Raw genomic sequence first — 121,896 nt, forward strand, 5'->3', positions numbered from 1 at the left:
TCACCTCACACACCTGTGAGGGCTCACCTGGACCAGCTGTCACCTCACACACCTGTGCGGGCTCACCTGGACCAGCTCTCACCTCACACACCTGTGCGTGCTCACCTGAACCACCTGTTATCTCACACACCTGAGAGGGCTCCCCTGGACCAGCTCTCACCTCACACACCTGTGCGTGCTCACCTGAACCACCTGTTATCTCACACACCTGAGAGGGCTCACCTGGACCAGCTCTCACCTCACAAACCTGTGCGGGCTCACCTGGACCAGCTCTCACCTCACACACCTGTGCGTGCTCACCTGAACCACCTGTTATCTCACACACCTGTGAGGGCTCCCCTGGACCAGCTCTCACCTCACACACCTGTGCGGGCTCACCTGGACCAGCTGTCACCTCACACACCTGTGAGGGCTCACCTGGACCAGCTCTCACCTCACACACACCTGTGAGGGCTCACCTGGACCAGCTGTCACCTCACACACCTGTGCGGGCTCACCTGGACCAGCTGTCACCTCACACACACCTGTGAGGGCTCCCCTGGACCAGCTCTCACCTCACACACACCTGTGCGTGCTCACCTGGACCAGCTGTCACCTCACACACCTGTGCGGGCTCACCTGGACCGGCTGTCACCTCACACACCTGTGAGGGCTCACCTGGACCGGCTGTCACCTCACACACCTGTGCGGGCTCACCTGGACCAGCTGTCACCTCACACACCTGTGCGGGCTCACCTGGACTGGCTGTCACCTCACACACCTGTGAGGGCTCACCTGGACCAGCTCTCACCTCACACACCTGTGCGGGCTCACCTGGACCAGCTCTCACCTCACACACACCTGTGAGGGCTCACCTGGACCAGCTCTCACCTCACACACACCTGTGAGGGCTCACCTGGACCAGCTCTCACCTCACACACCTGTGCGGGCTCACCTGGACCAGCTGTCACCTCACACACCTGTGCGGGCTCACCTGGACCAGCTGTCACCTCACACACCTGTGAGGGCTCACCTGGACCAGCTCTCACCTCACACACACCTGTGAGGGCTCACCTGGACCAGCTGTCACCTCACACACCTGTGCGGGCTCACCTGGACCAGCTGTCACCTCACACACACCTGTGAGGGCTCCCCTGGACCAGCTCTCACCTCACACACACCTGTGCGTGCTCACCTGGACCAGCTGTCACCTCACACACCTGTGCGGGCTCACCTGGACCAGCTGTCACCTCACACACCTGTGAGGGCTCACCTGGACCGGCTGTCACCTCACACACCTGTGCGTGCTCACCTGGACCAGCTGTCACCTCACACACCTGTGCGGGCTCACCTGGACCAGCTGTCACCTCACACACCTGTGCGGGCTCACCTGGACCAGCTGTCACCTCACACACCTGTGCGGGCTCACCTGGACCAGCTCTCACCTCACACACCTGTGAGGGCTCACCTGGACCAGCTCTCACCTCACACACACCTGTGAGGGCTCACCTGGACCAGCTCTCACCTCACACACCTGTGCGGGCTCACCTGGACCAGCTGTCACCTCACACACCTGTGAGGGCTCACCTGGACCAGCTCTCACCTCACACACCTGTGCGGGCTCACCTGGACCAGCTCTCACCTCACACACACCTGTGAGGGCTCACCTGGACTGGCTGTCACCTCACACACACCTGTGCGGGCTCACCTGGACCAGCTCTCACCTCACACACCTGTGAGGGCTCACCTGGACTGGCTGTCACCTCACACACCTGTGCGTGCTCACCTGGACCAGCTGTCACCTCACACACCTGTGAGGGCTCACCTGGACCAGCTGTCACCTCACACACCTGTGAGGGCTCACCTGGACAGCTGTCACCTCACACACCTGTGAGGGCTCACCTGGACCAGCTCTCACCTCACACACCTGTGAGGGCTCACCTGGACCAGCTGTCACCTCACACACCTGTGCGTGCTCACCTGGACCAGCTGTCACCTCACACACCTGTGAGGGCTCACCTGGACCAGCTGTCACCTCACACACCTGTGCGGGCTCACCTGGACCAGCTCTCACCTCACACACCTGTGCGGGCTCACCTGGACCAGCTCTCACCTCACACACCTGTGCGGGCTCACCTGGACCAGCTCTCACCTCACACACCTGTGCGTGCTCACCTGAACCACCTGTTATCTCACACACCTGTGAGGGCTCCCCTGGACCAGCTCTCACCTCACACACCTGTGCGGGCTCACCTGGACCAGCTCTCACCTCACACACCTGTGAGGGCTCACCTGGACCAGCTCTCACCTCACACACACCTGTGAGGGCTCACCTGGACCAGCTGTCACCTCACACACCTGTGCGGGCTCACCTGGACCAGCTGTCACCTCACACACACCTGTGAGGGCTCCCCTGGACCAGCTCTCACCTCACACACACCTGTGCGTGCTCACCTGGACCAGCTGTCACCTCACACACCTGTGCGGGCTCACCTGGACCGGCTGTCACCTCACACACCTGTGAGGGCTCACCTGGACCGGCTGTCACCTCACACACCTGTGCGGGCTCACCTGGACCAGCTGTCACCTCACACACCTGTGCGGGCTCACCTGGACTGGCTGTCACCTCACACACCTGTGAGGGCTCACCTGGACCAGCTGTCACCTCACACACCTGTGCGGGCTCACCTGGACCAGCTCTCACCTCACACACACCTGTGAGGGCTCACCTGGACCAGCTCTCACCTCACACACACCTGTGAGGGCTCACCTGGACCAGCTCTCACCTCACACACCTGTGCGGGCTCACCTGGACCAGCTGTCACCTCACACACCTGTGCGGGCTCACCTGGACCAGCTGTCACCTCACACACCTGTGAGGGCTCACCTGGACCAGCTCTCACCTCACACACACCTGTGAGGGCTCACCTGGACCAGCTGTCACCTCACACACCTGTGCGGGCTCACCTGGACCAGCTGTCACCTCACACACACCTGTGAGGGCTCCCCTGGACCAGCTCTCACCTCACACCCACCTGTGCGTGCTCACCTGGACCAGCTGTCACCTCACACACCTGTGCGGGCTCACCTGGACCAGCTGTCACCTCACACACCTGTGAGGGCTCACCTGGACCGGCTGTCACCTCACACACCTGTGCGTGCTCACCTGGACCAGCTGTCACCTCACACACCTGTGCGGGCTCACCTGGACCAGCTCTCACCTCACACACCTGTGCGGGCTCACCTGGACCAGCTGTCACCTCACACACCTGTGCGGGCTCACCTGGACCAGCTCTCACCTCACACACCTGTGAGGGCTCACCTGGACCAGCTCTCACCTCACACACACCTGTGAGGGCTCACCTGGACCAGCTCTCACCTCACACACCTGTGCGGGCTCACCTGGACCAGCTGTCACCTCACACATCTGTGAGGGCTCCCCTGGACCAGCTGTCACCTCACACACCTGTGCGGGCTCACCTGGACCAGCTCTCACCTCACACACACCTGTGAGGGCTCACCTGGACTGGCTGTCACCTCACACACACCTGTGAGGGCTCACCTGGACCAGCTCTCACCTTACACACCTGTGAGGGCTCACCTGGACTGGCTGTCACCTCACACACCTGTGCGTGCTCACCTGGACCAGCTGTCACCTCACACACCTGTGCGTGCTCACCTGGACCGGCTGTCACCTCACACACCTGTGAGGGCTCACCTGGACCAGCTGTCACCTCACACACCTGTGAGGGCTCACCTGGACCAGCTCTCACCTCACACACCTGTGAGGGCTCACCTGGACCAGCTGTCACCTCACACACCTGTGCGTGCTCACCTGGACCAGCTGTCACCTCACACACCTGTGAGGGCTCACCTGGACCAGCTGTCACCTCACACACCTGTGCGGGCTCACCTGGACCAGCTCTCACCTCACACACCTGTGAGGGCTCACCTGGACCAGCTCTCACCTCACACACCTGTGAGGGCTCACCTGGACCAGCTGTCACCTCACACACCTGTGCGGGCTCACCTGGACCAGCTCTCACCTCACACACCTGTGCGGGCTCACCTGGACCAGCTCTCACCTCACACACCTGTGAGGGCTCACCTGGACCAGCTGTCACCTCACACACCTGTGCGGGCTCACCTGGACCAGCTCTCACCTCACACACCTGTGAGGGCTCACCTGGACCAGCTCTCACCTCACACACCTGTGAGTGCTCACCTGGACCAGCTGTCACCTCACACACCTGTGCGGGCTCACCTGGACCAGCTGTCACCTCACACACCTGTGCGGGCTCACCTGGACCAGCTCTCACCTCACACACCTGTGAGGGCTCACCTGGACCAGCTCTCACCTCACACACCTGTGCGTGCTCACCTGAACCACCTGTTATCTCACACACCTGTGCGTGCTCCCCTGGACCAGCTCTCACCTCACACACCTGTGCGGGCTCACCTGGACCAGCTCTCACCTCACACACCTGTGCGGGCTCACCTGGACCAGCTCTCACCTCACACACCTGTGCGGGCTCACCTGGACCAGCTCTCACCTCACACACACCTGTGAGGGCTCACCTGGACCAGCTGTCACCTCACACATCTGTGAGGACTCACCTGGACCAGCTCTCACCTCACACACCTGTGCGGGCTCACCTGGACCAGCTCTCACCTCACACACCTGTGAGGGCTCACCTGGACCAGCTCTCACCTCACACACCTGTGCGGGCTCACCTGGACCAGCTCTCACCTCACACACCTGTGAGGGCTCACCTGGACCAGCTCTCACCTCACACACCTGTGAGGGCTCACCTGGACCAGCTGTCACCTCACACACCTGTGAGGGCTCACCTGGACCAGCTGTCACCTCACACACCTGTGAGGGCTCACCTGGACCAGCTCTCACCTCACACACCTGTGCGGGCTCACCTGGACCAGCTCTCACCTCACACACACCTGTGAGGGCTCACCTGGACCAGCTCTCACCTCACACACCTGTGAGGGCTCACCTGGACCAGCTGTCACCTCACACACCTGTGCGGGCTCACCTGGACCAGCTCTCACCTCACACACACCTGTGAGGGCTCACCTGGACCAGCTCTCACCTCACACACCTGTGAGTGCTCACCTGGACCAGCTGTCACCTCACACACCTGTGCGTGCTCACCTGGACCAGCTCTCACCTCACACACCTGTGAGGGCTCACCTGGACCAGCTCTCACCTCACACACCTGTGCGTGCTCACCTGAACCACCTGTTATCTCACACACCTGTGCGTGCTCCCCTGGACCAGCTCTCACCTCACACACCTGTGAGGGCTCACCTGGACCAGCTCTCACCTCACACACCTGTGCGTGCTCCCCTGGACCAGCTGTCACCTCACACACCTGTGAGGGCTCACCTGGACCAGCTGTCACCTCACACACCTGTGAGGGCTCACCTGGACCAGCTGTCACCTCACACACACCTGTGAGGGCTCACCTGGACCAGCTCTCACCTCACACACACCTGTGCGGGCTCACCTGGACCAGCTCTCACCTCACACACACCTGTGAGGGCTCACCTGGACTGGCTGTCACCTCACACACCTGTGCGTGCTCACCTGGACCAGCTGTCACCTCACACACCTGTGAGGGCTCACCTGGACCAGCTGTCACCTCAGGCACCCCATGCAGGCTCATCTGGTGTCTGGGAAGACAAGGACCAAACCACGCACAGGCGCCACGCACAGGTGTGTGCATGTGCAGGGAGGAGAGAGGAGCAGCCCCAGGCTCTCACGCCCAGGATCTCGCCTCCTGCCTTCCCAGGCTCAGGCTGCGGGAGGCCAGGCACTGACAGTGGAGGGCAGTGGGTGAGGACGAAGCCCTCCAGCTCAGCTCTGTGGCTGCACAGAGGGAGTGTCTTAGCAGGGTTTGAAGAACCCGAGGCCAAGCAGGGCGACCACAGGAACCACTCCAGGCCTCTCCTCCAGTGCCGATGCCAAGTCAAGACATCCAGGAAGAAACGGCAACATCCAGCCTCGTGACAGTCCAGGTGGAAGAGGCACCTGGGAAACTCTCCACTCCCCGCAGGGATGCGGTGTCAGCGCCGGCCTGCAGACAGGCCACCAGCAGCGCCTCTCCCCTGCGTCTTCCCTAAGGCTGGCTCCTTTCTCTTCCGCTCTGGCTGGGTCAGCACCCACTTGCCTGCATGTCTCCCTTGGCTCAGCCACTTGCTCCAGGTCTGTTCCATGGCCCCTGGCCACTCAGCCCCTACAGAAGCGGTCCCACTGACCCTTGAAGTCCTGCAGCTTTGGCGTGGGGAAGGCTCAAGTCTTCTTGCGGAGATTCCAGAGTGGAGAGGGGGCAGGGGAGCCCCAGACTGCCCTACCTTCTTTGCCTTCCGTTCCTGAGCCCTGGAGAGGCAGGGAGAATGCGTCCCTCTTGGGAAAGGGCCACCTTTGACTACTGTGGCCTTAGTCTTGTCCATGGCCAGGACCTGAACCCACACGTACTTTCTTTAAAAGCCCACACTTAAAACAAAGAAAAATTCATTTCAAAATGGCAGGCCAGGGTGGCAATTTGGTAAATCTTTTAAATACTTTTCACCACATACAAAAAATAAATAAGAACTTGAACAATCATAGGAAAACCACTTGGAAAATGCAATTGTGTATTGAAACAATTGAAATCATACATGAATCAGATCAACAAATTTTAAAAAATTTTGTGTGAATGATAGATACCAAAATTGTAGGTATAAAGACAGTGGATAAGAATAGGTTTCACATAGAAAGAAATAAAAACGAGAACTTGAACTTCACATGCAATATACAAAAATTAAAGTTGATATTCTTTACAATTGTGAGACTTGCTAAACACACTTTAGATATTAAGAAATGATAGTGATGTGCAAGAAGCTGTCAGGAAATTCGAGAATTTGTGGAATGAGTCACAAAACCCACTTCCCTGGGACTTCATCTTCGGACATCACCCAGAATAAGACCAAGGGTTTGCTGTCATCTTGGGCTGAGGCACAGCTGAGACCCCCGTCTCCTGCGTCAGGCACACCTGACCTGAGCACTGCTTCTGCTATTTTCTGGAGAAAGTGGCTCAGCACAACTAAGCTTGGACGACTTCTTTATAAAACAGAAGACACTGGTGTCTGATAGAAAATACTCAGTGCGCAATACACAGAGCGGCGCTGGCAGAGGATGAATGATGCACAGTGGGCGAAGGCAGGAAGCATCCAGCGTCCACGAGGAGGAGGAGGATTGGGGAAATTCTTGTATACTAAGCATGCGGGATGTTTGAAACATCAAGAACATGACAACTATAAGGAAATCCCAAGGTAAAAATGTCGATCTACTGTGACTGTAGCTGAATAAAATGCACACGAGCAGAGGCGAGGCTGTGGTAAAGGAGAATGTGGGAGGTGACTGCAAGGAGTGAAGACTTTTTCTTTAAAGCATTTATAATATCTGAAAGCCAAGGTAAAAAAGGATGCCTAAGAAGAAACCCGAGTTACGGCCGGAAATTCACCAGCAAACACCGTGGCCAAAGGTGACACCAACGGTGACTCCTCCAGCGAGCACTCATGCAAGCGTATTGTGCCAGATCTTTCCAATGAAGATTGCACCCTCACGTGATGCTAGGGAATAAACACCAAACAGCCACTTACATCCGAGGGCTCAGTGCATCACTGGGCGGGAACAGAAGTCAGCTCCGCCTCTCAAAGTGGCTGCGCTGGGGAGCGGGAGAGCAAGTCTGGAGGGGCTGGGGGAGGGTGGTCCCCGGGAAAGTGTGGGAAGGGGCGAGTGCTGCACGCTGGGAGGGAAGCAGGACTGGCTGGCCTGGGTCTTGCACAGAACTTGAAGGAATTTGACTTTCATGCTTCAAAGAAAGGTGAAAAGAGGTTTTTTTTTTTTCTTGACGACAACCAAGAGAAAATGACAGGGGCCTGGCCTAACCGCGCTACATCAGCATGAGAGGAAAGTCCTACTCATAAATATTTTTGAGATGAGAATTGACAGGATGGGCTGGAAAGAGAGAAGCCAAAGAAATAGGAGAGTCAGAGATAACTTGAACCGGTTCCACCAGAAACCTGGATGTGGGACTCCAGAGAACTGGCCGAGTTGGACCCAAAAGATCTGTTTTTGGCTTGCTCAATTTGAGATACCTTCAGAGTATCTGAACAAGGACACTCGTAAGCTACGGAATAAAAGGATCTGGACTCCAGATAGAGGAAGGCCAACTAGAACAACGGACCCGAAGGCACCCTCACGTTGACGGAGGGGGTGATGAGGGGGAGAACATGACCACCTTCCAGTTCGGCACACTTTTGAGTGCTTCACACATACCACCTCATTTAAATATCACAGCCACCTGCCCCCCGCCCCATGAATTTTGTGATAGGAAAGTGAGGCTCCAAAAATCATTAAGAATTAGGATTTTATTGCAAGTATCGAAGCTGGCTTAATGGTAGAAATTTATGATAAGGACACAAGGGACCCTCCCGGCACCCGAAGGCAGAGAGGACAGAGGTACAGTCTCATACTGATTTTGCAAAGCTTGCTTTTGCAAAGGCCGAGGAGCAAGGAGCGCATGGGAGGAGGGCAAGAGCAGCAAGCGGGAGGCCAGCTGGGATCCTGCCCCGTTTGGCCACCTGTCCTGCAAACCAAGCTGGAAGCTCAGGTTCACGGAAGCCACCTGGCTTCGTCCTGAAACCAAGGATCAGACGTGATCCTGGAGAATGGATACCCCTCACCTGGTCTGACAGTTGTCGGGTACCACGGCTACTGGTAGGGGAAGGTAAAACTCTGCAGAAATTCAAAACACATAGAAGGCATTTTAATTGTGTCCCTTCATAGAATGCTCATGAGTTTAAAAATTCTCTGTTTGCCATTTTAATCAGTGAATTTTCTTAGACGTGCTTTTCATCTCAAATCTTAAGAAAAGCAGTAGGAAGAATTAGCTAAGAATCTTTCACCCGCGGTTCTACATCGGCTGTTTCCTGTGAGTTTTACAACCTCAGACAGGCAACCCCAGACCTTACCGTGCACATCAGTCCCTTGGAGAGGCTGTCGATTGGCACGGACTGGGCGGGACCCGAGCCTCTGCCAGGTCTGGGCCAGTGGTGCGGCTCCTTACTCGCTTGTGGTTGACCTCTAAGGGGCGCTCATGCCGGGAGCTTTCATGGATGCCAAACAAAGCGAAGTGTTATGTCAACGACTGATAGCAGCTAATGTTTGCTTTAGATAATGAGAATTGCTCTACTTTTCTGTGCATAGATGTAGCGTGTACCTCTCATTTTGTTTTCCTAGCAAATCACACAATCCCATCAAGGGAAAGCACGCCAACAGATCTCTCTCCAAGTGAGGTGATCTCCCTTCACCTGATCCCGCAGGCTCAGGGCTGGTCGTGTGATAGCTTGTCTTTTATTCTCTTGCTGCTAGCAGTGGACACGAATTGGTTCGCGTTCCTTCCTTCTACCCGGGTTGACTTGCTCCTGCACCCTGTGATTTCAAGTTTACTCATTGCCAGGTTCAGGAAGGAGGTGGGAGACTTTCTGGAGCCATCCCCAGCCAGGCTGGACTGACGCGGGGAAGCCTGCGGGGAAGGAGCTAAGTGAATCCTGAGAACGATTTTGACAGCAAATTCAGGATTAAGATGCATTAAGAGCTGCTCCACCGAAGGTTCTACAAATAAGTCTACAAGCTAATCTGTGGGGCATTGCTCGGGGAACATCGTTGGTGAGCGAGGACGTTTAGTTTAGGTTCTCTCTGCACTTCCCTCGATGGTAGCTAATGTTAAACCTCTTTGAGTGCACTTTTAATGACTGAAATAGTAAAAAGACAACATGAAGAGTACCTTGAATGTTAAAAACATGAATGAGGGTACTTCAAAAAGTTCACAGAAAAAGGAAATAAAAAATAAGGAGTTTTTTTGGTATAAAAGCATTTGACTATTCTATTCCTCTGTAGTTTTTCTTTTTTTTTTTTTTAAGATTTATGTATTTTATTTGAAAGGCAGAGTTATACAGAAAGAGGGAGAGAGACAGAGAGAGGTCTTGTGTCTGCTGATTCACTCCCCAAATGGCCACATCAGCCAGGCTGAAAGCAGGAGCCAGGAGCTTCATCTGGGTCTAACATGTTGGTGACAGGAGCTCAAGCACTTGGGCCATCCTCCGCTGCTTTACCAGAAGTAGAGCATGTGGCGCCAGCATGCCCGGTTCTAGTCCCGGTCGGGGCGCCGGATTCTGTCCCGGTTTCTCCTTTTCCAGGCCAGCTCTCTGCTGTGGCCAGGAAGGGCAGTGGAGGATGGCCCAAGTGCTTGGGCCCTGCACCCCATGGGAGACCAGGAGAAACACCTGGCTCCTGGCTTCGGATCAGCGCGGTGCGCCAGCCGCAGCGCGCCGGCTGCGGCAGCCATTGGAGGGTGAACCAACGGCAAAAGAAGACCTTTCTCTCTGTCTATCTCTCTCACTATCCACTCTGCCTGTCAAAAAAAAAAAAAAAAAAAAAAAAGTGGAGCAGCCGGGACTCAGACTGGCACCCACGTGAGACGCTGGTGGCTGCAGGTAGCAGTTTAATCCTGTGTGCCACAGCATCACCCCTACTTTTTCTTTTCAATACGCATTTCATGAAACTTTTTTAAAAAAGATTTATTTATTTATCTGAAAGTCAGAGTTACACAGAAAGGAGAGGCAGAGAGAGAGAGAGGTCTTCCATCTGCTGGTTCACTCCCCAATTGGCCGCAACAACTGGAGCTGCACTGATCCAAAGCCAGGAGCCAGGAGCTTCTCCCGGGTCTCCCACACGGATGCAGGGGCCCAAGGGCTTGGGCCATCTTCTGCCTTCCCAGGCCACAACAGAGAGCTGGATCGGAAGAGGAGCAGCCAGGACTTGAATCAGTGCCCATATGGGATGCCGGCACTTCAGGCCAGGGTGTTAACCCATTGAGCCAGCGCGCCAGCCTCTCATGAAACTTTTTAAAGACCTCTCATACTCATGGATTTCAAAATTGTTATACACCAAAGTAAACTTGTCTTTTAATTTGATTTTCCATGAAACTTCTGGTGTATCTTTATATATGACATAGCTTTAAAAGTCAACCAGAGTTGATTGAAATATACAAATACTCCAGTAATTCCCTCTCCACTCACTACATCATGAAAGTGCCCTTGTCTTTCAAAAGCAAGAAAAGTTGTTGTAGAGGGGCCCATTGTACGAGCACCCCACCGTGTACACAGCACACCGGCCACTTCACACACATTGAGATGGTTTCCAGCCTTACTGTTCATAGATGGCTCAGATGAACACACAGTCCCTGCGTCTTGGAATTTGTCTCTGCTGATTTCCTTGGTATAGATTCTAATGAGCTGAGTTATTGCATTAAGGAGCATGAGCCTTTTAAAGGGTCTGGAGAAATCTTGTTACGTTGAATTTCAGAGATTGTGTCAATTTGCCATCGCTAACAAGAGAAGAGGAAGCCACTGCTGCCATTCTCCTGACCTTGCACACTGCGGTTTTTTGAACATTTGACAAGCGGGCAGGCCATTGGTGCCCTGACCTCTGGGTTTTTATGTCATTGCATCTCTTTTTGTTTATTTTTCTCCCTATGCCTCCTTTGCTGAGTGGCCAGTTCATGCCTGTGTCTCCATCTAAATTCGTTTCCTCTCTCTTTACTTACAGGTTTAGTATGACCTGAAATTCTTGGCACCAGGAGGGTTTTCGATTTCTCAGAATTTGGAATATTTGCATAAACCAGTGCATAAGGAGGTATCATGGACGAAAGACTCAAGTCTAAATACAGAACTCATTGATGTTTCACACATGCCTCATGCACACAGCCTGAAGATGAATTTATACACTATTTCCCGTGCGCCTGCCTCTTGTCTGTGAGTTGTCGTGAGGTCAGATGTGGACTTTTCGACTGGTGGCATCAGGTTGGAGGCCAAAACGATTCAACTTTGGATCCTTTCAGATTTCCAGTGTTTGATGAGGGATGCTCAACCCATATTTGCTTTCTGACAATATCTGTCTCCTTTTAGAGCTTGCTGTGAGCTAAGCAACCCTACTATAACCCCTCTTCTGCTCTGTGAACCCTGTTAACTCTTGAGGCACTGGCTTCTCATCTGTCTCTTTCCCATGTAAGTCGTTGGGCACTCTGGGCAACTGTTGGGCAATGCGAGACCTCATCCACGTTTTTGTGTACCTAGCAACCAGCACACACACTCCACAAACACTTGTGGATCTGAACTGTTGGATTATGGCCCAGTCCTCGTTTAGACAGAACCCAGCATCTATACTAAGGGTGGACTCTTAACGGGACTATGAAAGACGCGCAAAGGATTTTAACCCAGGAGTGTCTTGTTTCCACTTCAAATTTTACAACCGATTTTTTTCTTCCACACTTCTCAACTAAGTGTCTGAGATAATGGAGACATTTTCTAGGTGGGCAAAGTGTCAGCAGAAATAAGCATGATAAAAATCATAACCATAATAACTGCATATTAAGGTACTAAGATATGATCGGAGTTGGAATCGTGAAAATTTTAGATTTCCTATTACTCCCTTGAAACCATGGACTGTACTGACAGCACACGGGGCATGAATCTATAAAACGTGTTAAGCTTTGAATAAATTCCCCTTCAAAAATCCAGCTAAGAAAAAACGCCCTACTCTGTTGGCAAACCCCTGCCCAGGCTCCACCAAACCAGGGAACAACGTGGGTGCAACAGGCCACGGGGACACTTCAGAGAGGACGATGGGAAATGGCCGCGGCGGTGGGAAACGCCTCCCACAGGCGCGCGGATCGCTCACGCGGACACCGGGGGACACCGGGGCACAGGGATGCCCCCGGGGATTTTCTGCGCCCGTCCCTTGGTCGGCCTCGGACGCCCCGGACCCGCGGGTCTCCCCTCTCTCTCGGCCGCCCGGGGCCCCGCGCGCCCCTGCACGCCCGCAGCGCGCACGGCGCGGGTCTCGGCGGCTCCTTGCCCCAAGGCGGGGCGCAGACCCCGAGCCCGCAGGGCGGCGACGGCGTGGGCCCCGCGGCCGAGGCGCTCAGCGCGGGAGCGGCGCGCGCCCTGCACCGACCTGGGGAGGAAACACGTGTTTTCTAGGAACAACGCTGGCTCCCAAAGCGGCGACTATTCTGCTGGGTCCGACACCTGACCGCGCGCACGTGCTGCGGGGCTGGCGGCACCGCCCGGGAGCCCGGGAGCGCGCAGCCAGGCGGGGAAGAAACGCAGCCTCCCCCGCGGCGGGGCTGGGTCGTCCCCCGGCGGGATCCCCATCGCAGCCCGCCCGCCGGGGACGGGGTCCAGGGCGCCGCGCCCCGGCCGCCGGTTCCGCTCCCCGGGCGCGAAGCAGGAGCGCCTCCGACCGCGGCGGCCTGCCAGCCCCGAGCGGCTCCGTCGCAGCTTTAAAAGGAAGTGACATGGGTGGGGAGAGACGTCAGCTGAGGACCACTTTTTTTTTTTTTTTTTTTCCCTTCTCCTCCCCGAAGGGCCCACCCCTTGGGTGGAGTCTGGCCTCCGCTCGCCGGCGCCGGCGGACTTCGCGCCGCTATAAACGAGGGGCGGCTTCCGCGCGAGCCGGCTGCCCGCAGCGCTCGCTCGCCTGTCCGTGCGCCCGGCTGCCCGCAGGGAGGTAGGTGCGGCTCTGGGAGCGGCTGCGGGGCCGCTGGGCGGGCGCGGGCTGGCGGGCGCGGGGGGCTTCGGGCTGCGCCGCGCCGCAGCCCCCGCGCGGTCCTTCCCGGGCTCGGAGCGCCGTGTGCGCGGGGGCCGGGGCTGCGGAGACCCTGCGCGTCTCGGAGGCGGCTCGCCGCTCCCTTTGGTGTCCTGCAAAGCGTTCCCCGCGCTCCGGCGTTCCCGGGGCAACCGCAGCTGTGCGGGCGCGGGTGGGCTCGCGCGGCCCCGGCCCCTCCACCCTGCCTGGAGCCCCGCGTGGCCCGGCGGCCACCCCCTCCTCACCGTCCTGTTGGTTTTTCCCTATCGCGGGCGTACGGGCGGGGGGAGGGGAGTTGCCAGGGAAACGTGTGTTTGTGATTCCCTCCTGATTGACTGACTGTTGCCCCCCCGGAATCGGTGCTCACGTCTAGGAAGTCTGACCGGGCTGCTTGGCTGTGGACGTCTGGGGTCTGGGCGTCGGGGGGGGTGTGAGTGGCCGCTGTGCGTTTTCCAGACAAACACACCCGTTTCTAGAGGCGAGGGGGATGAGGATGCTGCCAGGGTGGGGAAGGGCGCTGGGTTCTCCATAGGAGGCCCTGGCAGTGAAGGCGCGGACCTGGGGGAGAGCGCACCCCGACAGGCGGGGCCCCGGCTGTGTGTGCAGCCCCGCTGTGCAGAGTCCCCGCTCGGCTGCCGACTTACAGGAGCAAATGGAATTGCCCCAGGGGTTGCCCACCCTGGCCGCTTTCTCCCAGCACAGGCAGGGACTTCACCCAGCTGTGAGGATTAGTCAGCCAACCTCAGACGGAAAAAGTGTCTTGAGACGGGGGAGGAAGTGTGTGTGTGTGTGTGTGTGTGTGTGTGTTGGCAAGCATGTGTTTTGTGTGTGTGCATGCATGTATGTTGTGTGTATGTTTGCAAGCATGTGTGTGCCTGCATGTGTGTATGTTTGCAAGCATATATGTGCATGCATGTGTGGTGTGTATATGTTTGCAAGTGTGTGTGAGGAAGTGGGGAGGTACTCAGAACAGGAGTCGATCAGAAATCCTAATTTAAAACTCCTAGAGCCTCTTGAAGTTCTTTCTCTAGAGGGAAAAAAATTGATCAGAAAAAAATACATGAAATAAGAGAAAATCATTACCTACTTAGTAATAAGGAAAAGTAAAGGTAATTGGAATCAAATAAACATCACCTAGAAAAATGCCAACCAAATGAGTTGTTTCACAGGTGCCGATTAAGTTGTTTTTATTTAGTGCGTCTGAGGAGGTCTTTGATCTTGGGTACCATTCTCTAGACTGGCATCTCAGATTGCCAGAATTAGCCTTTGTCCGATAGATCAGTAACTCATCCTTGGTTCTTAAAGTTATCTGTGATTTTGGATAAAGATTTGTGAAGGTCGCTTAGCCCTTACCTAATAAAGCCAAAAATGTGCTGAGATACCTCAGTAGACCAGACATGGGTAAGTAGGAAGGCACGGTGCACTTGGGAGGTTCTGTTTGCTGAGATCCTTGTCCTAAGCTGCTGTTTGCTATGTCCTATAAAACCCAGCCCTGTGCGGAAGGTCTGAGGCATTTCATTTGCAACACTGGTAGTGCAGCACGAAACTAGCCACAGCTGAATGGAGTTGGAGACTTACTTTAGAGGCATAAAGCATGGGAAGAATTAATTAAAACAATGCAGCTCTCATTTTGAAAATGAGAGAAGATTCTTAGAGGTGGTTGGGTTGTAAGCGCTACATTTGCAATTAGTTCTGGTACAAGTCAGAGCCTGTGATTGGAGCACTCGCGAGTTGCTGGACGACAGAAGACCTACTGGGATGGAATTCAAAGGAAAAGTAGCCAGAATCCTTTGGAAGCACAGTCCAGGAGAGAAAAACAAGCAAACTGAAAAGCCGTTTTCTGGTGTTTAGATCTTGAGTAGAGATTGAACTAATCCACCTTACCCTGGGGACGATCACTGGAGCTGCGGGGGCGCTGGAGGTGACACCGTGGGAATGACTTAGAGGGGCTTGGCTGTCTGCGAGGGGCTGTGACCCAGCTGCTAGGAGGCTGGCAAAGAAAGTGGAAGGTTTGGTTTGTGGTGTCAAGTTTAGAAACCCTCCAGACAAGGTGGCAGAGTGTGGAGGAGCTCTCGGCTGGAGGGAAGGTGGCCGGGGCCGGCGAAGATGAGTGGGCAGGTGTGGCTGGAAGAAGACCAGGAGGGAGCCTGAGGATGCAGGAGTTGTGAAGGGGAGAAGCCAGGGCTTCAAGCAGAGAGGGCTGGGGAGTGTCAGATAGGAGATGAGTGATAAGAAAAGGCTGCTGAGTCGGGTTCTTGCCCCACACGGGGAGGGCGGTCTCCTGTGTGGAAGCAGAGCAGGCACTTTATGATGGCTGAAAATAAGTAGAGAGAAGCTCAGGAGGAGAAAGAAGGGAAACTGCAAAGAAGGCAGGTCCCTTCCTAACCTGATACTTTGGTTTAGCTGAAACTCATAAACTAGAGGTCAGCCTCAAACCAGACTTTAATCAAGAAATGTGGGGAGAGGAAACCACAACTTGCCCCCGACGTCATCCTAATAATTTCTTCGTTGCTGTTGTTTTACATTGTGGGGTGCTTAGATGAGCATTTGGTGAACATGAAGCATTTCATGCAATCTGGTTTTTTTTTTTAAAGGATTTATTTAGTTATTTGATAGACTCACACACAGAGAGGAAAGAGAGATATTCCATCTACTTATTCACTCCCGAAATGACTGGGGCTCTGCCAGGCAGAAGCCAGAAGCTTCCTCTGGGTCTCCTATGAGGGTGCAGGGGCCCAGGGACTTGGGCCATCTTCCACTGCTTTCCCAGGCCGTAGCAGAGAGCTGGATCAGAAGTGGAGCAGCCAGGGTCTAAACCTGCACCCATATGGGATGCTGGTGCTGCAGACCAAGGCTTAACCCACGGCGCTGCAGCGCTGGCCCCACAATCTGTTGTATTCTGAATGGAGGCCTGGTGGGCCTGAACAGCAGCAGCCTGCACGTTTCTGAGTGGTTTTGATACCTAAATGTTTGGAGAATCTTACGACCGAGTCTGGCTTAGTAATCACCTAATGTTACCCATAGCCTGGACGGCTCTGACTGGGCAGGCTTGGTCTAAGACAGGACTCAGCTGGGGAAGCAGGTGGAGTTCTGACGGTGGGCTTTCGTGTAGATTAGGGGGATCCGCCAACTCTGTCAAGGTCGTGGGAAAGGGGAAGCTTCGAGTTTGCACTTGCTCTTTGAACAAATACTTATGTATCTGTTACGGACTCCATGGTGAGCAAAACGAGATACAGTTTAGTTACTGTTTCCAAGCCCATGAAGAGCTTTGAAGGGAAATTCTGGGCCTGGGTGATTTCCATTTTCTGCTAATGATGCAATAAGAGAAAGCATCTAAAAGCAAGAGCAGTTTTTTGGAACATTGTTAGGGAACACTGATTTCCAGAATGTATCTAGATTTTCTACCTAGCTGGTTTTTGTCTTCACTTTGCTACTATCTGGTTTGTGTAGCGGCTTCCTATCACCTCCCCTCCCTCCGTGCCTCCCTCCCTTCCTCACACCCACTGCCTACCTTCCTTCCCTCCCACTGGCAGTCTTTGATTCAACAGTGTCAGGTATCATGTCTCAGGCACTAAATATTCTAGATACAGTAATAGGAAACACGTTCTTTCCCAAAGCAGCCCTTAAACCAGAGGGTATTGCATTTGCTGGCTAATGACAGCTGATACTTCTTTCAGCAAATGATTTTATGTGCAGAACATGCTGGCCAGAGGGCCCAAGTGAGTAGCCGCTGGCTGTTGTCCATGATTTATGTGTGTCTTCTACATTGGTTGAACATAAAGGTGGCAAGCATTTCGAAATGAACAAAATGGGGAGAAGTGGGACTCTCACCCTGGAGTGGAGGACTAGACGTGTGTTCTCTTTCTGGAAGAGCAGGCAGCATGTGATAACCTCTCGAGGTTCCCACTTACAGTAAGCGATTTGTAGGCACCCAGGGTCTGCAGCTCCCCCCCAGATGGAGTGTTTTTATAGAGAAAATTCCTACTTGCATCAAAATTATGTGCCCTTTGGTTTGCAGGGTGTCTTCATGTTGTTTGGAGCTTATTTTCCAGAATGCATTGCAAGTCCATGTGTTGTTCCCACAAAATGAGTGAATTTCAGTGCCTGCTTCTAGCCATGTGCCATGGATATAGCCATTTACCCGAGGCCAGCGGAGCCTGGATACCCACAGAGAAGACGGCAGAGCCCCATGCTGCCTGCTGCCTGATGTACATAGCGCCCCCCCTCCCCCCTGGGATTGCTTCGTCCCCCTGGGTTTCTGCCTTCATCCTGGAGGTTACGTGGGCAGCGTGACAGAGTTCACAGGGAGAACCATGGGCCTCTGCTTGGCTGACCATGGGAGAAAACTTCTAGCAAGTTCTCTGTTGTCTTTGTCCTTTTAATCTTCATTGAGATCAGCGTCTCGCTTCTGCTTGGGCTCGACATGGAAGCTTTTTCATGGCTCTTCCTGTGTAAGCGCCTACTAGCCTAGAGATGCATTGTGGATCTCATGGGAGTTTGAAGCTGGAACTTAAACCTCTTGCAGGAGGTTGTAGGGGTGACAGGTGACCTGCAGAGGCGTCTGCGGCACTGGAGCCAGCCTGTCGTATTACAGACTTCACATTCAGGGAGTCATTTTATCCTCACAACAAACCCAACTGGTTTAAGGGGCTGTTTCCACATGGTGTCTCCCTGCCACTTCCTGGGCTTCTTTGGGAAAGAACTCATTTCCTGTCTATTGCTGCATCTACAGTAGACAGTGCCTGAGATAGGATACTCGGCTGGATTTGTTGAGTGAATGAATTGGCAGATGGATGTGTGTATGATCGTGTCCCATTCTTCAGATAAAAATTGCCAAGACTGAGAGATGTGAAATTGTAGGGCTGAGATCTGAACCCGGACTGTTGCTTCCCAGAGCCCTGGCTCTGCCGCCCTGTGCCCTCATGTGTCACCCTGCCGTGTCCTCAGTCTGCCCCCAGCGCCTAGCACAGAGCCCATTGCTCAGCACAAGTGTATTGACTGATTCTGAAGACTGAACGGATTTCTACCGTGTAGACCTGCCCCTTATGTGTCTTCCATTGCTGCCTTTTTGTTTTTGTTTTTAAGACTTATTTTATTTGTTTGAAATGTAAAGTTAGCAAGAGAAAGCGAGTGAGCGTCAGTCCACTGGTTCAGTCCCCAAATGGCCACAGCTGCTATGGCTGGGCACCAGGCTAAAACCAGGAGCCTGAAACCTCAATCGGTTCTCTCACATGGGTGCAGGGGCCCAAGCACCTGGGCCATCTTCTGCTTTTCCAGGCCATCAGCAGGGAGCTGGAACAGAAGTGGGGCAGCCGAGGCTTGAGCCAGGGCTGCTGTTTGACGCAGCCTTCACCCGCTGCACCACAACACTGAACCCCTGCAGAAGCGCTGTGGGAGAGAACGGGCTTTTAGAACTTGGAAAACAACTGGAGGCTGTGTTTCTAAGGCTACTGGAGTTCTCAGGGAGTGTGCCTTGTTCCCCACTGTGGTTCAGCATGGTGGGGAGGGAAGGCTCCCTGGGAACAAAGTATCTGGGAGACACTGTAGTCCTGCCGTTGAATTAGCTGTGAACGGCTCTCCAAGCCCACACGGACCTAAAGACCCAGCCCCACGGAGCAGCCGCTCTGGGGCAGTGGGCGAGGCCGCTGCTGGCAGTGCCCAAGGTTGAGGGTGGGTGGACGGAGGCCGAGCTTCCTGTCGCCGCGGTGACTTTCAGCACGCCCGTCACCACGTTGAAAGGCCGATCGTTATCTGGAGCGACTGCCATGCTCATCTTGGGCAGACCCTGAGATGAGACTGGAGGAAGGAATTGATCCAGGACTCAGGCTTGGTCGGATTCCCAGCTCCGTGAGCTCCTCGGGGACTGCGGGTCCTCTGTGGGCAGAGGTTAACCGAGGCTGATGAAATTTTTAAAGTGTCTGTCCGCACCAGGCACGTTAACTTCCTGGGTTGCCGGGGCCACGACGTCGAATCCGTGCCGTCTTCCGGGGCTTGGTCCTGGATCCCAGTGTGAGATCCACCTGGCTCCTTCCTGCCCTGTCCATCTTTTCCTGCTGTGCTGAGAGGAGATCCCGCGGCTGCCACTTCCCTGCCCTGCCGCCTGTTTTCCTTACCCTTGCCCTCCACCCCATTCTTCACAGGGCATTTGCTCTCTCTGGCTGCGTGGTTCCACTCGGTGACAGTTGTTCTTTACGGTTTGGTGTCAGTTTCAGTACTGGGTGCTTGTTGATGGCACGGGGTTGGGACTGCACCATTTCTAGCCCAGAGGTGAGCAGCTAGAGAACAGGTGTCCCAGCCCAGAGCAAAGATGAACTCAAGCAGGTGGTGGCCTTGACAATGCTGCGCCTCCCAGCCAGGTCATCCCAGGCTTACGTTCTTTGGGGGGCGGAGCTTCTCAACCTTGTGGCCATGGATGTGCTGTGGGGGCTGCCCCCTGCCCTGCTGTGTGGAGGCTTGGCCACATCCCTGGCCTGCACCCTATAGGTACCAGCCCCTCTGCCCCTGGTCTCTGGGCGGGCAGAACCACTCACGGGTGACAGCCATGGCTTTAGGAACGTCCCACATCCCCTCTGGCGCTTGGAAATCTGGTTGTTTCTGCTCCTGATCCCAAGAAAACCCATTTTCCCAACTTGCAGAGCCAAACCTCCAAACAGCGGGGTCCCGACCAAAGTGGCGTTTCATATAGTTAAGTTGGTAGGTAGTTTAATTAGGAATTGAAGAATACTCATAGGCAAAGTTACAAGCAGACATGGGACCAGAAAGGACTCCAACGTTGAGTCTTGGCAGACCTGCCCTGGGAGGCCTGGTGGGCTGGACAGGTGCAGCTGGGTGGTGCCTAAGGGCTCGGCCCACCACCCAGGGCTGGTTTGATCCACCCTCTCCCACCCCCTCCAGTGCTCCCAGGCTCCCCGGTGGGGTAGAGGAGCCCATCTGAGGATTGCAAGTCTTGGACCTGCAGCTTCTGCTCCTTGCCATCAGTTCCTGCCCTGTTAGTTCTCGGCTTCTGTCCTGTGAGCTCATTTGTCTCCCAGTGGGGACAGAATATGGGACACTTCAGTGTCGCCAACCTACCCAACACTTTCTGGTCTCTCCGTTGTTCATCTCCCACTGATTGCATTAAAGAAACCAAGCATTCGGCCATTTGCCAAATATCATTCATGAACTCGCTTCATCCGGGTCTCCTGTGTGCTGGGCCCGTGCTGGCTGCTGGGGACTGGGGAGCCACTGGACACGGCTGTCCCACGGGTCTTGCTCCAGGACACATGGGTCAGCTCTGCTCCCATTGGCTACCACTCAGCTAATTTCGTAGCTTGAGTGTCATTTCTCTGGTACTGGAGCCCTGAATTTCCTAGGAAACTGATCATGGGGAGTCTGCTGCAGCCAACACCCACGTGTCCATCTGTTACGTTAGTGTGCCGTCATAAGAAGCATTGACAGGGTCTTGGGTCTCAGCCTTGCATGAAGGGGGGAAACATCTTTGGTCCACTCAAGATGTTCTTGGATCTTAGCGATTCTTCCTGTTGGGGGCAAGAGCTGTGGGTTGATTCCCTGGGCTCTTTGAGATGACCTGGGAAACTTGGTGTTGGCCAGCTCTCCTCCCTGCAGACTTTGCCATTGGCTGTAATCAGGATCGCGGGTGAGGGCCAGCCCTACTTGGCCCTGTGCCCTCGTCTCTCAGACGCTGTATCCATTTAGGACGGTCCATTTTGCTTCTTGCAGGTGCTTTGGTGGACATGCTACCCACCCCACCCCCCCAGCTGTGGACAGCTTGCCCCGTGCAGGGTGTCCTGTCCTTCCCTGAGATGGCATACCAGGACGTGTGTGGTCACCTTACTCTGCTTGTATTGATTCCTCTGGGGCCAATGATATTTTTTTCTTTCAAGTAGCTTTATTGAGGCATAATTTACGTACCCTAAAATTCACCTATTCAGAGTCTACAACTCCACAGCTTTTAATATATCCTCCTAGGGGACTGCCAGTACCACTGCATGTACGGGTTTTTGTCACCTTGCAAACAGACCCCGTGTGCACCACACCCCACCGCTGCAGTCCTGGGCTGCTCGTACGTTGCCTGTCTCCGCAGCTTTGTGTCTGAACACATCACATGAACACAGTCGCACGCTGTGTGATCGTTTGTGACCGATGGCTTTCGCTGCATGTGACTTTGAGGTTCATCCAAGTTGTAGCACAGGTCGGTCTGTCCTTTGTTGAGGCCGAGTAATATTCCACTGTCCGGATGCACCGCACTGTGTCTGTCCGTGCGTCAGCCGGTGCATGTTAGGTAGGGCTGTGTCCCCCTGTCAGGAGCAGTGCTGCCATGATCGTGGGTGTGTGAGGGGTGTGTTTCCCTCAGGAGGACTGTGTGAGTGAGTGCCTGGTCCTGTGGTGACTCTCCCAGCTGAGCAGTGAGCACACAGGGTTCGCATTCTCTCCCAAGACCTTCTCTGAGGCTAAGGAGACGCAGAGGACTGGGACTTAGGGAGCAGGAGCAGGTGGCACAGGACAGAGCCACACTCAGCAGGCTGGCTGTGTTCCTGCAGTCCCAGAGGGAGACTGCAAGGGGCTTGTCACTGCCTGGCCCTGGGGCGTCCCCGGAGGAGAGGGACTGGGAGGCAGCGGCAGCTGGCTGGCGTGGCTCCACCCTCCGCCCAGGCAGAGCAGAGACTTTTTCTCGAGGCATTAGGGCGTGAGGGTTCCTGAGCCCAGGGCTGTGTTCCCTGTACTCTCCGCTCTGCTGGGATTTGCTTTCTTCGAAAGCAGGAAGTCCTGTGAAACCAAACACACTTCCAGGAGTGAGTCCATTTCCCTCTCCTTTGAGTCACCATGCACTGATGTTTGAGAATTAGATTACTGGGAAAGCTAAGCCCAAGCCTGAAAGGAGGAAGTTGTAAGTCACTTTGGAAAGCCCAGGATTTGGAGACCACACCCCTTCCCGTGGGAGGGACCAAATGAAGTGGTACCTCGAGGTTTTGTAGGCGTACATTTTCTCCTTCATTTCCCAAGTCTTGGTTATGGGTTACTGTGAACAGAAGTGACAGGTGTGACAAACATGACCATGAAGCAAGATGCTAATGGCGTGCAGTAGATGCTCCCTAAACAGAGTGAGTGAGGGAGTGAGTGTGTGTGTGTGTGTGTGTAACTCACTCTCATCTTTCTCGGTGTGTCTGATCAGCCTATCTCATGCCCTAACTAGTTTTGTAAGGCAGGATGGAAATGACACAAGACAAAACAGACTCAGAGGAGGCAGACTGAATGGGTTTGTGGCAAACAAATCAAGTTCTAATACTTTCCTGAGCCTCTCTCTCCTACCTGTAAAATGGGTACACTAATAAATCCTATAACTTTTTTTCAACATCAGGCGTTACTTATGAACATACTTCCGTAATCTGAAAAATGCAACGTAAAATTTGAGCTCTGTTTTTTAACTTGAATATATTGAACAAGTGATACATACTCTGGTAGTATAATTAGAAGATACAGGAGTATTTCAAGTTCATGGAAAAAATGGAGTTAAAATATAATGGGCATTTTCCATGAAGTTTTTGAAGAGTGTTCACACAGAGACATGTAAGAAAGAACACGAGTGTCTCCCATTGGGCCATGCACCCACAGCATCACTCGGAGTGTTGATTCCACTGGAAATGCCGTTTGAATGGCACAGTGGCCCCTGTGCAATGTTCGTCACCGTGGTCTCCAGAGCAGGGAAAAGCCTGGGGCGTCAAGATGGGAGAAGTTGCCGGCGCCGCGGCTCACTAGGCTAATCCTCCGCCTTGCAGCGCCGGCACACCTGGTTCTAGTCCCGGTCAGGGCACCGGATTCTGTCCTGGTTGCCCCTCTGCCAGGCCAGCTCTCTGCTGTGGCCAGGGAGTGCAGTGGAGGATGGCCCAGGTCCTTGGGCCCTGCACCCAATGGGAGACCAGGAGAAGCACCTGGCTCCTGCCATCGGATCAGCGCAGTGCGCCGGCCGCGGCGGCCACTAGAGGGTGAACCAACGGCAAAGGAAGACCTTTCTCTCTGTCTCTGTCTCTCACTGTCCACTCTGCCTGTCCAAAAAAAAAAAAAAAAAAAAGATGGGAGAGGTTAATTTTTGGTATAGTCATAGAAAAGGATGCTCTTCCATAATTAAACATGACTCACTCACTATATAAAATTTCGAAAACATTTTGAGTATCAAAAGGCAGTCATGAAAGCATTTGGGCGTTATGCTTTGCACGTTTTTGTGAATCCATAGAGGTTTGGTAGAAGAATAAAAACAAGGGAGCACAGCGATTTCTTTTTTTTTTTTAATTTTTAAATTTTAATTTATTTGACAGAGTTATAGACAGAGACAGAAAGGTCTTCCTTCCATTGGTTCACTCCCCCAAATAGCCGATCCAAAACCAGGAGCCAGGTGCTTCTCCTGGTCTCCCATGGGGTGCAGGGCCCACGCACTTGGGCCATCCTCCACTGCCCTCCCGGGCCACAGCAGAGAGCTGGACTGGAAGAGGAGCAACCGGGACTAGAACCTGGCGCCCATATGGGATGCCGGAGCTGCAGGCAGAGGATTAGCCAAGTGAGCCACGGCGCCGGTCCCCGGGAGCACAGTGATTTCAACCTCAGATCGGGAAGTAGCTTCCATATCTAGGACTTTTTTTTATGGAGCAGATACAACACGCTATCCGTGCGCTGAGGCATAGTCTGTGGGTTCTCTATTTAAAATATTTCAGACGCTAAAAACTAAGCTTGCCAACTGAGTGTGCAGACCGCTTTCCAAGCCTGGAGGGAGCTGTTCTGTGTTGCAGGAGTTGTCTTCTGCCGTGAGCGCTGGTGCTACTGTGGATTCCTGGTCCGTCGCTGCTCGCGGCCCTCATCCACCCTTTCCACCCCCAACCCTTGCTGCTCCTACTGGCTTGTAGGTGGGTCTTCAGAGAATCATTTTTAGAAGCAGCAAGGTCTCTGGGCTGTGTTACTTTTTTGCAGTTATTATTTTTTTAACCTGATTCCTCATGATTACTTCTAGGGAACTTGTAACGTTTGACACAGAGGACCCAGTCGGCTAAAAGCAGAGGCCGAAGTCAAGGCCTGATTCGGCAGGACGCACAGAACCCATTGTGTTTGTTAAGGTGTTCCCTGGTGTTTGGGAATTAACACCGTGGAATGTCATTGATTTTACCAAAAATATCCTTTAATCTAACAAGTGTCTGGGGTAGAAGGAGGACTCTCCCTTTGCCATGGCCAGAGCCCAGCCTGGTCTGGGCGGCGTCCCCAAAGCCTGTAGTTGTCTGTCCCAGGCCACGGTCCTTCCAAGGCAGGTGCTCAAGGGTCTCTCGTTGCCCGCTCCCAGGGTGTTTCCAGTTCTGGCCCTTGGCTGTCTCAGTTAAAACCTGCACGCCCCCTGCCAGTGAGGCCTTCTGTGCCCTGGTCTCCAACAGGGGAGGCGCCCCTTTACTGAAACGACCCCTCTCTGCCTCGTTCCTCCTGCAGGTGCATCTGTGCAGGGTCGGGGAGCAAAGCCCTTCTGAGTGCCCAGAGCTTTTTTCCGTCTCAGTGGGAGGTGAGAAGCCCAGGATGTGGGCTCTGCAGTCCCCTTGGCTCCCCCTCTCCCATGGGGGAATGTGTGGGCGCAAGGGAGCTCCCGAGTTCAAAGGCCAAGGTCCTGTCCCCTGCGCTTTGTTACTGGTGACAGAGAGGGCTGAACTGAGGGCAAGAGGGGGGACGGCCATCAGGTGCTCAGGCCAAGAGTGCCAGGCAGCAGAAGAAAACACCCCAAGCTGGGCGGCCACGCCGTCCTGTCCCTGCGATGGGCAGTGACAGCGTTCATGCTCCACTTTTCATTTCTGCTGCTGGTCGGTCTTTTGTGTTGGCAATGGTGGGGTGAACGGTGGGTAGGGAGGGGTCTTTGGCTGAATGCCTCGGATACTGCTGGCCACATAGTTAGAAATAAATCCACTTAGATCCTCAGAGATCAGAAACAAACATAAATGTTAGATTGAGCCAGTGGTTCAAATATATAATTAAATATAGAAAAAGTAGATGAAATGCATGAATATTTACCAGTTTTCTGCAGGGTAAGACATAAACATGGAAGACCTGCTTAATCGTAAGCACTATGAAGGAAATCTGTGGTTTGTTTTTTTTTTTTAAGATTTTATGTATTTATTTGAGAGGTAGAGTTACAGATAGAGGGAGAGACAGAGAGAGAGGTTTTCCGCCTACTGGTTCACTCCACAAATGGCTGCAATGGCCAGAGCTGTATCAATCTGGAGCCAGGATCCAGGAGCTGCTTCTGGTCTCCCACATGGATGCAGGGGCCCAAGCACTTGGGCCATCTTTCCCTGCTCTCCCAGGCCACAGCAGAGAGCTGGGTCAGAAGTGGAGCAGCTGGGACTTGAACCAGCGCCCATATGGAATGCTGGTGCCACAAATGGAGGCTTAGCCAACTCTGCCATGGTGCCAGCCCTAAAATCAGCGTTCTTGCTTTATAATAATTTAAAGTTCCAAAAAGCTAAACATAAATGCCAGCAAATCAGTAAAAATTGGCTACTCTAGATGGAATAAGATGATGCTCTGAGTATATGAAGAGTACATGCAAATCAGCATGCGGGAGACGTGAGCAGCAGAGAAGAGAGCTGTCCCGAAAGACAAAGCCGTGTTCTGATAGGCGTTAAAAATCATGCAACTTCATGGCCATCCAGAGTAGCGTGTTTTAAAATGAGACACGGCCTTTACGTCTGAGGCTTATGTAGTTCTCTGTGTGTGTTTTCAGATGAGAATAGATGTGATGAAATGGGCGCCTCTGTCTTCCTGTTAAATGGATATACCCACACAGCATTCTGGAAAGCGGTCCGGCGATCCTCACATAGCACCTTAAAATGTTTGTTCCTGGAGCCCCGGCATCCCGTTTCTGGGAATGTGTTCCAAAGAAAGAACCCACAACTCAAAAAAGGGAGAGAGCTTTATGCTCAGCATCGCTAATCACTGTATTAATTATTCCTGAAAAGACAGAGAACGAAGCCCAAAGATACCATAATGAGGCAAGAAGGTAATAATTATGGTACCACCAGAAGGGTAATTATGTTGCATTATGGAAATTGAATGTGATCCCACACCAAGGTTGCAAAAAGGGCATAGAAAATTGATTTGGCATTGGATCTCAGCTGAGTTTAAAAATAAAAACCCCTCTGCAATGGTTTTATCTGGCAGAGGGAAAAAAAAGCATATTCACCCAGAAAGGAGAAGAAAATAAAGCAAAAATGGTTGTTTTAGGTGGTAAAATCTACATTTTAGAAATTTACAGATTTGTATAATGAATGTGAATTACTATGATAATGGGAGAAAATCGCCTTTCACAGAATGCATGACTTTGGGTACATGACTCACCTTGTGAGTGATTCCTCCTACTTTTCAAGGATTTATATTTTAATGGAAGAGTCTTTGTTCAAAAAAAAAAAAGTCAATTCTGTGTTCCTCAGTGTCTGAGCTCCCTCCCTTCGGTATGAGTAGGTAATCTGCTTTCCTTGTGGTCGTTTTCACGCCAAGCTGATGGATCGCCTCGTGCAATCCCAGTGTTTGTAGGAGACTCTTGATGCTGCTGACACGGTGTGAGAGTTGGAAGAACAGTCATGTGGCTTTATCTGCACGGCATTGCGGGAAGAATAAATCGGCGGGTCATCCACCCTGTGCTTAGGGTAATGGGGGAGAAACCTAGGGCTGTTCCAGCTCATGCTTTCTCTCGACAATTCGGAGTTGCCAGCGTGGAGGTGACATCGTATCAGGGAATGGGATGAGCGAACACTGGCTAAGCATGTCTGTTCTGTAAGGGATGCAAGGAGAGGGAGCTTCTCCAGGGCTTTCCTGAATCGGGTGTGGTGCCCACTTCAGACCCAGAGAGGGACGCTAGCCATGTCCTCTGCGCTTGGGCTCGGGCGTCTGATGGAATGCTATTATGTGTAAAGCTGCTTTCACGCAGATTCATTGAACTTTAACTTATGAATGAGTGAGTAGTTTCATGGACGGGCAACCTGATGAATGAATAAACTTATCAATGGATAAATAAATGTATGAATGACTTAGGGAACCGTGTCCAAGATTTGGCTGAGAAGTTAGAAAGGACCTCCCTGCCTCACCAGGCATCTTTCATTCCTGAGCTTTTGGGTTTAGGAGGGAAAGGGAGGGAGAGAGAAAGCTTTGCCTCGGGTTTTATCCGCCGTTACTGGTGAAACTTTACAAGGACGAGCCGGTCGGTCCGTGATGACCCCAAAAGCATCGCTCCCGTCCGTGAACTTCAAATCTTTGTGGCTGTATTTCAGAAACAAGGATGTTGCCAGGCAGCTTATTTCGGGCACTCTGAGCCAGCAAGTCTGTCTGCAATACATGATTCATGGCAGAAGCACTTAGGTGCATTTCTCTAGGAAGTCTCCTCCCGTCCATTATACAGGAATCAAGTTGAGGAAGCGGCCTGGCTCCTTTAGCATCCCTTTATGAAAATCAGAAATGAAAGATTTAAGATGCCCATATCGATCGCTCGCCTCCCCCGCACTCCTTTCTGGAAAATAAGGTCTGACAACCTCAGGCTCTCCAAGAACTCAGGGGTCAAGGGCATGCCAGCAACATGGAAGAGGGCAGACGGGGCCCTGCCGAGAGAGGTGGAAGCGAGAGAAGTGCGGTCTCCTTACTGTCCCCCAGGTCAGGGCCCCCCAAGCCTGCGACCCCTGGCGGAGTGCTCTGGGCTCTGCTCCGGGTCCACACCCGGCAGTGTCAGTGCATAGCAGCTTCCACCAGTCAGCTGCACTGCGGCCAAGGCCTTGTGGACGAGTGGGCCATAAAAACTGATACGGATGACAGAGGTCCAGGTGTCTCCCCTACAGCCTCCCCTTCCCATCCCCCAGCCTCACTAAGCTCTGCACCACCCTGGCAGGGTCGGTGTATCTGTCAGAACATCGCGCTGGCAGCTGTGGAAGCTGAGGTTTCTAGGGGCTCCGTGCCCACGCTGATAAGAACACGTGGGTGACCAAGTATAAACTCTGCCCCTGACTCCAAACACCGGACACCTCCCCTTCTGCATTTATGTATTCAGCCACCAGTAGGTTCCCAAGGGGGTTTCTACAAACCAAGTGCACCTGCCAGTGCAGAATGAGCTCCTGCCAGGGCCACACTCCCCGCGTGCACAAAGTTAGCGGTTGGTAGCAGAGCCCACCATGCCCGTGCGGTTGTGTCCCCCAGCCTTTATACGCTGGTGTTTCCCATGTCGGCTCTATGAGACAGCCTGCCTCTGAGCTGAGCTGCCTCGCGTCTGGTGGCGTGGTGCATTTGTGACTGGGCCTGCCGTTGGTGCCGAGCCCTGTGGGTGTGACCGAAGATGACGTTGCGAGGTGACACGGAGTCAGGACTCCTCCTGGAACGGCTGACCCAGGCAGACGAGGTGGACGAGGCCGCAGCGAAGGAGGGGCTTGTGCGATCGGTCCACTCTGCAGTGCCGAGAATGGGTTTGTGTCACCTCCGGAGCTTCAGTACCCTTCCCCCTGGTTTCCTGGCCTCTCCACTCGGAGCACCAAAATTTGGGATTGTTTGGCAATACTGGTGCCTGCATAAAGGTCCCAGGGCTGGGGCCAGCACCATGGCGTAGTAGGCTATGCCTATGCCTGCAGCACCGGCATCCCATATGGGCGCTGGTTCATGTCCTTCCGATCCAGCTGTCTGCTTATGGCCTGGGAAAGCAGTGGAGGATAAACCAAGGTTGGGCCCCTGCACCCACATGAGAGACCGGGAAAGCCTGGAACGGGCTCCTGGCTTCTGGCTTTGGATTGGCCCAGCTCTGGCTGTTGCGGCCAGTTTGGGGAGTGAACCAGTGGAGGTAAGACCCCTCTCCCCTCTCCCCTCTCCCCTCCCCCCTCCCCCCTCCCCTCTCCCCTTTCCCCTCTCCCCTCTGCCCTCTATCTTCTCTTCTCTCTCTCACTCTCTAACTCTGCCTCTTGGATAAATAAAATCTTGAAAAAAAAAAAAAAAAGTTCCAGAGCTCCCAGATTACAGCTGTGCCCCTTTCCCCAGCGAGTGTTCAAAACAAAAACCCAATCATAAAATAAGTTCAGGGAAATTGCCGACAAAGTTTTGAAGTTTGCCCTAAGTCTTAAAAAGGTTTTTGAAGTATTAAGGATCAGATCTGCTTTTCAAAATCATCTTTTTGGGTGCCACCATTTGCTGGTGGCTTGAGCGCAGGCAGTCCCAGCACTGGGGAGGCAGCCTAGCCTCTGCCAGGCGCCTTCCTGCTGCCTGGCGGGAGGCAGGTGCACATTTGTTTATCCACTACTTCCTTAGCTATCAATAGCATGTCCTTAGCTCGTTTCAAGGCTCTTTGAGGTCAGGAAAGTACCAGAGTACAAGGTCTGTCTGACGCATACCACGGTGAGGAGGGTCTTGGTCAGGGGGTACGGGTGAGGCGTGTATGCAGGGAATCATCAGTTATTACCCCTCATAGTGAGCACAGCCCTCACGCTGACCAGCCAGCTCTGCCTCTGGGCTCAGGAGTGGGACGTGAGGATTCCCTTAGAACGTGCAGCGGACACTGAGACTGCCAGCGGATTCAGCCCAGGTACCTGGAGTTGTGCGAGTGTCGGAAAAAGATACCCGGATGGGGAACTTCTCCATAAAACCTGTGCGCCAGCCAGTGGAGCCACAAGTGGGGAAGCCAAGAAGGAAAATGGCAGAGGGCTCGGGGCTGTGGAGAGCAGTCGGAGGAGGGAGAGGCCTGGGGGTCTAGGAGGGCTTCACGCAGGCTGGGGTGCCGATGGGCTGCTCCCATGCATGCGTGCGTTTGGTTGTCTGAGCTTTTCTGGGAGGCAGGGAGAACTTCCCCTTAAACAGGTGTAGAGACCGAGGCGCCGAGATGGAGAGCTACTTGCCCCAGGTCACACGGTCGGCACACGGGGCTTCTCCATGCTGCTGTCACCTCTGTGCATCTTTGTAGAGGCCAAGTGGGGAGGACAGCTGTGAGCACTGGGCGATGCTGGGCCTGACCACGTTGCCATGGTGATGGTGGTGTGGGAGGCAGTTTCTGTGCTGAACAAAGCTGTGTGTGTGTGTGTGTGTGTGTGTGTGTGTGGTGCTGGCTGGTGGTGCCACCCTCCTGGCCTGCTCCTGTGGGCCCAGAGCTGTTATGGGGCTATTTCACGCCCAGGAGACAGCTGCTTTGTCCCACTCCTCGGCTCCCACACTCCCAGCCTCCACATGCTCACTGCTGGGCTGATGCCCACGGCCACGGGGTCACAGTCAGGACCGCCATAGCCTGTTCTCCTTCCACCTCTGAAAAGCCTTCATTATTAACTGCAGAATCCTCAGGGGAAGCCACAGGAATGGTTTAGGTTTCACGATATTGGATTTTTCATCAGGACTCGATCACAGTTAAGCTTTCCACTGAGCAGCTTTGAAACGGCTCACTCGCTCTTGGTGATGGACACGCAGCAGCCAGCTGGCTCCGCGGACACCGCGTTCGGAACCCTGCAGCCCCCAGGGCCCCTGCACCACTGGACTTGGATTTGGAGATGGTGTAACATCTGCCCAGAAGGAAGACATGGCTGTGGCTCTGGAAGACTCGTTGGCAGTAGCTTAAAAATGCACCATTTCGGAAGCCAAGACTCTGTGGCAAAAAAATTATCCTACACAGAGGATCTCTGAGACCTTAGTGGAAAGAAAGGGTCATCAAAGAGGGAGACTCTTCCCTGAAGGGAGGAGAGAACTTCCACTTGGCTTATGACCGTGTCCAAATACCGATGGAGTCTGTGGTCACAAAAGGCTTCCATAGCCTTGGCTGCCCATGGCAAGAGCCTCGGATAATCACTGACATCATAAATAAGAGTGTTAATTGTTAAAGGAACAACAGGAGTCACTGTGCACTTGCTCCCCATGTAGGACCTCCGTCCCTAATTAATTGTATTATGAGAATCGACTGCACATTTTCTTCCTGAATTGTGCTCTATATGTTGTCTGTGTGTGTGGGTGCAAACTGTTGAAATCTATGCTAAACATGGTGTTGGTCCTCTGTCTATAAAATCAAACTAAAAACGAACCATAATGAAGAAGGAGATGGGAAAGAGGTGGGATGGGAGTTGGGGGGGGGGGTATGAGGGAAAGAACCACACTATTCCTAAAGTTGTATCTATGAAAAAATGTATTCATTAAATAAAAACTTTAAAAAATGCAGCATTTCCCCAGATGGGCCACGAGCTGAGATGTGGGGTGGTCCTGAGAAGGGCGAGGGTCACGATGGGGTCTCGGGCTTCTTACAGGCAGCGCAGACAGTGGGTAAAAGCATGGGAAGTGGTCTGCTCCCCCCACCCCCGCTCGTTATTTGACCTTTGCGTGTTACCGTGTCTAATTAATCCTTGGTCTCCTCGTCTATAATACATGAGCATGAAATGCCGTATGTAGTGGGGTTTGGTGACAATTAATGAGATAACATGCATTAAACATTTATTATTCTGATACTGCTATACTGGTTACTCCTCCAGAAACCGTGGTGTTGAAGTGTTCCTGTTTTCATCTCAGCAAAGTTAAAGCTGTGAAAGCCCTTAGAAAATAGATCATTCCTTCCCATTTTTATTCTCAGGACAGAAAATGTCCCCAAGATTGCGTTTGCCTCTGAGCTGGCTTTCCACGGATTGGATACACAAGCTCTGTAGGATTTGTTTTTCAAGCCCCTCAGAACTGGCTGTTCCATGCAACCTTACAGTATCTGTTTTCTGTAGGCATCTATTTTTATCGTCCTGCAGCCGGAGGTTGTAGAGGGACCACTGGTCACTCAGCCGAGAGCATAATGAAAACCCTGATTGTGACTGATGGCCTGTTCCGTGAGTGGGTGGCTTGGATGGACACTGTGTCCCCTCCTGTATGGAGATGTGGCGCCACGGACCGCTCTATAAAATTTTAAAACAAGCTAATTTTATATGGGCTTCTGCCGAACCATTCCAATGTGATGATTTTTTAATTGGAATATTTTAATTAGAGATGGTCCCAAAGACACCTCTGTTATGCCCAGAGTAATCTCTGGTTTTGTTCTGGGCCTTGGGCTATGGTGTCCGCAAGGGAGCCGAGACCTGAACTTGGACTTGCTTTTTGGGACCAAGCACTGAGCGACTTCCTCAGGGTCCCAAGTTCGGTGCTGCCCTGGTGGAGATTCATGGAACTGGGAGCTGAATGCGACGCCCAGGGCACCTCCTCACCCATTTCTCCTGGCTTTGTGCCCATCCCACTCCACCCCCCTTTCTTTGGGAGCACTGGTGTTCCTGGAATTCTCTGCCTCGTAGACCAAAAATGCCAGGCAAGAGAAAATTCACCAGCTCCCCTCCCCCACTCTCACTGTGCCCTTCTTCCTGCCAGGGAGTTTGCCTTTTCCCTGGCACACGTGAGCGCCTGCTCTATAGGGGGTAGTTGGGGAGCGAGGCGGGGGGCCGCCGTCCTCGCTGGGGAAGGGGTGCTGGAGTGCAGGAGACCCCGCCTCGGGCTGGCCTCTGCTCCGTCTGGGAGGGCCCTTTGAACTCGCCTGCTCTGTTTCTTAAGGATGAAGATGGTGGGCCAGCTTGCATGTGTGTACATGTACACGTCTGTGTGCGTCTGTGTGCACGTGTGTTCATGCGTGGGCGGGTACAAGGAGAATGCCGTTAGTGTGTGTCTAAGACTTCCTGCAGCTTTCTTGTTCCTGTGCTTGGTTTTGGAGCTGGGGTTGTTCTCTGTGATTTCATGCCACTTGAACCTATTTCAGTGATACTTTATCTGTTCCACTGGCTGGGTCTCCTGGCGTTCACTTGTTTGTCTCCTGCTGTCAGGAAATGCAAGTGCTTGGTGGCTGTAGATGGCAGCTGTTGCTGTCGCTTCGCATAGAGAATTTCTTCAAAGCCACTTTTTGTCCGCAAAGTTGGTCAGAAGTTGTTTGTGGGTAAGTGTGTGAAGAGACTCGGGTTGCAAAGATTGGAGAGCGTCGCTCTTCATACTGAAGCCACGAGTTCCGTTTGACCTCCTGGCCTTGAGAATGAAACCTTATCCTTGGAAATAACAAGCAACAAGCACATCTAGTTTGGAATTTTAAGAAAATCCCATGAAAGAGTTTGCCTTTCTGTGATCTCCGTACGCTTCGAGGGTTCCGGATGTTGGGGTGCAGGGACCCTCAGTACGATGTGCTGGGACTTTGATCAGAGTGGGGCATGGGCATTTTTTTTTTTGCATGGTTTCTTTGGAGGAATTTGCTGCTTCTACATCCTGACCTGGTTCAATGTGGTAATGAAAATATTTAAAAAACAAACAGGGAACATCCGATCCTTAACATAAAGCTAGCGACAGGTCATTCTGTTTCGGGTTTAGCATCTCCCCCTGAGTGAGTGACACGCATGCTTACTTAGTGGCTGCAGAACACGGCTGTTTTCACGAAGGCGCCCCTGGTGTGTCGCCCGTTCCAGTGGCTGAAGCTGGCAGCTCTGTGTCCATCTGGAGAAGGACTGCAGCTCTCCTGGAGGGCGGGAGCTCGCGTCCCCACCAGTGCGGGCAGGGCAGCTTGTGCACCGTCTGTGTTGCCGTCCATAGCTAGACCAGAGCCTCGGCCGGTGTGTGTGTCCAGCTCACTGTGGCCGTAGACGTCCATGCTGGAAATGCCTTCTGCTGGCCAGCGCTTCCATGTAAGATGATTGCCCGAGAGCAAGGTGAAGCGGAGGCGAGATTTTGCAGGTGCATCGTCTCCCCAGTTCTGCGTCACTGGCAGGAAAGTACGGGTTAGAATGAACACGCAGGGCAGGGTGCATTGCCGAGTGGAAAGTTGAATTACAGGAACGTCAGCATCTAGGAAAACGGCAGAGCATGGGTCTGGCTTTCCCAGAAATGCCAAAGCCCTGCGTCTTAGCTGCTGCCTCGTGGCCCCCCCCGTTTTCCTGCCAGTGAGCTCAGTCCTCGCCTTGCCTCATGCTCCCTGCTCCAGGTGCTACGTCTGCCCCTGTGCGCTTGTTCAGGTCTTGCACCTGAGGAATCGGAGGACCCAGGGATTTCAGGAGGGCCCGAGCTGTCAGAGCCGGAGCTGTCCAGCTCCCGGGGTTCCCTCGTCGCTGCCTTCCCTCCAGCACCTGCGCTGCATGGCCCCCACAAACTGCAGAGCTTGGCTCCAGGTGGCCACAGTGGCCTTCGCATGTCAGAGTTTCTCCTGTGTGCCCGCCCTGTCATCCCTTCTTGTCGGGTTTGCAGGCAGCCCACTTACTGTGCCTGAGAGTCTTGCGTGAAGCATGCCCGTCATCTGACCACAAGGAGGGCCGGGCAGCGGCGATGGGGGCTTCCTTATGTCTGCCTCCCACCCCATAAGTGACCTGTGCTGGCCGTGGTAGCTGGATTTCACTGCAGAAACTCTTAGAAGGAACTGTCCGTCAAGATTCGCATCCTGCACTTCACATCCTTGGAGTCAGCTCTCAAGGTCATAGGGTGGTGTTGGGAAGAGGGATGGTGAAGCTCAGATGCCGGAGCTCACTGGTGTGCAGACCATGCTGTTGCAGTGTTTTTTTTTTTTTAAGATTTATTTTATTTATTTGAAAGAGTTACAGAGAGAGGTAGAGACACAGAGAGAGGTCTTCCATCCACTGGTCCACTGCCCAGATGGCCGGAACGGCCAGAGCTGTGCCGATCTGAAGCCAGGAGCCAGGAGCTTCTTCCAGGTCTCTCACGCAGGTGCAGGGGCACAAGGACTTGGGCCACCTTCTCATGCTATCCCAGGCCACAGCAGAGAGCTGGATCGAAAGAGGGGCAGCCAGGACTAGAACCGGCGCCCATGTGGGATGCCGGCACTGCAAGCCAGGGCTTTAACCCACTGCACCACAGCGCCGACCCTGCTGTTACATTATAAGAACCAAATACACGCAACAGGCTGCAGCATCTTTGTTTTTTTTTTTTTTTTTTAAAGCGTTTTAGTTGTATCCTGTTGTTCTTGATGATAAGAAATAGCTTTGTTCACAGAAATACAACATGAGAAAAGCTTGCAAATGATTTGTTGATTTACAAACTCCATAAATTACCTCTATAATCGTCTCAGAAATAGCCTGGGATTTTTTCTCATACTTGCCTCATATAATAAACTACTGAAGGGGGTTTGTTGGAAAGGGTCTCTCTGTGACATTCCAAGTACTTAATGCTGAAAGGAAAGAGTCTTTTTTTTTTTTTTTGACAGGCAGAATTAGACAGTGAGAGAGACAGAGAGAAAGGTCTTCCTTCCGTTGGTTCACCCCCGAAATGGCCACCACGGCCAGTGTACTGCGCTGATCTGAAGCCAGGAGCCAGGTGCTTCCTCCTGGTCTCCCATGCAGGTGCAGGGCCCAAGCACTTGGGCCATCCTTCACTGCCTTCCCGGGCCACAGCAGAGAGCTGGCCTGGAAGAGGAGGAACCAGGAGAGAACCGGCGCCCCAACCGGGACTAGAACCCGGAGTACTGGTGCCGCAGGTGGAGGATTTGCCTAGTGAGCCAAGGTGCTGGTGGAAAGAGTCTTTAAAAATGTTTCTCTTGGCCGGCGCTGTGGCTCACTAGGCTAATCCTCCGCCTAGCGGCGCCGGCACACCGGGTTCTAGTCCCGGTCAGGGCACTGGATTCTGTCCCGGTTGCCCCTCTTCCAGGCCAGCTCTCTGCTGTGGCCAGGGAGTGCAGTGGAGGATGGCCCAGGTGCTTGGGCCCTGCACCCCATGGGAGACCAGGAAAAGCACCTGGCTCCTGGCTCCTGCCATCGGATCAGCGCGGTGCGGCGGCCATTGGAGGGTGAACCAACGGCAAAGGAAGACCTTTCTCTCTCTCTCTCTCTCTCTCTCACTGTCCACTCTGCCTGTCAAAAAATAAAATAAAATAAAAATGTTTCTCTTTAGCCATTTCTCTCACCTGTCAGGTATTTTCGCCGTCTTTGTCTGTGCTGGAGTGTCGCAGGTTGCCACCATGCAGCAGAAAGTTCTGCCTTATTCAGGATGAGAAGGGCGGCTCCCCAAGCCTTCATCTGAAATAAACCTAAGACACTCGACACATACCTATCCCCCAGTAATCTGGCTTTGCTCCTCTTTAATTATCAGCCGTGGGAGTGACGTCACTAAGCTATTTAACAAACCCATAGCACTTTTGTATGATTTGAACATGATTCAGCCCTCAAACTCCTACGTGACTTACCACTCCAAAGTCATAAATGAATGGAACTGAGAGTGGACATGGGATCCAGTTACAGTGTGGAGCAGGTGCAGCCAGTGGGCGTCCCTGGGTCCCTGGGGGTCTGAGGGTATCGCCCTCACTCAAAGGAGAGTTGTTCTGAAGGCCTGAGTTTGGGCCCAGCCTCTCTCTCTCTCTGTCTCTGCTTCCTGGCTCACTGCTCATTCTCCCTGTGGGCTCTACCACCACCACCCTCCACCTGCATTAGAAGCCAAACCAGCCGGCGCCACGGCTCACTAGGCTAATCCTCCACCTTGCGGCGCTGGCACACCTGATTCTAGTCCCGGTCGGGGCGCCGGATTCTGTCCCAGTTGCCCCTCTTCCAGGCCAGCTCTCTGCTGTGGCCAGGGAGTGCAGTGGAGGATGACCCAAATACCTGGGCCCTGCACCCGCATGGGAGACCAGGATAAGTACCTGGCTCCTGCCATCGGATCAGCGCGGTGCGCCAGCCGCAGCGGCCATTGGAGGGTGAACCAATGGCAAAAGGAAGACCTTTCTCTCTGTCTCTCTCTCTCTCACTGTCCACTCTGTCTGTCAAAAAAAAAAAAAAAAAAAAAAAAAAAAAGCTAAGCCAAATGGGACCCCCTAATGTTGGCCTTGCACCTCTAAATTTGTGAGCAGAATGAACCTCTCTCCTTCATACATACCGGTCTTGGGTCTCTTGTTACAGTAACAAAAAGCCGACTAATGAGTCTCCTTGTTCTCCAGGGGATCGTTTGACTGTTCTTGTCTCCGTATGTGAATTTGAGAGTCTGTGTTAGTCCGTTTTCCGTGGCTGTCAGAGTGCCTAGGCTGGGTAATACACAGAGAAAAGAGTGGTCAGTGTGCAGTGCTGGAGTTCCAAGGGCGTGGCACCTGCTTGTGTTCTGGTGAGGGCCTCGTGGCACCACAGCAGTGGGCGCCTGTGCAGGAGCGAGCAGGGCGGCCAGCCTTGCTCCTGTACCAGCCGTGCAAATAGCACTGGTCTCGGCCCCCGCGGACCTGGGAGCTCTCCTCCAGGCTCACCTCTTGTTGTAGCTGTGCTGGGCACCAAGCTCCTGACACGTGGGCATCCAGGCCTCGCCACCCTGCAGGTGCTGTGGCACAGTGGGTCGGGCCACTGCTTGGGATGCCCATGTGCCATGTTGGAGTGCCAGTTTGCGTCCTGGCTACTCTTCTCATCCAGCTTTCTGCTGATGTACCTGGAGAGGCAGGGAATAATGGTGTCATTACTTGGGTTCCTGCTGCCCATGTGGGAAACCCGGATGGATTCTGGGCTCCTGGTTTCAGACTGGTCCAGCCCCAGCAGTTGCAGGCATTTGGGGAATGGAACCACAGAAGGAATTTCTCTTTCCTTCTGTCTATGTCGCTCAACCTTTCAAATAAATTAACTAATCTTTAAAAGAGAAACCCCAATAGGTCCCTTGGGATTTTGTATAGAACCTTGTATCCCTAGGTGTGTCCTGAGTGTCAGCTTAACTGCCACGCCACCCCCTACCACCACCACCTGTGAGGTCTTCTTGCCTCCGTAGTCATTTGTGTTACCGAGATCCTCAGCGTTCGGCTGTGTCTACCTTCATGAGCTCATTCCACGAAGGTTTCTTTAAGAATGGAGCTGCAGTCACAGGTGGGGAGCACTCAGGTGCTGGGGAGATGGCCGTCTTCCAGGCAGGCGTGGTCCTGGAGCGGGTGACAGTCCAGGGGGGCATGGAGAACGATTCAGCACGCCATCGCAGGGTGCAGGAAATGCCTTCCTGGTGCAGGGTGCCTGGGGGGTAGGCCCCCTCATCTCACCCAGGCAGGCCTGAGTTCCGGGAAGCCCTGCTGGGGGGGAGGGGGAACGGAGACCTGGATGAGCTGAGCAAGCGAGGAGAAGTGGGGAGGGCATGAGCAAGGGCCAGCCTGGGCCAAGATGCAGTCGGAGGCGAGACCCAGAGCTCTGACCTGCGCTGGGGCGGCGTGGACCGGGCAGCTGAGCCGCCCCTTCCCTGGGAAGTTGTAACGTGGGCTGGGTCACTTCCTCTCTCCTGGCCTCAGCTTCCTCACCTGCGGTGATGGTAGCAACCTCAGAGGAAGTCCCGAGAGTTAGAGGAGAGTTGTTTCAACCAGCTCGATGTTTGCTAAGTAGAAGTAGATCACCTGCTGTGTGCTGACTTTGTCTCGAGCATATATTTCTTTTAAGAGCACTTGTATATGTGTGTGACTCCAAGACCACATCCTTTGGCTAACGCTTAGCGTTGCTTTGTGTTCTAGACCCTTCCGAGTGCCGGACCTCTCTCCCTCCTGGAAATCCTCTCCCGTGGGTGTCTGTCGGCGTGAATGCGAGCAGCCGCACGCCATGGACCTGGCTGGATTGCTGAAGTCGCAGTTCCTGTGCCACCTGGTCCTCTGCTACGTGTTCATCGCCTCGGGGCTCATCATCAACACCACGCAGCTCCTCACGCTCGTCCTCTGGCCCATCAACAAGCAGCTCTTCAGGAAGATCAACTGCAGGCTGTCCTACTGCATCTCCAGCCGTAAGCGCCTCGCTCCCCTCCTTGCCGCCCCGTCGCTGGGTGCGGGTAACGACCGCGGCGCTCGCGAGACACTCGCTGGGCTGCCCTGGAGCACCGAGCTGTGTCTTGTCCTGGTTTTGTAGGTTGGAAAGCTCTGGTTTGTCCCCGCTCCTCGGAAATTGTTTCTTGAATGGGAAATGCCGATAGCCCGACAGTTAAGAGGTGTGAAGGGCTATGCTGAGAGAGTATTCGTCCTGCCACCCTCGCTCATCCTCGGGGCATCCCTGGGGCTGATTTCTTGGTTGTCTTGACAGGAAGCGTGCAGGTGCCTCTCCCTGTGTGTACACGTATGCATGTGGGTCGCTGATATACGCAGACATAATACAGACTTTTTAAAAACTAAATAGCAATAGACTACATTGTTCTTTTACTTTTGTCCCTTTGACTTTTTGCTTTGAGATGCTTGTGGTTTCGGTCAGTCACTAGCAATAATACAGAGAAATCTCATACCCTTCAGTGTTCCACCAGCAGTAACATTTTCTGTAACTGGAGCGTGATATTTCAACCAGAAATTAACTTTGATAAAGTCCACTAACCCTGTTAAGACTTCTCCACTTTTATATACGGGGGTTTCTTGATTTCTGATGGAGGTTACCTGCAGATAAACCCATCGGAAGTTGAAAATACTGGCAGTTGAGAATGCATCGAATGCCCTGACCTTGCAGGCGTCCCAGCTGAACAGCAGGGTGTGCTGGAGGGCGTTGATGCTTCCCCTAGGCACTGTGGGGGCTGACCGGCTGTGGCAGCCACCACCATTGCCCCCCGGGGCCAGAGGGGAACGTGGGTCACTAGCCCAGGGAAAAGTCACATTTCAAAATTCGAAACGATTTCTGCTGCATGGGTATGGCTTTGGTGCCATCATAAAGTAGAAAAATCGTTAAGTTGGACCATTGTAAGTTAGGGACCATCTGAGTGTGCATGTGAGAGAGGCGAGAACATGCTAGGCTGTGTCAAACAGGACTGAGTGGACTGGGCTGAACCTCATCAGTGAGAGAAGGGTGACTCAGCGCACTGGGGTGTCTGGAGCTGCGTTTGCTGTTGCTGCTGACTGTCCTTAATTCTGTACTGTTCTCAGAAGCGGAGAACACGGCGGCTCGTTAGCAGCGATCCACATGTGCCAGGACATTTCAAAACAGGAGCTCTTCAGAGAAGCCGGTTTTCATGCTGAGTCCAGGATTATTGATATCCCTTTGAAGCCCTTTAGCACAGCAGTCCACCTTGAATTAAAACGATATAAGCCATATACGATTGTGCAGGGGGTGACCAGTGATGCAGTCGGCTCTCCTGGTTTAAGCTTCAAAGTGATGACTCGTGAGGGGACGAGATCCTGAGTGACGGCTCCTTTCACCGACTCAGAACTTGACAGTGTGTTTGATGGGTGTTTCTGATACAGTTTCAGTGTGAGTCGCACTGTGTACGTTTAGAGTGTTCTACAGAAGCATGTCTGGGAAAAGGTCGTAGGACCATAAGGCCAAGTTATGGTCGTGAACAAATATGTTTGGATCCCTGTGTCTGTGGCTCGTTGGCCATTCAGTCCCCATTCAGTCCCGCGCCCGGCGATGCGCTCTCTTGTCACGTGCGTCCCTCCAGCCTTGGTCTCCTAGCACTTAGGCTTCCACCGAGGTGTCGAGAAAGGAAGAGCTGGTGCGAGCCGGGCAGACGCGGCAGGAGATGGCCTGGTCTGGAACCCCAGCTGTGTGCGGAGCAGTGGTATTATCAAGGGAAGGGACACAGTCGATCAAGGTTGACCTAATTGTAAAGTCCTTCTGCACGCTACAAGAATAGGTTGCCATTTAAACAAAATTTAAATTCAACAAAGCAGTGTCAATTGTACTTTTCATTGAAACCCACATTTCTATGATTTGTGCACACCTCTGGAATTCCCCAAATCTGTCAGTTGGCCACATGAAAGCCCATATACTCATCCATCTGTAACCCCCACCCGGATTTCCAGCAGATGGTTAAGAATCAGATTTCGCTTTGGAGTTAAGCTGTAAGAGATAGGATTTGGGATCAGAGCTCATGTAATTACTTTATTTTGCTTTGGGTCAGTGGTAAACACAAATGAGTACCAAGGTTGTGGCAGGATCTTGTAGATATTTTTCTGAGGATGCTTTTGCCTGATGGTTTCTGGTGGAAACTAAGATAGGTAACAAACTGAGGCCAGTGTTGTGGTGCAGTAGGCGGAGACACCACTCATGAAGATCGGTAACAAATAATTGAGTTCCAGCTGCTCCACTTCTGATCCGGATCCCTGCTGATGTGCCTAGGAAAGCAGCGGCACAGGACGTCCCAAGTGCTTGGGCCCCTGCACCCATGTGGGAGCTACTGATGGGTTCCAGGCTCTTGGCTTTGGTCTGGCCCACCTGCAGCTGTTGAAGCTGTTTGGGCGTGAGCCAGCAGATGGAAGACCTGTCTCTCTCTCTGTCTCTGTCTCTCTCTCTCTCTCTCTCTGACTTTCAAATACGTAAATCTTAAAAGATAGGTAACATATTCAAAGAGCAAGGTGGGTTTTTATCTCTGGAAAATTAGTTATTCAGAAATTCTAAATGAAGCTCGAGAATTAACCTCCGACACCTGGCCCGTGTGGGTGCCATGCAGGGCAGGGGGCCTGGGGTCAAAGGCCCAGAAGGACCTCCCTCCGGGTGCATCTGGCAGTGCCCAGCGCCTGCTCCCCAGGGGACAGCATCCGTGAGCTCGGAGCTGAGCAGCAGCAGAGACTTCCCGATCTGAAGGAGGAGAGGACGATTTTGTCTCCAGAGAAGTGGCCCTGGCTCCAGGGAGACAGATGTGCGGGAAGGGGAGGGCGGCCCTCCCTGGGCATGGCTCGCAGGCTCACGGTGGCTCCTCTGTGCGAGGAGTCAGTTCAGAGCAGGAGCCGTGCCCACTCTATGCGAGGTCGTCCCCGTGTGGGATCCCAGCAGGTGCTGGGTGGCCTAGCTGGCGTCTTCCCTGCTCCTGTTCCCCTGGTCTCTAACTGACAGGCTTCCTCGTACCCTGCTTGTCTCAGCGCCAACAAAGCCGCGTGAACACACGGGCCGTGGGGCAGGTCAGCAGGGCCGCCGGCCTCCGTGGGCTTCAGTTCGTGGGTTCCCCCTCGATGGAGCTGTGCAGCTGGAGTTTGCTTCTCTCCCCTCCCCAGATGAAGATAAAAACTGTTCAGGGCCTTGGTTGTGTCTTCTGGCATCGGAATCACTCTTAGCTTAGAAAATCGGCATCCATCATGTGCAGCCAAGTCCCTAAGCAGGAAGCAGGAGAAATGGTCCCCTCGAGACACAGAGCCACCGTCCATCACCTTGGTCACATTTTACTGACAGCTCGCTCATTGTCCCGCCTCTCATTAAATATTTGCTAAGTAAGAGGTTGGTGTTGCAACAAGTGAGTTCAAATCAGTCCCGTGGCCTGGCGTGGCCCGGCTCCCATGCCAGACAAATGACAGCTACAGAGAAAGCCCAGGACAAGCAGCTGCTCACGGAAGGACTCACTGGGCAGGGATTTTGGTCTAAGCACAAGCACCAACCTTAGGAGTAACCATTTGAAAGTAATTTAATCTGGATGGCTGGTTGTTAAGGGGTTGGCCTGTCATCTTTGTCCAGATTTGCAGGCAGAGAAGCCAAGCTGGGCTGCTTGCCGTGCGGGCGAGGAGGAGGTGGAGGAGGAGCTGTGCAGGGCGGGAGGCGGGAGGCCCCTTCACACCGACGCAGAAGCTCACTCCCTTTCCTGAGTGCTTTTACACCACCAGGGAAAGGGGGCTGCACCAGGCTTTATAATTTTATCCCTGACATTGTGGATTTAAAAGAAAACAGAGCAGGAGAACCTATTAAAGTGGGGCTGGGGAGGGGCACCAGCAAATCGCTGCAAAGCAAAGACACCGCCCCCTCCCGCATCATCCAACCCCAGCCCTGGCACCTGCTCCTACATCCAGCACTGCTGTGAGCTGGTTCTACAAGCCTGAGCCTACTCCTGAGGCGGCCCTATGCAGGGCTCTACGGTGTTGGTCACGAGCCAGCCTGGGAAAGTGGGGAGTGCTCGTGGCACTTGGGGCGTCTCCCCCATCCCCCCACCCCGGCTACAGGCTGTGCCGCCTCGGACAGCCAAGCAGACCGAGCACCAGTAACAGGCCGGATCTCCAGGGCCAGTTGAAATGGCAGAAAGCCACGCTGTGCATCTGAGTGCTTTATCAAGTATTTGCAGCCTGAGGCTGAAAGCGGGAACCTGTGTCCCGAGGAGGGAGATGGGGCAGGTGCACCTGGGCGCCCTGGTGTTTCTTAGGTGCCTTCGGAAACCACAGCTGCGTTTGAAGCCCAAGGGTGGGGCAGAATGGGCCACACTTCTGATCTTCCGGTGGAGGGTCTTGGAGTTTTTTGTTCTGGGGACTCAACACCCACGCCCCAGCCCCTCCCCGAAGGATGTTTGGGCTTGTACAACTTCAGAAAGTTCATGGGAAATGGAATTAAAGGATTAAGTTTACTGGGGTGCAAAATATCAACCTGCTTGAAACCCCGGCAGGGTGTGTAGCAGGCGTGGTCCGCAAACTCTCCAAAGACCGCTCCTCTCTGTCGCTGGCTTGTCTGGAAGTGGTTGAGCTTAACGAGAAGCGAGCTCTGTGACCCGTGTGGCTGCGGTCCTGTCTGGAAGGAGGCTCCGGGCTCGGTCCCTCGTCGGGGACGGCCTCAGCCAGGGACGGACACCCGGGAGGAACTCGGTGTCTTGTCCCCTACTCTGGGCAAAGGTTAAAGGTCCCACAGTTCCCATCATGCTCGTGTTCTCTCCTCTCGTGACCCAGCTGTCACCGGGTGGGATGGAGAAAGTAGAACAGGGCGGCCTTGGGCACGTGAGCCAGAATCAGAGAGCTTCCAGAACTTTCTGAGCCTGCACGCACTGGAGACGGTCTCTGGGCAAGGCCTGGGTTTGCATTTCCTTCTCCTGGTCGACAAAGCCCTGTGCCCGTTACATTTTCCAAAGATGCAGGAAGCTGTACAGCAAAGTAACTTGTTAAAAGCCATGATCTCACTTCCTGCCTTGCCCGCAGACATGGCCTCTCCTCTGCACCCTGGAGACAGAAGCCAGGGCCGGGGCGATGCCGTGGGAGAGCCCCACGCTGGTTCTGATGCCCTGAGGTGTGTGAGCTCACCTTGCTGTCTTTTACCTGTGCTGCTGGCTTTCTCACGCGCGCTGGGCACTGGGGCTTCACGGTGCTCCTCAGCGTGGCCAGGCTGAGCGACACTCCAGGGACCCCCTCCCCACTGTCTTCCCTTCAGGGTGGCCACCCAGGGACAGCAGCGCCTGTGCGGTGCCCCCGTGGGTCCCCATATGCAGGCAGATGCTGACCTCTGTGCTGACCGGGGCAGTGGGCCCTGCCCAGCCGCTCCGTCTCAAGGGCTTCCTGTCCTTGTCCCTCCCCTCCACCTCCCGGCAGCTCCTCACCCCCTCCCCGGCCCTGGCTTCCACCTTCCCGGAGCCGGGCGACTATGAACCAGCTCAAGGAGATGCAACACAACGTGCATGCGTTTTCTGGAGCTGAGACCGCGGCCTCTTTGAAAACGACAACTCCTATCCCGCGTTGGGCTGGGCTGGGGCGACACTGAGTTAATGAAAGGGAGATTGTCCCAGCGGGCAGGCTTCATCAGAAGCCAGGAAGCGTCCTGCAGGAGGTGGCCCAGCAGCCTTGGTCACTGCTGGGTGGGAGCCAGGAATGCTGAGCTCCCAGCCCAGGGAGGGCGGGAGGCCCAGCCCACCTGCGGGAGCCGCGCTCACAGGGCCTGCTCGGCCACCTGCAGGCCCCTGCAACCCCCACCCTGCCCCCTCTGCCTGTGTGAAGGGTGAGCAGGTGGGACTCACCTGTGTGTGGGGGGGAGAGGTCTCACCTGGCTCCAGGCAAGAGCGGGACAGGGCCCCTTGTGGTTGAGGGCTCAAGGACCTGGGCACCCCAGCATCTTCTCCAGCATGCAACCCAAGCATGGTCCCGCATGTCCTTGGGCCTCCGGTGGGACCTCCCGGTACAGCTGGCCCCTCTGCAAACTCTACAGACCTTCAAGTTCAGGCCTGTCCAGACCGCCTGGCCCCGCAGGCCTTGTCTGATGCTCCCTGGGGGCTGCTTGGAGCACAGCCCCAGCCACGCCACACATCCACTGCTGGACCACTCTCAAGGTCACCTCCGGGCCAGGTGGTGCTCCTCCACCAGGGCTTCTGTGCCCGGTGACCGGGGCATGGTGCTGGTCTGGTCCACAGATGAACAGCAGTGGGACCCCAGCGCCGGCAGTCCCCGCAGAACCCAGACATCGGATACCAGTTCCTGGGGCCCACTGGCTCCAACCCTCTCCGCCATGCACTGGCCTGGCCGTTGGACCCAGGCTGCTTCTCGGTGCAGTCTGGCTAAGGAGGCTGGAATACAAGGCCTTCTCCCAGGAGCTGAGCTCCGTGTCTCTGTGCTGCTTTCGCTCCTCCTGTCTTTCAACCCAGAGGTGCAGAAGGTCTCCCATGGCTCCCTGAAGCAGGACAGGACTAGAGTGTTTACAAAGCCCAGATGATGGGTGCATTGCGTATTTCTTCCCCTTGGGGTTGGTTGGCATTCCCATAGCTCCTGGCAGGTGGGAGCCGGGGCTGGGCGGGAGAGGGACAAGGGGCTGTCAGAGGCGGTGGGGATGGACAAGGGCAGGGAGCCCTCGAGACAGACGCAGAGGGAGCAGGGGTGCAGAGGATGCGCCATCCTGAGTGTCGGCCAGCCCGGCCTCACAGCGCTGCTCCCTGGAGCCCTGGGAGAGGCCTCGGGGAAGCAGGGACTCGCAGGGAGCCAGGCTCCTGGTGCTACCGCTCCTGATTGTCCCCGGCTGCCTCTCCGAGGGAAGTTGTTCATGGCTGATTCAGGGCGGCCTGTGGCAATCCTCCCTGTCGCCCCGGAGCTGAGCAGGGCTGGCGGAGCCCTGGGGCCTGAGGAGCGGTCAGGGAAGAGGCTCAATGCCCCGCGGGCTGCGCTTTCTGAGCCGAGGTAGAGGCAGGGATGAGGGCAGGTCTGGGTGTCTCTGGTCGGGGAGCCGTGGGCTCTCCACAGGGGGTCACCGTGGCTGTGCTGGCTCCTGCACGACCTTGAGGGGAACCGCGTGTTCTGTCCCCTTGCAGCTGGCTGCACCTGCCTCCCCACAGCCTGATTGATGGCTCGGCTCCTGTTTCGGTCCTGAGCGGGTGTGGGCTCCTTTGCTTCTTTAGATAGCTGCTCGGCACCGTGACGTCAGAAGGAGTCTGAGTTGGGTTGTCTTCCCCTAAACCCCCAGTCCTAACCCTTCACTTCACTGACCGTGAGCTGGCCAGTGTGCACCATGGACAGGACCCACCGGCCACTTCTGTTTGGGAGCCACGGCCCAAACTTTGGATGTCCTGCCTGAGGTTCTAAAGATCCTTCCTCACCCACTGCCGGCGGTGCTGGCCTCCACAGAAGAGAGGCCCGGTGACCGGCCATAGACTTGACTTTGGCCATTGCCTGATGTGACGCTCTCCCTTCAGATAGTGTCTCTGTGACCGCCGTGGTGAGCAGTGTCTTGTTGGAAGGGGTGTAGAAGGCCATGACACGTTTGCCACAACCACACTAGGGCTCCTCATGACTGTGGGTCTCTCAGCCTAACCCGGAGGCAGCACCCTTCCTCCTGGACTGAGCGGGGGACACACAAGGGTCTGCTGGGACGGCTCCCCCTCTTTTACCTCTGTCACCTGCTGGCATCTTTCGCTCTCTCTGCACTGTGTTGGTCTCCACACACACAGCAAGCAAATGCTGCCTGATGGCACCTGCATTCACTCGACCTTGACCTTGGCCTTGACCTTGACCTACTCCTCACCTTCCCCAGTGATGGTTTTTCCAGTACTTTCAAGAACTGACAAAGGGAGGTCTTCCTCCTTTGACTTTTCTGGTTTCTGTTACAACAGGGTCTACACAAGGTCTTCAGATAGTTCATGGAAAATGCATATTAAAAAGCTATGCATGGATTTCAAACTCGAAATCTACCTTGTGAATTCCACTTTCCATGGAATTCTCAAAGTGTCTGGGTGTCCTTGCAGGTGCTGGGTGGTGACAGTGTGTTCGTGACTGTCCTTGAGAGGGGAGAAGGCTCCGCTGAGTGAGGCAGCAGCACCCTCACCCTGGGTTGCCCTGGGTTGCCCTGGGTATATCCTTGGCAGGTGCTGGGGAGGCGCAGCCCCCAGGAAATCAGGGAGTGGAAACAGCTGCTGCCTGAGAGCTGGCAGCCTGGTTTCAGAACCTCATCAAAATGTCTTCCCCAAGCATCTTCCACGGGTCCTGCCTGCCGCACGTTGTCCCATGCACTGTGAATACTCCAAGCTATCCCGTCGGCCCCCAGCTGGGGCGAGATGGGTGCTGTTCCAGCTCCTCCTCACTTAGCTTCGTGGATGATACCAAAACAAAAGACAAACAGAAACCACACACAAAATGAAACCTGCGAGGCCAGCAAGTCAGCACACCAAACCAGCGTAGCAGAGGCAGAAATTGCTTTGGTTTAGATTTTCCCCCAGAAGTCTTAGTTAAGAAATATAAACTTCTTGCATTTCATAATCACAACTTTAGGAACATGGTGATTGCTCCCATCGTACCCGCCCTCCCACCCCTCTTCCTCCTCCCTTTCCTATTCCCATTCTTTTTTTTTTTTTACTAAGATCTGTTTTCAATGAACTTTATACACATGATTAACTCTGTACTAAGAGTTCAACAAATAGTGGGAAAAAAAGCTTTCCTCAACATTTGAGACAAGGGCTGTTCAAAGTCATTGCCTCTCAGAGTGTATCACTTCTACAGATTGCCTTGTAGGTGCTCTGTTAGTTCTCACAGGTCAGGGAGAGCATACGGCATTTGTTCCTTTGGGACTGGCTTACTTTACTAAGTATGTTGTTTTCTAGCTTCATCCATTTTGTTGTGAACACCGAATTTTGGTGTTCATATCCCATAATTTCTTTATCCAGTCTTCAGTTGATGGGCATTTGGGTTGACTGTCTGTCTTAGCTGTTGTGAATTGAGTTGCAATAAGACTTGGGGTGCAGATAATTCTTTCATGTGCTGGTTTCATTTCCCTTGGGTAAATTCCCAGGAGTGGGATGGCTGGGTCATATGGTGGGTCTATATTCAGATTTCTGAGCTATCTCCATACCGTCTTCCACAGTGGCTACACCAGTTTACATTCCCACCAACAGTGGATTAGGGTACATTTTTCTCCACATCCCCTCCAGCATTTGTTGTTTGCTGGTTCTGTAAGGGAGCCATTCTAACTGGGGTGAGGTGAAACCTCATTGTGGTTTTGATTTGCATTTCCCTGATGTCTAGTGATCCTGAGCGTTTTTTCGTGTGTCTGTTGGCCATTTGGATGTCCTTTTTTCAAAAATGCCTGTTTAAGTCCTTTGCCCAATTCTTAACTGGTTGTTTTTGTTAAGTGTCTTGATCTCTTTAAATATTCTGGTAATTAGTCCTTTATTAGCTGCATAGTTTGCCAATAATTTCTCCCATTCTGTTGGTTGCCCTGTCACTTTGCTGAGTGTTTGTAGCACAGAAGCTTCTCCATTTTGTATAATCCCATTTGTCAATTTTGGCTTGGATTGCCTGTGCCTCTAGGGTCTTTTCCAAGAAGTCTTTCCTATGCCAATGTCTTGCAGGGTTCCCTCAATGTTCTCTAATGATTTGATGGGATCAAGTCATAGATTTAGGTCTTTAATCCATTTTGATTGGATTTTTGTATAACGTGTAAGGTAGGGATCTTACTTCATACTTCTGATATGGAAATATGGTTTTCCCAGCACCATTTGCTTAAGAGACGTCCTTGCTCCAGGGATTGACTTTAGCTCCTTTGTCAAAGATGAGTTGGCTGTAGATGTAAGGATTGATTTCTGGAGTTTCTATTCTGTTCCACTGGTCTATCCAACTGTTTTTATTCCAGTACCAGGCTGTTTTGATTATAACTGTCCCATAGTATGTCTTAAAATCTGGTATTGTGGTGCCTCTAGCTTTGTTTTTGTTGTATAAGATTGCTTTAGCTATTCAGGGTCACCAGTGTTTCCATATGAATTTCAGGGATGAATGTCTTTGGTATTTTGATTGGTATTGCATTGAATCTGTAAATTGGACATTTTGATGATAATTGATTCTTCCAATCCATGAACATGGAAGATTTTTCCATTTTTTGGTGTTTTCTTCTATTTAGTTCTTTAATGTTTTGTGATTCTCATTGTGGAGATCATTGACATCCTTGGTTAAATTGATTGTAAGGTATTTGATTTTTTTTTTTTTTTGGTAGCTATTGTGAATGGCATTGATCTTAGAAGCTCCTTCTCAGCCATGGCATTGTCTCTGTATACAAATGCTGTTGATTTTTGTGTGTTGACTTTGTATCCTGCCACTTTACCAAACTCTTCTATGAATTCCAGTAGACTCTTAGTGGAATCTTTTGGATCCCCTATATAGAATCATGTCATCTGCAAATAGGAATAGTGCGACTTCCTCCTTCCCAATTTGTATCCCTTTGATTTCTTTTTCTTGCCTAATGGCTCTGACTAAAACTTCCAGGACTACATTGAATAGCAGTGGTGAGAGTGGGCACCCTTGTCTGGTTCCAGATCTCACTGGAAATGCTTCCAACTTTTCTCCATTCAACAGGACACTGGCTGTGAGTTTGTCATAAATTGCCTTGAGAAACTGGGTATAGAATGTTCCTTCTATACCCAGTTTGCTTAGAGTTTTCATCATGAAAGGGTGTTGTATTTTATCAAATGCTTTCTCTGCATCTATTGAGATAATCATATGGTTTTGTTCTTCAGTTCACCAATGTATTGTATCACATTGATTGATGTGTGAATATTGAACTATCCCTGCACACCAGGGATAAATCCCACTTGGTCCTGGTAAATGATTTTTTCTATGTATTTTTGGATTCAATTGCCTAGAATGATTTTGTTGAGGATTTTTGTGTCTATGTTCATCAGGGAAATTGGTCTGTAGTTCTCTTTTTCTGTAATATCTTATTCAGGTTAGGAATTAAGGTGATGCTGGCTTCATAGAAAGAATTTGGGAGGATTCCCTCTCTTTCATTTGTTTTGAATAGCTTGAGAAGAATTGGAGTTAGTTGTTCTTTACATTTCTGGTAGAATTCAGCAGTGAAACCATCTGGTCCTGGGCTTTTCTTTTTTGGGAGGGTCTTTATTACTGATTCAATTTCCAATTTGGTTATTGTCTTTTTAGGTTTTCTGTGTCTTCATGGCTCAATTTAGGTAAGTTGCATATGCCCAGGAATCTGTTCATTTCTTCTAGGTTTCTTGGTTTTTTGGAATACAGCTCTTTATAGTGGTTTCTGATGATTCTTTTTATTTCTGTGGTGTCTGTTGTTGCATTTCCTTTTTCATCTCTAATTTTATTGATTTGAGCATTCTCTCTCTCTTTTTTTGGTTAATTGGGCCAATGGTGTGCCAATTTTATCTATTTTCTCAGGAAACTAGCTCTTCATTTTGCTGATCTTTTTTGTATTTTTTGTTTCAATTTTATTTTTCCACTAATTTTAATTTTTTTCTCCTACTAGTTTTGGGTTTGGTTTATTGTTGTTTTTCTAGGTCCTTGAGATGCATTGATAGCTCATTTATTTTGTGCCTTTCCAATTTCTTGATGTAGGCACCAGTTGCAATAAACTTTCCTCTTAACACTGCTTTTACTGTTTCTCATAAGATTTTTAATGTTGTGTTCTCATCTTCATTTGTTTTCAGAAATTTTTTGATTTCTTCTGGACCCACTGTTCATTCAGGAGCATGTTGTTCAGTCTCCGTGTGTTTGCATATGCTCTAGGGATTCCTGAGTTGACTTTCAGCTTCATCCCTTGTAGTCAGAGAAGATGCATGGTGTGATTTTTATTTTTTTATTTTAATTTGTTGAGATTTGCTTTATGGCCTAGCATGTGATCAGCCCTAGAGAAAGTTCCATGCACTGAAAGAATGTGTATTCTGTGACTATAAGATGGAAAGCTCTGTAGATATCTGTTAGGTCCATTTGGTCTATAGTGTTGATTAAATCTGCTGTTTCCTTGCTGATTTTCTTTCTGGTTGATCTGTCCATTGGTGAACGTGGGTTATTGAAGTCCCCCATTACTATTGTATTGGAGTCTATGTCTTCCTTTAGATCCCTTAGCATTTCTTCCCCCCCCCCCCCACAGGCAGAGTGGATAGTGAGAGAGAGAGAGAAAGGTCTTCCTTTTGCTGTTGGTTCACCCTCTAATGGCCACCGTGGCCAGTGCGCTGTGGCCGGCGCACTGCACTGATCCGATGGCAGGAGCCAGGTACTTCTCCTGGTCTCCCATTGGGTGCAGGGCCCAAGGACTTGGGCCATCCTCCACTGCACTCCCTGGCCACAGCAGAGAGCTGGCCTGGAAGAGGGGCAACTGGGATAGAATCCGGCGCCCCGACCAGGACTAGAACCCTGTGTGTTGGCGCCGCCAGGTGGAGGATTAGCTTAGTGAGCCGCGGCACCGGCCAGCATTTCTTTTAAATAATCAGGTGCCCTGTAATTAGGTGCATATACATTTAAAATAGTGACATCTTCCTGTTGAATTGATCCCTTAATAATTACATAATGCCCTTCTTTGTCTCTTTTAACAGTTTTTGTGTTGAAGTCTATTTTGTCTGATATTAGGATGGCTACACCAGCTCTTTTTTGGTTTCTGTTAGTATGGGATATTTTTTCCATCCTTTCACTTTCAGTCTGTGTGCATCTTTGTAGGTGAGATATGTTTCTTGTAGGCAGCAAATAGATGGGTTTTGTTTTTTAATCTATTCAGCCAGTCTGTGTATTTTAACTGGAGAGTTGAGCCCATTTACATTCAAAGTGATTATTGATAAGTAATGACTTTGCCCTGCCATTTTTCCATAAATATTACCATTGTTTATTTTTTATTTCCTTTGTACTTTTACTGGGAGCTTTTCTTCTTTTACCTTCTTTCATAGTGATGACCATGTTTCTGTGTTTCTGTGTGCAGCACATCCTTAAGCATCTTCTGCATGCTGGATGGGTGGTGACAAATTCTTTCAATTTCTGTTTGTTATGGAAGGTCTTTATTTCACCTTCATTCATAAATGAGAGCTTTACAGGGTACAGCATTCTGGGTTGACAGTTTTTTCTCTTAAGACTTGGACTATATCTCTCCATTCTCCCTTAGCCTGTAGGGTTTCTGATGGGAAGTCAGCTGTGAGTCTAATTGGAGATCCTCTGAGAGTAACCTGGTGTTTCTCTTGTGCACATTTTAGAGTCTTTTCTTTATGTTTACTGTGGAGAGTTTGACAACAGTGTGTCCTGGTGAAGATCTTCTCTGGTCATGTCTGTTAGGAGTTCTGTGTGACTCCTGTACATGGATATCCATTTCTTTCTCCAGATTAGGGAAGTTTTCTGTAATTATTTCACTAAAGAGGCCTTCTAATCCATTCTCTCTTTCCACACCTCCAGGAACTGCTAAGACTCGTATGTTGGGTTGTTTGATAGTATCCTGTAGATTCCCAACAGTGTTTTTCAGTTTTCTAACTTCTTCTTGTTTTTGATCTGACTATAAAATTTCCAGAGATTTGTCTTCTAACTGGGATGTTCTTTCTTCTGCTTCACCAAGTCTGTTGTTCTAGCTTTCTTAATTTGTTCTGTTGAATTCTTCATTTCCAGGATGTCATTTTGATTTCTCTTTAAGATGTTAATTTCATGGGGAAAATTTTCTTTCATGTCATGTACGGATTTCATTAGTTTGTGCATTTGCTTCTGATTACTTCTAAGTAATCATGCAATCAGTTTTTTGAATCCCATTTCTGGCATTTCTTCTATCTCTTCACCTTCACATTCTCGTATTGAAGCGTTGTGTTCTTTTGGGAGCATCATGTTGTCTTCCTTATTCTTGTTTCTTTGATTGCTGTGCTTATTGTTTGGCATTGTAGAGATACTTGGTTTCTTTTTTGCTTCGTTTTTCCCTATGATGATGGCTTATATCTTTGGACTGTGCCTCCATGGCTTAGTGTAGTGTCTGCTTCTTTAGTGAATGCCCAGGGGCGTGTGGTGGGTGTGGCTAGAGAGCTGTGTTCAGTGCTCCAGGGTGAGGGGATGTCCAAGGTGACTTTAGGTTGGGCATGGTAAATTTCCTTTTTTTTTTTTTTTTTTTTTAAATCAAAGGGAGGTTTGTTCTGCTCTGTTGGCGTGGTCTCATGCTCACCTCCTCTCCTCAAAGGAGACCAGTGCCTGGGCACTAGCCCCAGGGGATCCAGTATTTGTCTGCACTGCCCCACACAGAGGATCCGTGCAGTCCTTGGTGTGAACATGGATCCTGCAGCAGTGACCCTCCCCTGGGACTTGGAGCCTCGCGCATGTGGAGCAGCCCACAGTGACTGCCCTGGGTCTCTGTCACACCCTGCACCCTCCCACGCAGCCGCAGTGTTTTCACAGTCCCAGCACACTAGGCTCCCACAGTCGTGAGCACTCAGCTCCTGTCCGCTCTCCCAGCCAGACTCCGGCATCCCTGCTCGGTAGTGGTTAGGCGCCTGGACACAAGCTGGCATAGCTGTTACCTGTGTCCAGAATGAAGCCCGCCCTCTCGGCTTGTTAGAGCATGCAGGTGCAGGGTGGTTGGGGAGAGAGAAATGTGCCCCCATTTTTTCTCCTCTAGTTTGGCTGCTACTCTGTCCCCTACAAGGCTCCAAGCTGAGCCCACGCCGGGCTCTTCCCGCAGCATTATCGCTGGTGGCTTGGGCTGCTGCAGTCTGGTCTCGCCTCACCCTCCAAAGCTGGTGCTCGGCTGCTGGGGTCCTGAGCTGTGTGTTTCCACACCCTCCACGTAGGTCCACTGTGTCCCTCTAGTTTGCATAGAGTTTCCTCTGCCATTTTCTCCCTAACTCTTCCCTGAGACTGCTCTCTCCACTTTTTTAAACCATCTTCCCTTAGACTAGAACAGTAAGCGCCCTCCCTACTCCGCCATCTTGGATCCGACTGGTGTCTTCCGTTTAGATCTTGAGGTTCTCTGCAGAGGCCTAAGTTAGGTGCCTGCATGTAAGCGATCCCAGGTGGTCCGTGGGAGCAAAATCGAACAGGACTCAGGCTCCCACCTCTGCCCTGGGTTCTGCAGACCTCCGGCTGCTGCCGGCTGAGGATTTCCTGCCCCAAGTACTGTTTTGAGTGCTGGAGCACAGAGTCGGTGACTTCCCAGGGTCACACAGGAAGGAGGGGAGCTGACACCTGGACCCCGAAGTGTTCGCTCGCGCCTGGCCCAGCCCTCCCTGTTTGTGGAACCAGGCTCCTATGGGCTTGTCAGAGGTGGCTGTTTTTTACTGCAGTTTGTCCAGTGTTGCCCGTGGACCGGCTTCCCGCTGAATCTTCCATTTCCTTGTGTGAGTGCACAGCCACTCTGTGGGCAGTTTTGTGGCATGGTTGGATGAGGCTTGGAAAGACTGGGTGATTTGTCTAAAGCCACACAGTAAGCAGTTTCTACTGCATTTTGAAAGAAACACATTATAGTGTGCGATAAGCCCTTTCCACACCCACGGAGGACGTCCAGCAAACATCTGCTGGCCTCAGCAACCCCCAGCCCCAGAGGACCCTTGTGGATTGCCTGTCACTGCCCTGCGCGTGTTCTTTGTCACAGATGCTCTCGGGTTCGTCATGGGGGCAGATGCTGGGAGTAGGAAGATGAAGGGGATGAGCTTCTGCCCTGTGATGGAGCCTCGGGGAGGCGCGTGGACATGAGCCACAGCAAGGCAGCACCACAGAAGCTGGCTGAGGTGGGGCAGGGCGAGGGCAGCGCGTCTGTCCCATGGCGGGTACAGCAGAGCTCCTACGGAGCGGCACCACGATCCGGGGGCTGAAGGAGGAGGGGAATAGTGCGGTGTTGGCAAGAAGAGGGGCAGGAGGTCTAGTGGAGGAAGCAGCCAATGCCGCTTCGCCAAGGGGCAGCCGGGCATCAGAGAGAGACCCGTGCAGGGCGGTCCTAACCCTACTGTCTGACATGTGACTGTGACCTTCACCCCTGTCTGTCTCGGTGACCGATTCCCTCAGGCAGGGTGGCCGATAAAGCAGAGAGGTTTGTTGAACTCAGGATTCCAGAGGCTGGGAGTGCGCGGGGAGTGATGCCGGCATTTGGGGCAGGCCCGCGTGCAGCCACGTGACGTGGCGGAGGCTGTCGCCTGGTAAGACAGGGTGGGGGCACCAGCTCCGGCCTCTCCTCCTCTTATAAAGCCCCATCAGATCCCAGCTCCCGCCTCCTAATGCCATCCACAGGTGCGTGTGGGGGTTAGGTGCCCAGTGTGGGAACGTCAGGGTGACACAGCCAGTACTGGGGACCTTGTTGTATCTTGAGGCTGTGGTGAGGGCCAAGGAGACCTTGAGAGGCATCCACGGAGCCTGTGGGGGGAGCGGGTGTGCAAACAGTGGTGCCCAGCAGTGGCTCACAGCCATTGTCACTCTGTCCCCAGGTGGGCCCCAAGCACTGGGAACAGGGTTTTACTGCAAGTTTTATTTTTGTCTTCTCTTAGCAACATTGTACAAAATGTGCCTTGAGAAATTGTTACTTTGTTTTTCTTAAAAAAAAAAATCTTTTCACACCTAATCTTTTATGGAAAGGCTCCCAGCTGGGTCATTCTCCCCTGAGACCATGTCACACCCTACGCACAATGTGCAGTCAAACCAGCAGAACGCCAAGTGGTTGGTCCACTCCAGCACTGATGTTTCAGAGAATGCAAGGGAATTCAGCAGAATGGTGTTTTTAGATGTTATAGTGGGAGATGATTATTTCAATTGTATTTTCTGTTTTGTTTTTAAAAAAGATTTGTTTATTTGAAAGGCAAAGTTACAGAGAGAGAGGGAGAGAAGAGAGGTCTTCCATCTGCTGGTTCACTCCCTAGATGGCCACAGTAGCCAGACCTGAGCCAGGCCAAAGGGAGGAGCCAGGAGCTTTTTCCGGGTCTCCCACTTAGGTGCAGGGGCCCGAGCACTTGGGCCATCTTCCACTGCTTTCCCAGGCCACAGCAGAGAGCTGGATTGGAAGTGGAGCTGCTGGGACTTGAACCAGTGCCCAGATGGGATACAGGCACTGCAGGTGGCTTTACCGCTACATCACAGCGCCAGCCCCTAAATTGTCTTTATATTTTCTGAATGTCTTAATTTCATACTATGTATTTTAGAAACTTAAAACCCAAACACCAAAAAAGGACTTAGTAGGGAAGGGAGTAGAGAAGGAAAATGCGTGTATGAAGTGAGCGCTCTGTGACATGAAACATGGGGACACGCCTTGCCAGCCTGGCCGCCTCTTCCAGACTGGTTGTGACCGAGGCCCGGGGCCAGGGAGATGGACAGCATTTTAGGTAGTGGCCTGACTGGGCCCGAGCACAGCGTGGTCAGCTCTCATCACCAGCACTGCGGGATCTCGGCGCAGGAGCTGAGAGGGGAGACTGGCTTGACAGCTGGGTGTTCAGGGTCAGGGGCTGCACCCCTGGTGCCTGTGAACGTGACCTTGCTGGAAAACGGGGTCTCTGCAGAGGATCAGGCTAAGCTGAGGTCGAAGGATCAGCACTAAATACGTCTGAGTCCTAGAGAGGGGGAATCTGGAGACGCAGACGGATGTGCATGGAAGATACGATGTACTGCCTCATCACAAGCTGGGGCGGGGCTGGAAGAGGGACCAGCCGCCCCTCCCAGCCTCGGACAGAGCCCGTCCGGCTGACACTGGACTCCCAGACTCCAGAAGTGGGAGCTGTGCGCGCTGCCACTGAAGCAGGGGGCAGTGAGGACCTGCCTCCTCCTATGTCGTGTCTTCCTCCTGTGTGCTGGATCGCTGCAGAGTGGAGTCCACTAGCTGACGGCTGGCCCAGATGAAGGTTGGGTGTAGGTCTCTCTCTTGTCCCCTCCCCACGGCCCCTCTCCAGAGGTACTGCGCAGACAGCACAGAACATGGGGGACCGTGCAGGTAAAACCAAGGGAAGGAGTCCTTTTTCTTACTCCCTAAAGACCAATAAGTGAAGCAGGGCCTGGGACAGTGGACATGGGAAGCGGCAAACTGCAGGGGGCGCCCAGGACCCTCACCTGCAGCCCTCCTTGTCCCCAGGGGGCGGATCTCGTGTCCCCTGGAGAGAAGGCTCCTGGGGAACCCCTGGTCTTTCCAGCCGGCATTTCTTCCATAGCCTTAAATCCATGGCTAACCACTGGGCCACCTGCCTAGCAGAGACAGCATGAGACTGTGTCCTTGAGACCAGGAGAGGGGTCTGAGGGTGACAGGAGAGGGACACCTGTGATGAACCCGGCCAGGACCTCGCCTGCCTGTGGTGCAGTGTTCGGTTCTGTCTCGCCGTCAGCCTCTCTGGCTGAAGACAGGGTGAGAGGCCTTCGCGTCCTCGATGCTCCGCGGGGAGCAGCAGCCTGCAGTGTCACCTCGCCAAGGCAGGGTGTCCGGGGTCGCCGGCATCCCAGACACCTTTGTTCTAGAGCACGGGGGCTCAGGTCTACCGGGCACAGTTCAGAGCCGACACGTTCTCCACCTGGTCCCTGGGACACCGTAGCCCCGGCTCCTCCTCTGGGGATTTACGTAGAGCTGGGCCGGGCTGGGCTGGGCAGAGCTTTCCCCGAGCTGCTGGCCACACGGTGAGTGCTCGTGCCAGCACCGTTCTGTTCCTTGAGGGGAAAGGGAGGGGCCGTGGCATTGAGACCTGATGATGACATCCGTGTTGCTGTCCGCTGGGCGTCAGGCCCTATCCCAAGCCCTGTGGTTCCTTTGCCCAGAGGGTGGGCGTGGTTGAAATACCCGAATGCTCTCACCGGGTGAAGGCTATGGTGAGGACGCTGCCTTTTAAAGTGCTTAAAAAGAACACAGTAGCCGTGGCTCTGACACTTTATTTTGAGCTCCATGCAGTCCTGCTGTGACCTTTCCTGCATGCTGCGTCCATGCCCTCCCGTGGGGCACTTAGCACAAGCACCCAGATTTCCGTGGGGCACTTAGCACAAGCACCCCGATGTCCACTGAGACCACTGAAACAGCCCGTGTGGGGGCACAGAACTGATGCTGGAGTTGATGAGCTTGTCTTTAGGCAGGTTGCCTTAATTATTGATAGGTTTATAAATAAATCAGTTCTCAACCATGGTGCCTGATTGGTTTCGGAAGCATCACATTTCACTTGTGACCTTGGTTAGAGCTTTCAAATGAGAATGTAGGTTTGACTGTGGTGGTGTGTGAGGGTGTAGGTTTGACTGTGGTAATGTGTGAGGGTGTAGTTTTGGCTGTGGTGATGTGTGAGGGTGTAGGTTTGGCTGTGGTGGTGTGTGAGGGTGTAGGTTTGGCTGTGGTGCCCATGTGAGTATAGGTTGGGTGGTGTATAAGGGTGCAGGTTTGACTGTGGTAGTGTGTGAGCATGTAGGTTTAACTGTGGTGTAGGGTGTAGGTTTGACTGTGGTGTGTGTAGGTATAGGTTTGGCTGTGGTGGCATGTGAGGGTGTAGGATTGGCTGTAGTGGTGGGTGACTTTACAGGGCAGTGGAGTGTGGTCTTCATAGTTGGGGTGGGGGATAGTATGTCTAGGAAGCAAATCAGAGTTACAGAGAGGCAGAGGGAGAGGTGTTCCATCTGCTGGTTTACTCCCCAAATGGCTACAACGGCCGGAGCTGGGCTGATCCAGAAGCAGGAGCTTCTTCCGGGTCTCCCACCTGGGTGCAGAGGCCCAAGCACTTGGGCCATCTTCTGCTTTCCCAGACCATAGCCAAAAGCTAGATCGGAAGTGGAGCAGCCGGGACTTGAACTAGTGCCCATGTGGGATGCCGGCACTGCAGGCAGTGGCTTTACCTGCTATGCCACAGCACCCCTCCCCCTTGAATCTTACATAGGAACACAGGGGTCTGTGTCTGCTAAGTAGATTAGGAGAAAAGCAAGGGAGGGCCAGTGGAGCCTGAGACTGCGCGATGGGGTTGCAGGGCAGGTGTGCTGCCCGGCTCCCATGGGCGCTGGCTGCAGACATTGCTTGGCCAGGGCTGTGCTGGCTTTTCCCTCCTCACTGCTTTCCACCAAGAGCCCTGACAGTATTGGCCTGCTTCAGCCTCCTGTCATTTCTTCCCACCCAACCCTGTAACCACCAGCACCACCCGCCCATACCCCCATCCCTGTGGGGGGCCCAGAGTCCTCCTGAAATGGAGACGGCGCCGACCAGCGCGTGGCTGCTTTGTTGGACAGCGGCAGGGGGAGCCAGCTGCTGGCAGCCTCGCAGATGTGGCCGTAGTGAATGGCGTTTGTTGTTTGTTTCCTTCCATCCCTGTCTGCTGGGCACGGAGCAGTAGAGAGCCGCCAGCGTGTCTGATCCCGAGCAGCGCCCCAGCCCTGTGCGAGCAGAAAGGGCTGTCTGTGCGCGGAGCTGGACCTGGCGCTGTCGGAGGGAGGGTTGGGAGGTGCTGTCATGTTGGGAGGAAAGCAGAGACCGCGGTGCCTTGGTGACGACGTGGTTTGTGGGAAATGCAGGTCATGAAAACACTGTGTGTACATTTCCAAACTTTTTGCACCAAAATAAATTTCTTCTAATTCCGTGTTTCCATGAGGCTTTTGAAGTCCCCTTGGGTGCTGGGACTTAGGGAGTTCGCACTGCTGAGAACCCTGGGCACCGTTACTGTGGGAAGGGGGATCCTTCTGCCTGGAGGCCCAGGGGAGCTTAGCCGCGTCCAGCATCTCAGTGGTTCAGGTGTGTGCTGGACTCCAGGCTGTACAGACCAGAGTGTCTGAGGTTCAGACAGCTTGTTAGGAATTTAAAGTGCATCTGTGATGTGTGCCAGACGGACCGGCCTGGGAATAAACACGGAGAACCGAGGTATTTCGATGGGAGCGCCGGAGGCTGGACCAATCCCTGGGTACCACTGTGTGTTCCGAGACTCCGGAGGGTGGCGTAGCCGAGAAGGAAGGAGCCGTGTTCCCAGGGAGCTTGGAATCCACAGAGGTGCCCACGGGGATGTGGGACGAGTTGGAACCCCCAGGAAGGTGGGAACCTCTTTGTTTGAAGACAGGGGCTGTGGGCAGGGGTGGGATCGTGCACTCAGTGGGATGATTCGTGTGTCTTGCTGGACTGTGGAGGCTCATCTGATAACGAGCGTTAGCATTGTACTCTGGTCTGTAGAAATGAGAAGCGTGGAGCGTCCGGGGGAACAGATCAGTACTGAAGCTGGTCTGCAGAGGCAGTCGGAGTGTTGTGTGCGTGTGGAGCTGGGTGTCAGCGACTGATTCGTCACCACTGCACGTGGCCCTGTTGCCGGTGCCTCAGTCCTGTCCCCGAGAAGCCGGCACCAGAGGTCTGGAAGCTGCAGGGGGCGTGGCCTGCTGGTGCAGGCAGCCTGGCAGCTCCTCTGGGGCCTGGTCACCCTGAGATGGTGCTGACGGACGCCTTGCTGTGCCCAAGAGGGAAGCACCGAGCGGCCCGGAGAAGGGATTTTCTCAGTTTCCTCCCTGCATTCAACTCACTGCCGGCAGGTGTGCCCGGGCCAACCAGGCTGTGTGTGCTGTCTGCCTCCGGGGGCTGTGCCTCGTGGGAGACCCAGACTGAGCCCCATTCTCTCGGCTGTGGCTACGGCCCTGCCCCACCTACTGCAGACATTTGGGGAGAAAACCACGGGATGGGAGTGCGCTCTTTCAATGAAGTAAATAAGTACAGTATTTTTTTAAAAAGATTTGCCAAGACGCAGGCTCTTGAATGCACATGTACATTGAAGGGGTTTCACACTTTCCAGGAAGCCAAGAGTTCTGGGGCTATCCCACTGAGAAACTGGAAGGGCTGGTTTTTGGCCCAGTTCTCTGCTTGAATGGACTGACTTCCACTGTCTACCCTCACTGCTTCTCTCTGCCATCCTTTGAGTTTCTTTTTTTGGCTCACTGCTTTTCCAGTAACAGAATTGTCATTGGTTCCTTTCGTATCTTGTATTTATCTGCATGGCTGGCTTTTTTGGTTTCGGGAATATTTGTAATGATTGCCATCTTAAAATCCTTGCTAGATAGTTCCAGTATCCGTGTCACCTCAAGGTCAGCACGTGTCAGTTTTCCTCTTGTTCCAAGTCGGGATTTCCCCAGTTCTTAGAATGTTGAGTGTATTCTGGACATTTCGGGTATGATGATGTGAGACTGACTCTTTTTAGTTTTTTTTTTTAATCTTATTAATTTTTTTTTATTTAAAAGAGTTACAGAGGGAAGTAGAGAGACAGGTTTTCTACCTGCTGGTTCTTTCCCCAAATGGCTGCAGCAGCCAGAGCTGAACTGATCCGGAGCCAGGAGCCAGGAGCTTCTTCTGGGTCTCCCACGTGGGTGCAGGGGCCCAAGGACTTGGCCATCCTCTACTGCTTTCCCAGGCCATTAGCAGGGAAATGGGTCAGAAGTGGAGCAGCTGGGACTCAAACTGGTGCCCATAAGGGATCCCGGCCCTGCAGGCCGGGGCTTTAACCCAGTCCACCTCAGCGGCCCCAAGACCGGCTCTTACGGAGACCTATGTAAGCTGGTTTCCTTCCACACTGTGCCACTGGGGCCTGGGGTGAAGTCCTGGCTGGGAAATGGAGCTGTTGCCAGGGTGGGGCAGCGGGTGGAGGGAGGGGCTCCCCACTCAGCCCTCCCTGATGCCGCCCAGCAGGGGAAGAGTTGGGGCCCCTGGGCCTCCTGACAGCCTCGTCCTTCGTGGGCCGCGGGCCGCGGGCCGCGGGCCGGTGGCGGTCCGGGCAGGGCCGGCGTTTGCCCGTGATGTGTTGTCAGAGCAGGGCAGTTGTGGTCAGAAGTTTTCTGTCTTGCTGGTCCTGTAGTTGGAGAGGGCTGTTTGGTGTTGCCAGGCTGGGATATAGGAAAAAACCTGCAGAGTGCCCAGGGCGCTGCGGCTGCTCAGACCCGCAGGGGCCCTCGGTAGTCTGCCGCCATGCGCTTGTTGTCTTTGCAACGTCCACGGGCTCAGCTGGGAGGACGTGTCCATCCCACCTCATCCCCGAACGGGAAGCCCAGAAGGACTGTGTGAGCGTCTTAGTGCAGAGAAACGACTGAACAGATCGCAGTAGAAGCGTGGTGCGTACACGCTTGTTTGTGATTAATGTGGTAACTTCCACACTTAGAGCCCCCCCTCCTTATCTCAGAATGGATTCACCTGCAGCGGATGTCTGATTGCTCTGCCTGTGGGAGATTTTAAAATGCTTCCAGTAAGTGCTGCTGCGTCTCCCTTCAATTCTCGGCGTCTGTCTAGTTGGCCACCGGCGGCAGCTGGGGTGTCTTGAGGAGAAAGAAATGAAACGCACTGTAGCTCGCCAGGCGCGGTGTGCGCTGGGTGAGCTCTGACCTTAGAGGGCCCCTCTTCCTTGGCGTTCCCTGAGTCCCTGATTCGGGAGAGCGCTCTGACCTCAGCGGCAGGAAACCAGGTGAGCCAAGACTGAGGTTCTCTGCCCAAGCCCAGAGGGTGGCCTGGCACAGGGCCCCCTGGTCAGGGACACAGGGCCCACTGTGTGTGGCCGGTGGGGGAGGGTCGGGCTGCCAGCAAGTCCCTGTCTGTGTGGTCCTGGGTGAGGGGACCCCCCACGAGGGCTGCCACACCCTCCGCTCTGTCCACACTGCCCAGGGGCGCCTGCCCCATCCTGGGCTTCTCTCCAGAACTTTCTGCGGTCGTCCGTGCCAGGTGGGTGCTTAAATCTGACTCTGTAGTTGTGGGCGGGGGAGGGATTCTGTTTTCTCCATTTTTTTTTTTTTTCTGGCCACAACTGAAATTATTCTCACCACTGGCTTTAATAGGTACGGAGTAATGGTAATGGGGACAAAAGGAACAAAGGCTCCTTGAAAGCTTTGCTTCCCTGAAAATCCAGGTATGCGTGGGGTTCTCTGGGGGAGCCCCTGGCTCCGCCGCGAGCCCCCGGGGCACCCACGGCCCGCGCGTGTCCTCTGTCCTCGGCCCAGGGCTCCTCCGGGCTTTGAGGCTGAGGCTCCCGGCTCCCTTTCTCCTGCAGCTGCTGCCGGGCAACCGCGGATCGCATTTGATTGACATTTTGTGTGCCTTTTAGGATTTAATTAGCATTTGCAAAATTTAGGAGAGTTAAACTTCATCACGGGATAATGAGATAATGAGAATTGAGTGCCGTTTCTGGGTGATTGTTCTCAGCTGAAGGATAAATCCGGCTGGGACGGGAAGTGGGAACCCAAGTGTTTGCTTTGCAAGGCGGAGCTGCTTGCTACACTCAGTACATGCGTGGGAGCTGGAGGCTTTCTCCCCATCCGAGCCAAAGGACTCGCAAATACAGGCACCAGGGCAGTGGAAGCTCTTTAAGAAGGCAGTGGTCACAGGCCATCCTAGAGGCCGTCTCTTGCAGGCTCAGACATGTTAACGTATATTGGGCATTGATGGAGAACGTCAACGCTATTAACCCCTCTGTGTACATTGATTAGTGTAAAGAGTAAGTGTACTTAACTCCTCGGAATGCAAGTGAGGAGAAGGCAAGTTTATAAAACATGTCTTCCTGCCTGTGTGTGTCATTTTTTTAATGATTTATTAATTTATTTGAAAGTCATGGTTACAGAGAGCGAGAGAGAGAGAAATCGATCTTCCAACCGCTGGTTCACTCCCAAGATGGCCACAACAAGCCAGTGCTAGGGCCAGACCGAAGCCAGGAGCTCCCTCCAGGTCTCCCATGAGGGTAGAAGGGGTAAGCACTTGGGCCGTCCTCTGCTGCTTTCCCAGGCCACCAGCAAGGAGCTGGATTGGAAATGGAGCAGCCGGGACACAAATCTGCACCCTTATAGGATGCCGGTGTCTCAGGTGGTGGCTTTACCCACTACACCATGGTGCCGGCCCCTGCCTGTGTATTCAGAATAGAAAGAGTGAACTCAAGTGAGGAGTCTGGGGTTTTCTGGACACTGTGCTACCTCCTCTTGACAGCCCCAGCCCCTCTACATCTGTATCTTGATGGCGCCCAGGCCTGGGCAGAGCGGCAGAGCGCGTCTCCAATACATCACTTCCCCTGGGAGTGCAGTAGGTGGAAAGAAGGGTGGAGTGGAGAAACACACCCTGGTGAGGTGTGGGAGGGGGTCACGAACTGCGCAGGTGGGCAGTGGGGCGTCTGCCGGGGGTGCTCCATGGCGGCTCACACGAGTTCCAGCCAGCAAAACCCCGTGTGCTCCTTGTCATTCGTCGCTCATTTGACAAACACCTGTTGAGCAGGTATCTCGCGCCAGGCGCCGTGCCGGGTGCTGGCTTTCTAACAGTGTGGCAGAGCCCTAGGGCCAGGAAGCTGTGCGGTCCAACACTGTGGAGGAGACAGAGGCACCGGCAGACAAGGACACCACAGTGTGTCTGCCACTCTCCGAAGCCGGGTGACGAGTCACCCGTGACGCAGTGGCCTCAACAACGCTCCGTTTGCCTGTGGCTTCCCTGGGTCAGGAACCTCGACAGGATCCGGTCGGGACAGCAGACCCGGCTCCGGGGTGCTTGGTTCTCGGTGGGAGGATCCAGGGCTGGGGGAAGGAATTGGGGAGTGGGGTCTCTAGGCCTGGCAGTTGATGGGACCTCAGCGGGGGCTGTCCACGGGAGCAGCTCAGCCACGTGGCCTGGGCTTCCTCAGAGCGTGGGGTCTCCTAGCCGGCAGCGCAGGGCCCGAAGCGCGTGTTTCAGCTCACGGGGCAGCTCAGCTTGAAAGCAGGCGTTTCCACCGCGTTCCCCTGATACGGACAAGTCCGAGGCCGCCCAGATCAGGAAGAGGGGCGGGGCCCACTTCCAGCTGTCAGTGGGGGAAAGGCTGGGTTCTGGAAGAGCACAGGGGCTGCGCTGCGGTATTGGCTCACACACACACTCACACCCTTAGAAATGACCATATGTTGAGGAGGACGATTTTTAAAAAAATATTTGAGAGATTTTTTAAAAAAGATTTATTTATTTATTTGAAAGTAAGAGTTACACACAGAGAGAAGGAGAGGCAGAGAGAGAGAGAGAGAGAGAGAGAGAGGTCTTCCATCCACTTGTTCACTTTTCAATTGGCCGCAACAGGTAGAGCTGTGCTTATTTGAAGTCAGGAGCTTCTTCCAGGTCTCCCACGTGGGTGCAGGGGCCCAAGGACTTGGTCCATCTTCTGCTTTCCCAGGCCATTAGCAGGGAACTGGGTCAGAAGTGGAGCAGCCGGGACTCAAACTGGCGCCCTTATGGGATGCCGCCGGCACTGCAGGCAGTGGCTTTACCCACTAAGCCAGAGTGCTGGCCCCTAGAGAGAGATCTTCCCAAATGCCCATAGCAGGTGGGGCTCTGCCAGGATGTAGCCAGTAGCCAGGAACTCAGTCCGGATCCCCAGGTTGGAGGCAGAAGCCCAAGTATTTGAGCCATGACTGCTGCCTCCCGGGAGGTTCATTAGCAGGAAGCTGGAATCAGGGGCTTGTGCCACTTATGGAAGCCAGGCCCTCACATGTGGGACGCTGGCATCTTAGCCGTGGGGCCGAGGAGTGCCCGACCAAGGGTTGAATGACCCAACAATGGTGATTATTAAATGTCATTGACAATGTCCCCTGAAAAAATTGGAACCCGATTTCCCCAAACCTTGGGCAAAGTTAGAGAGAGAGCTTCCATCCACAGTTTCACTCCCCAAATGGCTGTGATGGCCAGGGCTGGGCCAGGCCGAAGCCAGAAGCCAGGAGCTGCATCCTGGTCTCCATGGGTGTTAGGGGCCCAAGCACCTGCACCGTGCTGTCATGCTTTCCCAAGTGCATTAACAGGGAACTGGATCTCAAATGGAGCAGCTGGTACTTGAACCTGTACCTGGGCGGGATACCAGCATCCCAGGCAGTGGCCTAACCCATTGTGCCACAGTGCCGGCCCCGTGACCTCCCTCTCTTGAAAGTCGGCCGGCCTTAGTGACGGTCTTATGTACAGTTAAGTGGTGTAAGTGATGCTGTGTGACTTGCAAGGTGAAGGCTTGGGAGGCGCAGCTCCTGCCTGGTTCCCTCTCTGTCTGCCCTTCCGCATTCTGGGGGCGGCCAGCCATCACAGCATTCATGCATGAGCACATTCAAGCAGCCCCCAGGGAGGCCCACGAGGCGGGGTGAAGTCTGCAGGCAGTGGCGGCACCAGCTTGCTACCCTCAGCCGGCCCCAGCTGATCCTGACTACAGCCTCCCAAGACACCACTACCAGCAGGACTTGACTGTGTCAGCCAAGAATCCTGACCCCCCAGAACTGCCTGAGCCATACACGTTTGCTGTTACCCTAAGCCAGCAGGTTTGGGGGTGCTTGTTAGACAGCAGTCGATACCCAGTGCAGACGGTGTGAGTTCAGTGGGTGGTTGCACGAGAGCCACCTTGTGGAGGCTGGCGAGGCCGTGCAGGCTTCCTGGAGGTGGACGCAGGAGTGGTGTGTCGTTGCTAGCTGAGCCTGGGAGGGACGGATGGAGGCTTGTGAACCAAGATATGGCAAGGGAGGACACTGGGCGTAAGCACTGAAGGTACACGTGGCCGGGCTCTAGGTAAATGCCAGGGCACGTGTGGCCGGGCTCTAGGTAAATGCCCAGGCACCCGTGGCTGGGCTCTAGGTAAATGCCAGGGCACGCGTGGGTGGGCTCTAGGTAAATGCCAGGGCACGCGTGGCTGGGCTCTAGGTAAATGCCAGGGCTCCCGTGGCCGGGCTCTAGGTAAATGCCAGGGTGCACGTGGCCGGGCTCTAGGTAAATGCCAGGGCTCCCGTGGCCGGGCTCTAGGTAAATGCCAGGGCACGCATGGCTTGGCTCTAGGTAAATGCCCGGGCACGTGTGGCCGGGCTGTAGGTAAATGCCAGGGATGCGTGGCCGGGCTCTAGGTAAATGCCAGGGACGCGTGTGGCCGGGCTCTAGGTAAATGCCAGGGCTCCTGTGGCCAGGCTCTAGGTAAATGCCCGGGCACCCGTGGCCGGGCTGTAGGTAAATGCCAGGGCGCACATGGCCGGGCTGTAGGTAAATGCCAGGGCGCGCGTGGCCGGGCTCTAGGTAAATGCCAGGGATGCGTGTGGCCGGGCTCTAGGTAAATGCCAGGGACGCGTGTGGCCGGGCTCTAGGTAAATGCCAGGGACGCGTGTGGCCGGGCTCTAGGTAAATGCCCGGGCACCCGTGGCCGGGCTGTAGGTAAATGGCCAGGCGCGCATGGCCGGGCTGTAGGTAAATGCCAGGGCGCGCGTGGCCGGGCTCTAGGTAAATGCCAGGGCGCGCGTGGCCGGGCTCTAGGTAAATGCCAGGGATGCGTGTGGCCGGGCTCTAGGTAAATGCCAGGGACGCGTGTGGCCGGGCTCTAGGTAAATGCCAGGGACGCGTGTGGCCGGGCTCTAGGTAAATGCCCGGGCACCCGTGGCTGGGCTGTAGGTAAATGCCAGGGCGCACATGGCCGGGCTGTAGGTAAATGCCAGGGCGCGCGTGGCCGGGCTCTAGGTAAATGCCAGGGACGCGTGTGGCCGGGCTCTAGGTAAATGCCAGGGACGCGTGTGGCCGGGCTCTAGGTAAATGCCCGGGCACCCGTGGCCGGGCTGTAGGTAAATGGCCAGGCGCGCATGGCCGGGCTGTAGGTAAATGCCAGGGCACCCGTGGCCGGGCTCTAGGTAAATGCCTGTGAAGTGAGGGCTTTGCCGCGCGGATCGGGAGCCTGCTGATGCATTTTGTGTTTAAAGTGCAGGGACTGGCCTGGCCCTGACGGGGCACAGGGGCTTCCCCACCGCTCCTGTCGCCCTGGAGCTGCTGGGGATGCAGTCTCCGGTCCTGGAGCAAGTTCCCGGGGTGCAGATGCCGCCTGCCTGGGAAGCCCAGCTCCGGGGGCAGGGGCTTCTCTATCCCCAGGAGCGGCCCCACACCTCGCTGTCAGCGAGTGTGCTGACGGCAGCCCACGAAAACCTTAAGTGGCTAATAAGAGAAACAGAAAGTCATCATCTTCCCTGGGTGTTTTTTTTTTTTTTTTCTTTTTCAAATGACTTCCTTCTCTGTTCTATTTTTATCCTGGAGTGCTCTTTGAATAAAAATGACTTAAAAAAAAGAAACAAGTGACTTGGCTCCTCTAATTTTCTTTTCTGCTCTTACTTAGCATGTCCCTTGGGGTGGCAGTGCTCATTAACCCAGGCCCCAGGATGATTGCCACTTTTCATTAATGGCTTCTTAACCTTCGCTTCATCTGATTAGGCCCAGAATTAAATCTCTCTTGAGGAGCCGCCAGTCCCTGCAGCGCTGCCCGCCTGCCTCTCCAGGAAGGGCCGGTGATCGATTCTGCGGCGGAACCCGAGCCGATCCATGGGACGAGATTTCCTTCGTGAGCGCTCGATCTGGGGTGGCTCGGGCCACGAGGGGGCAGGTGGCTGTGCCGGGCAGCCGTGGAACCATCCCCTGGCCTGCCTCGCTTCGCTCTCGCCGGTCCCCGGGGTCAAGTGTGTGACTTCAGGTTGAGCAGTGACCCACTGTGCAACAGGGACCTGTGATACTGAAGCAGGTGGTTTGAAGAGGTCAGAGATCACGGCCACAGAGAGCTGGCATCTTAGCCTGTGTGGCGGTGGTGCATGGCCGCAGGTGCAGATGTGTCCTCGTCGAATTCCAGCCACGTGACTTGCCCGTCCCTGATTCTCAGCCCAGGGCACGAGATGTGGTCTCTGAGGAGGAGAGGAGGCACGGGTCATTGTCTTCACAGCCATCCTGAGCGGACAGGAAATGAGGTGTGCACTCAGCAGGTCACAAACACGCGGTTGCCCTCCTGGTCCACGCCTGCTCCCATCAGATGCTGAATGGAGTTGGGGTGGCGGGGAGAGCAGCAGCAGCAACCTCCCCTGCCCAGCCAGGAGTTGCCTGCAGGACTGGGGGGTGACGTGGCTCAGGGTTCGAGGGGAACACTGAACCAGCCTCTTCCTGGGGTGCCCCGCACACTGGCTCTGCGTGAAGCACACGCAGCTCTGCCTGATGCGTCCCGTGTGCATAGGAAGTGCACACGCTGCCATGATCTCACAGACGCCACGCCCGGCCTCACACTGCCCTCGCGGGCCTGGCCGAAGTCCAGGCTGGAACTTAAGGTCCCCTTTTGCTTTCTGTCCCTATTTCTTCCTGACCCTTCATGCCCAGATCTGTCCCTGTGCAAAGCCAGCCACCCGAGAAACACCTGGGCACCTTCCCCTCGCTGTCGCCTTCACCCCCGGGCCTCGCCGCTGCAAGAGCTCAGAGCATCGGTGGCCGCCCCCGGAGGCCGAGTCAGGAAGTCTGTGGGCAAGCGTGAGCCTGGGCTGGGTGGGCTGCTGTGGCTGGCAGTGGGCGCGGGGAGGATCAGTGTGGCCCACGTACCCTTGCCCTTGCTGGCCACTCCCAACACCAGGGCACTGCTGAGGACAGCTCCGCTGAGTGGGTGCCCCCGAGGAGCCACGCGTGTATACAGGCGTGTGTCACGGGACAAAGGGAATGAGTCCTGGGCAGTGTCGCTAGGTGATTTTATCATGCACACGTCGGGTGTACTTATGTGGGCCTACTCAGTGTAGCCTGCTAGTTGGTGCAGCCTGGGGCAGGTGGGCTACACTCCTGGGGGGGGGGGGGGGTGTTACTGCCCTGAGTACTGCAGGCCACTGTCACACAGTGGAAGTACTTCCGTATCTACGTGCAGAAAAGGCACAGGGAATATACGGCATGAAAGGTACAACTAGCGCATGGGGCACTCACCAGGAGGGGCTGGGAGTGGCTGCGGGCAAGGCATGGGGTGAGTGCGAGTGGAGGTCGGGGGCCCGGCCTCGGTGCACTCCTCCCTGCCACCCACAGCTCTGTCTCCTTCCCAGCTGCTCTCTCTGGCTCTGCCTCCAGCCTCCCCCAACTCTGCGGGTCCCCAGGTTTCTTAAGGATGCTCACCATGGGGGTGCGGGCTCCACACACCGCGTCCTGGCTGCTAGAGTCCCTTCTCGCACAAAGTCAGCTCCCCTGAGATGAAGAACTGCATCCTTAGGAGACGCACAGGGCTGTTCTGTGACCACAGTGTCACTGAGGCCCATTAACTGAGGGTGGTCCCAAACTCCAGACCCCTTAAAGGCTATTTTGTTTTTCTTAAAGATTTATTTGTTTATTTGAGAGGCAGAGTTACAGAGAGGCAGAGAGAGAGAGAGAGAGAGAGAGAGGTCTTCCACTTGCTGGTTCAGAGAGAGAGAGAGAGAGGTCTTCCACTTGCTGGTTCACTCCCTAGATGGCCCCAACTGCCGGAGCTGAGCCGATCAGGAGCCAGGAGCTTCTTTCAGGTCTCCCATGCGGGTCAGGGGCTCAAGGACTTGGCCATCTTCTGCTTTCCCAGGCCATAGCAGAGAGCTGGATCGGAAGTGGAGCAGCTGGGACTCAAACTGTCGCCCATATGGGATGCGAGCACTGTGGTCATTGGCTTTATCCGCTGCACCACAGCACCGGCTCCCTTTAAAGGCTCTTGAACACCAGGGCATGTGGCAGCCATGTGAGTCATGAGGCCTTTGGTGGTGGGCTGCCCAGCTCACTGTAAAAGCAAAATGCTCTAGGGAGACAATGACCATGTGCCCCTGCAGAGCTCTGCCATCGGAAATTCGCCTGAGTGGCGCGGACAGCAGATCTGCCCACTGCCTCGTGCACCTGCTAGAGCGAAGTGGGCCGGGAGTAATGGCCCATGGCAACAAGCCCTGAGGGATCTGGAAGCCGCCTGCGCATCACAGGTTTCTGTGCTGTGGGTGGTGCTGGTTCCGCGAGAGGACGGCTTTCCTCGAATCCTCGCTAGAACCGTGTCTGCCGAAGGGTAGGAAATGACGGAGACGCGGCACAGCTCCACGCTCCTGGTCTCTCATGGCCGCTTTGCTCCCTCTGTGTCCTCGAGGACTGTGAGGTTCCACCATGCACGTGTCTGCTGCACACGTTGTGCTGAGCGAACTGTTGGTGTTACATACGTTCTAGGAAGCACCAGTGGGCCATTCGGGATGGCTGATTGCAGCCCAGGCTGCCAGTCCTGGGGAGCATGGAGTCTGCTGTGTGTCTGGCTGCCTCTGAGCCATGGGGAGCTCCTGGCGGGACACCCCACACAGTGGATGCTGGTTTTGGAAGGCGTTTGTAATCCCATTTGAGTTCCTGCTCGGTCGTCCCACAGCACCGTCTGCATAATCGCCTGCTGCTGCTTGTTTGGGGTGTCTGCCCTGGAAAGGGAGGGAGGGAGTTGTATTCTTGTCTCAAGATGCCCCTCAGCTTGGGTTGCAGTTAGAAGGGAAATTCACTTCGCATCCTGGTCACTGTCTCTGGGTAGTTAAGTTAAACTGTATTGCATTCTTTTGGAGAAAAGTAGAATAGATTCAGTTTTGGAGCTAGACAATGTTGGTCTCCAACAGGTTCACTCCCTAGATGGCCGCAACGGCCGGAGCTGAGCTGATCTGAAGCCAGGAGCTTCTTCCAGGTCTCCAGTGCGGGTCAGGGGCTCAAGGACTTGGCCATCTTCTGAACACTTCTCAGCTGCTCTTCTGAACAATTGAAATTCCTAAGCAGTTGCATGGACAGTAGGGGCCGGAATGTTTCCTGTACTACAGATAGATCCTAACTCAGTGTCTGTAGCCTTGTGTGAGAGCCACATGGCTGCCGACCAAACCCAGCCTGGGCAGGTTGCCCAGTGGGTCGCAGGCAGGGCTGGCCTGGGACAGCTGCACTGGTCAGGGAGAGCTGTGTGTGAGGCAGTAGAACTCAGGCTTGAGAAAGGTCACAGCCCCCCGCCACACTGACTGGCCCTGTGAATTACTCCAGCCGTCCCAGGGTGGCCGTAAAAGGCTGCAGGAAGGAACCAGGGACAGATCCCTGACCAGCGAGGGCCGTGTTCCTCTGGAAGGGACAAGTGCGTCAGGTCCTCCACAGAAATGGTTTCATGCACTAATTTGTCAGCTGTTTCTGGAGCTCCTACAATGTAACAGGCATGGAGTCTGGCAACAGAAGTGAACAAAGTAACTTTGTTTCTTCAGGCAGAGTGTGGAGACATGCACACACCAGACAGGCAGATAGGCACACACGCGAGCGCGCACACAGACAGACACATGCACACGGTGGCAGTGAGACAGACAGGAGACAGGAGTGCTCATTAAGGATTGTCACACCATTGCCATGAACACGTGGTGCTGCCCGTTAGAAAAGTAACAAGAATCACATGTGTGGTTTCTAATTTCCTGGAGGCTACATTAAAAATTTCAAAAAAACAGGTGAAATTAATTTTATTGATGTATTTTTACTCAGTCTATTCAAATATTTCAAAATATGTCCATTAGTAAAAGTCTTAGGAGATTTTGCATTTCCTATTTTGTCTGAGGGCTTCAAAACTCAGTGTGTATTTTCCACCCACAGCAAACCTCTGTTTGGCCGCATTTCGAATGCTCAGTAGCCAGTGGCTACCCTGCAGACCATGATGCCCAGCCCTCATTCCAGGGGAGAGTTATGGCTTAGAAAAAAACTACATTTTTAAAGACTGATTTATTTATTTGAAGGAGTGGGAGAGGAAGAGGGAGAGAGGAATCCACCATCTACTGGTTCACTCCCCCAGCGGCCAGCCTGAAGCCAGGAGCCTGGAACTCCATCCGAGTCTCGTATGTGGGTGGCAGAGACCCAGGTGCTTGGGCCATCATTTGCTGCCTTCCCAGGTGCATGAGCAGGGAGCTGGAGTGGAAACAGAGCAGCCGGGACTCGAACCAGCACTCCTCTGGGTGCCAGTGTTGCAGGCAGTGGCTTAACCTGCTGTACCAAGGCACCAGCCCCGGCTTAGAAAAATTAGCTCTTTAACACAGAACTCCCATTTCAAATATGACTGCTTAGCTGGTTTTGCCCAACCCTTCTTCTGAAAGTAAATACAAATACTGGATAAAATATGTATTTAAAATGGTCTTAAAAGTTTCAAAGAAGTAACAAGGTAGTACGGCCATCTCAGGAAGCTCTAAGAGACGGTAGAAGGCGAGAGATTTAGTCATAACAGCACAAGTGCTGTGAGGATATGTGAGGGGGACTTCAGAAAGTTCATGGAAAAGCAGATTTTAAAGATAAGTTTATTAGCCGGCGCCGTGGCTCACTAGGCTAATCCTCCGCCTTGCGGCGCCGGCACACTGGGTTCTAGTCCTGGTCGGGGCGCTGGATTCTGTCCCAGTTGCCCCTCTTCCAGGCCAGCTCTCTGCTGTGGCCAGGGAGTGCAGTGGAGGATGGCCCAAGTGCTTGGGCCCTGCACCCCATGGGAGACCAGGAAAAGCACCTGGCTCCTGCCATCGGGTCAGCGCGGTGCGCCGGCCGCAGCGCACTGGCCATGGTGGCCATTGGAGGGTGAACCAACGGTAAAGGAAGACCTTTCTCTCTGTCTCTCTCTCTCACTGTCCACTCTGCCTGTCAAAAAATAAAAAAAGTTAAGTTTATTTTGATGCAAAAATTCTGAAAATACCCGTGCATGGGATTTTCATAATTTGCTTCCCCTGTGAGCTCTGTGTTGATTGTTCGTGTACTGGCCAGCAGACTTGAACCTCAGCAGCAGCTCAGCCGTCAGCCCAGAGCCTGCCTTGGGGTCAGGTTCATTTTCCTCCTTCAGATTGGAGCCCTAAAAAGCTGGAGCCCCAGTGTGAAGAACAGCCCAAGGCAAGCCCACCCCGCAGGCCCGGTGGCCCGTGCGGAAGTCTGTGTGGGCTCCGGACTGAACTGAAGGTGGCAGAAGTCTCTGGAGTGCAGAGACAGAGCAGCCGGCCTGCAGATTTGCGTGGTGTCCCATTCCTGGAGGCTCTGTGGCTCTCCCGTCCGTGGACTGCACCTGCTGGCTCTAAGGAATAGGAAACAATAAAAGTTGCAGCAGGTGTTTCAGTGAACCAAAAGAACCTGAAGGAATAATAATTAAAAATCCTACTGAATTTAAAAACTGAATATACAGGATTAATGTCAGCTTAAACACAGCTGCACTAAATCGTAGTGAGCGGGAAGCACACCACAAGGAGACATCCAGAAGCAGTAGAGATGAAGAGATGAAAATACCTTGGGAAAAACCAAGGCACCCATGAGAAAGACTGGGCCCTTCCAGAGAAAGGGGCATAGAGAAAGAGAATTTTCTGGAGCGGATGGGTGATATGAATCCGAGATTCAAGAAGCCCAGTGAAACCCATGAAAAGTAAATTTGGCAAATCACACTTAGACCCGGGGGGAAGCCGCAGCCCACCCAAGTGCAGAATGGGCCCTTCGCTCTCAGAAGGGACAGGCCACTCCTCCGGCAGTCACATGCAGAAGTCGAGCCGCCTGCCTCTGGCAGGGGCCAGGGCGGTGCAGTCATACCTTCCGTGTGTGCTGGAAGGGGAGACGTTCTGGTCCAAATTCTCTATCCAGCAGAGATACCTCACAAAGACAGAGAAAAAACAAATTGACTTTCAGATAAACAGGGGCTGAGTCCATCACGATGAGACCCTCTCTAAAGACAGTGCTAAAGACACAGTTCCGGGAAAGGAGAGACCGTCTCAGATGGAGACCGAGAGAGAGGCAGGGTCGCATCGGGCATCGCGATCATGAGTTCTGTCCGGCTAGAGGGATGAAATTCAAACTCTAGGCCAGGATGACTGACATTCGGGGCAGGAGGAAGGGGATGCTGAGTCAATGTGGAACCTAGAAACCAGCCCAGAGGAAGAAGTGGTTACTACAGAAGAAGGTGGGGAAGGGGTGGAAGATACGTTAGTGTAGGACAAGCAGAGTGAACCCAGTAGTCCTGTGCACTGCTCAGCCGGGTCCCAGTGGGGTGGGGGGAGCCCGGCATTGGAAGCACCGTTGGGAGGAATGGTTACCGTGCTGGCCTGGAGAGCAGTGTGGTCGGGGGTCCAACCCAGCCGGTTTGGGTTGCAGCCTCGGCATGTTGGGGCCTCCACGGCATCTGTCCATGGTGACTTCTCCCTGTAGCTCCACCTTAGCCACACGCGGTGGAGGAGGCCGGCACCCGGCTCCTGCGCTTGGTGTTTTAAATGCCAGTCCATGAAAGCCGCGAGCAGCAGTGTGGCCTTGATTGTGTTCTTGGTCTCAGCCGCCCTTGTCTCCAGGACTGTGACGGGTGAGGAAATAAACGCACGTGTCTAGTCTGGCTTGGTTTCAGCCATGCCTGGAGGTGCTGGGGTGGGACCTCTGTCCACCTGTGTCCACGGGGGGGCTCCTTCGTCCCTGCACTCGCCCCGTCGGCAGAGCTGGCACTCAGAGGGGCTGCACGCTGCTGCAGGGTAAATTGCCCAGTTCCAGTTTCCCCCGGGCCACATTTTGAGGTTATTTGTGTCTGATTCCTGATACACAAGACAGGACGGAGGTCGAGAATGTGGGCTTTAGGGTCTGACAGCCTGGGCAGGGCCTGGGTCTTGACCCCTCCCAGCTCTGTGACCTCGGGCGCCCGTCTGTCAGGGACACTGTGCCTGCCCCATTGCAGAGAGCGCGTCGTAAGCGTGTGTCACCGTGCTTTGCCCACGCTGTGCACTTAATGAGTATGTTGTTACATTTGTAATCAAACGGTGAGCTTTCATCATGTCGTATTCTGGGAGGACTCTGACACCCACGTGCAATTCTGGGCAGATTTAGAGTCTGACCTGGCTCCCCTCGTGGGAAATCCACTCTGGGAAAACACTTTTCCCCTGCATGTGTTTGTCGAGAACAGAGAATAAACCCCGATTGTCGTCAACCTCGGGCGGGTCACGTGTATCAGATAAATCCAGTGGTCACCCAACAGATCACCGTGTATTGGACAAATCCAACGGTCACCAGATCGACAAGCCCCTCGGCTTGTCTTTGTCCTGGAGAGCGGTGTTGCAGATCCTGGGCAGACAGTTCCTTCCTCCCGCAGACCTGCCGCCACCGGCCTCTCGCCGATCTTTCTCCGCTGTGCCCACAGTTAGTGAGCGAGGTTTGGGATATTCAGAGTTAAGGCAGGACGAGAATCGGTCTTCTCCCTTAATACCCTAAGGACAGGGATCGGCTGGCTCCTCATTTCTGCTTTCTTCGGGGAGAGTGTCCTGCGAGCTCCATTGATTGATCAGAGATAACTAAAACTGACTGGAGGTGCTGGGAGACTGTGAAGTCCAGAACCTGAAGCAGTACTGGGTGTATCTTCATCACTGAATTTATGGGAGAAACAGGAAAGACCAAATCACCCTACCGTTTCGTATTCTAATTGACAGACTGTAAGAGCATCTATTTTTAGCATCACAGTAAAATTGAGGGGGTCCCATATACTCTCCCTGCACACACACACAGTTGCTCCTAGCACTGACAGCTTACATGAGTGTGGCATTCTTGTTGATTGATGAATCAGCACATAGTAATAATTGATAGATGATTATTTACCAGTTTACGTTAGCGTTGGAGTTCAGCAGGTCTTAGCAGATGTGTAATGCCATGTACCTAACAGGACACTACCACAAGGCAGTGTTGCACTGCCCTGGAAGTCCCCCGTGCCCCCCCCCCCCGCCATCCATACCCCCGCCTCCCCTGAACCCCTGGCACTTCCCACTCACGTGGCCCTGCGTGCGACACAGCTTGTGTAAGTGACGTTAGCTGGATGGCCATCTGCTTCTTTAATTCCGTGCCCCACAGGGTCTAAGATGACATTGATCGTGAGGTGCGTCTATTACATAGCTCTAAGAGGGGAAGAAAAGTGTTCCAGTTAAACAAGGTACGCCACCAATAGCAAGGCACATCCTGATGTCAGGTGTGTTCACATGTGAACAGTGATCTCACACCTGTAACCTAGATCACAAAATACAGAGCCTTAGGGAAGATGAAAACACAGTGGAAAATTGGAAAAGTGCACTTGCATTGGGAGCGATTAGAAGAGCCAGGTGCGGGAGGGGCAGCTGGCGCGGGTGCAGGGGCTGGAGAGGCTGATGCAGGAGCAGAGGGGCCGTGGGAGACAGGGAGGGTGAGCTGCGCTGGGCCATGCTGGCCGTGAGCCAACCTGTGAAGTGCACGGACCATGGAGAAAACCTGTCTGTGACCTGACGCAAGTTCTGGACCTCCCTGTCTCACGCGCATGGAGGATGCATCGCCAGTGCTGACGGGTGACCACGGGGCTTCCAGATGAGCTGTGTGGGAGACAGCCCTCCCCTTTCCTCCTCTCCATCCCACGGGTGCCCTGCCCTGGATCCCACCCGTGGCCCCGAGCTGCCCGACCTCCCTCCAGTGCCACCGCTGTGCCGGCCCTGGACCTGAGCACACGACTTGGTGTCACAGCAGCAGCCTGGTGGGTGACCAGGACAGTTCCTAGTCAGAAAGACCCCTGTGCTGTGCCTTCCTGTTCCCAGGGCTGCCGAGCAGTGAGGGCGTGGTGGCACCGTTGTGGTGCCCGCCCGCTGGCTTCACAGCTGGGCTGGAGACAGCTCGGGTGAACCTGGGCAGATGGTTTCTCAAGGACGTCTTCGGGGTTGGGAGGGAGCAGACGTGCAGAGGTTCTGTTCACACTTGGGATTCTGAGGTGTCGTGCAGACACGTGAGGCCAGCAGGGGACGAGGACCATCCCCCAAACCAGTGCAGATGTCCACGCCCAGAACGTGCGAGACCTTGGGAAGCTGTCGGTCTTCCATTTGTCACCTGTAGGACGGGATGTTGTCGCCCTGTGGCCTGGTGGCTGTTGTAAAAGCCCCGTTCAGCCCTCCACGGCTGCTCACCCCGAGGCGGTATCCCCGGCTTCATCCCCACGCCTCCCTCCGCCTCCCTCCGAGAGCCACATCCTTGCCTGTTGCCATGGCTACGGCGGTGCTGAAAAGGACTGAGCTAGCTTGAACAAACCAGGGCACCCAGCTACGCTTACAGCACAGATACGCTCCGGATGATTTCCTGATGTGTGTTCCAGACACCGCAGGGCTCACCATTAAGCATGAGTGCGTCTGCCACGCGGGATTGCAGGGGACGACGTATTGATGCTGAAGGATAATTTGCAGTTTCCGAATCCAAGGAAACCCTGTGCTTGTGTAAAGAACGAACAGGAAGCGCCCGCCCACAGTTCCTGGTGGTGCTAGGGCAGGGTCTCGGGTCTCTGTGCTGAGCCCATTTCTCCCCCATGGGAGAGAAGGACCTGCTGCTCATACGGCATCCTCGGAAGCTAAACCTGTTGACGGAAGCAGCTGGGCTCGTGTCAGGAGAGACGGAGCCGTCTCCTGCAGCCCCAGGCTGAGGCTGACGTGGGCAAGCGGCTTGGGAAGAAGCCACTGCAGCGCGGTCTCCTCTCCACGTGTCTGCCCCAAAGAGGGATCATGACGATCGGGTATACTTTATCATCTTAAATATCCTTTTCAGAATTTTAAATGTGTGTGTGTGCTTGTGAGTGATGACTTTGATTTATGAAAATAAGCCCCATTCTATCCAGTGAGGGGAAGGTGAGCGAGGACATGCCATAGGGGAACGTTTTAAGCGGATATGTATCTTACCTAAATTTAGAAATGCTTTCGATGCCCCCCCCCCTTTTTTTTTCTTTCTTTTTTTTTTCTTTTTTTTTTTTTGTTAAAGACCATGAACTTTCAGACTGTTCCAGCCTGAAGTGATTTTTCACGTGGACCAAGTCCTGCTCGGTGACTTGTGCTGTCCCCTGGCTGGTGAGCTGCAGGCAGGCACGTGGGAGAAGAAGACGGGTGAACTCGGTGTGCCTGTGCCACACGCAGCAACACAGCAAGGCAGGCGGGGAGCCGCCCTGCACAGGCTGGGCGTGCGATGCCAGGAGAAGACAGCACAGCACGCCTGTGGGTAGAGCGCGAGAGGGAACAGCAGGCGGCAGAGAGGCCGGCCCAGGGGCGGGGTGCACCGCTGCTGCCACAGCTGCTTTCTCATTTATTGTGCAGAATAGTCCGTGAGTGCTGGCCCATTTTTGGGTAAAGATTTATTGGAAAAGCAGAGTGACAGGGAGAGGGAGAGAAACGTTCCATCTGCTACTTCATTCCCCAGATGGCCACAGCCCTGGGATGGGACTGGGCCAGGCTGGAATCAGGAGCCCAAAACTGGATCCGGGTCTCCCACACGAGTGGCAGGGACCCTGGTACTTGGGCCGTCTTCCACTGCCTTCCCAGGTATGTTAGCCGGAAGCTGGGTAGACGTGGAGCAGCTGGGACTCGAACTTGTGCTGATGTGAGATGCTGGCCTTGCTGGCAGCAGCTTAACCTGCTGTGCCGCTGTGCTGGTCCTTATCTTCCCATCTTCGCAGAGAGCACTGGAAGCCAGGGAGGTTCGGTGACAGGCCAGTGTCATTAAGCTAGTGAGGGGTGGGTGGGATGGAATTTGTATTCAAGGCAGAGCGATCACCCCATGAGGTTGTAAGGGGTGCATCGGGACTCAGCTGAGCCGAACCATGGAAGAGGGAGAAGCGCGGCCATCCTAGGTACTTCCGGGACCCGCGCGGGCTATGACCTGTCTTGGCTTGAGCTGTGTGGTACAAGGAAGGTAAAGAAAGCGGGGAGGGGCTGAGCTCCTTCTGTCTGGCTCAGAGCAAGCAGCCTTGGAGGTGAGAATTGGACGAAGGTGGCAGCAGCGCTGGGCTTGACGGGCAGGGACGCCGAGGGCAGGGAGAGTGGGCATCGGGACGTTGGGGACAGCCCTGGAAGTGGAGAGCTGGTGACTGTGGTGGACCTGGAGGATTCAGAGCGGGTAGGACAGGCAGGGCCGGGTGAGGCGCCACGGACGGCGAGATGTGAGCAGCTGACCCAGCGTTTGCTTGCTCCGGGTCAGGATTCTTGCAGACGCCGCACATGGCTGTTTGTAGAAAATGGCAGAGGGCGGGGGTGACCTGGGAAGTCGCCCCACTCTTCGGTCTGGACCTCAGGTGTGTAGGTAAGAAATTCAACTTATTACCATTTTAATCGGCCTCTGGTTAACAGGCAGCTGCGTGGAGTGTTTGCCTGTGAGAACTCCGGCGCGGCTAACACACCCTCGGCAGGAATCGTAGAGGGGGGCGCATGGCTGGCCGCCAGGAAGCGCAGTTCTGCCCTGGAGCCCCGTGCAGGAGCCCCGTGAGCTGTTTGCAGTCTCAGCCCAGGGCCGGGTGCCTGGTGTTGGCCAGACCCGTGGTGGGAGCCATGGTGGCAGAGGCTGCGAGCACTGGGGTCCCCTGTGGATGGACCCCTCAGGGGCTGCTCAGGCCCTGCCCCTGCACGACCCGTGTCTCCGCGGGGGTGCGTTCTCCCCCACAAGTCTGCCCGTTTCTGTTAGGCTGCTGGCTGGGCCTTTTCTCTCGCCCATCTCTGCCCTGAGCCTTGGCACTGGTTTTCCAGGCGGACGCTGATGTACTGCACACCCAGACTTCCTGGTTCTGTAGTAGGAACTGGGGACCGGCAGGGTCCCTCCCACGCTGGCCCTGGGCTTGGCGGGGTGTCCACCTGTCTGTGCTGGGGAGAGGAAACCACCTGACTTCAGGAAGTTGTCCTTCTTCAAGAAATGGGTCCCCCGTGACACCTTAGGAGCGTGCTGGCGGGATCCTTAGGAGCGTGGCACTTAAGCCACATGCTCCGGCAACGGCTCCAGGCCTGGCGCCTTGGGTAGCGGCACCGACCCGGGCAGGACAGAAGGCAAGGGTGCTTCAGACCTGGTGGCTGGCTGCAGCTCTCCGAAGCAGGGCATTTGGTCCCCCGTGGGGAGGAGCGATGGGTGTGGATCAGGTGCGAAGGAGATGGGCTGCCGAGGGAAGTCCTGGGGCTTCTTGCTGTGAAGCGTCTGCCTGCGTGGGTGAATTCGTGTTGTTTCTTACGTTTATTGATTTGGAAGGCAGAGTTACAGAGAGGGAAGAGGGAGAGAGAGAAAGAGAGAGAGAGATATCTCTTCTGTCTGCTGGTTCGCTCCTCATGGCCACAACAGCCAGGGCTGTGTTGGTCCAAAGCCAAGAGCTTCGTCTGGGTCTCCCTCGTGGGTGCAGGGCCCAAGTACTTGGATCATCCTCCGCCTTTTGCCAGGCACGTCAGAAAGTGGAGCAGCTGGGATTTGAACTGGTGCCCATCTGGGATGTTGGCACCATGGCAGCAGCTTAACCCCCTTTGCCACAGCGCCAGCGGGGTGAGTTCATATTTAATGTGGGTGTTACTGATCCCAGTTCTGTACAACAGACTGGACCCACGGCGTCCACTGTCCTTCCTGTGACACCCAGGAGCCAGGCAGGGAGAGCGCTGGGCAGACACCATGCCTGGTCATTGGTTTTATGCTCAGAGCTGGCCCAGCACCAGCAGGGCTGGCAGAGCAGGCCCCCAGCTCTGCTCACTGCCCACAGCAGTGGCACTGCAGCCCCGGGGGCCGTGGTCTCCATGTCAGACAGCAGGAAACACAGGCATGGGGCGAGCTTGCTCCCCCAGGTCACTGCCACAGAGAGGTGCAGTGCAGGGGCCCCGGCTCTGGCTTGGTGACTCCCGGGCCCAGGCCAGGCCTTCTGGTAAGAGCTGAGCAGGAGAGGGAGGGCAGAAAGCAAAGACCCCCCCACACACACACACACACATTCCAAGGACCCTTTCCGCACTGGCCCTGAAAGGGAAAGCATTTGTAGTTCAATTCTTTTTTGACAGGCAGAGTGGACAGTGAGAGAGAGAGAGAGACAGAGAGAAAGGTCTTCCTTTGCCGTTGGTTCACCCTCCAATGGCTGCCCTGGCCGGCACACCGCGCTGATCCGATGGCAGGAGCCAGGTACTTCTCCTGGTCTCCCATGGGGTGCAGGGCCCAAGCACTTGGGCCATCCTCCACTGCACTCCCTGGCCACAGCAGAGAGCTGGCCTGGAAGAGGGGCAACCGGGACAGAATCCGGCGCCCTGACTGGGACTAGAACCCGGGGTGCCGGCGCCGCAAGGCAGAGGATTAGCCTAGTGAGCCACGGCGCCGGCCCTGTAGTTCAATTCTGATTGTCATTTCCCTCCAAAATTAAATTAAAAAAAAAAAAACAGATGTCCGTGGGGGCCTTGGGCCACATCTTGCACGTGGCAGCTTTCTTAAGAGTTTTGTCCTCGCCCCTCTCCTCACTGCTCCTGGTCATGGTGGCCGTGCTGGAGGCAGGGCCTGGTGGTCCCAGCCAAGTGTGGACGGACGTGTCGCCCCCCCCAGGCGTAGTGGGAGAGGGAACTTGTATCTTTTGACATTTTTATTATGAAAAACGTAAATGCACAGGAATGGAGAGAACAGCTTGAAGGTTTCTCATAGTCACAGCACGTAGATTCAACAATAAATATCCCCCATACTGTTGGTTACTGGATTAGCGAAGGATGAAAATGAGCAGATTATAGACATGGCATGAACTGTCACCCCAGTTCCCCCAAGCTGTGCTTTGTAAAGGGTAGGAACCTCTTAAAACCAGAGCCACAGTATCATCAGTACAACTATTGAAATCACCAATACTTTTCAGTATAATGACATCCATCTGTATCCAGATGTCCCCAGTTGTTGCCCCCCCCCCCAAAACACCAGCTCTTTCATACTTGGAGGATTTAATTCAGGATTTCAGTCAGCACTGTACATTGCATCTAGTGGTCGTGATTTTGAGAATTTTCTTTTCACTGCTGTGGGTTTGTTGGAGCAGTAGAGTGCCCATTCTGGATGGTTCTGGACTCGGGCAAGTGCCCACCTAGTGCCCTTCGCTCCCTCCTGCCTCCTCCCTCCCAGTGCGCCTGTCCTGGTGGTTAACGTGACGCCTGCCGCACCTGCCACTGGCAGGCCGGGCGCTGCTGGGTTTCCTCAGGGCTGAGACCCTGGGACGACGGCCAGCCTCGTCCTCCCGCCGCTCCGCACCCAGCCCAGCAAGCACCACCAGCACTCCGCCTGGCTCAGTCCTCCTGTGTTCCCACCCACACCCCCACAAGCCCACCGCCTGTCCCTGGCTGAGAGCGCAGCTCCTACCTGACATCTGGCTCCCACCTTAGCTGCCTGCCTCTGGAACTGTGGTCCTGGTTCTGGCACTGCAACACCCGTGAGTGAGACGCTCCCGCTTCCGACAGCGTCCAGTACATCCTGTTCTGGGGCATCACGCCAGGCCTGGTGCTCATCTTCCACTGACTCCGTCTCACCAGGGGAAGGGGCGGGGGTCTGCTGAGCTCCCGGTTTGGAAGGTCCAAGCACCTGCTGTGGCTCAGGACTGGCGGGGCTGCTTCGCGTCATGGTTGGGTAGTGTGATCGTGTCACCATCACGCCAGGGGCGTGAGTGCGTCTCCCTCAAACCGGGAGCAGAGAGGGAACTGCTGGGCGGAGCCAGGGGTTTACAATAACCCGAACTCAAGGGCACACCCTGTGCCCCCCACAAAGCTCCCACCACCCCCCAGCACCACCCAGGGATGAGCATTTAGCACGTGGGCCCCTTGGGGGCGCTCAGCTGCCAGACCACCACGCTGCCATCACCGTCACTACGCCGTCACCATCACTACGCCGTCTCCACGCTGGCCCTGCGCCGGCTCCATGAGAACCCCTGCTGACCGGAGGAGCAAGGCTCCCCCAGGACTGTGTGGTCAGTTATCAGTGATCAGTGAGCTGCTGTATCGGCTGGGCGTGCGAGAGGCCAGGGGTCAGGGCTCCAGAGGCAGGTGGGCTCCAGCCCCCCCCCCCAGCTTCCTGCCTGAGGTTTCGGTCGAGGGTGGGGACAGCAGGCCCTCTGCCTGCCTTTTGTGTGCAGCTCCGGAAGCTTCCTTCTGCAGCAGAGTGGTGTCGCCACTTACGGGCATCTGCTTCCACTGCCCACACTGCCCACCCTGTGGCCGTGAACGCCAGCGTCAGTCCCCTGTCCCACACTCCCATGTCCAGCTGCCCTGGGCTGGGTCTTCAGGGACGCACTGTGGGACCGGGCAGGGCGGGGTGGAGCCGCAGCATGTCCTCAGGCACCCCCCCCCCACCATGGCCTTGATCTGCCCTGAGGGCTTTGGGACAAAGGCTGCCCCATGCTGGCCGCATCACCATTGCAGTTGTGAGCTTCAGAGAATGCCTGTCTGAGTCTGTCACCTGCCAGGGCTGGGATGAGGTAGGCAGGGGGGGGAGGTGCTCAGCTCACGGCAGGCCCACCTGCATCGCAGACGGGCTGCTCCTCAGGCTTGCTTTCGGGGTCACCCCTCCAAGCAGCCCCCGTGGAGGCCAGTCCTGCAGAGGATTGAGCCTCGTCTGTGTGCTGAGTGCTCTGCACCTTACCCGTGAGAGAATAGGGAGACCCTGGCGCCCTCACGACCAGGTGCAGGGCCCAGCGAGGGCGACCTGGCCATTTCCTGCTGTTTCTCAGGCCTGGGGCTTCCCACAGTGGGAAAGGTGGGTCCTTGGAGGAGTCTGGGTGGGCCCTGGGGATGCTGCCATGTGGCTCCGCTCCGTTAGGCATCACCGAGAGAAAGCGCCGGAGCGTCTGTTGGTGAATGGACTGGTGGCAGCTCGCAGGAAGACCCAGCAGGTGCGCCCGGGGGAAGCTGGGGAGAGCCCACGTCTGCAGGGCCTGGGATATGAGAGGTTTCCTGGAAGTCCTCAGGAGCCCATGGGCTTGCTAGAGAGGACAGGCAGGGGGAGTGCAGCAGGAGACCCACACAGAAGCAGCAGGGCAGGGCGCAGGGCCCCACAGGCGTGGCCACAGGTCGGGGGCAGTGGGCAGCTGGTCTTGTATGGGAAAGCCCAGACTCGGCTTGAGCAGCAGGAAGGGCCGTATCACCCCGTGGACTTCTCTGTCTCTGTGGCCCCAGCAGCAAGGCCCTCCTGTGTTTGCAGCCTGCTCCGGGGAGAGCGAGCGCCACACCTTGCTGTCCACTCAGTTCCAGGGAACCGTGTTGTTTTGTAGTTCCTCTCTGAGTTTTGGATGGGGCGTGGAGCGGGCCTGGTGGGACCCCTGCCCTGTGATCAGGGGCCCCAGGTGGAGGGTGCTGTGCAAGTGTGAGGACCTCGGCTGCTTCCTGTGGCTGCTGGGGAGTCGCCTGCCTCTGGGGCAGCCACACGGGGGACAGCGCCACCTGTAGGCGGTGGGAATGTGAGGGCTCTCGGTCTGTGCTTGCAGGAGTTTGGGGGTGCGAGGTCTAGTCTTTAACCTAAATGACCATCAATTTAAAGCGAGATCATAAACAGTTGGTATAAACCTGCAGTTGCCCAGTTACCTTACACATAACATAACTACAGGTGTAGTCGTGTCTTCGCTGAAGTTCGGTGAAGTCAGTGATAAAAATGCCATTTTCCTTGGTCTCCTGGCTCTGATCTGATTCTGCTCCTAACGCCTGCTGACTTTGACCTCTGAGCTTGCTCTTCAGGGCTCCCATCAGCAGCCTATGGACGTCAGCCTTCCCCGCGGGGTCTCTGCCTCCCGGGCTAGGTAGCGTTTGCCTCGACTCTCGGCAGGACAGGGAGGAGGTGGCGGCCTTGTTGTGCTGTGCTGGCCCGGGCCCCCGTCCCTGCCTACACCGTGGGCAGAGCTGTTAGGGGCTTGACATGGCGTGGGAGTCTTCTAGGGAAGACTGGGCCCTGGGGTCCCGGCCAGCGTGGAGCCAGGGCCCGGTCTGGAGAGGGGACAGGGTAGAGAGACGACTCGGGTGCTCGCTGCCTTGCAGTGTCGCTGGGCGGGCCTGTGTTGCTGTGTCCTCCCGCCTGCCGTGGCCTCTGCTGTGTCCGGCTGCTGTTGCTGGCGGCATCAGGAGCGGGGAAGGCCCTGGCTGCGTTCCAGGCCGTGCACAGCACCACGGGGGCTTCAGTGTGTTCAGGCTGCACAGCACGCCCTGTGGCGCATCTTTGATCTTCACGTCATGGGAAAGGCACTGCCTGGCTCTGCTCGGACCCCTCCCCGCTTGTCCGTCTCCTCCCTCAGAGAGTCAGGGCTTCGGTGTCCCTGGGGACCTAGAGGGTCACGGCGGGCGTCTGTCCCTTGCTGGACACGGCCCTCTGCGGACCCATGCCCTGCACTGGGGCCGAGCGTCCCGCTCCTCACCTGTAGCACGGGCACAGGCAGTATCTCAGGCACTCGGCCAGTGCCAGCTGCCATCCTTGTCTCCTCCTCTTCCTTCCATCCAGATGGAAAAGGGGGCCTCTCACCGCACCCCCATCTGCCTGCTTTTCTCTCCTGTGCACTCCTTGCTCGCCAAACAACAGCCACCCTGTGTCTCTGTTCTTTTCCGGGCCCAGCCACAGGAGGATAGCAGCGGGGACTGTGCTGCCCTCCTCCTGAGCTGCTCCTTGGGGAACTGAAAATAGCTCCGGGGTCCCCAGGTGGGGTCTGCAGAACAGGCAGCATCCCCGGGCTGCCCCCATAAGGCCCTCAGAGCAGACTTTGCGCTGGGACTCAGCCTGGACCCTGGGAACAGCCAGAGGAGACCACAGTTGGCAAAACTGGGCTGGCTGAGCTTGTAAAAACACGCCCGAGGGGCTGGTCTCCCAGAAACGCCTGCAGCACCCCACCTTCCTGTGCACCCCATCATGATCTGGGGTGCATTATGCTGGGCGTGGCCACTGTCACACGTGCTGCAGCACCAGGACCCTACACACAGGCTTACTCACGGTGTGAGCTCGGGGGTCTGGGGGGCCAGCGATGGGTCGGCAGCAGCGGCCAGGCACCGCGTGTGGGCTCCCGTCCCACGCCACGGGCCCTGCTCTGCTCACGGCACACCCCCAGCCACTGCAGGAGAGGCGGTGGCTCCCTGGCCTGCCAGTGCCGCTGGGGCGGGGCCATCCAGGGCAGCCGAATCCAGAGGATTCCTGGGGTCGGGGGATAGTTTCCTGGGAAGAGGGGACGACCGGGAGGCTGCTCTCCCTCCTCCCTCCTGGCTAAGGAAACACACTCTAGCAACAGAGTGACTGTAGCCCGGCCGTGGCGTAGGGTTTAGGGGAAGGAGGCTGGGGCACTCACACAGAGTGCCCAACCTGTGGGCTCAGAACGGGAGGTTGGGTGCCCCAGGACCAGAGGGTGCTGGGTGAGGACGGCCCCTTGCTGGGGCTGCTGTGCACCAGCCCACACAGGACACGTGTCCACAGCAGAGGGCCAGCTGGCCTCACCTGCCCATCACTGAGCTCCTGCATGGGACCAGGGCCCAGGAGATCAAACTTCGCTCCTCTCCCTTGCCCCTCTGTTTCGTGGGCATGCAGGCCAGCAGCCCAGTGGCTGACAGCTCAGGGCTGTGACCGCCCGCCCTTGGCTCGTGAGGTCATTGCTACGTGTAGCCCAGCCAGCCCTGGGCCCGGGGCCACAGAGGCCGGCCCGTCTGATGTGTTCTCGTGGTAGCCCCTGCCTTCCCCAGGTGGCCTTCCTGGGCAGTGCCCTGGGTGCACCTGGCCCTGTCCTCACCTGGGCCCCTCTGCCCCTCGCCCTAGGGGTCAAGGTCCAGCAGTGTGTGGAGTCTGGAACTTCCATGTCCCTCTGGGAAGTCCCTCTCGGGCAGTTGTTTGGGGTCTGTGGCCCTGGGTAGGAGGTCACAAGGATCCCCTGCCCGTCTCCCATTCTGGTTTCATTTTAATTTGCTGCATTTTTCAGTTCCCAGCATTACTGTCTTCTAAGTGACTGTTCAACCAAACGCTCCGGTTCTTGTGGATAAAAGCCTCAGCTGCTTCTCCTGCTGTTCAGTGTGTGTTCGCTTGGACACCAGAGAGGAAGGCAAGTGCTTCCCAAAGGCCAGATCTTTGCTTCGGAGGGACTGGCGCTGGTCGCGTTTACTGCCGGCTCCTGGCACTGCGATGCCGTGGGCCGGACTGCAGCCTGAAACTCTTGACCTAACTGGACAATAGGAGGCTCTGCTCCCTCCTGGGCCCCCGGCTCGGGTGCCTGTCGGTGACTTTCTGAGTTCAATAGAGGTGCCAAAGAATGAGTCCTTAGAAAGCAAATGGTGCCACCATTGCCAAAGAGAGAGAGCGCAGAGAGACAGAATCGGAGTAATTCACGATCTGCCCCCCTTGGCCTACGGGAGAGCGGGCAGGAATGGCTGAGTGTGTGTGAGCACTGGGGGAGCTGGCACAGCCCTGCAGGACCCCAGGCATCACGTGTGCCCCCGGGCCCTCAGCAGGTGCAGAGCCCTGGCGCTGGAGGCATGGCATTGGCTTGACTGACAAGTGGCCCATCTCAGAGGGGGCAGCTCCAAGCGGCCGTTGGGTACCAGAGGGGGCGCTGTTGAGCAAGGCTGTGGCCAACAGCGGAGGTGGCGCACATGGGGAGGGGGGTGCAGCCGGACGTGCTGTGGAGGACCTTGTCATTGTTGCCCGGCTTCCAGAGGAGCAGCCAACTCAGTAAGGCACGTGCTATGGGCCGATGCGTCCCGGCACCCTCTGTGCGCTGCACATGGGGACACGGAAATGGAACACAAGGTGGCCAGGCCACGGGGCCGTGGCCATGTGAGTGGGAGAGGCTCTGCGGGGACGTGTGTTGGAGGAGTTGGCAGGGTTAGCCCAGGGAGCAGCAGAGGGACCCCTCGTCCACTGTGGATTCAAGACCGTAATCCGTACGCCTGCTTTCTGGTGTATTTGCATTGCGGAAATGCTTGCACAAATTTTTTTTTTTTTTTTTTTTTTTTTTTTTTTTTTTTTTTTTTTTTTTTTACAGGCAGAGTGGACAGTGAGAGAGAGAGACAGAGAGAAAGGTCTTCCTTTGCCGTTGGTTCACCCTCCAATGGCCGCCATGGCCGGTGCGCTGCGGCCAGTGCACCGCGCTGATCCGAAGCCAGGAGCCAGGTGCTTCTCCTGGTCTCCCATGGGGTGCAGGGCCCAAGCACTTGGGCCATCCTCCCCTGCATTCCTCGGCCACAGCAGAGAGCTGGCGTGGAAGAGGGGCAACTGGGACAGAATCCTGTGCCCTCACCGGGACTAGAACCCCGTGTGCCAGCGCTGCAGGCGGAGGATTAACCTATTGAGCTGCGGTGCCGGCCTTGCACAAATATTTTCAAAACCATTCATTTTCAAAGATGTCTTTGGGTATTGTTTGTAGCCATGAAAAAACAAGGGGGAAATTGCCAGTCGGTAGCAGAACTGGTAAACAAAGCACGGGCCGTCCGCATCGTCACTGCTGTGCGTCTGTTACGTCAGACTCCACGGGATCGCCATGCCGGCTGCTTTTGACCTAGAAAATGGCAGCTTCATACATTGAGCCGAGAACGAGCAATCCTCCTGGATTTCTTGTCTTCCCCTTTAACGCGGGGTTCAGAGTGGTGCCTCACAGCCCCCAGGAGTGTGATACAAGCCACGTGGAAAGCAGCAGGTGACCAGAGCTCTGTAAGTGCTCGCTAACGTCACCGTCTACATCTGCGCAGAGAAAGATCTAGAATACACTGTGTGGTTGACAGACATCAGCAAAGGATGAGCCCATCTGCAGAGGGAAGCACGTGTGTGCACGTGTGTGTGTCTGCACATGTGTGTGTACATGCGTGTGTGGCCGATGCATAGGGGCAAGGCAGGAAGAGTTGGTTCTACGTTGTTCATGCTGGTTAACCTTTGGGAAGGGGGCAGGTGGGGGGGGCAGGGGGTGAAGAGGGAGTGTCTCAGTGGGGTTCACTGGGACCGCCCAGTGCAGCCCAGTGTGCACCCATGTGGGACTGGTCCCAGGGAGCGCAGGCAGGAAGGGGCAGTGGACGTGAAGTGGGGGGGGGGAGCAAGAGGCTGGAACCCCAAGTATGAGCTCCGCCCCCCGAGAACGGGCTGCAGTCTGTCCTGGGTCACGGCTGGTGTGGGCGCCGTGCGGAAGCTGGGCCCTGGTCACAGAGCTGGACAGAAGCACCTGGCCTGGGGGTGAGGACGCTAGTGGAGGGTCCGGGGAGGAGGAGGAGCGGTGACCCAGGCGTGGCGCCGGAGCCGTGGGTTGGCAGATCCGCCGCGAGTGTGACCTCCACGGTGGCGCTGTCCCCCTGCCGCCCTGTGGCAGTGCTGGCCTAGCGGACGCGTTTCAGAGCCGCTGAGGGGTTTGTGTTTCCCTCTGTCTGTGCCTGGGCTCTGTGTCCTTAAAAACAGTGAAGCTCTTCACCAAAAAAACAGAACTGTGGTGGCGGGGGGGACAAACCTCTTGCACCAGTGAGACCTGGCGTTTGCGTGGCGGCCGCCGTCCCCTCCGGCTGGCAGCTGCAGCCACTTCCAAGCTGGCCTCCCTCCTCTCCATCCCTGTTCCAGTCTGTTCCCGCTGGGGTCAGGGTGGTTTTGCAAAACACACGTTGCATCCGGTGTGTGCCTGTTTAAAAAGGCTCCCATGGCTTCTTGTCTTTTGAACGAAACCATGAATCCTAATCCTGATCAAGAAGTCTACACTGTGTGCTCTGCCCGTCTCTCCCTGTCCGTCTGCCTTCAGTGGCCATAGCCTTGTGTGCCATCACCTTGCATGTAACAGTCGTAAGAATCACCACGCATACAACAGCCATAAGACTCACCATGCGTGTAACAGACATAACACTCAGCATGCATGTAACAGTCATAAGGATCACCGTGCATGTAACAGACATGAGACTCATGTGTATGTAACAGCCATAAGACTCACATACATGTAACAGGCATGTAACATGCTCATCATGCATGTAACAGCCATAAGACTCACGTGCATGTGACAGACATAAAACTCATGCATGTAACAGACATAAGACTCACATGCATGTAACAGACATAAGACTCATCATGTGTGTAACATAAGACTCACATGCATGTAACAGACATAAGGATCTCCATGCACACGACAGCCGTGAGACGCACATGCATGTAACAGTCGTAAGAAGATGGCTATCTGTTGACCTGCCATGCACAGCTTTACGCCACGTGCTTGGAATACGGAATCTTCCCACCCACAGCAGCTCTGGCACCGTTGACCTTCCTTCTGTTACCAGCTAGGACACCAGACTCAAACATGCTCAGTGTCAGGACCGCTAAGTGACAGCACCAGGACTGGAGCCTGGCGTGGGCGTGGTGTTCAGCCCCCCTCTTGTCACGCAGTCCTGGCTGCTGAGCCGCCTTCCCCATAGGCAGTGAGCGTGGGAGGCAGGGGTCCGGTCTGCGGGTCCAGTGCTCATCCGTGGCGCCGCCCAGCGTGCTCGCACACGGAGAGAATCACAGGCCAGCCGAAAGCAGCGAGGTGCCGGGCGCTGGCTGGCACTGCGGTTAGGGTGAGCCAGGCCAGATGGTCCTTGCTTTCTGGTGCCATGGCCTGCGGTCAGAGGCTGTGACATGGCTGTGAAGGGTGCCAGGCAACGTGGTGTGTGGGGGCGGGAGGACTGGGCATTCGGCCGTGTGGCCCACACGGAGTGGCACGGTGACAGCTTTGTCCCCCCAGCTTCCCATGGGGCCGTGCTGGCCGCTCCCCTGTGCTCCTGGTCATCCTGGCCCCTTGAGGGAATCCCAGCTGTCCTGGGGCATCACTAACTCAGTCCCTCTGTCCTCCTGCCCACCCTGAGCCCTGACCTTTGCTGACTCATCACTTCTAGTCCCACCCTTGCCCATGGGATGACGCGGAGGGCCCTGTGTCTCGTCAGCTCCCAGAAGCAGGCAGCCGCTTTTTATTCCTCACTTCTGGGCTCTTGCTAGTGTTTCGTGGACCCCATGGCTCCCACTTCCTGGGTGCTGTGTGCAAGCCACGCTCCGAGTGCGCCCAGTGTGGTGGGTATTTGTGTTGCCACCAAGCCTGGTGACACCGAGGCGTCATGAGGTTAACATGCTCACTGCTTAGTAACTAGATTGTGTGCTTTCTAGAACATTCTGGGGGTTTTCCAGAGCATTCTGGGGTTTCCTGCCTCCAGCCTTCAGGAAGTTCCAGGAGCAGCCACTCGGGCCAACATGAGGCTGGGCTGACCTCAAGGTCAGATCCCTTGCCTCTGTGTGCATGTGGGGTGGTGTGTGTGTGTGTGTGAGACCTGTGCAAAGGGCGCTTCCCACTGCCCGATGACAAGACAGGGGCATGGCCTTTGGGGAGGACCCACACCCACCTGCCCACCACCCACCTGCCCACCGCCTTCAGCTTTAAAATCATTTCAGGGTGCTACACAGTCACCCCCTCGTTCAGCTGTTTTTCTGCACAACTTCTGACGTGCAGGCATTGATTGCCCTGTGAGTGACCCGACTGGGGGCTGGCCTCCCGGAGTCCAGGCGCTGGGAGGACACTTGGGTTCATCATCACCGCCTGGGAAAAGCCCTGGGCTGTTCTCCACGCCTCCCGGAGGCCTCGAAGGTCCTACGTGGGAAGGGACAGTCGGGTCTTGGCGTCCGTGGGTGGAGTCTGAGTGTCCCAGTGTGTCACAAACCCGTGCTGCCTGTCAGAGCTCTGTGACACAGGTGCGGATCCTCCACGGGCCCCGGGCTTCCCGATTGATTTCCCCACGGAGCTTAATCCACGATGCAGACCCTAGGGAATCCTGGGAGTCCTCTCGCTTTTCCTGCTCCCCCTAAGGCCTTCCAGGAGCCCAAGTGTGCGCTGACGGGGTTCAGGAACGGCCCCGCCGGTGGGGAGTGGGGGGCGGGGCCGGAGGACGTGCGGGCTGAACATCTGTGCGCGTTTCTGTGTTGCAGAGCTGGTGATGTTGCTGGAGTGGTGGTCCGGCACGGAGTGTACCATCTACACCGACCCGCAGGCCTACCCCCTGTACGGAAAGGAGAACGCCATCGTGGTTCTGAACCACAAGTTCGAGATCGACTTCCTCTGTGGCTGGAGCCTGGCCGAGCGCTTTGGGATCTTGGGGGTAAGTGGGGCGTGCGTCCCCCCGGCCTCGGGCGTGCCCCCAGCTGGGCAGCACGGCCTCCCCTTCGCGCGTGACCACTGGGAATTTCCAGAGGAATCAACAGGCAGGTTCCGCGGGAGGCGATGCTCTTCAGTCTAGGCTGGCGTTGGGGTGGGTGTCTTCTCGGGAGCCGGAAGGGGTGCAGCGGTTACTGCACGCCCGGCGTTCTGCATGCGATGCCCTCACTCCATCCTCAAAGGAACCTTTCTGAGTCAGAGGAAGAGCACCCACCTTAAAGACGTTGCGTAGTTTACATGCTCTGCTCGGGACCGCGCGGCGGTGACTGGGTTTGGTTGTACCTCCTGTCTGTATTCTTTACTGTGCGCTCCTGTTTCCTTGGCCTCGGGCAGAACTCGCCTCCGGGTTTTCCTCGCTGTAGGCCCGAGCACGTGGGGTCCCCTAAGCACGAGGGTTGAGGGATTCTCAGGGAGTTACGTTTTTCCCCTGGGAGTTTGACTTCTCGCACGCAGCTTGCAGACCCTTAGATCTGGGTCCCTCGGCTGATGTCTGTGGTGTTGAACACGAGGGGGTGTGCAGCGGCCGAGCGGGCTCACGGGGCTCCAGTGTGGCAGGCGGGAAGTCCCGGCTTTTCCATGCAGGGCGTGTGTGGCCAGCGCTCGGAGACGGACAGGGGCACTGCTCACGTCACTCTTGGTCTCGTAGCCCGGAAGGCAAATTCCTGGCCTGGAGAACCGGGAGGGTTGGCCGTGGAGGAGAGAGGAGGTGGGCAGGGGGCGGAGCCAGCCGGCTGGAGTGCCTCTCTTTTCCTGTTGACACTTGGCATGTACATGTGTGTGTGTGTGTGCGCGCGCGCGTGCACCTGTTCAAGTCCCTGGTTAGGAACCAAAGCAGAACTTCCCGTATGGGCCTCTGAGAGTCCTGGGCGGGAGCTAGGTCGCAGTCCTGTGGTTTAGAGATGGCTCCGCCCCCAGCCCTGTCTGTCACAGATCCCGCTGGTCAGGGACAGCTCAGCTCGCAGAAGGGAGGGCACCCGGAGCCTTTGCCAGGAGCAGCAGGACAGCAGCCGTCCCACACTGGGCCTGGGCTCGCCTGCACCGCTCCAGGGGCAGTTTCTAGGCAGCTGGGGTGTTTTGTGTGGGGCAGGGCAGTGCCTGCTGCATTCTGGGGCCCTTTCCACTCCCTGTTCGGTCCTGCTGGCTCTGTGTGCCGCACACCTGTCGTGCTCTTGCTCGTCATGGTGCCGTCACTCGTGGCGTACAGATGAGCTCCCAGAGCTCGGTTTGGCCACGTGGTTTGCTCCAGGACTGACTGAGGCTGATCCCTGTGCTGTTGCTCCTCCCCCACAGGTGGGGCTGGGAGGGGAGCTGGGTGGCCTGGAGAGCGGTGACAGGGACAGGGACAGGCCTGGCTGCGCTCCTGAGGGCACAGGACCAGCTGCCGACGGGGCGGGGCCTCTGGTATCCTCCTGGCTCGAGCTGTGCACAGGGCTCGGGGAAGGCGGAGGTCACTCCTTGGTGGAATGGGGCCGCAGGAACCGACAAGGCAGGGACCACACAGAAGCCTAGAGGAGCAGCGTGAGTAGGCAGGGGGAGGCAGGCAGAGCTGGGGGAAAGGGAAACCTGCGTGCGCATGGAGGGGAAGTGACAGTGGGAGAGGGCCCCGGGCCTGGAGGGCAGACCCGGCTTAGACAGGGGGCACGGGGCCCAGGGGCGGCTGATGGCAGAATCTTCCAGAAGTGCAGACCAGGAGTTGAGGTTACGGAGCCCTCAGGTCCCCACTGCTAGTTTTTGTCTCAGTAAAAGATGCGCGCGGTCACATTTCTGGGGTTACCGGCGGGGAGACTTCTGGCAGGGTGGGTGTCAAGCTTCAGGGGGCTGTTTTGCAGGTCCTCATCGGGATGGGGTATCCATGGCGGCCCAGAGAGAGCGCGAGCGCTCCCAGGACAGGCGTCGCGGCTCGGGCACCCAGCTTGCTCCGTCTTAGAAGGGAGCCCGTGAGCCCAGCCACACCCGGGTAGGCGAGGTGGCTCCCCGGGGGCCGGGAGCCGTGGCCGCTCTTCCCACTTGTGCAAGGCATTGAGGGGAGCCGAAGCTGCGCGGCCTGAAACAGACTGCAGTTCTTCAGAGAGAGAATAGAGCGAGCGGGGTGGGTACGATGCCTGGCCTGCCCTCCCCCAGCCACTGGCACGTGTGCTAGACGCGGCCCCTGTGAAGGTTCCGTGTGTGTGTTTCCTGCACGCGGCACGGGGCACTATGGGCTCAGAGATACAGAACCCGTCTTTGGGGACAGCGTCGTGTGGGAAGAGAGGTCACAGGGGGACACGCACACCCCTGCGAGGCCCAAGTACACATGGGCATCTCCCCTCAGGCCAGCAGGGTGTGGCCGGCCAGGGTGACACCCAGTGAGCACCCCTCGATCAGACAGGAAGCAGCGCCCTGAGGCCACCTGACCGGGCGTGAACCCCTCGTGTGCTGGGGAGGACGCAGTGGGGGAGTGGTAGGTGGCCGGGGAAGAGGGTGCTGGTTTGGGACTGTCATGGACCACCCTTGGGGAGGAACTTGAACCTGTTCTCAGCAGGTGCATTTCCTCATTGCTCACCTGCCCGCTGGCTGTCAGCCCCCGGGGACAGCGAAGCCTTGCTGAAGGCAGTGACCTTGGAACAAACTAGGAGGGCACGAGAGGGCTGGGGGAGGGGTAGTTATGAGGCTAGGGAGAGGGGTGGGAAGCCGGGAGGTGGTGAATGACGTGCCTACTCAGTGACGGTCTGCCCGGTGGCTGAGGTCCCTGCCGGGGCATGGCTGGGCACACCCAAGTCCTCCTTTCTCTGCCGGCCCCGTGTCTGTGTCTCAAGGTCACTGTGGGATGACGTTGGACCTGCTGAGCCAGATCAGTCACAAGGGCTGGCGCCAGCACAGCCAAGGGGCAGCCTGCACAGCTCCCAGCGAAACAGCCACCCAGGTGTCAGAAAACTCTGGAAGCTCACTGAGAAGCCGACACGGGCACTGAGGCCCGGCGGCCAGAGCTCTGGTTTCCCGGGGCAGGGAAGCGTGGTTCTTGCTGAGCGAGATGGCACACGTGTGAAACCTGCGAGTCTCAGAGCTGGACCATAGGAGGATCACTTTTCCAGCTGGAATTTCTCTGCAGGACAACACAGATCTGTCTGCAAAGGCTGCAGGACTGTTACTTCCGGCAGGCCCCCTGGGTGATAACCAGCCCTCAGATTGTAGGCTTCCCGCGTTTCCACAACTGAACAACAAAGGGGAGACACTGGGAGGCACGTCTGTGTGTTCTGTGCACTGGAATCCCCGGGCACGAGTCGGTCGGTTTCTCCCTGCGGCTCCATGACAGCTGCTAAGGTGGCAGGGAGACGGCTCGTGCAGGCAGAGACAGCTGGGCTCAGTCCCAGCCCTGTGCACCTGACGCTGGCTCCTGCATTTATGGCTGGGGGGGGGGGGTGTTCTGAAGCTCAGTAGATCTTCCCCCTTTTGAAGTGTTTGGGAGCCCAGGTGCAGTGCCCAGCACCAGGTGGGGTGCCGTGAGCCCTGCTTTCTTGGCCTGTGTCCCCCTTCATCCACTGCTGTGAGGAGGTGGTGGCAGGAAGGGCTCACCTGCTTCAGCACCCGGGACAGAGCAGGTAGGATCTGGGAGAGCCCCCCACTGTCAGGCAGCGGCAGGCATGGCTAGATGCCTGCCTGCCCCGGTTTCTTCACCCACACCTGCTGGCCGACTGCTCTCGGGGGAGGTCTCTCGTGACAGGCACAGCCGCAGCCCTGGTGCTGTCGGCTCTGGTGGGTGGTGTACACCCCTGCCAATGCTGGCATCACCCGAGTGTGTGGGAAACGCCCTCCCCGCCCCGCCCCTGCCAGCCCCACCCAGGGTTCTCTGGGGCTCTGGCTGCTGGTTCTGCCCCTGTGCCCTGAGCGCCAGGGACTTCTGTCCGTGACGTCACCCACTGTGCCAGGCTTGCTGGGATCTGGCACACACACAGAAGGGACCCAGGGGAGCGGTGACATGCAGGTAGCCGGGGAACGAAGCAGGCAGCTCCCAGACGCACAGCGGCACCTGCGTTCATCCCCGAGCGTTGTCCTGGAAACACCAGCGTGCACTTGGTATTGAAAGCGAAGTCCCAAGTGGGGTGTGCCAAGGACACTGGTCTGCCCACGCTGACTGCTGGTGACACCGGGCTGGCTTAGAGTGGCGCTTGCCAGGGAGCTGCCTGCAGCCCCTTCACACCCTTGGCTCTGCCCCAGGCCATGCTGCCCCGCCCCACTGCTGACCTGCTCTTTCTCACAGCCACCTGCCTCGGGCTTGGGTTGGCCTTTGCTTCTTGCGACTGTTTAGCAGACACCTCCTGCTCCAGGGCGCCGGGCACCAGGACAGGAGCCAGTGTTGGCGGTCCTCGTCTGGGAAGCAGAGAGCGAGAGACCACAGCATGCACAGGGCTGGCTCACATTCGCTCACCCTCCCTGGCACAGATGTTGTCTCTCACCTTCGATGGGCACACACAGGGACACTCAGGCACACACGCATAGACAACATACAGACACACAGTTGTTCATATGCAGACACACATAGGCCCAAAGAGACACACACACACACAGACATTCATAGATAGGCACACACACATAAACAACATACAGACACACACTTGTACATATGCAAAGACACACATAGTCCCACAGAGCACACACACACACACACTTGTACATAGGCACATAGTCCCAGCGACACACACACATAGACAACATACACACAGACGCAAATAGGCCCAAAGATTACAGACACGCACACATATAGACACATTCATGTACACAAACACCCAAAGACACACACAGATAGACACACAGGCACAGACAACATAACACAGACACACACACATACAAAGCCATGAGCCACACACTTATATACACACAGGCATGCAGGCACACACATGCATATAGACACATTATACACATACACCCAAAGACACACACACATTGACATACAGATAGGCAGATACACAGGCACAGACAACGTAACAGACACACACATAGCCATGAGCCACACCCATGCATATAGACACATACGTACATAGACACACAGATACACATATGCATATACATACTCACCCATACAGATACACACACACCCTAACACAGAGGTACAGACGGACACAGACCCTCACAGAGACACTCACACACACACACACACAGACACAGCTTGTAGTCAAGGAGAAGTGTGTGTAGACCCTTCAGTCTTGCTGTTTTCTGAATCCCACTTGAGGTGCCCCGTTATGTATTTGGTGGGAATAAACGACCTGGGTGACCTCGGCTGACCGAGGCACCTGCGGGAGCAGCGCTGGGTCTGAGAACCAGGGAGCGTGGCCCTGCTCGCCGTGCAGGGCGCTGGCGTGGCCTGTGTGCCCGGCCCAGCCCTGATCGCCACCTCTGCGGGTTCCCAGGGGCGCTTCCAGGAGGGGAGGCGTCACAGGTGCACCACAGGCCAGGGTGCCCGCGCGCCTGCCGTCCCGTCATGTGCACGTCTCAGGGTGGGCAGCCGTCCCTAGCAGGGCCCTCTCCGAGGCCGGGGAGCCCAGCGGGGAGAGGAGAGGTGACAGCCGCCACGCCCCGGGGCTTCTCTGAGGCAGCTCCTTCCCTCAGTGGCTCACGCCTGCACCGGGGTCACCCAGGGGACTGCCCGAGCTGACCTCCAGGCTCCTGGGCCTGGCTGTTGGTATGAGTTGATCCTGACCATGGACGGAGTGGGCCTCTGTGGAAAGATGGGGCTCTGCACCCCCCCAAACACACACACACACATTCAGAGAGTTCAGTAAACTTTGACCTGTGTAGGGTCTGATGTCCTGAGGGACATGTAGCACACCTGCGCCCCCTTGTGGCCTGCTGTGCCTGTGCCCATGCTGTGTCTGCTAGACGCACTTGTATGCAGGTGGATCCGTTGGGACGTCTGCCCTCGTGGTAAATCCCGTCAGGTTTACCTTCCAAGGGATTGGTGGAACTGGCGTCTTGTCTTGTATGTCCTCTCTCAAGCCGCTGCCACCTGCGCAGGCCGCTCTGATGGGCCCGGGAGAGTCCAGGAGAATCAGAGCTTAGTGAATCCTGTCCGGGGGCAGCAGCCCTGTGGCCCCGCCCCTCTGCTGTGCCCTGACATCACAGCCAGGTGCTGGAGGCAGGAAGACGCTCTATCAGGGAGCAGAACCCTCCCCAAGACCCCCCACCCCACCCCACGCAGCCCTCCACAGACCTGGCCATCTTACTGCCCACTCTTGCCCCTCGCCCTGGAGCCGGTGACCAGCGGGCGACACGGGCAGGGCTCTGGCACTCAGGACCCAGGGCACATCAGCCTAGGGACAAAAGGAGACTGACGAACGTGGCTCGGTGTGGGGGCGGCCCAGGCTTCAGCCTCACGCGGACACTGGGCCTGAATTCTCCTTCCCGGCTCTGAGCCGCAGGCCACGGGATTCCGGGACGGTCACTTCACGTCTGAGCTCGGTCGTCTGTATAGCTGGGTGCCTAGTCCTGCTGGTTTGGAATTGACAGAGAATTCACACGGTTCTCGGGAGTTAGAGGCCAGTTGAAAAACAAACCCCAGCTTCGAAAGGGGCCTGTGCGCTCTCAGCCTGGGGAAGTCTGCCGTCTCTCAGAGGAAGGCCGCAGGTGGCTGGGGCGCCTGGCCCTGTGCAGGGGGCACGTGGCCTATTGTTCCCATGCTGGGCTGTACCTCGGCCGTCGTGGCGGGGAGGGAGAGAGAGGAGAGAGGGCCTTGGGGAAGGGAGAGGAGGAGGGAGGGGAGGGAGAGCCTTGGGGAAGGGAGAGGAGGAGGGAGAGGAGGAGAGAGGGCCTTGGGGAGGGAGAGGAGGAGGGAGAGGAGGAGGGAGGGGAGGAGGGAGGATGCTGAGGAAGGGAGAGGAGGAGGGAGGGCCTTGGGGAAGGGAGAGGAGGAGGTAGGGGAGGAGGGAGGAGGAGAGGGGGCCTTGGGGAAGGGAGAGGAGGAGGGAGGGAGGGAAGGAGGGAGGGGAGGGAGGGCCTTGGGGAAGGGAGAGGAGGGGGGGAGGGAGGGGAGGGAGGGCCTTGGGGAAGGGAGGGGAGGAGGTAGGGGAGGAGAGGGGAGGAGAGAGGGCCCTGGGGAAGGGAGGGGAGGGAGGGCCTTGGGGAAGGGAGGGGAGGAGGGAGGAGGAGGGAGGGCCTTGGGGAAGGGAGGGGAGGAGGGAGGAGGAGGGAGGGCCTTGGAGGCGTTCCTGGGCAGCAGATACGGGAGCCAACTCCACTGGGTGCAAAGTGGGACGTGGGCCTCAGCAGAGTCCCCACAGCAGTCCAGCCTGCAGTGGGTCAAGTGCGCGTACCCAGAGCCAGCCTTGGGCCAGCTGTGGCGGCCACGCACGCCGTTTCCAGCTTGGGAGCTGTCCGGCTGGGCACAGCCAGAGCACGCCCCCGCCCCCGGGTCTGGGACTGTGGCCAGCTCCTTCACCTGCCTGGGGCTGAGAACCTGGCCAGGCGCCATCCCCGTCTGCCTCGCTGGCTGGGAGCCAAGTGAGGTCAGCCTGGAAGGGCTGCACACCTGTCACCGAGAGGGGGCCGGGGCTCAGGGGCCCAAATGAGGAGGTGACCTAGAAACCCTCGCGGCCAGGGGGGGCTCCGCTGGGAGCCTGCTGCCTCCCCCAAGTCCCCGCCTGGCTGTGGGACGGCCTTGGCCTCTGGCTGACATGGGGGGAGGGCCCCAGGACCATGCCTTGCTCTTGCCATGTTCCAGAACTTTCCTCCGAAGCCCCCCTGGTGAGAACACACCCCTTCTTCGCCCCTGAGCTCAGCAGCCGTGGGAGACGACCCCCGGGCTCACCGACGCCCTGGGCCCTGCCGTTTCAGAACTCCAAGGTGCTGGCCAAGAAGGAGCTGGCGTACGTGCCCATCGTCGGCTGGATGTGGTACTTCACGGAGATGATCTTCTGCTCGCGCAAGTGGGAGCAGGACCGCAAGACTGTGGCCACCAGCCTGCTGCACCTCCGCGACTACCCTGAGAAGTACCTCGTGCGTGGGCCGGGGGTGGCCGCACCTGACGTCCTGTGGCCCGCCGTGGCCGTGGGGTGGCCGCACCTGACGTCTTGTGGCCCATCATGGCCGTGGGGTGGCCGCACCTGACGTCTTGTGGCCCGCACTGGCCGTGGGGTGGCCGCACCTGACGTCCTGTGGCCCGCACTGGCCGTGGGGTGGCCGCACCTGACGTCCAGTGGCCCACTGTGGCCGTGGGGTGGCCGCACCTGATGTCCTGTGGCCCACTGTGGCCGTGGGGTGGCCGCACCTGACGTCCAGTGGCCTGCCGTGGCCGTGGGGTGGGCACTGACCACAGGGTGGTGAGGCCACCGCGCATCTGTGGCTGGGAGCCTCGTGTGACTGAGGCCGTGCATGGCCCTGTTTGTGTGTGTGTGTGTGTGTGTGTGTGTGAGAGAGAGAGAGAGTATAGCCATGCATGGGTCTGTGTGATGTGTGAGGCTATGTGTGTGTGTGTGTGTGTGTGTGACTGTAGCTGTGCATGGCTCTGCGTGGTGTGTGTGTGACCGAGGCCCTGTGTGTGTGACTATAGCCATGCATGGCTGCATGCTGTGGTGGGAGGCCGGGCGTGGCCCTGGCCCCCGGTGACTGTGCCCTCCCTTGCAGTTCCTGATCCACTGTGAGGGCACGCGGTTCACGGAGAAGAAGCACCAGATCAGCATGCAGGTGGCCCGGGCCAAGGGGCTGCCCAGCCTCAAGCATCACCTGCTGCCCCGCACCAAGGGCTTCGCCGTGACCGTGAGGTGTCTGAGAGACGTAGGTAAGCGAACACAGTGTCCGCAGGCCCTCGCTCCAGCAGGAAAGCAGGCCCAGTGCCCTCTGATCATCAGAGCATTCCCCGGCAGTGCTGCCTACCTGGCCACAAACTGGAGTGGCCGTGCATTGGTTTCAGGGGCTTCAGAGCCCACCTGGCACTCCTGGTTGGCACTGCCGCCTGGTGTCTGAGCGCACACCGCCCTCTGCTGCTCGGTGCTGGTACTGCAGGCTCACTGCATGCTCACCTGGGCTCACCTGGCAGACCCCAGGTCGCCCCTTGGGTTTGTTTTGAGGTTTGGGGTTTTTGTTTGGCGTCGATTGCCCGTCAGCTGCCTGCAGATGAGGAGCCCTTGCCTGTAAGATGTAAGCCCTTGCCCACCACTGTAAGATGAGGAAGACAGAATCCCATCTGCGTCTGGCCTTTCGCCTTGGGTTAGAAAACCCCAGGCTTGATGCTCCCTTACAGCCCCCTCCCTGGTGCCACCTGGTGGCCGAGGCCTGCACACAGCTCCAAACCTGAGGACAGCCCAGGGATGTGCCCTGTGCACCAGGCCAGCCGAGGGAGGGCCGGGCTCATGGCCAGAGCCTGGGCATCTGTGGTTTCTGGTCCTGCCCTGCTGGCAACCCGGGCTTTATGCCAGGATGGCACCCAGACTCCCAGGGGCTATATTGGGGTGCAGGGGTTGCCCCACGTGAGCCACCCTGTGTGGCGATGTCCACCTTATGGCAGGATCGCCAGGGACCCCAGCCCCACTTGGCCTTGGACCTCTAGTGGGCCTCCGAGAAGTGCCAAGTGCCCTGTCGACTTGTGGAGCCGCCCAGCTGTGGCTCATGACCCAGGTCAGCACTCCTGGCCTGGCCCTGGCATGATTTGCACTGCGCACCACTGAAGAGCCCGGCCCTGCTCCAGTGCGGGCCGCGGGGTCCAACCAGGATGCTCAGCTGGCTGCTGCTGCTTCCCTTAGAGTTTACCTGAAAGATTGCGGGGGGTTGGGGGGGTCCTTCCATCTGCTGGTTCACTCCCCAGGTGACCGCAGCAGCCCAGGCTGAGCCAGGAGCCAGGAGCCAGGAACTTCGTCCGAGTCACCCGCATGGGTGGCAGTGGTGCTGGGACTTGGGCCCTCTCGGGCGTGTTAGCAGGGAGCTGGATTGGAAGTGGAGCAGCGGGGACCTGGGCTGGCACACCCACGTGGGAAGCAGGTGTCGAGAGCAGCGGCTCCACCCCTGTGCGGCAGCACAGCCCCAGCGGGTGTCTTGTCACCCGCACTCTCCCCACGCTGCTTCCTGACTGCTGTCCCCTGGAGCAGCACCCTGCCACCGCCCCGCCCCCCCCCCCCCCACACACAGCCCCTCCGTCCCTGCCACACCTCGGCGGCCAGTTCCCTGCCAGCGAGGAGAGGAAGTGGCTTCTGGAGTCTCGGTGGCTTCCTGGGCCTGCAGCACCCATGGCCATGGCAGGGCCGCCCTCCCAGCTCCTCCTCTGCCCGGGCCTCCTGGAGGCTGGGGCGCTGGCCAGCCCCGAGTCTGTGCCCAGTGGTCACAGCCCCTCCTGCATTGCCCACTCTCCCGTCACTGGGTCAAGAGGGCTGAGGTTGTACCAGAAAAGGCCCCTCACCAGGAACAGGTGGCTCTGGACTGGCACTTGGGAGCCCCCAAACTCCCTGCACTCCTGGACGCAGCGGCCACTGGTTCCTACCAGGGCCTCCCCACACTCGGTATCACACGTTTTTCTGTCCTTGGTGCGTGAGCCAGGCCCTGGGTCCCTGAGTACCGCTGACAGGTGGTCTTACTGCCGAGCAGAACCACGAAGATTGCAACATAACTCGGTCCCCCGAGGAGTTTCCAGTCCTTAGGGAACAGAAATACTGGAATAGCTACACCATTTGTACGTGGCCACGTTCCTGGGGAGCGTGCCTTGAACTACTCTTACTGCCGGCACCGGTTGTGCACCTGCCGGCTTGGCTGCCCTGAGAGGGCGATGTTCTGCATGTTACTAAGTTGCAAGTCATTTTCCTCGTGCATCCGGCTCCGCCCCTGCCAGCACTGCGGCCAGACCCTCTAAGGGCCATTCTCCATAACCGAGCTGCGGTGGGGGTTTCTGGTAACAGACAGCAGGTGTTCCGTGTGGAGCACCTGGACCCTGGACAAGGGCCCTGCACCCTGCCACACACAGATACCCAGCGTGTGATTTGATCGTTGTCTTCCAATGTGTGTCTGCTAAACAGAAGTGGGTTCACACGCTATATACTGCTTTGTGTTTGTTTTATTTTTGTAGTTTCAGCTGTATATGACTGTACACTCAATTTCAGAAATAACGAGAACCCAACCCTGCTGGGAGTCCTAAATGGAAAGAAATATCACGCAGATTTCTACGTGAGGTGAGTCGGCTCCGTTCCCTTCCGGAAAAGACACCGCCCACTCAGAGGAAAGAACCCACAGGTGACCTGGAGACCGTCTTCCCGAGCCACCTGTGCCTGCTTGCGCCCTGTTACGGTCCGTGGTGGCGTTGTGGGCTCGGAGACGGCCTGGCACAGCCTGCTTTCCTCCCAGCTGCGTCCTGACCCTCTGGCACCAGCTCATTCTTATCACAGAGCTCGGACTGGATCAAGGACAACAGCATTTTATAATCAGTGTTTTTTTTTTTTATTTTTTATTTATTTATTTATTTATTTTTTGACAGGCAGAGTGGACAGTGAGAGAGACAGAGAGAAAGGTCCTCCTTTGCCATTGGTTCACCCTCCGATGGCCGCTGCAGCCTGCGCACCGCGCTGATCCGATGGCAGGAGCCAGGTGCTTCTCCTGGTCTCCCATGGGGTGCAGGGCCCAAGCACTTGGGCCATCCTCCACTGCACTCCCTGGCCACAGCAGAGAGCTGGCCTGGAAGAGGGGCAACCGGGACAGAATCCGGCGCCCCGACCGGGACTAGAACCCGGTGTGCCGGCGCTGCAAGGCGGAGGATTAGCCTAGTGAGCCGCGGCGCCGGCCAATCAGTGGTTTTGAGGTGGAGAATGCAGGGATGATCTTGGAAGATGGGCCTGCTGCGTAGAAATGCACACAGACAGTGGCTGTGGCTACAAGGGGATGGAGACGATCTCTGTGGTACCTTGCCTGCGTGTTACGTTGTAGGCTATTAACAATGTTAGTGAAACCAAGACCTTAGGACAGGGGCTGTGGCGAAGCGGGTAAATCCGCTGCCTGCAATACCAGCATCCCATATGGGCGCCAGTTCAGGTCCCGGCTGCCCCACTTCCAGTCCAGCTCCCTGCTAATGCACCTGGGAAAGCAGTGGAAGATGACCCAAGTGCTTGGGCTCCTGCACCCCAATGGGCGACCTGGATGGAGTTCCTGGCTCCGCCCTGGCCCCGTCCCAGCCCTTGTGGGCATTTGGCAAGTGAACCAGAGGATGGAAGATCCGTCCCTCCCTCTCCCTAACTCTTCAAAAAGAAAATCAGAAAGCACATCTGTGAGAAACTCCCTTCATCTGTCCATCCACCGCAGAATGGCCCCATGACTGGTGGGAGCCAGCAGCAAGAGGCTGTGGGTGTGGCCCACAGTGGACAGCCAGCCTGCCAGGTCGGGGGAGGTCACCGTCTCTGGGGCTAAGCAGGAGGCTGAGACGCCCATTGGGCAGCTCGCCAAGTAGTTTACAACTCTTTGCTTACAGCTGCCAAGTTACAGCACAGGGCAGTTGGCGGCTGACCACTCCCATAAGAGACCTCTCTGGTGGCCGGCGCCGCAGCTTAATAGGCTAATCCTCCACCTAGCGGCGCCGGCACACCGGGTTCTAGTCCCGGTTGGGGCGCCGGATTCTGTCCCGGTTGCCCCTCTTCCAGGCCAGCTCTCTGCTGTGGCCCGGGAGTGCAGTGGAGGATGGCCCAAGTGCTTGGGCCCTGCACCCCATGGGAGAACAGGAGAAGCACCTGGCTCCTGCCTTCGGATCAGCGCGGTGCAGCCATTGGAGAGTGAACCAACGGCAAAAAGGAAGACCTTTCTCTCTCTCTCTCTCTCTCTCACTATCCACTCTGCCTATTAAAAAAAAAAAAAAAAAAAGAGAGCGAGACCTCTCTGGGAGGAGTTTCCGTAGCCTGGGTTACATCGCTTCCTACCTGGAAACAGCCCCGGCTCTCCGTGCAGAACAGAAGCATCATCATTACTGCTGTCTCTTTAAATCTGAAAGGTAGAGACAGGCAGACACAGAGCTCTGCCACCCTGCGGTCCACCCTTCAGATGCCTGCAACCGCGGCTGGGCTGTGCCAACCCCAAAGCCAGGATCCCACCCTGGGTCTTCCCTGGGGGTGGCAGGGACCCAGCTCGCCGGAGCGTCACTCGCTGCCTCTCTGGCGCATTGGCAGGTGGCAGCGCTGGGACCCGAGCCAGGCCCTCCGCTGTGGGACGCCCGAGTCCAGTGGTGTCTCAGCCACCGTGGCCCCCCGCCCTGCTGTCTGACATGCAGTTGGCAGTCTGCCTTACTGCTCAGGTTTCGGGCCTGGGAGGGTGGGGCAGCCCCCACCTTCTCAAAGGTGACCTCGCCCGGGACAGAGTGCCTTTGTGCCGCCGAGTCCCTTGGGCCCTGGGCAGGAGCTGGCCTGGGGCCGGCTGGGCTCTGGGGATTTGGGGAAAGCCCCAGCCGGGTGCCATTTCTCTCTGGAGCATTCTAGGGGATTTAAAAGGTTCACATAAAAACAACGGAAAGGAAAGTTACTTTGATACAAAACAATTTGAAATCCACGCAGATTTTTGGCAACAGGCATTTTGCGTGCATTTCAGAATCTGCATACAGCAAACCTTTGAGATTCCTTCTCCGTGAACTTTTTTTGTCCCTCATCTGTGGGGAAACTACACCGCCAAGTTCACCCACTGAAGCCGGGCCCCGGCCAGGCCGCTCGGCCCACGTCCCACCTCGTCTGTGTGTGCGGGCCCTTCAGAAGCGCGTGGGAGTAACAGGTTGACTGTGCACAAACTGTGAAAGCCAGGCCCAGCCTCTCAGTAAACCCTCCCTGCAAACGTCTGAGGCGCAGGCAGAGTCCCGCACCGGACAGGCTCCCGGGAGCGGCGCGGCGGCCACTGTCCCCGCAGAGCAATGCTGCCCACGGCCTGCAGCCCACGGCAGAGCCCCGTGTGGCAGTGCCCGGGGGTGGGGGTCACGAGAGGAGAAGCATCGGCAGAGGCGCTCACGGGGCGGGTCTGTTGTGTGAAAGTCGTACCTTTGTGCCTGCTGGCCCTGAAGGCGAGGCCAGCGTCCTGGCGCAGGGACCCAGCGTGGCCCCCGAGATGAGGTCCTGGTGCTCCTTGTCACAGACCATGGCGCTGTGATGGGATGAACGTTCCTGGACGTCCGGAGCCAGCAGCCTGGGGACAAAGGGAAGCCAGGCATGGGGGCTCCTGCCTTTGCCCAGGGCGGGCTGTGTGACACCGCATGGGGGGACAGAGGGCTGCAGGGGTCCCTGTACACGCCCCACATGTGGCAGAAGGCCAGCCTCAGTGCTGGCCGAGGCTCTGCTGTCGCTGCAAACTTGTTACCTGCCCAGGTGATTCCTAGCAGGTCCCCCCTCAGCATGGGTCCCGCGTGGAAGCTGGGGGCCCCTCGGGAGGGGGGTGGGGAGATGGGGAGCGCTGTGTCACCCACGCTGGCCTCGTCCTGTCCACCCTGTTACGCTCGGCCCCCACGCGGCAGTGTGGCGAGCACCGGTGCTGTGCAGGTGGGTGTGCGCGGGGCGCCGGCACCGCCTCATTGCCAGCCGCTCTGTGTTGCAGGCGGATCCCCATGGCAGAGATCCCGGAAGACGAGGACCAGTGCTCGGCCTGGCTCCACAAGCTCTACCAGGAGAAGGTCAGTGTTCTGTGGCCTCCGGCCCACCGGGCGTGGCAGCCTGACACCGCACAGCCCGCTGGGCGTGATCCTGGAGGGTTCACTCCCTAACAGGGAGGAGGTTGCGGCAAGGCTGGTTCCTAAGGGGGCTTCACAGAAACCCTGACACTAGTGTGGGTGCCGCAGCTACCAGGTCCTGGCCGCGCATTCCTGGGCGGTGTCCACTGCCTCTGGCCTTGGAGGGAAGCCTGAGAGGCCCCCCTGAGCCCTGGCCAGGCTCGGCCCTGCTCCTGAGCACCTGCCAGGACGTGGGTCCAACCCTCAGCCCCAGAGACACGCAGTTCGCGGACGCACGGTCCTGACGCTCTTCCATCCGCCGTGTCCTCCGGGAAGCTGCTCCCAGGGCAGGCGGTGTCTGATGCAGGAGCCGGAAGCTTTTGGCCCACGAGATTCCGGGTCAGTGAGGTGCTGTGGCCCCCACAGCCAAACGCCGAGTGAATTCCTCCCCCGGCTTGCACGCAGCGGGCAGCGTCTTCCTTGCTCTGTTCTCTGGCTCCATCACAGGGTCGGTATTAAAAAATGCATTTTCAGCCAAAAGAAAAGCGCTCCAAAGGCTTCTGGAACGAACCCTTCCCTGAGGAGCCACACCAGCAAACAGGTGGTAACGAGGCCCCCGCCTGGGGAGCGGCTTTCCCCTCCTGCGCTCAGGCGTGGCCTCTGGGGACGGTTTGCTCTCTGCAGATGAGCATGGCGGCCCTTATGCTACACATGGGAGACCTGGGCTCAGAGTGATGGGACAGTCTGCAGCTCAGCCAGGCACCATGGGGCCGCAGCCACCGCCCGGGAGCCCATGAAGCTGGCCTCTCCCTTGCAGGGTGGAGTGGGAGTGGCCCCCCGGGACAGCCTGCTCCCTGGACCTGTCCCGGTGTCACGCTGCTTTCTGAGGCGCTCCTGGGATTTCCTGGGCCACTGTGCTCAGCAGCTCTTCCTGCAAATGACTTTGTGCAGAGGCGAGCCCGCCGACCCCGACCTGGGAGTTCAGGGCAGCCTTGCACCTGGGCTGTGCGGGCCCTGTCTTCAGTCCGAGTGTGGATGTGACACAGAGAAACCCACAGATCTGCCCCCCCTGAGTCGGGTTGAACACACTTCTTCATGAGGCATGCTCGCACTTCCGGCTTGGCGGCACACAGGGGCTGCCCGTGGGCTTGGAGATGTCACGCCGTCCCACAGCCGCCTTCGGGGCCATGGCAGCTCCCAGGATGCACCTGTCACCCCAGAACCACCTTTTTGGACCGAACAGGGCGTAACTTTGCATTCTGCAGTCCGAGTGTTTCCTCTGCCTGCGCAGTGGGAGAAGCCCCGCAGGTGCACCGGCCCCTGCGTCCGTGATGTCCACTCCCGCAGGGACTCTGCCCGTCCTTGGGGCCTGTGGGCCGAAGCCTCTTCCTGGGAACACAGCAGCTCCCCGTCTCTCTGTGACCACATCTCCCGGGCCACCTGGACCATGCTGCATGACAACAACACACAGAATGAAGCCAGAAGCCCCCTGAATCGTCCTTCCCGCGCAGGCAGACTTTACGAGGCGTCTCCAGGAAGTTCATCATTAAACAGTTCTACATCGAGTTGCATGTTTTTTGCATGAGAATTAACATCTCTCAGTTCCATTTTCCACGGGTGTTCTGAAGTCCGCTGTGCTGTGCAGTAAGGGGAACCGAGTTAACACATGCACCTGCTATTGCTGGGGACGGGACCCCGCCCCCAGGGTCGGCAGGAGTTCCCCCCGCAGTTACGTCACTAGTGAGAAGGGAGGGGCGTGTTTTCCGGACAAAGCAGAGAAAGCAAATCTTCAGAGTTGATGAGAAGCTGACCTGCTGACCCCTGGGAATGGCACAGATCGGCACGCGTGTCCTGGCCACGAGATGGAAGCCACGCCCTCAGTGCCCGCCCACCTCATAGTACCACGTGGGAAGGGACTGGCCACCACCAGTTCTGCAGGGAGGCGAATGAGCCCTCAGGTGCACGTCCACACGCTCCGTCCAGTCACTACTCCCGTTACCCCTCCCTGTCTTGACCCTGTCAATTGTCCCATGATTGCTTGACTGGAGTAGCCACAGTGAGTGACGTCTGTGGCCTCTCCAGGACTGTCCGGTAGTGGGCTAACGAGGATTCTGAGAGGTCAGAAGAGCAGTGTGGTGCTCACTACTCCCGGACTGGGAGAGAACGGGCGGGCAGCACACTGAGACTTCTCCAGTCAAGTTAGAGGGCAAAGCCGCGCATCTCAGGTCTTGGCTTTTTCCAGAGAACTTGACTCCTTAGCAGACTGGGACGTTTCTAGGCCAGTTCAGGGTTGCCAGCTGGGGCTGACTCTGTGGCCACTGCTGGCCCCGTGATGTTCCCGCAGGTGTTGGATTGGTGGCCTGTGGCTGGGTGGCTCCAACTTGCTCCCTAGGGCTCAGCCTCAGAGCCTGCACTGTTGGGGTGCCAGTCTCCGCCCCCAGCTCCTCTTCCGCAACCTGGGTCCTCCTGCTTCCCTCCCTCACGTCACCTGCCCTGCTCCCGGGGCAACCAGAGGCTGAACCCCGCTTCGTGTCTGAACTGGGGGTCCCATTGCATCAGAGACTTAGGGGAGAGACACGTCAGTCTCGCCTGTGCGTGGCACTGAGCCGGATGCTGGGCCTGGAGTGGGTTTTCTGCCAGCCACCTGGGGACCTCAGTGCTCTGGGGGTTCAGCTGTTTGGTTCCAAGTTGGGGGGACCTACGGAGAAGCTGCTCCCATGAGCGAGGCCACAATGAACCCGGTCGCCTCTCTGGCCACCCCGGTAGCCATAGCAGTCACAGATCCCGAGGCAGGAAAGAGGGGGTGATGGAGCACCTCACCACGGGTCAGGTCCCTCCAGTTCTCCAGGGCCTGGCCTGGGCCTTTCTCCCAGCAACCTCTCCTGGAAGGCACGGCTGCCCATTTAGACAGAGCAGGAGCCGGGGCTCAGAGACCAGACTCCTGCCCCACGTCAGCTCCGAGCTGACCCAGGCTGCCCGAGGCAGGCACTCCTGTCCTCTCCACACGTCCCGTGCAGGTACTCGGGGTAGGAGTGGCGGGGGCGCTGCTGGCATCTGAGGGTCCCCTCCTCTCTCTGTCCCAGGACGCCTTTCAGGAGGAATACCACAGGACCGGCATCTTCCCAGAGACGCCCCGGGTGCCCCCGCGGCGGCCCTGGGCCATCATCAACTGGCTCTTCTGGGCCTCCCTGCTGCTCTACCCCTTCTTCCAGTTCGTGGTCAACACGGTCAGCAGCGGCTCGTCCCTGACACTGGCCAGCTTCCTCCTCGTCTTCTTTGTGGGTAAGTGGGCTCGGAGACGAGGACACCCACCCTCAGTGGCCGTGAGGGGCCCTGGGCCTGGGCCGGACTCCACCCTGGCTACTGGGGCATTTCTGGAGCCAATTTGCACGTAACAGCGAGAGCCCTGGCCAAAGCCACCCCCCAGGGATTGCGGGAGTCTCACGATCTGGCCCCGTTGGCCAGTGCCTCCTCAGCCTCGAGCCTGGGCCCCAGTGGTGGTGCCTGGGCGCTGGGTGCATCGCCGCTCCCCCCCCAGGCCTCGCACGGCAGTGTGCACACTGCTCTTGCTCCTGCACCCTCCAAGTCTCATTTCCATGGCTGATAGTGCAGCAGGGGCCTTCTGAGTCGGGTCCCCCGAGAGCCGGCCCCGAGCAGAAGCCGCCCCTTTGTAAATGACCCACGTGGCGGCTGCACAGGCAGCTTGCAGACCCCCAGGCTCGTGCACCGGAGTCCAGGCGTATCCGTTCCCGTCAGCCCTGGGTCCGGTGCTCGCACGTGGAGGCGTGGTCTTGGCCCCGGGAGAGTGCCCCAAGTCTGCCTCCCGGGAGGGAGGGCCTTCCTCTGCAACCTCTGAGCTGGAGTTCCTGCATTCCAGCTTCATGTGGGCCCTGCCATCAGGAGCGGCTGCCCCCGAGCGGTGCTGGAACCCAGGCCCACGTAGATGTCCAGGCCTGGGGTGACTGTCAAGCTGGGGTCATGAGCCAGCACCCAGGACCCATCGGCGCTCCGCTGATGCGGGCTACCTGCAGCCAGCCGGCTTCCGGGGCTCTTGGACTGTCCTCACCCTGCTCTTCCCACCTCTGCAGCTTCCATGGGCGTCCGATGGATGATTGGCGTGACGGAAATCGACAAGGGCTCCGCCTACGGCAACGTGGACAGCAGGCAGAAACAGAATGACTGACTTGGGCCGCGGTGTGTGCCTAAGGGAACCTTGGGGAACTGGTGGCCGCGGCTCGGGCTCCCTGCAGGCCGCGGGCTCCCCGGCAGGGAGGCGGCTGGCGGCGCCGCACGGGGAGGAGATGCTCTTAAACCCTTTTCCTCACCATTCAGTGGGTGCTGGCTTTTTCTTCTTGGTGTGGGCGTGGGTGAGTGGATGGGCGCGAGCTGGAGGGTGAGGCCCGTCTGATGGGGGGAGGGAAGGGGTGTCCCTCTCACCCTCCGGTGCAGTGTTCCGTAACCCTTGATGGCCAGACAGTGAAAGGGGCTTTAGTAAGAACACCCAATCACGCAGAGTCCTGGCCCCCATGTCTACACGGACGCCCCCTCCGTTCTCCATCGCACCTCCGCCTTGTGGTCGGTGCTCTTGCAGGAGGAGCTGCCCAGGGGTGAGGGCTGGTGTCTGGGGACACGGGGACAGGTGCTGGGAGGCTGACCACTGAGTTCCCACGCTCAGGCCCAAATCCCTAAAGAAACTGACGGTGAAGCACAAGAATCATGGGCGTCGTGTGGCGACACGTGAGGCCTTACACCCACTGGCGCCCCCTGCAGTCACAGCACAGCCAGGGCTGCTTTATAAAACACTGCGGCGGCAGCCACCAGGACTGGGGACCCTCTGACCGAGCCCAGGGCTAGCAAGCACGGGTGCCCCGTGGGGTAATGGGCAGTGGGCAGGCTGCTGTCGGCCCAGAGGCCAGACCCACACCCAGGAGGGGAGAAGGCGGGGAGTTCTCTGAGAGGCGGAGGGCACTGGTGCACGTCCTTGTCCTGGAGGTGGCCACGTGCTGCCCGGCGGGAGCCCCACCCACCCTGCTGTGGTTCTGGAAGCCACTGAGCTGTAGACGTGTAGCACTAAGTGTTTACCACACCCGAAGAGAGATGCTGTCTCTGCCTAAGGGACCATCATGTACTGGGGACCAATTCTGGCTCACTTGTGGGACAAGGAGTGTGGGAGGGGCCCTGGGGGTGTCCCTGTGAGTAGCTGGGCATCTCTGGGGGACCCGCGCTGCAGCCCACGTGCTGTGGAGTCTGGGCAGGCCTCCTACCTCTCCGTGAGAGCGCCGTCCTCCTGGGTGGTTCCGAGGGTGAAGAGCGCCACCCTGGAGAACCCCAAACATGACGAATCAGGAGATGAGCAGTCAGAGGCTGCCTCCATGTCCCCACACTCAGAAATGACCTTGAGGGACACGCACCGCTTCCTGTCATTTCCCCACCCGACGCAGAAGCGACCCACGTCCTGACCACACACCCCTTCCCTCTCCTGGAACCCCCCCCCCAAGGAAGGCACCCACCGGCATCCAGCTTTGCTAGGTTGGATCTGGCTCCAAACACACGACGAGCAAAGTGGCCAAGGTTGGTGGCAGGTGCAGGCAGCACCCCCCTGGGCAGAACCAAGGGAGTGCAGGTTTTTAATTGTCTTAGGACACGAGAGTGTGGGGAGAGACCTGCCGCCTGCCACACCCATCGGGAGGACTGTCCTGATGGGAGCAGGGTCACTTCCTCCGCGGTTCCTTAACGACAGGGACTGGTGTCCCTACGAAGAACTTCACTGTCCCACTCCCATCTCTAACCCGCAGCTGGCATGGGGGCCGTGGTGTCTTTGCAGAGCCCTGTCTGGTGCCCACGGTATTTACATTTTTCTACAAATTCAAAGCCCATGGACTTGAGGCCATCGCTCCATCCCCCAAGGAGAGCATCATGGACTGCGGGTTTTGCTTCTGGCATCTCCGTCTTGGTGGAGCTCAGGCGAGCCCTGCTGAGACTGCTCTGTGGCCAGGAACAGGCAGAGAAGGCAAACTGACTGCAGTCCAACAGCCATGCAGGGCCAGCGCGGAGGCCGCAGCCACAGCCCAGACCCTCAGCTTACAGTCAGGGAACTCGGCACCCTGCTGGAAGCCACAGGGGGACACCCGCCCTCTCCCTCCCTCCCTCCCATCGTTTATTGGCTTGTCCTGTCCCGACTGAACCAATGAGTCACTCATCATTTACACATCTGACCCACTGCAGACTTCTAACACTGTTTCTCCCTCCTGGCACAAAACCAACCGTGAGCGAGCGTTCTGGCTTCCTCGCCCTCGGCTAACACGCCACAGTGATGGCTGCAAGTAAGCGAGTGAGACGCGAGCTGGGCCGGAGCCCGGCCATCGCGCACTAGCAGGTGCCGGGCTCAGGAAGCTGTCCTCGCCAGACCTGGCCGTGCCGCATCCCGACTGCCGCACCGCCGTCAGGTGCCAGAGCCCACGGACAAGCATGTCCACCCCAGGGCCCCAGCAGCTGGGGTATGGAGCTGGACAACCACCCTAGGGCACTTCTCACAGTGGCAACACGAGACCTGGAGGCTTCCAAACCCTGTGCATCCACAGAAACACCGACAGGCGGTGCAGAGCGCACACGGCTCTCTGCAGGCGGGCCTTTGCCAGCGGTGAGCGAGTGCACGGTGTCGCTTGTGCCTGCTGTACTGTTTGCCAAGACAAGCCAGTGACACAGACACGCTCCTCGGGCCGCTCGCTCTGCCTTACATCTTGCTGGCTTCACCGTGGACAGGAGTCTGCGGAGCTCGGCTCACCCCTGCCGACTGTCTCCCTGCAGGGCAGCAGCCTCCGCGTGGGGGCTTCCGGCACCCGTTCATACTCGCCGCAGGCATGCGGCTCCACTCCACCCGGCACATGCTCTCGACATCCAGGTCAGACCCCAGCTTGGACAGTCACGTGGGGAGAGCCACCAGGGACATAAAGCGGCGACGGGGACCCACGTCTCAGCACAGTCCGAGTTGTAAGGAGACCACAGCCCGCCGCAGCAGTGCAGGGGAGCTGACGGCTGCACGCAGACGCCCAGGACCGCCCGCTCCACAGCCCAGGCGCCTTGTGCAAGCCGAGCACTCCAGGGAGAGCGTTCTGTGGGAACTTTGTCGATGGTGCCGCCGGGGCAGAGCGCTCTCCGGTGCGGTTTGCGGAGGGCTCATTCCATGGCCTGGTGGCGTCCTCTCTTCACCAGCAGATCGTCTGCACGCAAAGTTTGCAGGCATGCTCCAAACACATCCCGTGGTGTGCGTCATAGGGCTCCTGGCCCCTGAGCATTCACACGCCCGTCCGGCCGCACAGTGCACCTCCCTGGAGGCCCTCGGTGCACGTCCGGGCTGCTGGGCCGGCCCCGCCCTGCCAGCTCACCGGGAGCCTTTATTAAAAGACACTGTTGGGACGATGCAGCTTCACCATCAGCGGAACCGGCCTGTGACTGCTAAGTCAGCAAACACGGAGGGGGAAGCAGCCAGCGCTCAGCGAGGCTGTGGGTCCCATTCACGCGTTTACAGAGACGGCAAGCTTTCTCCTGCAACCCCACGGAGCGACTGGAGCGTCTCCTGGCTGCTTTATCCTGTAACAAAGTGCATGCAGACTTTGAATAGGTGGTAAGAAAATCTAAAATAATGTTTCTCTAATATCCGGAAGTACGGATCTCAGGGGTAGTGATATGAGTGTAAGATCCAGCGGTAACAGACCGTCGAGACAGTGCAGGAGATGGACACGGACAGGGCCCAGGCAGCTTCTGGCCGCTGCTCCCAAGGATTGAAGCCAAACAGCCTGGGCTTCGCGAAGTCTTCAGCACCTACTTGATACGGAAGTGAGAAGGGGACCAGCCAGGGGTCTCCAGGCGGACCGCCAGGGTCCCTGCTGCCGTCTGGAACAGGACGGTGACGCCAGCTTGCCCGCAAGCATCAGGCCAGCCCCTTACGTCACCTGCTGGGTTAGGGACAGAGCGAGAGAGACAACTCCTGTGTGGCCCAGCAAGTCCCCTGAGGAGCAGTGAGTGCCCCGGCCCCTGGTGGGGGCCGGACACTGCCTGCTGTTCGCCGTTCGGCCACAGCGGCCTTCAAGCAGAGTGGTGGCCCAGATGCCAAGGCCCAAGTCCTCGGCCACAAGCTGGTCACTGGCGCCGTCCTGTTAGGAGTTTCTGCCTCCCTAACTACAGCAGTGCAGGGTCACTCAGCGAGAATGACCGCCTAAGGACAACCGCTCCTGCCTTCCTGCACCTGCGGTCAGCGGTGCGTGGCTCAGGCTGCGGCCGGGATCCCTCGCTGTCCGCTGTTGCTCCAGGCTTTTGCGTGGAAGAGAAAGGGTTCTCCAGTGCAGTGCTGCAGTGGGGACAGGACGCCCCGGCCGAGTTGTCACACAAGCTGGCTGTCCGGGGCCAGCAGGCACAAGGCACCTGCAGGCAGTGCTGTGACCCCAGGGTTTTCAGAGACGTCGGGCCCAGGCAGCCCGGACTCAGCGCTGCCGTTGGCGTCTGCTCCGGCAGCACTCGGGGACCCGAGGCCACCTGCTGTCACTCCTCTCTAGATTCTTCCCCAGCCACATACAGACAGGTGGCTGCGTGGGTAAAAAGCTGGTTACACACAGTGGGGCGGTTTCTAAGGATCTTCTCGGGGTGAACGGGGACCGAATGCCATCCTCACCAGCTGCACCAGACAAGGGATAAGGTGGCCACCTTTCCAGTGCCAGAACCCGCGAGGCGGGGGAGGGGCCCGGCCCCCACACAGCCCCGTCTGCCCGGAGCCACCGCTGCCTGGTCTCCAGCGAGTGGCCATCCCAGCTCTCTGCGTCACCTCTGGGTCCTATACTGGGCTTGGGTTCTGACGGTTTCCAGGGTTTCAGGCAAGTTGAAGCCACAGCTGAACACAGCAGGCTGCCACAGCTCGGCCTGGCGCACAGCTTCTGCAAGGACCGGACACGCCCGAGCCTGAGGACGCATCACTGTGGCTCCTGGCCCAGGACAGTCGGCACCACTCACGGCGTTTGTCACCAGCTGGCCCAGTTTGGAATGACCATTATTTTGGTCAAAACAGGATCTCAGAAGTGCCACCCCAGTAGGTGGCGTGTGCCTCATGTGGGTGTCACCTCTCTGAGCAGACAGGCTCCTGGGCCCCTGCACGACCCCCCAAGCCGCCAGGAATATGGAAGCACGAAGAGGTTACTCCTTGGGAAGTCTCAGGACCCCAGTTCTTCCGCTTCTCTCCCCGGAAGCACAGCCAGGCCAAAGCAAACCTGTGCTGCGTTTTCTGCAGTCAACACATGGGAGCCCCAGAGTGATGACACAGAGCTGTCCCCCAGCAAGGGGTACGCGGCTCCGAAGCAGGCGCCCCCCACCCCCCCCGCAGCTGACGCCCCCACCAAAGGCAGTCATGAAGCACCTACCTCCCCGTCTCAGCGTCTGGGGCAGCCCCCGCGCTGCGTTCACGCTTCTCGCTGAGGTTTGTGCCGTGTTTACCTTGAAGACCTGTTCTTTCACACCAGGACACACCTGCCGTGCTGCGGTGACCGGACATCTCTGACGGCCACGCTCTGCTCGGGTTCCTGAGTCACAGGTCCTTTGGATTCCTAAAATGAATGAAATCACACGGCCCGTCAGCGGCCTGATCCTGCAGGGGCGAGTGTTACCCAGGTCTTTGCCAAGCACTCCAGGAAGGTGAGAGAGGCCACCAGGGGAGTTTGTGTCTTTGCATACGAGGAGGCAGAAAAGCTGACCAGACAGTCCAGGGTGGCTCAGACTTTCAAAGTGTGTCCAGCCTAAGGTCCCAACACCGCAGGGCCAGGCAGCCGAGTGTACAGAGCTCCGTCCCGGGGCCGGGCGGCCGAGGGTACACCAGGGCTCCGTCCTGGGGCCGGGTGGCCAAGGGTACACCAGAGCTCCGTCCCGGGGCCGGGCGGCCGAGGGTACACCAGGGCTCCGTCCCGGGGCAGGGCGGCCAAGGGTACACCAGGGCTCCGTCCCGGGGCCGGGTGGCCGAGGGTACACCAGAGCTCCGTCCCGGGGCCAGGCGGCCGAGTGTACAACCAGAGCTCTGTTCCTTGTACATGAGACACAAACATGAAAGGTGCCATGCCCCCCCCCCCAAACACACACACACACACACACACACACACACACACACACAGGATGGGACGCTAATGGGGAACGGAGCTGTTTCCCTTGCTTGTTCGGTTATCGAGACAGAGGCCTGGGTGCGGGCCAGGGTGGAAGGCACCTGCTCGGGGTTAGGGGACGAGTGCTCCAAGTGAATGGTGCACTCTCGCCCCACCTCTGTCAACTTCAGCCAGGGCTCATGGGACTGCTGGGGACTACAGGGCAAGGTCTCTGAGGAAACACAGAAGAGGGGCTGAGTTTTACAGGCCACCTTGCGTTCAGGAACAAGTCCCTAAGAGGAGTGCTTTCCAGAGGGCAGGGGAAGCAGCCACAGCTGGGAGATGGACAGACGCCCTCAGGACAAACGCAGTCACCTGCCCAACGGTGCCTGTCCCAGTGCGCTCCCGGCCCACGAACCTGCATCTGGCCCAGGTGCCACCTGGCCCAGCACCTAGGCCTGGGGAGACTGCGGGGCCTGGGCGCACGGGTGGCTTCGTGTTGCACAATGACCAGCTGATAACCGGGCGGGAACTTCACCCCAGGGCACTGCCTCTGACTCGCTGCACGTTTCTTACTGGGGGTTGAAGACAGACAAGATCCATGTGTGGCACATCCTGCTAGAAGGCCCCGCCTAACGGATTAAACTAAAATTGACACGAAACTCGACTTGGGAAAATGAGCTCTCCTGTGCCTCCCCGTTGTCTTTAGGGGGCGGGGAGAGGCCCAGCAGCCCCCTGGTCACCCCCCTTTCCCTGTCCCGGCTGTCAGCACCCAGTCTTTCAGCTCGACCCCTCCGTGCTCACGCCTCCCCCTGCCCGCAGCCCTGCGCACCTGCCCAGCCCGCACGCCCTCTCCCATCCACCTGGCTCAGTACCGCGGTCAGAATGATCTTCCCTTCACTACTAGGCCGTCCCCCACCGCTGCCCCCAGCCACCAGCAGGAGACTGAGGGCAACAATTTAAAGGATCCTAAAACAGGAACAGCCAAATAGAAAGCAACTGAACACGCCTCCTGGGGTCCAGTGACGTGGCCACTCTGGCACCTGGTCAAGCAGGAGGCAGAATACAAAAAGGGACAGGGGTGAGAAGGCCGATGAACTTGCACGTGGGACGCACTGGGTCTCACGTCTGAGCACAGGCCGCCCAGGGACACACGAGAGAACTCGGCTACCTGACGACGGCCGGGCAGGCGACAGTGACTGGGCCAAACGGCAGTGCTCTGCAAGCAGGGGACCGGGAGCCCGGCCCAGCGTTCAGGAGGCTCCTGGGTTCTGGGGACGGAGGAAGTGATGAACAGCCCGTGGCAGGGAGGTTTCCCTAACACTGAATGGGTGATGTGTAAGGCAGGGACTTCAGACACCACAGTGTCGGCAACAAATGCACTGACGCACTTGGGAGAAAGAGTGGAAGAGAGCACTTCAAAGGACAGACCCACAGACTAGAACCGCCACCTTCAGCAAGCTCCCAGTAGCCCCAGACTGGAAATCTGCTCTGATCCAACCCAGCCAGTCACTTGTTTCAAACAAGAAAGGTAACAGTTGGATAACGCCCGTGCTATGTGAAGAAGTAACGAGAAACACCATCCTACCAAATTTCAGATTTCTCTGCTCCCTCCCAGCCCACACACTCATCGGCAGTTCCTAATAGAGCTTTGAAATCAGAATGCGTTTTTGATTGGTCTTTTTAGGAAAGCTGACCCCATTAGGAGTGAACTGGAGGTTTTTCTCATCCATTCTCTTCTGTTCAATAGTGCTTCACCTAGCAGGAATCGCCATATTGAACAGGGTTTGCTATGTCAAAAATGGCAAGAAATGACATGTTGGGGTACTTCAGGATGACATGCTGACAATTCTCTATGCTGTTATTACAAGGGGAAAATAGTTTTCTATCTCGGTGGAAGACAGAATAGTTTACCATTTTCACCAGTGAGTCATACGTGGGGCCTGACCCCATCTTTTGAAAATTGCTCTTGATGACAGCGCCAAGGTTCACTCTGGAAACCAAGGCCATGAAGGAGTCCCAGCCGCCCGCTCCCCGGGTGAGCGCTTCCTCTGTGCCTCGCGCCCCGCTCACTGACCATGTCCCGCCTCTGCGTGTTCTTTCCACATGCAGCCACTGCTCTCCTGTCATGTCTGGCCACAGTGTCTTTGGCTCAGCCGACATCTGAGTGACAGGTTTGCACGGAAATATAATAAAAATGAACACGTGACTTGGTTTTCTGCATTATTCACTTTCTTAGGGCAAAACAGGAGCAGTGCTGTGACCTTACCTGTGACCCTGCGCTCCGAGGCTCGCCTTCACTTCTGCACAAGCGGAACACTTGCAACAGTGTTCTGGCCAATTCTGGTCAGTTCTGGTCAGTTCTGGTCAGGGCAGGAAAGAGGAGCAGCCGGCTTCAGCTCTTCTTGGTCATTCCTGATTTCTGTGCAAGCCCTTCTGAATCCTAGACAGAGTCTGTCAGTGTAATATTCATGGGCCTCCGGTCTGCCTGTGCCCCTGGGGGAGGTGCCTCAGGCTACCCAGGTGCCCTGGGGGACAGTGGCTCACGTTGTCCACGTGCCCTGTACAAGATGGCGCTGGAGTTGCACTGGAGCTGTGTGAAGCCCTCCGTCTCAGGCCACGGGAACTGGTCTTGTTGTCTACCAGCTTCCACGCTGGTTAAGAACACAGCTCCCCTTTAGATGTAGTCTATGATCGAGTAAGGCAGCACTACCCACTGCGCTCCAGCGGACGTCCCTTCGAGAGGACAACACTGTACGTTTCAGCCAGCTTGTCACCAGCAGCAAAACCCCTGCAGAAACCCACTTCACAGAGAGCTGTGTTGGGCTCAGTTTGGGACGATCAGTCCGAGACTGGGCAGCCCCACTGGACGAGCTCTGGCGAGGGTGGCATTGGTGGAGCACCTGGACGGGGAGGGCCACACACAGAGCCAGGAAGCAGAGAGCAGCCAGGCCACATCAGCTTGTGAGGGCCGCGTTCTGAGGGCACACCCCCAAAGCCATGTGCACCTCGCGCTGGGCCCACTTCCCAAACACCAATGCTCGAAGTTTCCACCCACTTGGTGCCACTGACTTCCGACTTCGGGGCCCACAGTCCTGTGTGGGTCCGAGCATCACAGCGGATTGGTGTTTCAGATGAGAGTATTAGATTAGCGTAGCAGATTCACTTGGCCGGGCTGAGAAGCCGAGTTTCTAAATTCTGTTCCATGCTCTACAGCCAGGGCTGGCAAGCCACAGGCCGGGGCCCAGGGCTGGACCACAGCCTGCTGCGTACGTGGAGTCTGGTTGGGGCCCGGCCACGCGCATTCATTTGCACACCGTCCACGGCTGCTTTCACGCCACAGCAGCAGAGCGGCGTTGCTGCGACAAGGCCATGGAGGCATACAAACCGTAGCTGTCACTCTCTGGTCTTGTCAGCCAGCAGACAGATGCTGTTTAGAAAGGGAAAATCCACCCCTGCTTTTACATTATTACATGGAACTCTCCTCCTTACTAGGAAGCCATCTTTCAAATGGCTTTACTACCTTCCATCTTTTTTTATATTTTTTAATATTTATTTATTTTATTTGAAAGTGATAGGGAGAGGGCGAGGGCAAGGCCTTCATCTGCTGGTTCACTCCCCAGATGGTCACGATAGCCACGGCAGGGCCAGGCTGAAGTCAGGCGCCAGGAGCCTCATCTGGGTCACCCACATGGGAAAGGGGCCGCCCTCCATTGCTTTTCCCAGGCCATCAGCAGGGAGCTGGATCGGGAGTGGAGCAGCTGGGACAGGAAGTGGCGCTCATGTGGGATGCAGGTGTTGCAGGCTTTACCTGCCACGCCAAGAGGCTGACCTACTACTTTTCATCTTGGGAAAATGCTTTAAACAATCAGTAAGTTAAGCCCAAAGCATGCAGAAAGAAGGGAATAATAAAGATTAGTATGGAAAAAATGCAAACAGAAACCAGGAAAACAATAGAGAATATTAATAAACTGTAACTTGAGTCTTTGAAAAGATAACAAAATTAATAAGTTGATCATCTTGAGCCAGAGACAGAGCAAACACAAATTACTAAAATCAGGAATAAAAGCAGACATCACTCGGGCCTATACAAGTTAAAAATATTATGGGGAACTATTGTGAATAAGTGTATGTCAATGAATTAGATAACTAAAACAGATAAACTTCTAGAAAGACATAAAAGTACTGAAATGACTTAAGAAAAAAGTAGGAATGCGCCTGCACAA

General features: G+C 56.3%; 1 protein-coding gene across 7 annotated transcripts; it reads left to right on the forward strand.

The window, feature by feature from the left end:
* The first annotated feature begins 13,437 nt into the window (after positions 1 to 13,437).
* Positions 13,438 to 111,882, forward strand: AGPAT4 (1-acylglycerol-3-phosphate O-acyltransferase 4). 7 transcript variants are annotated; one of them, XM_089332498.1, is made up of 11 exons: positions 13,447 to 13,612; positions 25,154 to 25,223; positions 26,436 to 26,711; positions 39,099 to 39,361; positions 92,722 to 92,891; positions 100,751 to 100,912; positions 101,540 to 101,693; positions 103,965 to 104,067; positions 107,444 to 107,519; positions 110,639 to 110,837; positions 111,644 to 111,882. In XM_089332498.1, exons 3-11 carry the CDS (start codon positions 26,542 to 26,544, stop codon positions 111,736 to 111,738), a joined length of 1,392 nt encoding a protein of 463 aa, XP_089188624.1. In that variant the 5' UTR covers positions 13,447 to 13,612; positions 25,154 to 25,223; positions 26,436 to 26,541; the 3' UTR covers positions 111,739 to 111,882. The 7 variants fall into 7 exon arrangements, 6 of the variants coding, with proteins under 6 accessions (XP_051711136.1, XP_089188624.1, XP_069930697.2 ...); XM_070074596.2 differs by lacking the exon at positions 25,154 to 25,223; XR_016233573.1 differs by lacking the exons at positions 25,154 to 25,223; positions 26,436 to 26,711 and having other exon boundaries at positions 13,438 to 13,612; positions 103,999 to 104,067.
* The last annotated feature ends 10,014 nt before the right edge of the window (positions 111,883 to 121,896 follow it).

This window comes from Oryctolagus cuniculus, chromosome 5 (genome assembly GCF_051225735.1).
Source record: "Oryctolagus cuniculus isolate XC-2025 breed Fujian yellow rabbit chromosome 5, ASM5122573v1, whole genome shotgun sequence".
Lineage (NCBI taxonomy): Eukaryota > Metazoa > Chordata > Mammalia > Lagomorpha > Leporidae > Oryctolagus > Oryctolagus cuniculus.

Bases quoted from the DNA above. Each gene is read 5' to 3' on its own strand.
- AGPAT4 (XM_089332498.1), top strand. From the start codon at position 26,542: ATGTTTGTTCCTGGAGCCCCGGCATCCCGTTTCTGGGAATGTGTTCCA. The intron at 26,712-39,098 runs GTAATAATTATG...TTTGTGTTCTAG, and splicing joins TACCATAATGAGGCAAGAAG to ACCCTTCCGAGTGCCGGACC. The intron at 92,892-100,750 runs GTAAGTGGGGCG...CTGCCGTTTCAG, and splicing joins AGCGCTTTGGGATCTTGGGG to AACTCCAAGGTGCTGGCCAA.